The sequence below is a fragment of the Podarcis cretensis genome, assembly GCF_951804945.1.
Source record: "Podarcis cretensis genome assembly, chromosome: 11".
In the NCBI taxonomy this organism is placed as follows: domain Eukaryota; kingdom Metazoa; phylum Chordata; class Lepidosauria; order Squamata; family Lacertidae; genus Podarcis; species Podarcis cretensis.
Window position 1 is genome coordinate 46,351,173 of NC_137180.1, and position 143,232 is coordinate 46,494,404.

At 43.5% G+C, this 143,232-nt stretch overlaps 5 protein-coding genes and 1 long non-coding RNA gene across 19 annotated transcripts in view; 3 read left to right on the forward strand and 3 right to left on the reverse strand.

Moving 5' to 3' along the window:
• The first annotated feature begins 29,825 nt into the window (after positions 1-29,825).
• On the forward strand, positions 29,826-55,075 carry HMGCS1 (3-hydroxy-3-methylglutaryl-CoA synthase 1). 4 transcript variants are annotated; one of them, XM_079994917.1, is made up of 11 exons: positions 29,836-29,958; positions 33,160-33,293; positions 42,079-42,536; positions 43,449-43,574; positions 44,259-44,423; positions 45,886-46,054; positions 47,733-47,903; positions 48,829-48,935; positions 50,300-50,425; positions 51,107-51,270; positions 53,095-55,075. In XM_079994917.1, the coding sequence occupies exons 3-11, from the start codon at positions 42,089-42,091 to the stop codon at positions 53,185-53,187; spliced, it is 1,569 nt and encodes a 522-aa protein (XP_079851043.1). In that variant the 5' UTR covers positions 29,836-29,958; positions 33,160-33,293; positions 42,079-42,088; the 3' UTR covers positions 53,188-55,075. The 4 variants fall into 4 exon arrangements, with proteins under 4 accessions (XP_079851044.1, XP_079851043.1, XP_079851042.1 ...); XM_079994918.1 differs by lacking the exon at positions 33,160-33,293 and having other exon boundaries at positions 29,826-29,958; XM_079994916.1 differs by lacking the exons at positions 29,836-29,958; positions 33,160-33,293 and adding an exon at positions 37,067-37,189.
• On the forward strand, positions 52,010-53,032 carry LOC307226416. The gene is made up of 2 exons (XR_013843393.1): positions 52,010-52,745; positions 52,779-53,032. It is a non-coding gene; the product is annotated as an uncharacterized lncRNA (long non-coding RNA).
• A 699-nt stretch (positions 55,076-55,774) lies between the features above and the next one.
• On the reverse strand, positions 55,775-90,017 carry NIM1K (NIM1 serine/threonine protein kinase). Of its 8 annotated transcripts, XM_079994988.1 has the most exons (5): positions 76,043-76,119; positions 74,345-74,469; positions 63,388-64,502; positions 57,462-57,730; positions 55,775-56,669 (listed from the first exon to the last, which is right to left on the reverse strand). In XM_079994988.1, exons 3-5 carry the CDS (start codon positions 63,674-63,676, stop codon positions 55,920-55,922), a joined length of 1,308 nt encoding a protein of 435 aa, XP_079851114.1. In that variant the 5' UTR covers positions 63,677-64,502; positions 74,345-74,469; positions 76,043-76,119; the 3' UTR covers positions 55,775-55,919. The 8 variants fall into 8 exon arrangements, with proteins under 8 accessions (XP_079851114.1, XP_079851118.1, XP_079851117.1 ...); XM_079994992.1 differs by lacking the exons at positions 74,345-74,469; positions 76,043-76,119 and adding an exon at positions 89,977-90,017; XM_079994991.1 differs by lacking the exons at positions 74,345-74,469; positions 76,043-76,119 and adding an exon at positions 88,207-88,320.
• A 2,010-nt stretch (positions 90,018-92,027) lies between these two features.
• ZNF131 (zinc finger protein 131) lies at positions 92,028-107,908 on the reverse strand. 2 transcript variants are annotated; one of them, XM_079994887.1, is made up of 7 exons: positions 107,765-107,908; positions 104,758-104,896; positions 103,222-103,323; positions 102,619-102,763; positions 101,379-102,067; positions 97,094-97,224; positions 92,028-93,432 (listed from the first exon to the last, which is right to left on the reverse strand). In XM_079994887.1, the coding sequence occupies exons 2-7, from the start codon at positions 104,879-104,881 to the stop codon at positions 92,773-92,775; spliced, it is 1,851 nt and encodes a 616-aa protein (XP_079851013.1). In that variant the 5' UTR covers positions 104,882-104,896; positions 107,765-107,908; the 3' UTR covers positions 92,028-92,772. The 2 variants fall into 2 exon arrangements, with proteins under 2 accessions (XP_079851013.1, XP_079851012.1); XM_079994886.1 differs by having other exon boundaries at positions 104,758-105,005; positions 107,765-107,897.
• Positions 107,909-126,899: 18,991 nt separating this feature from the next.
• The window catches only part of CCDC152 (coiled-coil domain containing 152), a 20,759-nt gene continuing 4,426 nt past the window's right edge, over positions 126,900-143,232 (reverse strand). The window contains exons 3-9 of one of the 3 annotated variants that reach the window (XM_079995187.1): positions 139,874-139,942; positions 139,018-139,082; positions 137,101-137,203; positions 136,585-136,712; positions 135,282-135,368; positions 134,449-134,536; positions 126,900-127,053 (exon numbers count right to left, since the gene is read on the reverse strand). In XM_079995187.1, the coding sequence (XP_079851313.1) occupies positions 127,004-127,053; positions 134,449-134,536; positions 135,282-135,368; positions 136,585-136,712; positions 137,101-137,203; positions 139,018-139,082; positions 139,874-139,942 (590 nt within the window). In that variant the 3' untranslated portion in view covers positions 126,900-127,003. Of the gene's footprint in view, positions 127,054-129,277; positions 130,356-134,448; positions 134,537-135,281; positions 135,369-136,584; positions 136,713-137,100; positions 137,204-139,017; positions 139,083-139,873; positions 139,943-143,232 lie in introns of those variants that run through there. The other 2 variants (XM_079995186.1, XM_079995188.1) reach the window with 2 other exon arrangements.
• SELENOP (selenoprotein P) lies at positions 127,891-134,353 on the forward strand. The gene is made up of 5 exons (XM_079995189.1): positions 127,891-128,043; positions 128,995-129,204; positions 130,575-130,787; positions 131,528-131,645; positions 132,458-134,353. Exons 2-5 carry the CDS (start codon positions 129,002-129,004, stop codon positions 132,719-132,721), a joined length of 798 nt encoding a protein of 265 aa, XP_079851315.1. The 5' UTR covers positions 127,891-128,043; positions 128,995-129,001; the 3' UTR covers positions 132,722-134,353.

Consider the following 143,232-nt stretch of genomic DNA (forward strand, 5'->3'; position numbering starts at 1 on the left):
AAAACTGGTTTTACTTCTCATCGTCAAAAGTTGGCACAGCTCAGGATACATCCCAAATGCTTGGATTACAGTGTTTCCTTCTGGAAAAGCCAGTCCATTAGTACTCCTTATGTACCCCTTTAGTAGCCAGGCCATATTGAAGCTTTCAATATGTGCGGCCATACGGGTCAAGACGGCTTACAGGAACAGCTTTTAGGTCTTAGCCCATTCGTAAACATTAGACCCCCCCCTCCAGATACCCTTTTATTGCCTTTATTCATTATGTTTTGTGCTCAAGGTGCTATGTGGGTGGTCATTTGGGACCCCACTTTCAATGCTATTTGTTCCTGTGTACGTTTTGGGGTCGCAGGTGGTGCTGTGGTGTAAACCACTGAGCCTTGGGCTTGCCGATCGGAAGGTTGGCGGTTCGAATCCCCGCGACGGGGTGAGCTCCTGTAGTTTGGTCCCAGCTCCTGCCAACCTAGCAGTTTGAAGGCACGTCAAAGTGCAAGTAGATAAATAGGTACCGCTCCGGCGGGAAGGTAAACGGCGTTTCTGTGCGCTGCTCTGGTTTTGCCAGAAGTGGCTTAGTCATGCTGGCCACATGATGCGGAAAAACTAACTGCAGACAAACGTCAGCTCCCTCAGCCAGTAAAGCGAGGGAGTCATTTGCGACTGGACTGAACTTCCAGGGGTCCTTTATCTCTACCGTTTTAAAGTTTTGGGGTGGTCATAGTGTTCTACAGTGGTACCTCGGGTTACATACGCTTCAGGTTACATATGCTTCAGGTTACAGACTCCGCTAACCCAGAAATAGTACCTTGGGTTAAGAACTTTGCTTCAGGATGAGAACAGAAATCGTGCTCCGGCGGAGTGGCGGCAGCGGGAGGCCCCATTAGCTAAAGTGGTGCTTCAGGTTAAGAACAGTTTCAGGTTAAGAACGGACCTCCAGAACGAATTAAGTACATAACCAGAGGTACCACTGTATATCCAATCAGCGCATAGCTTCCAGCTGCAACCCCCTAACTTTTAATACTGCACATATTTTTGGGCTTTTTTGTCTTGCTTTTGTTGCACTGTAGCCCCTCCGGAAGGGGTAGCACTGAGGATGCAAAACAGAACACGGCTACTAGCCATGATGGCTATCCACGGTCAAAGGCACAATGGGGCTTCCTCTCCTCTTGCATTTTCCTCCAACTCTCTGGAGCAGATTCTGAGTGCACCTTCAATAAGGTGGCTGAGGATGTCAGCCCTTGAAATGTACCAGCAGAGCTGCACACATTTCTGGATGTAAATATGAACAGGATTGCTGATCAATAATACACAGAGTTTAAAGAACACAGAGGGTAAAGTCTTTGGGCACTGCAGAGTATTGCCTTCAGCGAGCTGCTGTAATAGTAGGATAAGGATATAGAGCACTTAGTATGCAAATCTTGTGGTTTCTCTTCCAGGAAATCTTCTTTTGTTTCTTCCCCACAAGGAAGCTCAGACCTCCTGGGTGCATAAACATACTTCCCTGAGGTTTGCAGTCCTGAATGCTCCAACTTGGGAGCAAACCTCCTTGAACACAGTGTGGCTTATTTTCTGAATAAACATGCAGAGGTTCTGCTTGAAATTTGTCATTAATAGGAAGAGTTCTAACAAAGCTTAACAAGGAAGCTCAGATCTAATCCGCTGAATGGATTGTCAAGGTGGATTCACATTTCATCCCGGTTCAGAATAAAGGAACACAGAAAACTATTATGAACAACCCAATTCTATGTACAGTGGTACCTCGGGTTAAGTACTTAATTCGTTCAAGAGGTCCGTTCTTAACCTGAAACTGTTCTTAACCTGAAGCACCACTTTAGCTAATGGAGCCTCCTGCTGCCGCTGCGCTGCCGGAACCCGATTTCTGTTCTTATCCTGAAGCAAAGTTCTTAACCTGAAGCACTATTTCTGGGGTAGTGGAGTCTGTAACCTGAAGCGTATGTAACCTGAAGCGTATGTAACCTGAAGTGTATGTAACTTGAGGTACCACTGTATGTTTTAAACTGAATGCAAGTTTCAATGCAACATATACCTCAGCCATGATGCTCAAATCCACACTCAACCATTTTGCTCACTGGATGACCTTGGGACAGGCATTATCTCTCAGCCTAACCTACCTCACAGGGTTGTTGTGAGCATAAAATGGGCAGGGGAGAACAACCCACACCACCTTGAGATCCTTGGAGGAAAAAGGAGGTATAAATATAAATGTAATATATAAATAACTAAATCCGAGAAAGGCCAGAGCTGCCTCTGCAGTTGGCCTTCAGTCGACTTCCGAAGGGAGCTCTTTCAACAGCCCGCCATGTTGATTAGCTGTACGGCACTGCTGCAGGGTTTGTAAAGATCAACTAATCCTTTCTGGGAAGTGTTCACTTCCTTGTTTTCATAGATATGGATGCAGGAAGAATGAAACCTTTCTTTCCAAAACACAGATACCGGTATGTGTGCATAGAGCAATACTCTGCAGAGATGTGTGCATAGGCCTGGTGGCTTGAATAATGCTGGGAGTGGCTATTATTTAGCATATCCAAAGTGTGTCTGGTAGTGGCGTTTTCAAAGGAGACTTCCAACAATCCTGCAAAGTAGGTCAGTGTCGCTTAATGTGGATTATAAAATTTTTGCAGACATTATGGCCAAAAGATTAAAAAAGGTATTAGTAGAAGAAATTCATAAAGATCAAGCTGGCTTTCTCCCGGGCAGACATTTGTCTGACAACACGAGGAATATAATTAACATTTTAGAAAAGTTACAAGTGAATATTAACACTAAAGCAGTTTTGATATTTGTAGACGCGGAGAAAGCCTTTGACAATATTTATTGGAGCTTTATGAAGAAAAACATACAGGGGATGGGGGTCGGTCAAGGGTTCGAAAATGGTATAGGTGCAATTTATATCTGTCCTGGAGGTGCTTTTAAATATGATTAGAAGGGACCAAACAGTTAAAGGTATACAAGTTGGAGCCAAACAGTACAAACTGAAAGCATTTGCTGATGATTTGGTATTGACATTACAGGAGCCAGAATCCAGTACTAAAAGAGTACTGGAACTAATTCAAGAATTTGGCCAGGTAGCGGGTTTTAAGTTGAATAAGTTGAAAACTAAGGTTTTAGAGAAAAATCTAACAGTGATTGAGAGAGAGAGGTTTCAGAAGGAGACAGGATTAACACTGGTTAAGAAAGTGAAATACCTAGGGGTTAATATGACTGCTAAGAATGTGAACCTATTTAAGGATAATTATGAAAAATGTTGGATGGAAGTGAAAAAGGATCTAGAAATATGGTCAAACCTGAAGCTATCATTGCTAGGCCGAATTGCTGCGATAAAGATGAATGTATTGCCAAGGATGTTGTTTTTGTTTCAAACATTCCAAATTTTGGATAAAATGGAGTGTTTCAAGAAGTGGCAGAGAGATATTTCTAGATTTGTCTGGCAGGGCAAGAAGCCTCGAATAAAATTTAAGATATTAACTGATGCTAAAGAAAGAGGTGGATTTGCCCTGCCGGACTTAAAACTTTATTATGAATCAGCCGCATTTTGTGGCTGAGAGAATGGATGCTTCTTGAGAACACTGATGTGTTGGATTTAGAAGGTTTTAACAATGTTTTTGGGTGGCATGCATATTTGTGGTATGACAAGGTCAAAGCACATAAAGCATTTAAAAACCATATTGTCAGAAAAGCATTGTTTAATGTTTGGATAAGATACAAGGACTAGCTTGAAAATAAAACCCCAAGGTGGCTGTCACCAATGGAAGCGCAGGCTCAGAAAAAGCTCAATATGGAGGCCAATTGGCCGAAATATTGGGAAATTTTGGAACAAGACGGAGACAGACTAAAATTGCAGAGTTTTGAAAAATTAAAAAATAGAGTGCGAGATTGGCTTCACTATTACCAGATAATGGAGGCATATAATTTGGACAAAAAAATTGGCTTCCAGGTGGAAAAATCAAAATTGGAAATAGAACTGTTAGATCCTAAAATTGAGAATTTGTCAAAAATGTACAACTTGCTGTTGAAATGGAATACTCAGGATGAAACGGTGAAATCTGTTATGATTAAATGGGCACAAGACGTTGAACATAATATCATGATGGCTGACTGGGAACAGTTATGGACCACAGGTATGAAATTTACGGCATGTAATGCCTTAAGAGAGAATATAATGAAAATGATATACAGGTGGTACATGACACCAGTCAAGCTTGCAAAAATCTATCATTTGCCCGATAATAAATGTTGGAAATGTAAAGAGACCGAAGGTACATTCTTTCACCTTTGGTGGACGTGCCCAAGGATTAAGACCTTCTGGGAGATGATCTATAATGAAATGAAAAAGGTATTTAAATATACCTTTCTGAAGAAACCAGAGGCCTTTCTCCTGGGCATGGTCGGCCAATTGGTGCCAAAGAAGAACAGAATTTTATGTATGCTACAACAGCAGCAAGAATACTTATTGCAAAGTATTGGAAGACACAAGATTTACCCACCCGGGAAGAATGGCAGATGAAGGTGATGGACTATATGGAACTGGCGGAAATGACTGGCAGAATCCGAGACCAGGGAGAAGAGTCGGTGGAGGAAGATTGGAGGAAATTTAAAGATTATTTCCAGAAACATTGTAAAATTAATATCTGTTAGAAGGATGTTGGAATAATATTAAATGATTTTAGCAGGAAGGATTTAAAGGATTTGGGAATAACTGACTGTTAATTGGTGAAAGGAGGAAAAGTAAAGTTACATTATATTAAGACAATTTACAGGACAAAAATTTTTAAAGAGGGAAAGGATTTGCTGAAATGGATAATTGACCTAGAATACAAAAAAGGGAGGTGTGAGGAGGTCAAGGAAATAAGCTAATGAAAGATTAGTAATGAGGAGATCTGATGTATTTCCCCCCCCCCCTGCGTTTTTGTTTAATGGAAGGAAGGAATTTTTTTTATTTTGTTTTGTTTAATGGGTCTGACTTTTCTGTTTTTGTTTTTTTTTTAAATATATTGTGATGTGTTGTTTTGTCTTTGTTTAATGTGGTATTTTTACTTTTTCTTTCTGTAATTTTTCAAAACTTTTTAAAACTTTAATAAATATTATTTTTTTAAAAAAACAAAGTAGGTCAGTGTCATTACCCTCATATTGCCATGGGGCAGATGATGAGGCAGTGACAGAGCGGTTTGCGTAACGCCACCTGGGGAATTCAAGGCGGAACCAGGAACGTCTTGATTTGCGGCTCAGCCTCTTCTTGCCGTTACATGTTGTTCTGATTTCACTCTCTCAGAAATGGTTTTATTGAGCGCCCCATAGCAGTGGTGGGGATAAGAGGACAATGTAGGAAGCAGCCTTCTACCAGAAGAGGCTGGGCAGGGTGGCTTTGCCAGAGAAGGAGAGACACTCGACCACTTAGATGACAAAGGCATGGTGGGTGGCACATTTAGAGGGGGTTCAAAGCAAGGATGAAGGAGCAGCAGTGTTATGTACTAACCTTGGATCTTAGAACAATAGGCAAGTAGGATCCTAGAATGCAATAACTGATTGGCTTGCAGGAGAAGACCAATCAGGCTCCAGGAAGCAGTTAATCAGCCTATTAGGCTGGTAGAGTCGTAGAATGCAACAACTGATTGGCCTGCAGGAAAAGACCAATCAGGCTCCAGGAGGGAAGCAGAATCAGCCAATCAGACAGGACTCATTGTATAAATAATGTATATAAAACCCTGAGGTTTGGGGGCAATCCAATCACTGTTTTACAAGCTGCAATAAAGAGCATGAAATCACTACAGGACTCCAAGTATATTTCAAGCAGAAAAAGAGGAAAGAGTTGGGTGATATGCAAGCCTTGCCACAGCCATTTAGAGCGCAGCGTGGAAGGAAGGAAAAGGCAGCAATACTGGGGCTAGCCACTTTTGTGGCAAGTCAAGGAGGGAGAGGCTTAACTGAAAGGAGCAGCTCCTTATGCACCTGATGACAGAGAGATGGACAGGGAAGCGAGGCTGCGTCAATAACAGAAGAAGAGCCCTGAAGATGAGAAGGGTTCTAAATGCAACTGCACGAAGACTTCACCAGGATCTTTCTGGGGCTCTGATCCATAGTTGGGACAATGAAAGTTCCCACATGGGGCTACCTGGAGATGCTGGGGTTTGAATTTGGGACCTTCTGTATGGAAAACAGGTGCTCTCCTACTGAGCTTTGGCCCTTACCTGAAAATATAATGTGTTGTTTTCCACAATACCTGCACTTTCAGGTAGGCAGGCCAAAAGTAGGTCAGCGATATGAAGAGGCAAGATCTGAAGGGAAAGAAACGCTCCTTATGAAGAGCTTGCTTCTCAGTGCAGAGGTCAACGGTCACAGATAAAATGACTTTTAGTTCCTGTTTCTCTTCTTTTCTTTCCTAGAGGCTATAACCGATACAGGTGCCAAAAGCTCAAAGAAGGACATGTTTCACCCTTACCATTTAAGCCTACCCTTTGACCCTTCTTTCTAAATGTCTCCTGCCTTAAACCAGTCCCTCACCTTAACAGTGGCCCAGCTGGAGGGCTTTGGTAGTAAAGAACAAGTGAGGCTGACAAGTGAGTCAGTCCCCTGTTCCACAAAAAAAAACCTGCTTGTATTTTTATTTATTGCTAAAAGGGAAATGGCACTCACTTCTGAACACTGGAAACAGAAGGAGTGGAGTGCTGCTTCTACCTCCTATGCAAAGCCAGCGCAACAGCACAAGCAAGCCTAAAGGTAAAAGGTAAAGGTACCCCTGCCCGTACGGGCCAGTCTTGACAGACTCTGGGGTTGTGTGCCCATCTCACTTAAGAGGCCAGGGGCCAGCGCTGTCCGGAGACACTTCCGGGTCACGTGGCCAGCGTGACATCGCTGCTCTGGCGAGCCAGAGTCGCACACGGAAACGACGTTTACCTTCCCGCTGGTAAGCGGTCCCTATTTATCTACTTGCACCCGGAGGTGCTTTCGAACTGCTAGGTTGGCAGGCGCTGGGACCGAGCAGTGGGAGCGCACCCCGCCGCAGGGATTCGAACCGCCGACCTTTCGATCAGCAAGTCCTAGGCGCTGAGGCTTTAACCCACAGCGCCACCTGCGTGGTCATCAAAGTGAGAGGTGGACCCTGGGAACCCCTACAAGGTTGTAGAGGGTGTTAGGGCACAACTGTTTGCGCTGGGCTGTGCTAACCCAAGAACTGAACTCCCGCACCCTCTCTGCTGTTGCAAAAGATTCTTGGCGATCTCTCAGTGCTACAACACAGCCATCTTGATGGGATCAGCAAAATGGTTTAGCCCAACCTTGTTCATTTCATCGAATCACAAACTTATAGAGTGGGAAAGTACCGTGAAGGGTCATTTAATCTGGCCCCCTGCAATGCATCACACCTAGGGATTGTCCTGCATGTTATTTTATAACCCGATCAGAAAATTAGAGTAAGTGAAAACTCTTAGGCATCAGCAACCAAAGTTTGCCCTCGATGCTGTATTCTAGCATACATACCAGCAAGGGAGAGAAAGTTGTTTAATAAGGACTTCAGACTGTAATAACTCTGGGAACTTTCTTTCTTTTAAGCAGCGAATGGGGAGAGGACAATGAGACAATGAGGGGCAATTTCTTTTTAGTGTTAGGACACTGGGTGGAGGAGCTAAGGCAGGGGTAGGCAACCTAAGGCCTGTGGGCCAGATGCAGCCCAATCGCCTTCTCAATCCGACCTGCGGACGGTCCGGGAATCAGCGTGTTTTTACATAAGTAGAATGTGTGCTTTTATTTAAAATGCTTTTCTGGGTTATTTGTGGTGCATAGGAATTCGTTCATTCCCCCCCCCCAAAAAAAAAAATATAGTCTGGCCCACCACATGGTCTGAGGGGTGGTGGACCGGCCCACGGCTGAAAAAGGTTGCTGACCCCTGAGCTAAGGCATGCACAACATGGTGTGAAAGTGGAAATATTCTTACTATTTCTCTGTTCCTACAGAATTCTGATTAGGTGCAAAAGTGTGTCAGATTCCCCCTCATCATATGGTAGGGCATAAGCAGCTTCCTTATACTGATTCAGATCTTCTAGCTCAGGGTTTGGCAATGCAATGACCTCCAAATGTTGCTGAACTACAACTCCCATCATCCCTGACCTTTGGGCATGCTGGCTTAGGATGATGGGAGCTGCAGTCCATAAAATCTTGACTACCGCTGCTCTGTGCAGTGGTCTAGTTTGCAAATCAACTGCAAATCTATACAGTTCTAGGCATCCTGGAAGTTTAAGTACAATGCTACGTGCCAGTTCAGAAGTAAGTCTCATTAAATTCCATGAGGTTTATTTACTTCTTTCTAAGTGGATGCACACTAGGACTGCTGCCTAAAAGCTATTTTCTTTCTTTTCTTTCAGCTGTGTTTCCTGTACTTTTTGACTGCTGTACAGAAGTAGCCCATCATATTCCCAGAAGATGGCTAAGAACAGTGGCAACGTTTGACATTCAGAATGGTGGCGATTTATGCAAAATATCTGCTGTGATGTAAGCGGTGGGAAAGAAAAAAATGTGTGTGTGTGTTGTCTGTGTGCAACTTTGGAATGGTGAGAATGATCTGTAGATGATAAAGACAGTTTTATTTTAATTGGAATTCAAAGAAGAAGGTTAAGCTAACAAGGAGCTGGAGTTCAAGGCTGAATTCCTGTTCCAAGAAACTTGGCATAAGCTCTTCTGAACTCAGTGGGAGTCACTTTTGAGTAAACACCATCATGATTGTGCTATGAGGCTGTGATCCAGCAATGTGATGTGTGCACACTAGCACACACAACTGATGATATCGTATTTGCTTGATTAATCACCTGTTTTAAATCAGATTAATTGAAATCCATTGCAAATCTTTCCATTTAGAAGCTTTTTATTTCAATGTTGTAGTCAGTGTGTGGCTGCAATCATAAGCATACTTTCCTGTGAGCAAGCTCCACTGGACATTGCATGATTTAATTCTGAGTAAACATGGATAGGATTTCCTGGGTGTTGGCTGTGTTAAATCTCTTGCGGCAGAAGCAACGAAGAGTCTTGCAGCCTCTTAGAAACCAAAAATAATAATAATCATGCCATAAGCTTTCATGGGACATGGAAATTGGAGGGGGGCTGCAATATCACTTTTTTTTCTCAGTAGGAAAGGAAACTCATTTATTTCCAGGGAGTTAAAGGTAAAGGGACCCCTGACCATTAGGTCCAGTCACGGATGACTCTGGGGTTGTGGCGCTCATCTCGCTTTACTGGCCAAGGGAGCCGCGTACAGCTTCCGGGTCATGTGGCCAGCATGACTAAGCCACTTCTGGCGAAACCAGAGCAGTGCACAGAAACGCTGTTTACCTTCCTGCCGGAGCGGTACCTATTTATCTACTTGTACTTTGACGTGCTTTCGAACTGCTAGGTTGGCAGGAGCAGGGACCGAGCAATGGGCGCTCACCCCGTTGTGGGGATTCAAACCGCCGACCTTCTGATCGGCAAGCCCTAGGCTCTGTTACTTCTCAAGGAACCATATTAAACCTAAGATTGAAGAACACCCTATCACAACACTCAGAAGCCTCTATCTGAGCCCCCTGTGTCCCTCTCCAGTATGATAGGGATGGACTCAAAAATGCTTAAATTTGGCTGGATTAAGTCTTCTGTTCATACATACTGGTTGCTTCAAAGTATAAGCTTTTAAGGTTACTTTTTCTAACAACAACAACAACAACAATAAAACTGGTCTTTATTTTCTTATCCCAATAGCATTCACACAAAGCACAAAAAGCTGTGTGTGAGCCCAGAGAACAGACATGTGAAGAGGTGGATGAAGCAGGTGGCCAAGGGTCGCTGGAGAACTGGCCATCACCCCAGGAAGAGAAAGAAAGTCAAAAGGAGAAGGAAAAGTGGGAGGAAAGAGCCCTGTCTCAGCTGCTGAAGCAACCATAGAGATGCAACCATCTGTACTGCAGACTTTGTCACCTTGCTGCCCTCCAGATGTTTTGGACTACAGTTCCCATCAGCCAAAGGCCACATGGAGAAACACCTGGAGGGCACCAGGTTGGCGAAGTCTGTTGCCCTGTGGAATAAATTCAGGAAGCATCTCACAACGATCTGTGCTGATGCTCAGAAAACACCCGACCACAATTTGGGTTTTCCAAACCTTTTGAATTTTCCCTTCCTTCCAAAACCAGAGATGGGGAAACCTGTAGCCCCTCCAGTTGCTATTGGACTACAACTCTCATCATGCTGGCAGGGCCTGATGGGAACTGTAGTGCCAACAAGCATTGAAAATCACAAACAAACAGAGGTAAGCTTTGAGCTGGTACTGGATTGGAAATTGCAAAATAAAAATCATGAAAGCCCTAAAACTTGGTTGAAGATATTTCTCAAGGTTCTCTAGTCTCATTATTTTGTTGTTTTACATGTTTTGGTTCTGCTTTTATTTTGCAACCTGCTATTCTTTGGTCTTCTGTGGTTAGCACCTGCCCAGTTGCCATGAAATATCCCTGCTTCCAGAAGGAATTCTGCTACTTGTTGTGGCCACCATTACTCCACCTCGTAGTTCCTTTTGGCTTAGTCTGCAGATCACACAAACCATCACTAAGCACGAACAAGCAAACATGAGGAATCGAGGGGACTGAGCCCAGTTTGGCTTAGTGTGTCATCTGAACCCGGTCTCGTGGTTTAGCTTTTTGTGAGCAAACTGCAAGCCATAAACTGCAGGACGAAGATTGGTTACATATCATGGTAAGTCTAGAGCCAAACTACGAGCCCGTGACAAACCATGGTTTAGTTTATCGCAGCACAGCATCAAAATGACCAGCAAGGAGGGAAGGGGATGTACCATACTTGCTCCTCCAGGAGGTTGCATGTTTGTGCTAAATCATGGATTGACTTAACATGACATGTGAACCGGGCCATTGTGCAAAAGATTTATTTCTCCCTCCTGTTGCTTCATTGCTTAATTCAGTTTCTCCTAGCATTACTTCATATCTTAATCCATGTTGTGGCAAATCATATTTGTAATCGATATCTATGTGTGTTCTTCTGAAGATCATATCCCAGTGGCGAGCGAGGCCTGAGGCAAAAGTGTGCAGGCAGTAAATGTGGATTTGATGTTTACACCCACTTGCTCACCCTTCTCTATCCTTCATCCGGGCAACCAAGAGATGCTAGCAGAGTTCAAGGACAAATTCCAGCCAGGGTAAACACATTCAGGGTGAGAAGTAGAGGCAATGAGGAAGGGAGCCTGGGGAGCATTCTGAAGGCTGCATTTGATCCTCAAACCTGAAGACCCCACTTGTTCACTTAGAAAGGGAGCACCACAGAGGATTTTGTACCATGTTCTAGTAAGTTTGAGTTGGACTGTGGTGGGATGGCCATCTGTCATGGATGCTCCAGCTGAGATTTCTGCATTGCGTGTGTAGGTCCCCAGGCCACCCCTCAAATAACTTCACACATAACACGTAATTTTAGTTTTGGTTTTTGGGCACTATTTTGGCCACAACTTTATTAAAATACAAAATCAGTGAGTGGTTGTTTAGACATTGGTTATGACTATCTGTCCCCCTGCCTGGGACAGAACTGACATCCCGAGGTCCGATCGGTAGCCAGTAGAAGAGAAAGTCAAACTGGGGGTCATTTGAGCTAAGCGTCGGACCCACGCCGCTCACCCCAGCAGCTCCCCGAAAGCTTGCCTGCCCGGTCCTATAACAAGGATTCCCATAACAGGTATTGGGCGGCCCTGGTCCCTTAACAGGGATTGGACGAAATCATGGCAAGCCCCAGGATTCCGTTAACAGAATTCCCTTCAGCGCAATAGGAGGGGCCGGCCCAGCCTGACCCCTCCACCACCAGCATATTATAACCAATGCCTAACCGCAACCTTACAAGTTGTGACGAATTGCTGAGTAGTAGGCAAAAACCAAATGGCACAGCCAATCACCAAATGGCAAAATTCCTACTAGGCCCCTGCTCCAAAGCAGATGACCCCATGACAGGCAAAGCAAGGTCAACCGGAAAGAGGACGGGCGGGCGGGTGATCCGATGCACTCTGCAAAGAGAAAGAGAAACCAGAGTGCACCAATATTTAAAGACTATGGTCCCACCCACCCAATTTGCAACATACAATTTGCCCCAACAACCTGGCTACCCAATCATGATGCCAGGCAACAATTATTAACCTGCCTGGCAACAAGAGGCCTGGCCTGGTGGCCCACACCGCAACACGTGCTCTCATTTATTGGAGAACACGCTTTGCAAGGGCTAAATGACCCTTGCAGTTCCTTCCAACTTTACAATTCTATGATTCCACAAGGAGAAGACATTCAAATTAATGAACAAGAAAAGAAGGGCAATGAAGATGGATTATGAGAGCAGTCCCCAGCAAAATGGATTAAGATGTGAGACAAATCTGAGGAAAATAAAAACGATAAATATAAATAAATAAAAACCCGACGTAATACAAATGTAATAAATCTAAACAACAAATCTTAATTTCACATATACAGTGGTACCTCAGGTTAAGAACTTAATTCGTTCTGGAGGTCCGTTGTTAACCTGAAACTGTTCTTAACCTGAAGCACCACTTCAGCTAATGGGGCCTCCCACTGCGGCCGTGCGATTTCTGTTCCCATCCTGAAGCAAAGTTCTTAACCCGAGGTACTATTTCTGGGTTAGCGGAGTCTGTAACCTGAAGCATCTGTAACCTGAAGCATCTGTAACCCGAGGTACCACTGTACAGATGTGGAGTCTGAACTGGCAATGACTGACCAGCAATGAGGCTGTTGTGGATCTGTAGCACTTCAGCAAGATATCTGCTCATCCCTGAGGAGCAGCAATGTAAATATGGGTAGCCTGGCCTTGCCTGAATTCTTAGAATGGAGTCTGATGGATTGGGGCAGGGTCAGGAGAGCCTTCTTACGACTTGTGTGTGTGGAGGAGGAGGAGGGGTGGCTTTGCCTGCCATTGGTTCTGGTGCTACCTACTGTTGATCACCTGGCCTTCCACCCTACCAGTCCTCAAGTGGAAACCATCACCACTGAGACCCCACCGAGGTGATGAGCAGGAGCATTCCTGCTGCACCCTATCCTGGTGGTCAGAATTCTGCACCTTGGTTGTGAAAATGCCATGTGGCTGTATGGCAGGCTTCCTCAAACTCGGCTCTCCAGATGTTTTTGGCCTACAGCTCCCATGATCCCTAAGCGAGCAGGACCAGTGGTCAGGTGTAGTGAAGTTAGGAAATTTCAATAGACAAAACTTTGGTCAGGTAAGAAGCAAAGCATTGTGGGAAGACCAAAAGGGCCAAAGGATTTATGATGAATGCGTTATTGTTGCTTTAAGTGGAGACTTGCTGTCTATGGGAGTGAGAATCCTTATCCCAGGCATCTGAAAAAAGAAACTCTCCAAGTGATTAGTGGGATTCTAGCACCTGGTACTTAACAAAGCTATCTGGGTGTGAATGAGTTATCCACCCTAATCACTCTTGAGAGTGTGGATCTGGTGAGTCTCTGAAACTATTTAACAAGTTCAGCTGTCCCAAGTTAAATTATTAGTCAACTAACTGATCATTGGTGAATTTAAACATAATCAAGAATTTTGATTGGATCTGAGTTCCGTTTCCACGTGAGTTTTAGAAATAAAGATCCTGAGAAAGTAGCCATGGGCGCGCTCTGCAATCCGCCCGTCTGTCAGCTTACCACCTTGCTGATAGTCGTCCTGCTTGTGGGTCTTTGTAATGAAGATCTTTTCTATCTTTGAGATGCAGATTTCATTGAGGACTTTGAAACCATACTAACTTTGCCTTTGTTCTCATTTGTAAGTATGTTAGCTAGCTATACTGTACCATGTTATTGTTTTCTGTGTGAAATGTGTTAAGTTGTGGGCGAACATATCAGATGACACAGCGATTCTTCCAAAGCAGCTCTTTATTTGTAAGCTGGAACAGAACTGAACTGAGGAGCTCAGTCAGCCTGCTTATATAGAGCTCCACTAGAATGCAACAGTAACCATTTTCTGTAACTAGCCAATCACTGAACGTCACTTTCGATCCTTCATTTGCATAACTATCTACAGTATCCCCCTGCTGGCCCAGGGTGAGAACTTCAGTACATAACAAAATGTATAAGAGAGGTGCCTACTTTTTAAAGTATGTTTAACCCTGTTTTTTTAAATAAATTTTAAAAAGAGAACTTTTCTTGTCCTGTGTGCCATTCTGGGGGGAAGTCTGAGTCCAGAAGCCTGACCAATCAGTTACGCACTACCTGTTGAATTTCTGCCTGCACTTTTGTGAAAGTAACTTGCAGGACAGGGCAGCCGGTAATTAGGAAGCGTAACTTTCTCCCTTGAGTTACGTTTCCTGGTGCCCTGGTACAGGGGAGTGGTGGCAGCAACTACCTTTTTGATGCATTTTGTCCTGTCAAAAGTATATGCCTCCTGCCGCTGTTCCTTGAAACCTGATCCAGCTGGATGGTAGGACAGGTGAGGGGGGGCGAGTGATCGGAGCATTACTACATCAGGGATGATGGGAATTGTAGTCTCAAAACATCTGGAGGGCCGAGTTTGAGGAAGTCTGCTCTAAGGGGAGGGGAAAGGAACAACATAGATGTAAGCAATGTGCAGAAACACAGGATGAGGAGAGCCCATCAAACACAGCACTATGGGATTGTCTAGCTACTTTACCTCCAGTTACAGAATTGGAAGTGCTTGTCCCCTCTCAAGTTTGGCCACCTTATAACAGGGTAGGTGTGGACTCAGCTACATGAGTAAAGAAACAGCATTTTGAATGCGCTGTAAACATGCAGCGCCAGACAGCACCAATTTTTTATACATGTTTTTCCATAGGGTTTTTAAATTATTTTGTTAAAATAATCTAATTTCTGACTTATTTATAGCGTTTTCCCCCCGTGTGTAGATCCACCATGTGTCTACCAAAAATGTCCCAAGGCATGATCAATCCTCTGTTGCCTAATTAAAACTGCTATACTGAATATGTATAAATATTCTTAAACTACCAGGTTGGAACAAAAGAAATAAGCAACTAGACTAAAGGAGCTCTATGAAAAGTATTTGCAATCCATTAGTTACAAGTTTAAAGCCACAGGAACATGTAACGATCCATTTATTGAGAATAACTGCTTCATTATAAAAGCATTTATAACTTGGCGAATTTCCAGCAGGAGTAGTTAAGAAGCTTCGCATTGCTGTTGTTTTTTCTTAAGAGTTTAATTTTATTAGAAGCCTGGGAAAAAGCATGGTGTCTCTTAAGGCAGAATGTGACAGGAAATAGCCACAAATGAGGCCTTTTTATGTATCACTTTGCATTATAGAATCATAACAATGGTTGATTTCCTCACCTCTGGATTTTTGATTTTTAATTTTTAAGCTTACACAGGTCTGTCTCCTCCTTTAGGTAAAAAACACTGGTTTCTTGATGGGTATAAAATGGGGGGGGGGGAGGGAGGGAAGGGAGAGAAATTACGGTATATAGCCTCCCCAAAGTAGAGGTTTTCTGGTTGTCTCACAGATATATAGATATGTGTATATATTTTAAAATACAGCAAAAAAAATTAAAAAGCCACAAGCAATTAATTTGTTAAAAGCTGAAACACAGTGCAAAATCCAATCTTGGACAAACAGCTCAATAAATGAGAATACGGGAACAAATTCACCTTTGTACAAATATGTTACAGTGCATCAGAAGAGCTCTGCTGGATCAAAGCAATAACTTTATCAATTGTTTTAGTATTTATTATAATATAATAATGTTACCAAATACACTATTAAAATATTGTAATAAATATTACAGTAAATATTACTGGGTTTTTAAAAATATTTCTCCCCTGACTTTCACCATGAGGTTGTAGCACCCTGCTTGTGGTTAACGCTTAGCTGGAATGAAATATTCAACGCAGCAATAGAGAAATTAAAATAATAATTTATTTGTCAGACAAATAAATGAGAGGCACAGTGGTATATGGTTACCAAGCTCTGGCCTGGCCTCCTGCCATTCTGGCCAGCACTTATATTTCCTTAATCCAGCCCCCTTGCTCCTCCTGTGGCTGCCTCTGTCCAATCAGCCTGGATGAAATTCCTATTGGCTGTTTGCTAGAACCAATCACAAAAGATACACCCATTTCCTCTTGTCCTTTTATGGGAAACAAAAAGCTATATATTCTTCTATCTATAAATGACAAATAAGTAGTAATATATCTTACATGTGTCTCAACAAGGAACCTTAATTACCAGCTCACCTCTTGCCCTCCTTGCCCTATTGCCCTCCAAAACAAATGGTTAATCTTAAATTTTTATCTTAAACAGATGTCAAGGATCATCATTGAAAGATCTCCTTCCTTTGGAGGTCTCTAAACAAAAGCTTGACAACCATATGTATGCTCTAATGTTTCCTGCTTGGCAAGGGGGGCTGGGCTGGTGGCTGATGGCCCCTGTGATCTCTTCCAACTATATGAAATAAGAATCTAGCATAAGGATTTAACATTTCTTAGCTTCTAATTCCTTTGCATAATTACATTTAAGCCAATATATTTAATACATAACATAAATAACCTTTTAAAAGGAAAAGAAATCTTAAAAGGATCTCAGTTTAAGAAAGAAACAACTTTAGAAAAAGACTTCCCAAAATACTCTCTTCCTTTCTGCCAGCTAGATGCTTTTCCATTGCTCTTGACCTTTGAACCTTAGGAAAATATGGCTCAAGTTTAATGGGAGGCACATGGTTTTATTTTACTATTTACCCACTCTTAATTATGTTTAGATAGGGACGCAGGTGGCGCTGTGGGTTAAAGCCTCAGCGCCTAGGGCTTGCCGATCGAAAGGTCGGCAGTTCGAATCCCTGCGGCGGGGTGCGCTCCCGCTGCTCGGTCCCAGCGCCTGCCAACCTAGCAGTTCGAAAGCACCTCCGGGTGCAAGTAGATAAATAGGGACCGCTTACCAGCGGGAAGGTAAACGGCGTTTCCGTGTGCGGCTCTGGCTCGCCAGAGCAGCGATGTCACGCTGGCCACGTGACCCGGAAGTGTCTCCGGACAGCGCTGGCCCCTGGCCTCTTAAGTGAGATGGGCGCACAACCCCAGAGTCTGTCAAGACTGGCCCGTACGGGCAGGGGTACCTTTACCTTTACCTTTAATTATGTTTATCTCTGCTTTTTTTATCTTCTGTAATATGTAGGGTCAGTGTCCTCGCTCTCAGCCTGTAATTCCCTTTTTGACTTTGAGAATTGTTTTCTGCTATAAATCAGGGCCCCCCCCTTGTCTAGGAGGAAAAACATTGCCAAGGTTCTTAGGCAGCTGCTCTTCTGCCTGGCATGAAACATTTGAAGATCTTTAAGCTCATTTTAAGATACAGGCCCTGATCAAAATATAAGCTTGATAAAAATGCAGGCTTATGATTAGATGCCTCAAGGTGAGTTAGAACAATTTACCCATAAAATATTCAAATCAGTTAAAACAAGCCATAGTGAAGAGGTGGGTCCTAAAATACAATATATCTCTCAGTTGTCAGAGACCTGGATAAAGAGGTACAGTATGTCTTCATAAAACTACCGTATTTTTCGCCCTATAGGACGCAGTTTTTCCCCTCCATAAATGAAGGGGAAATATGTGTGCGTCCTATGGGGCGAATGCAGGCTTTCGCTGAAGCCTGGAGAGCGAGGGGGGTTGCTGCGCACCGACCCCTCTTGCTCTCCAGGCTTCAGGAAGCTATACGCTAGCCGTGGGAGAGCTGTGCGAAGTTGCGCAGCTCTCCCACGGCTAGCGGAGAGCTTGCCTGCACCCAGAAGCTTGGGGCGCGCTGAGCTCAGCACACCCCAGGCTTCGGGCTTCGCGCAGCTCTCCCACGGCTTGCGAATAGCAGCCTGTTCTGGGGGCTGGGGTTGGGGGAAGCTCGGGCTTCCCCCGCCCCAGCCCCGCACCTGGGGGGGAAATAATTTTTTTCTTTATTTCCCCCCAAAAAACTAGGTGCGCCCTATGGGCCGGTGTGCCCTATGGGGCGAAAAATACAGTACATAATGGAGGGACCAGTTGCACCTCTGTGGGGATAGAATTCTACAACTTGCAGACTACTACAGAGAATGTCTTCTACTAAGCCACCACACCCTGAACCTCTGAGGATGGGGGAACTACCAAAGTCCTAACACCCAAGAGGGTCTGTAGGGAAGGAGGCAAGTCTTCTGAATTTTTGAGGCCTTAGACTTGCCGATCAGAAGGTTGGCGGTTCGAATCCCCACGACGAGGTGAGCTCCCGTTGCTCGGTCCCTGCTCCTGCCAACCTAGCACTTAGAAAGCACACCATTGCAAGTAGATAAGTAGGTACCGCTGCAACAGGAAGGTAAACAGCGTTTCCGCGCGCTGCTATGGTTCGCCAGAAGCAGCTTAGCCACGCTGGCCACATGACCCAGAAGCTGTACGCCAGCTCCCTCGGCCAATAAAGTGAGATGAGCACCGCAACTCCAGTCGGCCACGACTAGACCTAATGGTCAGGGGTCCCTTTACCTTTAAAAACATTTGGAGGGGCACAGGTTTCCCATCTCAGATCTAGAGCTTTCCACAAAGAATGACTTCTGATAAACTGATGGGAGTTTTGTGTGCTTTGAGGTCCCTTGAAGTCAATTAAGTTTGCTTTTCTATCAGTGTATTTAGGACACCAGCCAAAGTCTGTCCAAATCCCAGCTGTTCCCTCTCCACCCTCAATATCTAATGACTTTTCCCTTTGAAATCACTGGCTCGGAATCGGATTTTGACGTAACACATACAGAAACAACAGCATGCAACTTTTTGACGTAAATTCCTAGAAGAAGCAAGCACGGGGGGAACTCTCTGTGATGAACTAAGTTAACCTTGGGCAATCCAACCTGGCTAGACCTTCAGTTAATCAGTTTTCCAGAGCAAAGAGCAGGTTTCCCTTTTCTCCCCAAATGCATTGCACAAAGTGACTAAGTATTAGAGCGGTTATATTCATCCCTTTTTCACCCACTGTCTTTGGGTTGTATCAATGCTCCATGAATGGAACTATGCTCACACAACAGAACTTCCCCTTCCTCTCCTCCCCCGTTCCTATGCACCCCATAATCTGATCTGTAAAATCCCCCCCAAAGAGAACAGGGGAAATATATATAATTTTCCATTTAGTAATATGCAATCACATCATTATTAACCACTTTACCTCTCTGGCACTTCAGAGCCCATCGACTTCCTTCCCTCCCACCTCATGGCTTTCAAAATTAACCTTTATATCATTGCATTTTCCAATTCTAATTACATTCCATACAAAACACCTTAAAATTTAAATAAATATAGAAAGGGAGAAAAATTCTCATTACAAGTCTTCAGACAACCCTGCTAGTGATGTTAATTGCTTACAGTAATCTTTCAAATATCGTATAAATGTACTCCAGCCTTTTGGAATACTTGATCACGCTGGCTTCGGATTTTTCCTGTCAGCTTCACCAATTTCGCAAAGTCCATCATTTTCATCTGCCACTCTTCTTTCGTTGGTACTTCTTGTTGTTTCCATTTTTGAGGAAATTCCAGTTTAGCAAGGAGATGTTTCTTCAGCTAGTGGAACGAGAATGTCGGCTACTGCTCCTTGAGTCAACTAAATTGGTCATTCAGAAGGAAATACAATTATCTCTCTACTGTATAAAATAAAAATGGAATAAATGGAAAGGGGGCTGTACACACGAGCATTGCTCTCCCTCCAGAAAGAGCAGGTGCATGATGGAGAAGAAGAGAGTCACGCTCACAGCTTCTCCCTTTGATACTGGCCTTGGTGTGTCAGCATCAAAAAATGTGCAACCCCTGAGGTCATAAAACCTGGACAGCTATATGCATGGAGGGTGTAAATGCAGCCACAGGGGGCCCTGAGTCAGATCAGGATCATGGCGCTGGGGGAGGAATTTTAACATTTCCTATCGTTTCCCCCCTCCATCCAAATCTCCACCACCACCCCTTACACATTTATCCCACCCTTTCCCAGAGTGCTCAGGACAGCAGTGGGGGCTGGAGAAGCTCTCAGTGGATCAGAATCCAAACTGCAGGAGGAGGCAGAAAGCAAATGGAGAGGGAATGGAGGATGCAATGGCCCATCCTGAAAGAGGAATGTTGCTGGTTGGCTGGAATCCTGAACAGGAGAACTCCATGCTGCAGCACTGTCCTTTCCATAAGTTTTTGTTATTCCGTTCAATTTGTGACTGGCACCTGCAGCACTTTCCCCAAATTCGAAATGTGCCTCCTTATCCAACCATCTAAGTTCTAACCAACATCTAGCAGCAAATCATATAAATAAGCACACCAGCCAAGGAAACCAACACAGTGATGCAACAATCAAATAACACAGAGTGTACCCTGTCATTAGACAAATTGGCCTCCAATCTTTCATTAGATTTGTGCCCACAGATACATTGCACCACCAGTACTGAATGAGGACTTTTATAACCCCTTTGTGGGAGGCAAATTTAAAGCGTCTGAACTGCGGAGCAGAACACCCAGGGAGGTTTTATGGATGATTTATCACTATCAAATCTACGAAATAAAGCAGAGACTGCACAGAAAGGCAGAATCCAACTTTGCAGCCATCTAGGATTCGGAGGTTCTGACCTTTATTTCTGAAGCTGGCCAGTTGGAATTCTTTGGTGTTCATGGAGTATGCCAGAGCATACTATTTTGGACCCTTAAAAATCCTTAAAAGTAAACGGCGTTTCCGTGAGCTGCTCTGGTGCCAGTTCGCCGGAGCAGCTTCGTCACGCTGGCCACATGACCCGGAAGTGTCTGCGGACAGCGCCTATAGAGTGAGATGAGCGCTCAACCCTAGAGTCTGGCAAGACTGGCCCGTACGGGCAGGGGTACCTTTACCTTTAAAAGTCCTGCTGTGGAATATGATGTGAGGAGCGGAGAGGTAACAGCCACAGTTCCAGTGACTTGCCAGTTAGAGACAACTACATATTGTGGAGAAGCATTTCTATTGGGACCAGTGCTAATGAACTTGTTCATAACTTATCAGTATTTGAGGAGAGCAGCGAAAGAGTTAAGTTTGCAGATGATCAGGACGGTAAACTCCCAAACAGACTGCAAAGAGCTCCAAAGAAGAGCTCTTCAAATTGGGTGAATGGGCAGCAAAATGGAAAAATGAGATTCATTGTTCTCAATTTTTTAATTATTTATTAAATTTATATACCGCCCTTGATATATCTGAATATCTTAGGGCGGTTCACAGTATAAAAATACAGGATGAAAGTGCAAAATAAAAAAAGAATTAAACAAAAACCAAACAAACACATATAAAATGCCATAGATGATATTATTATTATTATTATTATTATTATTATTTATTAAATTTATTGTAACTAAGCAAAAAATTGATTCACAGTGGGGCAAAAAATGTAAATAAATAAAAGAGCATATGCACTGATGTGGTCTAAGTTTACAGAGACTTATCCAGAAAGAGATCATGGGGCGGGGTGGATAGCTCAAAGCAAATGCTAAAACAAGAATGAGCCAGCTATGAAAAGGAGCCGCTCGTTCTTTATAGGTTCAGGCACCTCTTGCAATAGCATCACCAAAACCATCAGCTGAAGCAATTAACTCCAACTGCAACTTTGCCAAATGGCACAGTAGTAACAAATACAAATTAGACACCTACTCCACAAATGCTTTCATCCTGCAGCTTGTAAAGTTACCAGGCTTACTGGTCTTTTATCATACTGGAAAGGGCCTAGCCCAGCAACGTTCAGCGTTGATCACAGGCAAGTATGAAGCAAACTTGGAGAAAACCTGAAGTTTGAGAAGTGGTGTACACACACAATGTAGGCTGCGACCCAAATTTATCTTGTATTTTCTTATGAAATACTGCATTTTGATGCATTTTCTTCTAAACTGGCTTCAACTTGAATTAAGAAAAAAGGATGGCCTAGCTGGATTTCAAGGTGGCAAGGTGAACACTAACTAAAAGAGGCATAAATGAAGACTTAGAGAAATGTCCAAGAGAAGGTGGCCAATGGCCCTGTCTCAACAAAACCTCTATCAAGTTCAATCTGAGATGGACTTATCTCTAGGGAACATGGGCCATGGGCAACTCTCTTGCCTGTGCAGGAGTTTTATGCATGTCCACAATATTTAAATGCACTTACAACATGAGCAGGCCCATTTGGGTGCAATGTTTGCATGTCAATGGTATATCCCATCCTATTCCAGTACTAGAGGTAAGTGTGTTTAAACACTTACACTGGTAAGGGCTTCACTAAGGACCAGTCCTGTATAAATTAGTCCTAATGGTAACAGAAATTCCTACCCCAGGTCTGCGAAGACTATGGGCTGTTACGCACTTCTGTTTCCCCCATTGCTTTCCCCTGGGGAAGCCCGCTCTTTGCTTCTGATTTGGAAAAAAGAGCAACTGGGTTTTCCACATATTGCTGTTGGTTCCGACTGAGTGGTTAAAGAGCAGGTTTTCCTGGGGGCAAACGAGAGACTGCTCAGACCTGTGCTTCCTAGGCACAGCACAAGTGGAATTGTGGATTAGCCCTATTTGTGTGTGTGTGTGTGTGTGTGTGTGTGTGTGTGTGTGTAAGGACCTAAAACAGGCTTTTTTTTTTGTCTGCTTCAAAGCGGGAATTTTTAAATGAGGCTTGGGTATGTTTTTAGGCTGCTGCAGTTCATACGGTTTTTTTTATGATACCGCTTTACAGGTGAGCTAATCAAGTCAACTTTAAATACATGCATATGTAATCTCCTTCTTCCCAGGTGAACGATCAGCCTGCACCCCACAACTGGCCACACACAGAGGGCACAGAAGAGGGAGGATGACAGCAAAGGCAGGGGAGATGGAGGACGTTGGCAGTGAGGGCAAGGATCCCCCAGAAGTGGCTCACTCAGGGGAAAGTGACAGCGAGGGTGAAAAGCGTCCTACGCTGAGTTGTCAGGATGACCCGGAAGAGAAGAAGAAGAGTTTGGATTTGATATCCCACTTTATCACTACCCTAAGGAGTATCAAAGCGGCTAACAATCTCCTTTTCCCTTCCTCCCGCACAACAAACACTCTGTGAGGTGGGTGAGGCTGAGAGACTTCAGAGAAGTGTGACTGGCCCAAGGTCACCTAGCAGCTGCATGTGGAGGAGCAGGGAATCAAACCTGGTTCACCGGATTTTGAGTCCACTGCTCTTAACCACTACACCATGCTGGCTCTCAGGGGAGTGAGCATGGAATAAGTGGAAGGATTGCCAGTGGGGCCTGCTCAAAGCAAGAAGGGAGCCCAAGCGCCCCGCTTCCCACTGCCATCGTCACCTTGAGCCCGTAGGTGGGCAAGCAGAGAAGAACAACATTGTTTGCCCAGGAGTGCACATCATCATGGACCTGGAGGGAATGACAGCTATGCTCACAGCTGTGCCTCACCAGGCTAAGATGGGGCTGGGAGCACAGAGCATATGATCCCTGCACCTGTAGCTGACTCAGATTGGAACCAGCCCTAATTAAGGAGAGAAGAGTCAAGCTGCAAGCGTTGGCACAACTACCCAAGGCAGGGGTGAGGAGGAGGAGGAGGAGTATTGTGAAGACCAAGAGGGTGATGTTGGAGTGCAGAGGGTAGAATGACCTTTTCTGGGCAAAGGTACAGCAGAGACAGCAGGAGCAAGGTGTGCTGAGGGACCATCGCACACTGAGAGGAAGCAACGGCAAAGAGGAAGAAAGTACCGCTAAGAGCAGCCAGATTCGGGACAGGCTGGAACTTTATTGGACTTGGCGCTAGACCACTGCCATCTCAACCCTGCACCAAACGCAACAGGGAAGGTATTGATGACTGGTTTTTGGATGTGCCCCACTCCAGTGATATGACTCATAGAAAGGCAAGGTATGAACGCCATACAATAAAGAAGTTAATTAATATAGCATGCTACAACATAAAAAGAGAAAAGAAACAAACAGAGGAGGACAGAGGTAAATAATTAGTGTATGGCAAAAAACCCACCATTTCTAAAATATCTTGTTGTTGTTTAGTCGTTTAGTCATGTCCGACTCTTCGTGACCCCATGGACCAGAGCATGCCAGGCACTCCTGTCTTCCACTGCCTCCCGCAGTTTGGTCAGACTCATGTTTGTAGCTTCGAGAACACTGTCCAACCATCTCGTCCTCTGTCGTCCCCTTCTCCTTGTGCCCTCCATCTTTCCCAGCATCAGGGTCTTTTCCAGGGAGTCTTCTCTTCTCATGAGGTGGGCAAAGTACTGGAGCCTCACCGTCACGATCTGTCCTTCCAGTGAGCACTCAGGGCTGATTTCCTTAAGAATGGATACATTTGATCTTCTTGCAGTCCATGGGACTCTCAAGAGTCTCCTCCAGCACCATAATTCAAAAGCATCCATTCTTCGGTGATCAGCCTTCTTTATGGTCCAGCTCTCACTTCCATACATCACTGGGAAAACCATGGCTTTAACTATACGGACCTTTGTTGGTAAGGTGCCTTCCATAAAAAGGCACTAACTGAGAAAAAACAGAGGTAAGCAAAGGTCTCAATGTATGTATTCACTTGACTTTGTCTTACATATGTTATGGATTCTTGTATGGACCAGTCTGAAAGTTCTTTTGTCTACTTCTATCCCATCTCTTGACTGCTAAAGTAGGTTTAGTCTTTATGGTGCCACAAGGCTGCTTTCTTCTCCTACATGAACAGTTAAATCTCCAATTTATTGGTAGATGGATGGTAGCACTGTCATCCTCTACACTGACTGGACACTGCTCATTTATCATCTTGGAATAATAATAATAATAATAATAATTAATAATAATAATTTATTTGTACCCTGCCCATCTGGCTGGGTCTCCCAGCCACCCTGGGCGGCCTCCAACAAAGATTAAAAATACATTAAAATGTCACACATTAAAAACTTCCCTGAACAGGGCTGCCTTCAGATGTCTTCTAAATGTCAGGGAGTTGTTTATCTCTTTGCCATCTGATGGGAGGAGGTTCCACAGGGCAGGCACCACTACTGAGAAGGCAGGAATGAGCATGAATATGGGTACCCACTCTTGCAATGCCCTGCATAACTACCTACTAGTAACAGAAACAGGTCAGAGTTGTTTGTTCCTAGAACTATTGGATAATCTGGTGGCAGGCAGCCTCTTGAACCCAATAGGCCTTGTTGTGGAACTCAACAAAAGTCTCTGGCTGAAAGCTGCAGCACTCATGCCACATATTCCAGGGGCCAGAATGAGCACCATAGTTTGGGGCAGTTATGACTACTTTCCTAACCAGTCTCACACACACTGTCTACCTGATATTGGGGTCTCATGTTCACATGTGTCTGCAATGTGCTTCCTGGTGCTTTTTTGATGTCATGCAGGCACAACACCTTCTTTATATGTATGGCATTGACAAAGCTGTGCCTATGTCATTCTGTGTCGACAACTTCAATTGACGACTTAATTAATTAAAAGTCTCATGCTCTACTGACTGAGCTAGATGTTATTGGATTCCAAATCTTGTCAGACCCAGAAGCCATGGCCAATATAAGGGCAGCGGCGGGGGGGGGGGAGGGAATCATAGTCTAGCAATGTCTGAAGGGCACCATGTTGGCTATCTGTAGACTAGACTATAAAATGAACTAACATGTTCATTACTGAGGCGGAAAGACAAGGACACATTTTCACAATGTCAAGGAAAATGTGACATTACTTGTTGACAAGATTGATTACTGAAAGGCGAGTTTAAGTCATGTATGAGGAACCAGATTTAAATGCCACCTGCATCCTGCTGTTCTTGTTCTGGAGTGTCAGTTTTCATCATTGGTGTGACTGAATATTGATTAAGAAACACAACATTTTCAAATGACAACATACAAACTTTGCAAGCACTGAGCTGCTAAATAAAAGTGGAACTTTCACCTTCTCTATAGGCTAAGGTAAGTGAGAGAAGGTTTGCCAGGGCTGAACTGCCAGGTCAAATTGCAGATCCCCTTTAGGAAGTTGGGTCTTTTGCTTTCAGATAACGCAAAGCCTCCAGTAAGTTGAGGTTTGAATTTAAAAAGCAGAAGAGAATTAAGAAAAACAGCAGCAGCAACAAAAGACTCTTAAAACTTATTTACTGTATTTTTCCATCTATAAGACGCCGCCATGTATAAGACGCCCCCTATTTTGGGGGACTCTGATTTAAGAAAATAGGGGGGAGATCTATCCATGTATAAGACACCCCCAAATTTTGGACATTATTTTTTAGGGAAAAAATCTAGTCTTATAGATGGAAAAATATGGTATTTATTTATTTTATTTATTAAATTTATATACCACCCTTCATCAAAAGATCTCAGGGAAGTTTGCAGAATAATATACAAGAAAACGTACACTTAAAGACAAATGCAGCTTTGCAAATAAGTTCATAAAAGGAACTAGCAAATGTCTGGCTCTGTAGCACATAAATCGCCTGGCACACAAATGGCTCATCTACACTTATCCACTCATAGACTTATACACTCATCCACACTTTCTAGGCACAGGTCTGAGCTTTCCAGGTCTTTATCTGAGTGGTTTTGTGGGGGGCTTTGTCCTGGAGCTTTCCTTGGGAAAACTCACGTTTTTCTGCTGAATTGGAGCAAACAGCGATCCACAGAAAACCCAATTGCCATTTGCTCTGGTTCAGTGATAATACAGCTTTTCAGGGAAAGTGCTGGGGGGGGACCCCACTTGGACGTGGACCTGGGAAGCCTTAACCTGTGCCAAGAAACGCAACCTGTGCCAAGAAACGGAAGTGTAGATGAATCCAAATTGAAACAATTTTCTTCCAGTTAAAAATACTTCTTTGCCCGGTCTCCTTACCAGTGCTTTTTTTCAGGGGTTCTCAATAGTACAAAGTACTGGCACCTCTTTTTTGACATTAAAAAGTGTGGCATTTACTGTAACAACTTCATGGTGAGTACTGACTCCCACCTATTTATCTAGGGAAAAAGCACTTATTATTACTCATCTCTGGTGGACACACAAGCAAATACTATTAAATAAGGGGATAGTAACACTGATCTACTTTACAGGGCTATTACTGAGAACAGGTATGCAAAGGATTTTGATCACTCTAAACCTCACTATGTACATGCTAATTATTGTTACTTCCTAGTTGGAAACTTAGGTTAAAAATATATAGGAGACCCACTTGATCTAATCAAGGATCATCTAGTCTAGGTGAGTGGAGGGCATTTTTGTTGTTGTTGTTGCTGCTGCTGGCATTGATGGCTCATCCACACTTCCGTTTGTACTGTTGCTTTCCCCAATGGAAAACCTGCTCTTTACTGTTGAATCGGAGCAAATTGTCAAGTGGATTTTCTGCCAACTGCTCTAATTAGCGCTGTTGTAGAAAAATTGGGGGTTGGCTTTTGCTGTCCAACTCCCCAAGGGACTCTGAGTCCCCTAAGTCCACGACTGGTCAAAGAAGAATGGATGGAGGCAGGATCCAGTGAAAGCTAGGCTGATTTTTATTTTTCTGTTGCAACAGAGCCCCGCCCCCACCACAAGGAAGTGAGAGAGACCAAAAGCACAAAGTGTGCAGGAAGCTTTAAAGACTTTAGACATTGCCCAACCCCTTAGCCAAAGACCACCCTAAAATCATCATACATACATCACAGAGGTGGTCTCCCAAATAAATTTGAGTGTGTGGCTTCTCTCCTGTCTGCCAGGATATCTGATGTTTTACTGGTTGCATTACCTGGGCAGTGTAGTCATTCTTTTGAGATGGTAAATACAACCAGTTACTTGAGTGGGACACCAAGGACGAGGAAGTAAAGGATGTGATGGTGAAGTGGGCGGTAGACCTAGGGTACAACATAGAGTTTGACAAATGGAAGGCATTGTGGTGTAAAGATATGAATTTTTCAGCATGCACGACACTAAAGGAAAACATGTATAAGATGATGTACAGATGGTACATAACGCCGGTAAAACTACATAAAATGTATAAAACGGGCGATAAACTGTGTTGGAAATGTAAGAGGAAGGAGGGCGAATTCATTCATATGTGGTGGACGTGCGAGATTCTCAAAAAATTTTGGGAATCCATCTATAATGAATTAAAAAAAATTCTTAAATACACGTTTGTTAAAAAACCCGAAGCCTTCCTGCTGGGGATAATTGGTAAGGATATCAAAGAAGAAGATAGAACCTTTTTTCAATATGCAACGGTGGCCGCCAGAACCCTCATAGCACAGTACTGGAAAACACCAAAAATCCCAACACTAAAGGAGTGGCAACTTAAATTATCCGATTATTTGGAGCTGGCTAAATTGACACAGAAAATAAGAAATCAAAGAAGTGCAAAATTTAACAATGAATGGGATAAATTTAGGATATATATGGAAATAGAGACAAGGGGAAAATTAAAATGTTGATCAGAAACACATATGTACTTATAGAAATCACAGTAGGCATGAGATAACGCTTACTACGTAAAAAGTTTTATTAAGGAATAGACACAGCAGATAGATAAACAAGATAATAATTTCCGAAATCGAGATAAAGGGAAGTCGATCAATGTCATCAAAGTTGTATGTATTTCATGTTTTGTTTGTTTGTTTTTTTCTCTTTTTCTGTTTTTTCTTTTTCATTTTGTCTTTTGTAAAATATATTTATGTCAAAATTTAATAAAAATTTTTTAAAAAAAAGAGATGGTAAATACTTTAGTTCTTGAATCCAGGTCACAGGCCCACCCTATTCATACACAAAATATGACCTTAAGCAAGGATTTGTAAGTGAAAAGAACTACGGTACTGGGAAAGGTTTCTCCACGATATCTCCTTCCGTAGAGGAAATATTCTGAGTAATTAGGAGAGCCAAGATGGCTTTGGGGGGGATTGTTCTGTGTGCTAAAATAATGTGTAATTTTCTCAGGGAATAGTTCATATATTTTGTAGGGTGGAGGATTGGTTTTCTGTGGAGTGTGTGTCTGCTATGTGTGTGTACCCTAATATTTTATAATATTTTATATCAGCCCTAAAGAGCAGCTTTTCCAGGGGAAAGCGGTAGGGCAGATGGGGAAGAGCATTCCACAGGCAGAAAGCCACTGCAGAAAAAGTCTTTTCTCATGTTACCGCGCTCCAGACCTCTCACGGAAGGGGCCCCAAGAAGAAAGGCCTCAGATGATGATCACAGGTTTATAAAGAAAAAGAAAGACATAAAGAAAAACGTTAAAAGAAACTTGTACAAAACAGGCAATATTAGCAGCATTACAAGCCATAAAGGCATATCAGAAGCCTCATTTAACCAATGACAGCACCATACAACATTGTATTTGGATAGCATTTGTAATCCGTGTGTGTTGTTAAATAAAGTATGAAAAACCACCAAACTCTTTCCCTGAGAACCTGGAGCTGGTGGGCCATTTTCCTTGATGTGGCTATCAATAAGGCTTAAAAAAACCCCCAAACAGTTCATAATATAATATGCAAGAGCCTCCTTCCACCCTATATGAAGTTCGTATATAGTTTGCAGCCAGCGCAGACACCAGGGCTCTCCTTCGCTCCCTTCTTCGGGTAACACGATGCTGCCTCGCTGAGATGCGCGCCTTCCTCCCGTTGCTAAGCGACCATCTCCTCTTTCTCACCAGAGGACCTGCAGCAGCGACTGCCCTCACCGCGCAGTCGGCAGCGGGGATCCCATTGGCCGCCGGGCACCCGCGTCACGCGCTTCATTCGCCGGTCCGGGCCTCAGCGGCGCGCCCATTGGGCGCCCTCCCTCTGGCCACGCGGCGTCATTTTCTCACACCACTCCTCTCGCCCTCCCCTCGCCTCCTTTCCCCGCCTTGCCTCGCTCATTGGCCAGGAACGGGAAGAGGGGCAGGCTCCGGCGCGCCGGCCTCCTATTGGGCAGGGAGAGCTGCCGGTCACCGGTTTCAAGCGGTAGCTTGGGCGGCGGGGCTGGTTTAAAGGCGCATCTCCAGCCGCGGCTGCGTCCCATTCAGGACGAGGAGCTGAGAGACAGCGCGCGGACCCTGCAGAGAACGAGCCATCGCCGCACACAGGTGGGTGGGATCTTATTTCCGTCCGGTGCATAGGGAGCACCTGCCTGGTTTTTGGTGTTAAATTGAAGCTCTCCCGCCCCGCCTCCTCTAGGACCAGGTGTGCTAACCCAGAAATCGCACCTGTGTCTACTCAGAAGTAAGCCCCGTAGAAGTCACCAGGTAAATTGTGCTTAGGGTTGCAGGCGAAGGCTGGAATCCTGCACGAGCTTAGCTTGGGTGTAAGCCCCATCGCATTCAGAGGATCTTACTTCTGAGTAGACCTGAATAGGATTGCCACCTAAACTAGGTCCTTGATTTTTCCAAAGACCATTAGGTTTTTTTAAGGTGGTCAGATCAAAGTTTTGGGGTACTTGCAATTCTAGAGCTGACTGTTTTCTGTGATGGTGGTGGTGGGGAACGTTTAGCTTTCCAGATATTCATGAACAGCAGGGATAATGGGAGTTGCAGATCAGCAACACCTGGCGGGCCAAAGTTCCCCCACACCTGTTTTCTAGTACTAAATAGGACCCAGGATGCCATCATGCCCAGTGCTTCTGCTAAAGAGAATAATTTTCTACTCAGCAGGCTTGTTTGGGAAGGGAGGCTGGGCAACATGTCTCTGGTGGGACCTCCTTATCATGCCACTGTTCCTCAAGAGAAAGAGCAGTTAAGTTGCCAGGGGTGGTGGTGGTGGTAGAATTGAGCAAGTGGTGATTGCAAGGAGCAGCTACCTCTGATTCCTCACCTGCCCATTCCCTTAAGGAGGCTCTTCTATCAGGTAAGAGACTACTTGCCTGGATTTAACCCAGCAAGGCTGCCCAGAGAGAGGCAGTAAGCAAGAGAGAGCAGCTCTGCCAGTTTGAACGCCTTATCGCCACTTTAGGTGGGGCAGTGGCTGCCCTGCTGGGAGCAGCTGCTTCTGGCTTGCTCACTCACTCTCTCTGGGTGGCCTCTCTCTACTGAACCCTGTCCACCCTGCCTAATGGGAGAGCATAGGTGTGGAAGCCTCTTGCTAGGGTTCTCTGGGGCTGTCCCTCAGATCTCTCTCTCTGTGTTTATGGGGTGGGGCTGAGCCAATTTTTTTTCCACTGCTCCACCCAGAGAGAAAGGGGGTGAGCAAAAGGAAACAGGAGTCTCTCCCTCCCTCACTTGCATCCTTCCTCTGAAGAAGTACAGATATGGCACCTTATGGCACCTAGACAGGGAGGCTGTACTGGCGGAAAAAAACGATTGAATGTATTTATTGTGCTTAACTCTCCCTCTCCCCTACTGTATTGCCCAGAGAGAGGGAGGTAAGGTGGCAGAGGCAGAAGAAGCCACTTTCTGCTCTTCCTCTGGATGCTATGACAAATCCAAGCCCTGATCCAAAGGGAGGGGGCAGGCAGGTACCCCTCAAAATCTGTTGTTCAGTTTGCCCATTTTTGCAGACAAACCAGTGGCAGCTGTTCTCTGGGCAAGAAGATGGGGCATTGGTGTTGCATGTGGCACAGAGCAAAGGAGGAAAGTCTCCCAGGGAGCTCTCTACTGAAAATGGTGGCTGTGGCACTTCAACAGTTTTTGGGGGTGGGGGGTCTGTACTAATGTGAGAGCGAGGCTTGGGCCAGTCCCCCCCCCATACTAGCCCAAAGTGATCCAGTACAACAGCACACACCCAAAGTACAGAAGTCAGTAAGACATGGCAAGTCAAAGAATTGCTTGCTGTTGAACAGTGCAGCCCTATGGAACATATTTACTCAGTTATTATTTTTATTTCCACTAAGTTCAGTGGGGTTTGCCTCTCCAAAAGTGAGTATCTGGGAATGGCAACTGCAGTTGACTTCTGCAAGGAAGCCATAGGAAACCCAAAAAATTGCGAGGAAATTCTTTTCCCGATCATCCAGATAGGCTGTCTTGTTAGATCTGGAGATCTTCTGAGGTTTTTTTTGTTTGTTTGTTTGTTTGCTATTAACTGAATACTAGTTCATCTCACAGCCCTCCACCCACCAATGTCTTTGTTGGGTGGTGGGGAACTTGTGTCTCACTAGAGTTTGTGAGCTCTGGAATAAAAACCAGAACCTCTCAGCTTTTTAAAATCTGTGTTTGGAAGCTTATAATGTCCCACCCAACCATAATTATTTCTACTTTAGGAACCCTGCTTTCTTTCATTACAAGCCAGCTGCAGCCTCTGATCAACCAGAAATTTAAAACCAGAGTAATTTTAATTGTAAAATAGAAATCTGCCCAGCTGACTTGTTAATTGCTGTAGAGTACATCTACCAAGTGAGATTTAGTGATTGGCTTTCATTCTAGGATAGACAGAACAATTCTAAAGCTGATAGATCTTGCTGTCTTAAGAGCTAAATGGTTTCTGTGAACCTAGTGGGTATTTCTTGTGTCTGGTCAGACATATAAGCCTAGAGCAATTAAGGGCTCATCCACACTTAATTTTTGACTCACACTTTCTGGGCACAGGTTTCTGGTTCCCCGGGTTGTGCTAAATCATTTTCTTTTTTGCCTGAAGCTTTCTCCAAGAAAACCCAATCTTTGCCACTGAATTGGAGCAAGATTCCTATTTGCTCTGATTCAGCAGTAAAGTGCAGGTTTCTGTGGGGAAAGGGGGAGGAAAAAAAAACCAACTAACCCACTTGAAACAGACCTGGAAAGCCCAGACCTTTGCATAGAAATGTGGAGCAAAGGTGGATGAGCTCTCTGTTGCTAGAGCTTTGTGGTGACATTGAAATCTACCTTGGCAACCCTACTCTGGGGGTGTAGCCTCGGGACTAGCAGTTCCATAGGGAAGTCCCTGAACTCTAGCAGAGAGAGAAGTGCAGTTTTAGTGGCTGGATCAGGTCCTTCTACAGTACTGGTCATAAACATTGTACTTTCCACAAGTTTTGGACTCCAACTCCAGCTGAGTCATCATGACATCATCATCAGGGATGATGGGAATTGTAGTTCATAGGATCTGGCAGGTGCCACACTGAATGCCTCTCTTCTAGAGCATTAAAAATGGCCATGTGTGCTTTCTTCAGTGTGCATATTGACCAAGGACCGGAACTGGATTAGGCGTTGGCAGGTATGCCTGCTGGTGTTAAATTGCCCACTTCTGTCTGCAGTTATCTTCCCTAGGATTGTTTTGTTTTTTTTAATCCCTGCATATGGTGTGGGGAGGAATTGATCTTGGGGAGAATACTTCTAGCACAGAGTCCTCTTTCAGATATGTCAGGGGTTTTTTGCTTCTAGGCATGTTCCATCTCACAAGTCGCTGCCTGCAAGTCTAAAGTGGAATACAGTAGTCAGACACAGAATACCCCCTCTACTGTTTGTAAGGACTACCGTAAGTATAAGGCTAAAATCCTCTACACACAACTCAAAAAGTAAGTCCCATTGAACTTGCTGGGCTTTAAACTAAAAGAGCTTGCTTAATGATTCCACGGTCTATCTTAACAGATCTTTCCAAGAGCTCTCCATGGAGACTGGTGCGCAAGGATATGCAAATTTGTGAAGTGTTCCTCTTTTGTGTTGGATTGTGACCTCCTGTTTCCACAGAATGCCATAGGGAGGCCAATATGATGCCTGCTGTTAAATTTCTAGGATCACTGCTACGCTGAATTTTAAAATAAGGACAGAGCATTTATCAGGTGTGGCTTGTCTGTTTTTTAAAAAAATTGATTGGCTTCACTTAGTTACAGCAAAGTCTCTGATCACAGTAGAAAGAGTTCTATCGCTACCAATTAAATCAGTGGGACTGCGTAGTTGTGGTTGCGTCATGCACCCTGTTGCTCTTCTTCTTTGGACACTGATCTTTACTAGACAGAGTAGGTGATGTCATTGTCATTTTTTAAATGGATTTTGTGCTCAGTGTACCTCCAGTTTTCAGGAGGTACCTGCCCATTTAATCTTTCTGTACCATGTAGTCTGTTTTTCGACTGATCATCTAGCATGCCTTAGTATTTCATCATGATTTCATTTTATTGTTTTGTTTTGAAAGGCTGAGGCATTCTTGTATCAGCCTCTGAAGTACATTGGGACAGCAAGTGCCTCTTGAGATTTTTCCCCTGAGGGTAGCCTGCCTGTAGGACAAGAAGGAAAATGGATGCTGTGTTGTGCCTAGTAGATTTATTCTGGCATAAACCTGAAACTTCAAGAGGCTTTCTAGCTTTGAGGATGATGCTTTTTTGTGTGTCTTTCCATGTAATTTTTTTCTTGCTAAAATTTGTGTTTTGCTGCAGCTGGCAGCTCAGAAATTGAAAGTTTCTCTTCTGAAAACGCTTATCTTAATGTGTCCTCATTCTCTTCTTCTCCCCCCCCCCCCCCTTTCCCTGAGATGACTAGAGAAATTGGACTGCATACAGTTCTTCCTTGTTTGGCTCAGAAGTATTCTGCTGCTGCCTAAAAACGTGAGCTGCAAGTAAATGAAAATGCCTCTCTGAATTGTTTCAGGTCTGGCAGCAGGGAGGTTTTGTAAGAGCCTCACTTTCATAGGGTTGGATTTCCCTGTGTGGGCTCCTGACGCCTCTAGGTGAAGAAGTGGGGGAAACCAGTAAAAAATAAGCTGCAGGACATGTCCACTCGCCTGAGGCTGCCATTGCTGCTGTAAGCCAGGCTCAAACTATGAGCAATGTAGTCTGACAACATAGCAATGCAGATTGTGGACAGTGACTACCCCAGGCTGGGGTGGAGCTTTCCCGACTCTCATGAAGAAAAGGAAACGATGGCTGCTTAGGCTTTCAGATTCTACATCTGGGGGAGAGAAGGTCTTGCCAGGTTTGCTCGTAGATATATAGTGGACCCTTGTAGTTGTGAGACAGTGACGCCTTGTGGCTGTTTTTAGTGCTAGATTTTGAGATGTACAAAGTCTTTGAACACCAAGTACTTCTGGAGCAGCAGAGCTTACAGTAAGTTAGCAAATGATGACTAATGGCCCTTCACAGTTGTTAATGATTTTTATGGTTATGTGAACAGAAGTGGACTTGTCTGCTCTCTCTTGTCCAGGCCTTTAGCATACTTGAAAGATGCATGTGAGCATTTTCTGGGCACTTGGTAGCTATGTCAACAGCTTGTGCATACTGTTTACCAACTTGTGGCAATCTCAAGTCATGTGCTAGTTTTGCTTTTTTGCGATTATTCTATTTCCATTCCTTTTATTTATTTTAAACATTTCCTTTCTTAACTATGTTCCCTGGTGTAACTGATGCTTGAAGTGGCTCTATAATGCATTCTAAGCATTTATGGGATAAGTAGAAAAGCAAAATGCTGCATTCGACAGTGGAGGGATGGGGCAGGACACTACAGCTTGGGAACAAACTTCTTTAGGCTTTCCCATGTGTCTGATGGGCATATGAATTGGGTATCATTAGAACAAGCCTGTAGAAGAAATTCCTGGCGGATGAGGGGTGGGGAGACAAAAGAAATATTCACAGCCCAAAGCTCAACCTACCTGTTGTGTTGGCTGGAATTGATGGGTTGTAGTCCAAAGCATATATGGAACGCACCAGGCTGGGCAAGGATAAACCTTAGCCACTCGCTAAAAGTTCTTCCATAGTATCTTGGTGAGGATGTCGCTAGGGCACTGCTTCCCATTGCAGTGGATTCACTGCCTGAGCCACACTCAACCTTTTTAATACAAGTTGCTGTGATTGGAAGACAAAGTGAATACAAGGGTGGTGGCCCATAGCCCCAAACCGTTTTGTGGAAAAGACGCGTGCCTGAACATGGTGTTTTAAAATTGCTGTAACATGCCCTGAGACCGTATGATTAAAGGCAATAATAAAATTTATCAATTAAATTATTAACAGGATTACTATGCTTACTGAATCATCAAAAACCTCTAGGCTATTTACATGAAACAGTGCATTAAGCTTCTACAACGATGTTTGGTTCTTGCCAAAGATGGGAAGGGGAAGATGTATAATTCTTTTACACATACATATCCCTTTCCTTAAAACCCCAACCACAGAATATGTACTAGATGTGCTGATTGGCATAGTATAAGTAGATTAAGTCAATTGCTTAATGATTTCCTGGAAAGGAAATTTGCAAAATTCAGGCTGTTGCTCATGTCAGTTTTAATCTTCTAATTGCTCATGGTAATACATTTTTTTAAAGGTGTTCTAAAGTGACCCTTCTACAAGTAGGATCTTTCAGCAAAGCAGCAAGCTTACAAAACAAAGCTCTGCACATAGGTCACCTATTGAAATACATCCCTCTTTACCCAACTATGTAGCCTGAAAGACGCCCCATTGATTTCATAAAGTGACCTCTCAGGAATTATAATTTCAGCCACAGCTCAAGTAATAAACCTTTAGGTCTGTGAAACGGAAATCAGATTTTAAAAGATATTTTAATATTTTTCATATAAATTTACAGGGAGAAACCTGTGCCCCTGCCTCCAGTTGTGGGACTTCCAACTCCCAACACCCATGGTTCATGAATGATGGAAGCCGAAATAGTTCTGTTGCAACCCTCCCTAGGGCCTTTTGATGAAAGGCCAGTAAGACATACAGTATTCTAGATAAATAGTGGAGTCGCGGGTTCCCCATCCCTGCTCTGATGCCATGCTCCTACTTAATACTGAGGTCAAGAAACTTCAGCGGCAGGGGTGTGTTTGTGATACGTCTGAATACGGCAAACATAGAGGTAGGGGGTTGTGTGCCTGCTTGTTTGTTTGAATACACAGTACGAGTTCTAGCTCAGCTCATGGCCAAGTAACTAAAGGCGGCTGTCTTTCACAAGACACCATTTCTTTATGTACAGTACAGTACACGCGGAGGAGGCATTGCCTACATTTTGAGGTGCCGACCCGGGTTTGCCCTGCGTCACGTGTGAAAGGTCCCCGTGCGTGACCTCGGAGACAGGGACTTCCCCTCCCTCCTTCCCACGCGTTCCCTGTGTCCTGGTTTCGTATCGTCCTCGGCGGCAGCCGCCGCTCGCCTGCACACCCGTGCGCCGCTTCTCAGAAGCGAACGCGTAGTAGTAGCCCCAGGAAAAGGCGGAGGCGACTCGGGCTCCTCCGTTGCCTTCGCGCGGCGGAGTGAGGGGGCGCGCGAGCGCAGAACGCCCTCGAGCCAGGGAGGGGCGTGGCTTGCTCTGCCGCGTCAGAATGAAGGGGGAAGTGGGCGCGGCCGAGGGAGGGAGCGGGCGGGCGGGCGGCCGCGCGCCGCGTTTTCAAGGTGACAGCGGCGGGCTGGAGCCAGAGGGCCCGCCATGAGGAGCGCATGCGCGCTGGGCCGACCCGGTGTCGTCCAGAGCCGGTGATGGGGTTTCACTGCGTGTGAGTGAAGCGCGGCTAGGGGGGGGGGAGGGGCGGGGGGAACCGCTCCGGCCTTGACCTCGATGAGGACGCGGAAGCTTCAGCCCCGGTGTTTCCTGAGGGATGTGGCGGTGGTGGTGGGGACTTTCATCTGGGTGGCTTATATATGAGGGAAGGACGTGGGGCCGCTCTGCCTGACAGGGAAACTGAGGCAAAGGCCTCAGTTTCGAATGGAAGCCATTATCTGGCTACTTGAGGCCTAGGGGTGAGGTGGAGTGGGGGTCATAAGGAAAATGGGACCTGCCACCGCCCTTTCAGTTATATATGTGGGTGGGTGGGTGCTCTGAGTGCCTGACAGGGAAACTGAGGCAAAGGGTCCCTTACCACGGAAGTGGAGTTACAGAGCTCTCTTGAGATAATTAGAGGTGGGAAGAGGCTTATTTTCTTCCCAATTCCCCTTTCTCTTCTACTGTACTTTTCCTCACAAGAGCCAAGGGAGCTGCCTTGTCTAGTTGGGCCATTGATCTGTCCAGCTCAGTGTTTTCTTGCACCGACTGGCAACAGCGCTCTAAGGGTTCAGCTGGGTGCAGAGGGTTGGACTAGATGATCCTTGCGGTCCTTTCCAACTCTGCACTGGGGACCTTAAGCATGCTGCCAAGCTATTTGCTCCCCATCCCCCACAAAAAAGCCTCACGGCGTGCTTGTATGTGTGTATGTGTTTACTTGGAAGCAATCCCCACTGTGTTCATGTTTTCTTTGTGCCTGTTTCCTGCCCTTCTCTGGTTTTAGCAGCCAACTGACTCGTAAGACATTTGACCGAAGGAGGTTTCCTTAGCAGTGGAAGAAGGGTTCACTGGTTGTATTTCTGTCATGTATGCACAGGTATCCTTCCAGTAACATAGATAGCCACATTTTTCTTTTTTAAAACATAACATGCGTGGCAAATGACTGCCACACTTCTGTGCTTTCTGTAAGAATTGTGGAGTTGCCAGGGCTTGTTATATCTGGATATGAAACTGGATGATCCAGACAGGCTTCTGGTATTTAGGGCTATGATTGTTGTGCAGAACATTAGTCCCGTTGTGGCTACTTGAATGATCTGCTGCTTGTGTGGGCTTTACATTTTATTCTTATATTTGTTTCGTAACAAAATATTATCTGAAGTGACTTAGGATAGTAGAGATAATTGATATAAACAGTTGTTTTCCAATTAGATTTTCGGTTTATGAAGGGATTTGTTTCATCTTTTGGCAACATAGCTCCAGTGCAGTCGTTTGCCCCCTAAGAGACCCAAACCATTGATAAAGGGAGTCTTGTGTATACATATTGAAGCAGGCAGTGAGTGCAACTCACTGTTTTTCCCCGAAGGATACACCAGTGAAGCAGATTTGCTGTGACACTACCAGGCTGAAACTCAGACACACTTTTTCAGTGACCATATAGCACTGAGGATCATGTAGTGTTAACTTCGGCAGTGTGATATTTGGGAGTTGCCTATTGTCAATCCTTGTTCCTGGAGAGGCTGTCAAACTGTTGTTTTGGGTCCTTAGTCAGCAAAGCATTGTATAAACTTTCTAAGAGTGAGTAGATAAATTGTTTTGTCTGATAGTTGCTATTTTCTCTGGGTTGGAGGTAAGCAGCACAAAAAGAATGGAGAGCTGGTAAGATTAAGGCCATGTCAAACCAAGACAAGCACAAATCAGGTAAATTTAAGTAGGCATCATTCTGCCTTTTGCCCAATGGAGACTTGCTTGGGAGGAGCATACACCTCCCTAGCAAGGGCTGTATTTAAAAGCCATCACCAATCTTCTCAGGGTTTGGTGCCAATGGAGGGCTGTAGCAAAGGGCTGTCTTGGAGTACTGATGGTTGTAGGTGAGCAACTGATTGGATGGCTGAGATGGTTTCTGTGTTGTGTTTTTGTTCTGCAGGATGTTGGGCATTCTCAAATTACTAGTTTTTAGTTAAAGAATGCATGAGTCAGGAAGGGTTTCAATCTTCTTTTCAGATGGAGAGAGAAACCAGGTTTTGCTGCATTATTGGTCCTTTTTATTACTGGTGGGGTGATTTGATGACATTAATTTCAACCATTCTACAATGGTACATTTTCATAATGGATATGAGGAATGGTTTGGCAAACTACTGGCCAAGAAGAAGCTGATACTGCAGGCAAATGTCTGCTGTCTTTAAGGATGTTCAGAGTCATGACTCCATATTACTTTGTTTTCTTCTTAAGTTGTCATTGATTATGAAGGTTGTTTTTTCAACAACTCCGTGTTCCACAACTAGGGCTTGACATAACTCAGCTGGTTAGAGTGTGGTGCTGACGTGTAGGTAGCAGGCCCTGCCCTGCTCTTGTTTCCCAGCAATTAATTTTCAGAGAGATACTTCTACTTAGCTTTGTCAGTTCATCTGTTAAACTCATTTTCTAAAAACTATTGAACACAAAAATTCAAACAGCTAGCCTGAGCTTCATTGTAGCATAAGTGGTCCCCAGCACACTGGACCCAGTGCAATGAAATTTTGTATAAACTATTGGGCTGTGAAAGCAAACAGAAACCTTTATGTGGTATGTTTATCCCCATGATCCATCAGCAAGTAACAAGCTGTTTGGGCCAATAATCATTGATTAGACTGACCTCTATAAAATTTGTGTAATATCTGAATTTAAAATCAAAACCATAGAATTGTAGAATTGGAAGCGATCCTGGGAATCATCTAGTCCAGCCCCTTGCAATGCAGGGATATGCAGGTGGCCTGTATGGGGATCAAACCCACAACCTTGGCATTATCAGCACCATGCTCTAACCATGATTCTTTTTTAGAAAACTCATGGCCACATCTTGTTGCAGCAAATTCTGTAAGTTATGTACTGCGTGGATCAGTTCTTCCTTCTGCCAGTCTTGAATTAACAGTAGGAATTAACAGTTATTAAGTTCCAAATAGTATTAAAAAGTTACTATGACAAAGATGATATTACCCCAATATTCAATATTTTAAAAGACATACTAAAAATCTGAAAACTAGTCAAAACAATAATATAAGACTATCAAATCTGCAAGAATTAATTCAATAACACAGATTTTTCCTTCTGGCCTTCCTATTCCCAAGTCTCCATACTTCATTTGCACAGTGATGAGAGCTGTGTGTGGTGGTCCCATACAACTAAGGAGCACATTTGAATGTTCCAAGCACACGCTACAGATTTCTGCGCCATTGTATGCATGTTGGATGAGGCAGATGGGCACTGGGACAGAGTTAGTGTTCCTCTTGTGGGTTCCAGTCTGCAGAACGATCAATGTCCACAGAAGGGGAGCCCCAGAAGTCATGCAGGGTAAAGAGTTCTACCCATCACTTTCAGCTACCTACCTGCCTCTTCGCTTTATCTTTATTAGGATTTCTATTGCCCTAAGGCAATATGATCTACCCACTTGAAATAAAGTGCTCTTCATTCCAATACTGCATTGGATGATACGCCTTTTGTCTCCTATCCAGTTCTTTGAAGTTTGCATTTCATACAGGATGTTGCATGTTTGTAGATAAAGATCATGTCTGGATTTGCCATTCAAAATAATTACGCAAGACTACTGGTACATGCTGCTTTACTCCTTCAGAATCTCTTTGGTGTCCAGTAAAAAGAGCTGCACATGCTGAATGTCCCCAATTCACCCCCAGTCTGTTAATGAATGACTTTCTTCAGTGGTTGGACTGGGGGTGGGGGTAGGGAAACCCTGTATGAGACTTTGGAAAGCCTCTGTCAGTTGGAGTGGTCCAGGGATAGGGAAGCTCTGGTCCACTAACTGAAGTTGGATTACAACTCCCATGGAAGGTCATGGGTTCCCTATCCCTGGAGTATACTTATCTAGGTAAATGGAACAGTGGTCTCACTCAGTTTAGGGCAACTTCATATGGAATATTCTTGGCATTTTTCCTCTGCCTCCAAGCTTCGCAGTTGGGAAAGAACGAAATACATGCTCATGCAGATACCATATGATTTTCAGTTGCTGTTCAAATCTGAAAGGCTGCTCCACAGTTCATTACAAAGGGATGGGTTTATATTACTTTTAGGGAGCAGCTGCAAGCCTTTATTCCCCTCCCCTTTCTGCAACAGTCAGATTGTTGTTTTTTCTTCATTTGGGGGGTTAACTGCCAGTAGATGGTATAATGAGGTTAACCAAGATTCTATTCTATGTAACACAGAGACAAGAGGACCCTGGTGGTGCAGTGTTTTTTAAAACACTGACTAGAAAGGCATGGCCTCTTTGCTGCAGGTTGGAATGTCTGTGGTTATGGGGCTGTACACAGTGTTGTTCCTCACTAGAAGACTACTTACTTGTCCAAATTGGTTTGGGAGTGTCTGACGTAAGAGATCTTCTCAATCTGAATAGTACAGTTGCAAGTACAGACTTGTAGTGTGAGCTAATAATGGCCTATATATCAGCTGGACAGCAGAGGTTGGAATAAAATAGCTCTGCTCCAGTTCTACATACGTGGCAATTTGTTAAAATGTGCTTGGGATAGCAGCTGTAGCCCCTGGTCTCTTTAAAATCAGTGATTAGTGTGGGCAGAATTACAGCTGTGCAGACTGTGAGATTCCTCTCCTGCTCCCAAGTAGCTTTTCTTACTTTGAACACTCTGCCAGGTGTTTTTCCTGCTTTGAGGGGTTGGACTAGATGACCTTTGGATTCACTTCTAATTCTGTTATTCTATGTACCTGCTTTTATGATCATTGCCCTATTAGTTGTTGGACTGCTTGTGAGTCAAAATATTTTATCAAAACTTTTAATCTCCAGCCCTTGTGCTTTCAGTAAGCCTCAATGAATGCATTGGTACTTGAATCTAAGTAAGCGTGCACAGGATCAAGCTTTGCTCACTCTATTCAAATAAGCACTATTAACTTCTCTTCTTTCAGCTGCACCACCATGCCTGGATCTCTTCCTGTGAATGCTGAAGCCTGCTGGCCAAAAGATGTGGGAATAGTTGCTTTGGAGATCTACTTCCCTTCCCAATATGTTGACCAGGCAGAGTTAGAGAAGTTTGATGGCGTGGATGCAGGGAAATACACCATTGGTTTGGGTCAGTCCAAGATGGGCTTCTGCTCGGATAGGGAGGATATCAATTCACTTTGCCTCACTGCAGTCCAGAAGCTTATGGAAAGGAACAGTCTCTCCTACAACTGCATTGGGAGACTTGAAGTTGGAACGGAGACGATCATTGACAAGTCCAAATCGGTAAAGACTGTCCTGATGCAGCTTTTTGAAGAATCTGGCAACACAGACGTGGAAGGCATTGACACAACCAATGCATGCTATGGTGGCACTGCTGCACTCTTCAATGCTATCAACTGGGTTGAATCCAGTTCCTGGGATGGTAAGTTTGACATCTCAAGCAAGCAGTATTTTTTAGAATTTGCCAAAAAAAGAAAAGGAAAGAAAGAAAGACAAGGCATACAGAGATATGGAATTTAAATGTTATTAAATGTAATCCTGTAAATAATAGTCACTTCAGGACTATAAAGTCCTAGCAGTCATGTTCTTGTGATTTCAGGAGGGCTTGATAAAAGCTAATTCCTAGTCTACTATGCTCATTCATGCTTAGTGCATATTACAAGAGGAAACTATATTAATGTTCAGAAGTAAAAAAAAAAAAAAAGGCAGAGGGCAGTGATCCTTTGCAAATACCAAGCAGGGCAGTAAGATTTAGCAGGAATACAATTGGCCTGTGAAAATGAGCCCATATCCCACTAAACCTGTTAATAGTTTCTTGTACTGAGCCAGCACTTCACTCATCTGTACTGATCATACTATTGGTTGCAATGCAAACTAGCTGGTGGAATCAGGTTGGATAACATACTTTGAATCAGTGACTGTAGCATTCAATGCTTATGCTTATTTGAACCTGTCCCCCCCTCTTTCCAAACTTTCTGGTGACTCCTAAGCTGCCCATCTGCAATTGCCCTCAATTTTGTTCCTTGCTCAAAAATGATCTGCTTAACAGGATGTTTGTATGACAATTAGAATTGTGTGAGAAGAACTTTGTACACATTAAGTATTGTGCATGTTAATTGGTGGCTGTGGGAGTTTAAGATTGACTTCTTGTAATCTTTTCCCCAGTGACCACGCAGTCCAATTCTCTGCATATTTACTTTGAATTCTGTAGGGCTTACCGTTAAGGGATTTGCTTCCATGTGTATATAGCATTGTAGTCAATGTAGTCAGCAGTTGTCTCAGCTAAAAATGACTTTTCTGCAGCTTTTTTACAGCATTTGTTTGTGTTTTTCAGGGCGTTATGCACTTGTTGTTGCTGGAGACATAGCAGTGTATGCCACTGGAAATGCTAGGCCAACTGGAGGAGCCGGTGCTGTTGCTATGCTTGTGGGACCAAATGCACCTCTTATTTTTGAGAGAGGTTAGTTTTCTCTGACAGGCTAAATATTATTCATAGAGAAGATTCCAGCAGTATTTTAGTTCAAATGAATAGCTTGTGCAAGCATTCTTCACTTGTGAAATGCCACAAGAGCAAGCTAGTGCTAGATTGCCTTTTCCTAGATTGCAAACTATGCTGGTTTGCCCTTATGAGGGAAATTAAGCAATTTTCCAGTTCACAGAATGAAAGCCATAAACCTGCATGTGTTCACTCCTCTGCAGCTCATATGAGTAGACTGCTTATGTGAGCAGTAATCTCTGCAAGTGAGCTGCCTGGAACATCAGCCTGTTAAAATATTAACAAATAGCTATCTGTACTGCTCGGCATTTAGTATTCTAGCATTCTTTTTCCTGATCACATTGGGAAGTGGTGTAACTTTTCTGTTCACCACCACCTCCCACACCCACCAGATTAATCTTTGGTTGTACAATGTATCTTATTTTTATTATTATTATGATTTATTGAATTTATATACTGCTCTATGCCCGGAGGTCTCAGGGTGGTTCACAGAATAAAATAATAATTAAAAAAACCCCCAATATACCCCCCCCAAAAAAACACATTTTAAAAGGGCATAGGATATCAGTCATGTTTTGAGGTAAGAAGAGTACCTTATTAATGGACTTCACTGTGGCATTTCTTTCAAGTCTGGCTTCTTTTCCCTAGGATTGCGAGGGACCCACATGCAGCATGCCTATGATTTCTATAAGCCTGATATGGTATCTGAGTATCCTGTGGTTGATGGGAAACTGTCCATACAATGCTACCTCAGTGCATTAGATCGCTGCTACACTGTCTATCGCAAGAAAATCCATGCTCAGTGGCAGAAAGGTATGTCTTGCTAGAATGTACCATTGCAGAATCAAGGTGTTTCTTTTTTTCCCATCTTCTCGGATCCTGTCCTCTTCCACAGAATTTGGAAAACTGTCACAGACTTAAAACCATTCTGCCAGTTATGGCAAACAACTGCACAGAATTCTGCTGCTGGTTCAGGAGAGCAGAGTATCTTGTGTTTGAATGCCTACCACAAGCACACTTTAGACTGTTCACACAGCTGCCCCTGCAGTGTGGGGTTACTGCTGAACATGCCCTATATTAGATTTCATTTTGAAAAGTATTTTTACCCTGTTCTTCAGCTGCAAAAGGCTTCCGGGGTGGCCTGTGGTGATCGGTAATAAGAAGGTCCCTGCTCTAGGCTTACAATCTAAAATAGAGAAGACAAAAAGAAAAGAGATTGGCTTTAAGGAGGAGGAAAAAAGGAAACCTAGGCAGGCATTCATTGCTATAATATTTCTAGCAGGGAAGCTCCTTGTTTGGTTGAGCCACAGTGGTCTCTTGCCCTTTGTCATGATATTCTTAAGGTAGTCAAGCAGCCTTTTCTGGCTGGGGTGGATTTTTAAAGGAATTGACAATGAGTGGTGAGAATGGGATAGATGAGTAGTGCAGTAGTGGAGCAATAGATAAGAAACAGCTAGGTTGATTAGGAGGAAATCTTTTTGTTTCAAGAGGGGGGTATGGGCAGGAAGATCTAGGCTCGGGCTATCCATGGTTACTAGCCACACCGACTTCCGTTCTGCCTTTACTGTTGGAGGCACCATGCTGCTTAGTGGTAGTTGCTGGGACTCACAAATGGGGACAGTACTTGGGTTGTGCTTGCAAGCTTCCCACAGGCATCTAGTGGGCCTCTGTGAGAGCACAGGATGCTAGGCTTGGTGGGTTGTAGTCTGATACACCAGGGCTCTTCTGAGGCCAGGTTGACAGACACAAGAGTTGGTTGCAAGCATATCCAACAGCATGGGAGTAGGAGGTAGACAAGGATGCCATAAGTAAATGAGTTGTGTCACACAGTAGAAATGCAAAGGTGATTAAGATGTGAGAAGTTGTTGGAGCAGAGGATTAAAATGTACTTAATCTCCAATACCAGAATGGGAAACCTGTGACCTTTCAGTAATTGTTCAACTGCAACTCACATCAGCCCCACCCAGCATAGCCACTGGTCAGGAATGATGGAACGTGTAGTCCAAGTTTTGGAGAGCCATAAATTCCCCATCCCTGCTCTAAGCAAAGATCTGAGCCGATCCCAATTTTAGTTGGGATTTTAAATAAAAGGTAGTATAAAACGAATTTCATATTGCAGAAGTAAGAATACACAAATGTTAAAACTTGTAGCCTGATCTTTTGCTTGTTTACTTGGAAATAAGCTTTGCTGCGTTCAGTAGTTCTTTCTCCCAAGTAAGTGTACATAGGACTTAGGCAGAATAGCATCCATGTCCTGTTTCTTTTTTTATTTCAGAGGGAGTTGACAAAGACTTCACCCTGAATGACTTTGGTTTCATGATCTTTCACTCTCCATACTGCAAACTTGTACAGAAATCTGTTGCTCGTCTGTTGCTGAATGACTTTCTGAATGATCAGACACCCACAAAAGAAAATGGCATCTATAGTGGCCTGGAAGCTTTTAGGTAAATAAGAAAATTCTTCAGTACAAGAGACATTACGAAGCATCCATAAACTTGTATCTGGAAGTAGTTCTATAGCTGACATTGATCTATTTTATGTATGATTTTTTTTATACAGCTCTTAAAATTTAAGGGAGTGGATCTGGAATGCCCTTTCATAGCTGCCTGAAACTTTGTCTTGATAAGGTTCATCTTAAGCAAAGACTTCTTGGAAAAAAATAGGTGGAAAAGAATGTATCACTAGGTTGATTTTTTAACAATAGTCAACAAACTGGGAGCAGTTAGCTTGATTTTAATATGTGAAGATAGCCTGGGGAACCCAAAGAGGATAAGGTTATTCTGCAGTGTAGCTTAATCCTAATCATCATTACTTGGAAGTAAGTCCATGTGTGGAATTTACTTTTTAGTAAGTGACTCTCTTTTGCTATCTTATTCTGTTGCAGCAAACGCACCAACAAGGCTAACACATTTCTTGGCCTTGTTTGGATGATAAGCTGTATAATAAGCTGATAGGCGAATGAGGCTTTCATTTACACACACAACTATTTCTCTCTCCCCTTCTCCATATGACTGAATGCATTGTGGAAAGTCTGCAAAATCAGTGTTTCCATTTTGGACCAAACATGGGGAATTCCTGGATACTGGCTTCAAGACAAGCTAGCATTTTAAAAACCTGGTTTAAAGTTTAAGATCCCAGCTTCTTCTCAAAGGATATTGAAGAGCTAGAAAAGGTGTTAGAAAGGGTCACCCAAACTGAACAAGGGACTGAAACATTTCTTCTATGAAGAAAAGATGCAACCTTTAAAGCTTCTTAGTTTAGGGAAAAGGTCAGTAAGGGTGGGGCAAACATGAAAGAGGTGTGTAGAGTTATGTATGGTATGGAGAAAGCAAATACTGCTTTCATAACACACAATGATCCTGAAGTTTGTAAGATACAAGGCAAGCAGAAGGAAGAACTCTTCACGTAGCACATAGTTAAATTATAGAAGATTTAGTGATGGCTCCCAACTTGGAAGTCTTTAAAGGGGGTTAGACAAACTGATGATAGGACAAGGCTGTCAGTGGCTATGTTACCTTCAGGATCTGAAGCAATATGCCTCTGAACACCAGTTGCTGGGGATTGTGAACAGAAGAGGGCTATTGCACTCATGCCCTGTTTTGTAGGCTTCCCAAAGGCATCTGGCAGGCCATTTGAGAACAGAATACGGGATCAGATGGGCCATCAGCCTGATCCAGTAGGTGTCTCTTAATGTTCAAAGGTTGTAACCAAAGTTTCTGGTTTAGAAAAAAAAATGGAAACAATGGTTTTATAGACTTTTACATTGCATTGAGGCACATTGAGAACAGAAGGAGAGAAGCAGCTTCTTCACTATTGCCTGAACACGGCCAATGTGAAAGTTAGTATTGGAACTAAATATTGCAGTGTGTGACTTCAAGTTAAAATTGTGCATGTTCTTCAGTATAATAAATTGGCTATATCAAATTGAAATAGGCATGACTGAAGGAAAAATGATCTCTTGGGTAGCACAATCTGGGTGCCTTAAAAAAAAAAACCAACCTGGGCTAACTTTAGAAATCAAATAGAGCAGATGAGGCATGTTTATAGGTTTCATAGCCTTCTGCTCTAGTAGTCTTTCAAGTTATTAGTTTTTCTTCTAAATGCTCCCCTTGCTATCTTCAGAGATGTAAAACTAGAAGACACCTACTTTGACCGTGATGTGGAAAAAGCTTTTATGAAGGCCAGTGCTGAGATTTTCAATCAGAAAACCAAAGCTTCCTTGCTTGTATCCAATCAGAATGGAAATATGTACACGCCTTCTGTCTATGGCTGTCTTGCTTCTATCCTAGCACAGTAAGTATGAAGGAAGGATCTGAAGCTGGGTTTGAGGTGTTTGTATAATTATCTGACTGACGTTGGGTATCAGATTCCTAAAGGACAGGCTTGCTTTAGGCAATGGCTCAGCCCCACATTCTTCTTGTGAATTAGTAAAAAGCAGAGTGCCTTTGAGCATGCACAGGGTGCCTTCCTTTCTTCACTGAGTGACCAACTTTAACACCACACTTCAGAAGGAAATAATTCCCAGATATGAGTGCAACTACCAAGCAGTGGTGAACCTTGCTGCTTCTTGCCTTTTGAAACTAATTAAACACTATCTAAAGGTGATGTACAAAGTTGTTGAAAAGTCTGTGACAATTGTAACCGTATATTTGAGCTGAATGACAAAATTTAAAGCACGAAGGTGACTTAATTGTAGATTAAAACTTCTCCAACAATATAGGTGGCAACTACCTATATTGGGCAGACAGCAGTAGGAACTGTGGCTACTAAGCTGCTCCATGAACAATCTTAAGTTCGCAGAATATCTGTGTGCTTTTGATAATACACACTCCACGCTGCTGTTGCTGCTTCAAACAAACCAAGACTAGCACACCTGTTTTATCAACATCTGTGTATCTTTGTAGCCAGATTCTGCATTTCCTTAGTATTCACATGTACCAGAAGTTATTTGGCATAACTCACTTGTGCAAGTCCAGACTGGGCAGCTGAAGAAAGAGGGAAGAGTCTGAACACTGGCAATCTTTGACTTGAGGCAGAACCAATAGCCTTCAGCTAAACTCCTACATGTTTGAAGATAATTACATGGCCAGTGGTTTTGCTTTAGCAGAAAGAGAGGAAATGATTTGAAGGCAGTACAGGATGGAGACAGCTTATTAGTATTTGTGTATTAATCTTCTCTAATGTGCTTTTCACTAACACCTTGTTCTCTGGCGTGCAGGTATTCTCCTCAGCAACTGGCAGGACAGAGGATTGGAGTCTTCTCTTATGGCTCTGGGTTTGCTGCTACCCTCTACTCCATCAAAGTTAGCCAAGATGCAACCCCTGGTGAGTAAAATCACTAAGGTTTCCTATACACAACCACTTCTAAAGTTAGTGTGTCACTGATAGTATCCAGCCAGTATTTTAATTCTTGTAGGGAGTGCATACAATCAACATGCTGAAGAACCCATTAGCAGTAATTTATGACAAGAATGGCTTGTTGTGCACAATTAAGAGTGTGCAACAAAAAGCACTGAGTCTATATAGCTTTGGGTTATAGCACATTGGGGATGATTTATATGCTCAGTGATGATTGCAGAAATACTGTTATAAGGGAATGCTATAATACATATTTTATACTTCTTGAATAATCTCTGGTATTAATCTACATAGATAGATGATCCAGTTTAGGAAATGCTAGCTTTAACATTTTTTTTTGTACGATTTTGTGTTTTTATTCTTATAAACCACTTCTGGATACAGCAGTATATAATTTTTTTTTTAAATAAATAAATAAATAAATATCAATTTCTGGGCAATTTTTAAGAATAGAGGAAGTTGCCTCTAAAACCTAAATAGCTGGGTTAAGAAAGGTGCCTTGCTGTGTAACATCTTGCATAAATTTGAATGCATTGCTTATGGTAATACAGTCATACCTCTTGTTATGTTCAGTTCAGGTTACGTCTTTTCAGGTTGCGTCCCGCGGCGACCCGGAAGTAACGGAATGGGTTACTTCCGGGTTTTGCTGCTTGCGCATGTGCAGACACTCAGAATGATGTTACATGCATGCACAGAAGCAGCGAATCGCGACCCGCAGATGCGGGTTGTGTTCTGCTCATGATGCGAACGGGGCTCCGGAACGGATCCCGATTGCAACCAGAGGTACCACTGTAATGGTGAATCTAATTGCAGTGTTAAAGTGTAGCATTGTTTAGTGTGATGTTGGCAGGCTGGTTTTGGGCAGGCTGTAGCTTGTGAGCCATTTTGGCAGGAACCGAACTCCTGCTTCTGAACAGAGTCTAGCCCAGGGTTGTGGAACCTGTAGCCTGTTCCAGCAGGCTCTTCTTAAGTTCTTAGCCCTCCACAGGTTATTGGGTGCCAGTGGTTAAGGATTTGATGCCCAGGTGTTGCTGGGCTACAACAGATCTGGCCTCATCTCTGGCCTCTTATGAGGTTTTGAGAACTTAGGAAAGGGTGTGCTATGTCTTGATATAACAATCAATGAACTTTTACTACGGTACTACTACAGCTAGCTATATTACAAGAGGATTATGTTGGAAAAATAGCCCCCGCTTTTTCACAGTATAGTTAAGAAATCAAGATGCTGCAGTTTCTGACTTGTATTCTTCATTGTCAGATCATGGAATTGTCGAGTTGGAAGGGACTAATAATTCTTTTTAGAAAACGTAAGTTACTGCTTTCTACTGCAGGCTCTTCTCTGGATAAAATAACAGCAAGCCTCTCTGATCTGAAGGCAAGGCTCGATTCAAGGAAATGCATCTCGCCAGAGGTGTTTGCAGAAAACATGATGCTTAGACAAGATACTCATCACTTAGGTAAGTGATGGTGGGATTAAGTTCAGCAAATCTCTGCCATAAATTCAGTGATGGCCTCTATTAGGCAACTGTTGATGATAAAGCACACCCCAAAAGCTTATTTCCTTTTTTAAAATGATGAGGTTGGCTTCCAAGCCTTCTGGTTGTTGTAAGAGATGTTAACCAACTTGATGGTTACAGCTTTGACTTGAAATATTTGGGTAATTTTGTCCATATTGAACTGGCAAAAGGCTTTTCTTTTCATGCCAAACACGGGCTTAAAAATTAACCATGAATTAAAACTGCAATCAAGAGGACAGCAGGACCTGGTTCTCAACTTCTCAGGTCTTCAGATTAACAACTTCATGGTGGATCTGAAAATCTAAGTGTGCTGTAAGCGCTGAAGTAGTTGACAAAAGTGTCTTGTGTGCCCCATTTCCACAGTTCCACCAGAGTGTGATAATGGAGGGGTGGAGGCATTTCATATTCTTCTTTGGGAGCGTTGCAAGCCTCCTGTGCATCTTCTTACAGAAGGCGCTTGTCTTCCCAATACCCTTGAAGCATCTGAACATGAAGCACAGCTTCAGTTCTCTGCACTTCCATGTGACGTAGCACTAATCCCTTCATGGTGTTTGTCTCTCACACAAGATAAGTGAAATCAGAACTTTTCCAGCATGACTTCTGCGTTCTGTCTTTTTATAGCCAACTATATTCCACAATGCTCAGTGGATGATCTGTATGAGGGAACATGGTATTTGGTGCGAGTGGATGAAAAACACAGAAGAACCTATGCTCGTCGCCCCGTGCTGGGTGATGGGCCCTTGGAAGCAGGAGTGGAAGTTGTTCATATGGGCCTTGCTCATGAGGTAAGTGTAAAAAGTCTCTTTAATTCATCCTTTTAACATCCAAGGGCTAGTGCACTCCTAATGGTGTTGATCCCTTATTTGTGGGTTAAAGACATCAGGAGCAGACCGCAGAATTGAACACTACCCCCACCCCAATCTGCCTTTAATGTGATTCATAGATATCTTGGTACTGATATGAACAGTTGTTTAGGCTTACCAGTTTCCTTGCTTGAGCGGAATAATAGTACCCCAGCCACTGTGGGCAGCTTCCAACAGATATAAAAGTATCATAAAACATCAAGCATTAAAAACTTGCCCATGCAGGGCTGCCTTCAGAGGTCTTCTAAAAGTTGTATAGTTATATATCACATTGACATCTGATGGGAAGGCGTTCCACCACTACCTGGAATGCCCTCTGCCTGTTTCCCTGCCTGCCCTCTTCAGTTTCTGGTTAAGCAGGGAAACCAGTAACCCTTAACTATTGTTTGAAGTTGGTGCTGGCATACCTATGGACTGAAGCTAAGGTGCACATGGGCCTGGGAAGGAGGAGGGGAACATGCTTTCCAGGAGGGAATGTTCAAAGATGTGGTCTGCTTCCAATCTCTTTAAAAATGATTCCCTGCTCCATTATGGGTGGAGCAGCCACAGCAAAGGGTGGCTCTTTGCTAACCTTTCCTTTTTTTATTTCTTTTTGTTACCCAAACTAAATTACAGACTATTAAGCACATGTAGCGGATGTGTAACTGCTCTTCCAGTAAGTTACAATCTTCAGTAATTTATAAACCCTGTCAGATCACACATCCCCTCCCTTTCCCTGCTCTTACGTTATATGGTTCTTCTCCCACTTACCTCCGCAGTCTGTCAGTCTCTTTCTTTCTCTCTTGTGCAGTCTGCCCAACTTCCATTGTCGGGCATACAAAATATTTTGCTGTCATTGATAAAATAACAGGTAATTTCCCTTACACTAACATATTTTATCAGTTCCAGCAAGATATTTTTTTAATCCTTTCTTAAGCCTGTAATATGAAATTTCACAAGTAACCTCAGCAGTCCTTTTCCCAATATCTAGAAACTTTAGGGAAGCCACACCAAAAATGCAAAAAGAAAAATACTTGGCACTAAGCAAGACACAATTCCTCTGCTTATACTATTTACTTTGTAAATTCTGCCTTAGTTTTTGTAGCCTCATATTCCATCTCTCTTCGTAGATTGGGTTTTCATTACATTTAGACATGGATAATGGCAGAATTCTACCCTGTTCTAAAACATGCCCAACTATTTCATGATACTGATGTTGAAAGTTACCAAAATCATTGCAATTGATGGATACACTATAAATCTGGGATATGATATTCTTTGGATTTTCTTCTGTCAGTGATTCCTCCATTTCAGATACTTGTCCATTTTATTGTAATCAACCCCATTACAGAATACCAAATTTGATAATATTGACACAAATCTTCAACCCAGCGTTCTCCAGCTCATGCCTTCCAGGTGTTTGGAACTACAATTTCCAATAGCCCTGACAGGTTGGAGAAGGCTGCTGTGTAACCTGACATTCTTTGAACAACTTCTAAGACGGGAATGCTGCTGCTGTTCTCAAATTGGATCTAGAAATCTAAATATAACCTATGTTGTGTCCAACTCTGAAAACTTCTTATTGTGCAGGATAGATTCCAATGGAGAATTGTCTGGACAAAGTATTTGGAACTAAGTTACTGTTGCCTAATACCTGGGCTTTCTCAATGAGTCTTGAAACAAAATCAAAGTAAGATAATTGGCAGCTGTGCTTTTTAATAATGTGTTCTAATCTGTGGCTTTTCTCCCCCTCCCCACCCCTTGCAGCATATCCCTAGCCCTGCCAAGAAAGTACCAAGAATTCCTGCAAAAACAGACTCAGAAGCCGTTGCTGTTTCCCTTTCCAATGGGGAACATTAAGAGACCTCTGTGAGGTGGGAGTTGGAAAAGTTGGGGAGGGCTGGGGATGTACACGGGAGTAACTGTTAATACCCATGTTTTGCTGTACAGTACTGCTTAGTTGGGAGCATGAAAAACTGTTAATCTTGAGGCTCTGTCTTTTGATGCAGTTTGTTGATACGTAGTTAAATAACACTAAAAAAAGTTTGCTAGCTTCTTGGAACAGAAATGACCAAGGGCTCTTTCTAAGAAACAACTGTTTTAAAACAACAGCAAATGGTTCAAGAATAGGTACTTAAATTTACAGAGGGGTAGCCATGTTAGTTTGTTGCAGCAAAAAAGACAGCAGAGCCTTTTGGCATCTTAAGTTTAGGTCTACAGTTGCTTATTCTGTAAAAATATATAGCTTAATCTTTAAGGTGCCACAAGTTTAAGCTTGGGAAGACTTCAGTTGTGCTTGCCCTACTCTATTTTAATGAATTAATATCCAGAGTGGAGGTGACTTTTTAAAGCCATTATGGAGAAAAATTAATGTGACCTAAAGCTATTTGTGAGTCATTTTATCTTAAATGTTAGGGTCCTATGTGCCTTAACAGTATAAGCACCCAGTCTTTTAAATACAAGCACCCAGTCTTTTAAATACAAGCCTTGTTCCATCCCCTCAAAACATGCTATGCATTTGAAAGGGGATAATTGGCTTGTTTTTCAAGGTGCTATTAATTGGTTCAAACCCATCTTGAAAGTTGGAGGTCTGTGACATGGTTTCCATTTGTATGCTTATAATATTAAAAGCTCCTCTCACCTCCCAGAAATCATATTGCAAAGCTAAGAAGTGCATGCATTTGGGGAGAGAACACTCTCTTGCCCCAAAGTGCTCTTGGTGGCTACTTAGAAATAGTTGGAAAGTTAATTCCTTTTGAACCTGTTGTATGTAATCTTTTATAAAGGTTGCTTAAGAGCAGGCTTTGCCATACTCTGCTTCTACAAAAATGCAAAAGCTCAGCCCAAGAGCCGTGATTTGATCCTGAACTTTTTGCTCCTCACGATTGTTTTAGCTGTGTGGTGTGGGGTTCTGCAAGCTGTAGCTCTGAGGTCATGTATAAATAGCTTCATATCTCAAACATATTTAAAACTCCATTTCACTTCTGCAAGGAGTACTCAAGGCTGCAATCCTCAAAGCACTTACTTTAGAATAGGCATGAACAACTTGTGACCCATTGAGTTGAACACTGCTCACCAGCTATGTGTGATGGCTTGTCGGGTGCTTGCTAAAACTGACCTGTGTTGGCTGCCTGCCAGAGACTTGGAAAAAAAATGTATGTGTTGAGAACCTGGCTGGGCATATACAGGGCTTTGTGAGGGGTGCCTTTGGCCTGCAAGTTGTTCTGCTCTAGAACGGTCCTGTTTATTATCATACACTTGCTGAAGTGTAAGTGCTTTGGCCATTGCAAGTATATTGGGTGGGCCTGGATGAACTGGAAGCAAAGGGAAAGACAGCTCCTGGCTTGTAAAATACATTGTGTTTACACTAAACTTACACAATTTGTCCTGTTTTTATTTTGCTTTGAAATACTTAACTAATGCATACTGTGCTAAGTTACAAGATGCGGTGTTTGGGGGCTCTGTAGTTTGTTTGTTTTTTGAAGCAAATTACTTAGGTTTGATACAGCTTGTTGGGGGAAAACGGTTTGATTTACACCACTTTTTTGTCCATTTGTGCCAAGTGCTGTGGCTATATAAAACAAAGGAGAGGATCCCAAGCTTGGTTTTGTTCACAGGCTGGTGATATATCAAGTCCATTGCAGGCAATGGACAGGCTAAAAACAGCAGCACCAAATCTAAGGTTTATAAACCTCAAAAGCAATGAAACAGATGCTTGCAAAATAAACACTGAGCTATCTGAACTGCCCATGTTGGTGTAGTTATGCTTTGTATCCAAACCAAGGAGGATGAATTGTGGCTGCCTAGAGGGCAGATCTGATCAAGCAGATGAGTTGTCAGTGGCCTCCACGTTCAAGACTTACCCTGCTGGAATTAGAAGGGAACAGGGTGAACCTCAATATCTCCTGCACTGCAGGGGGGGAGGGTTGGACTTAGATGACCCTTGCAGTCCCTTCGCTGAACCTTAAAAAAGCAAAATCACAGATCACAATGTTACAGGCATGGGAGGAGGAGAAAAACAGTGGGTAAAATATTTATGGGTGCTATTCATTAGGTGCCTGCAGATGTATATTTTCAGGACCTGCCTTCTTCCTCTGGCAGAAAATTCCTTTAACTGTTTTTAATGCTGAAATTTAAATAGTTGTAACTTATCCTGGGACCTACTAGTGAAGGGCAGGTAATAAATTTAATAGTGTTAACTATTATCATTACTTATAATGCAAACATAATCAGGAAGACCTTCTAAAGGATTCCCACACTACTCAATGCATGTGAGGCAAGAGTTCACCTATATTAACAGACCTTAACATGCTGTCTAAACTCACCCAAGTGAAATGCACTGTGTTAGTTCCAGACAGCAGCCTGAGCCAAATTTCTAAGCATGTTTACTCTCAAGTCCTACTGGGACTTGCTGCATGATAACTATACACTTTACTAGTCTACTCTAGAATGTGCATCTTACATGAGGAATTTTAAGGCATCTTTTTTTATTATTTAATTCAAAATTACAAAAATGCTAAGAACAAGAGCTGACTGGTAGCAGACAAAGAGGTCTCAGCAAAGTTTGCCAAACACCAAGACAGCTGCATTTTTTATAAAATCAAACAGAGCTTAGATGAGTGTTTGAGGCCGCGATAGGTAGACTGCTCTTTCTTTGACTCTTGCTCCCTGAATTCCGGTTGGCTGATTATATGAACCGCTTCCACGGCCTTTTTCTTTTGCACCCTGTGCAAAATAATTCGGTAGATCCCAGTTACTGAGCTGTGGGAAGCTCTCCCGCGGTTGTTCTGAATGTGCTCCTCCGTGATCCCCAAATTGTTCAAGATTTTTTTCACTTCGGCGTCTTCCTCTCCGAGTGTTCCACTCCCCGACAAGTACTTTGGATCCAGTTTGAAAGGTTCCAGGGGCTTCGGATACTCCACTCCTTTCATCCATTCGCTGTTCATAATGTACTCAATGGAATAGCGTTCCGACGGTACTGGCTGCAGGATTCCCCGAATCAGCTTCTGGCAAGGTTCCGAGAGGAACGGCGGCAGGACATACATGCCCTCGAGGATAGTCTTCTTCAGTTTGCCCACTGTGTCTGCTCGAAAAGGCATCATCCCCGTCGTCATAAAATACAAAAGAATTCCGAGTGCCCAGATATCCACATATGCCCCAATGTAGCTTTCGTCCCTGAAGAGCTCTGGGGCAGCGTAAGGAGGGGATCCGCAAAAAGTGTTCAGTGTTTCCTCTTTCTTACTTATCGTGCTGAATCCAAAATCCCCCACTTTCACACAGGTGTTACTGGTGTAAAATACGTTTTCAGCTTTTAGGTCCCGGTGAATTATGTTGCTCTCATGCTGCAGAACAAAGAATAAAAATTAATGTTTAGCTTTCATAAATGTTTTCCACTGTGCTGCAAATGGAAACGTGGAAGTCTTTTAAAATAAGAGCGGTTAGTCTTTTAAAAGCAAAGTATATTTTAGCTAGTCTTTTGTACAAAACCACCAGCAGGGCTGTAGCTGCAGATGAGGAGAAGGTAGGTATGGACCACTGAAAGCTATTCCAAGCCTCTACCTTGAATGTTTAGCTTTCATTTAACCCTTCTTCCCCTGCCTCCCACATCCCAGTAATTTTATAGCCATTTTGTTTGTGGAGACATGCAGAAAAGGACAAAGGCAGCATTCTGCCCAGTTGCCCTCTAAATATTAATACAATTAAGCAGTTATGAGCTCTTTATCAAGCTACCTGTATGTTCTTCCTATTCTGTAATGAATCCCCACCCACATAGGATCCTCATCACAACATTTCTGGCTATAGGCCTGAAAAATCAGAGCTGTTAAATAGCCCCTGAACACATTACAGCAGAGCTTACACAGACACACAAACTGCTTGCACTCCCATGGTGGTCACGTGTTTCCAGCAAAAGATATTCCACACAAAACGTACCTCAAGCTGCAGAAAAGCACCCAAAGCAAATGTTTGTTCATACGCAGGCACACTAAGCTGGAGCCACTTGTCATGTGGACATAATGCTCTTTTATTGCTCCTAACAGACTGGTGGATATCTCAAACTAATCCTGCTTCTCTTTAAAGCGGGACACACACAGGGAAATGCAGAGCTGCTGAAGGGACCAAAATAATGAACTTACCATGTGCTTAAGAGCAGACACAATCTGGGAGAAGATGTGCTTACTCTCCACTTCCAATAATTTCCCCTCTGTCGTGATTTTCGCAAATAGCTCCCCTCCACTGGCATATTCCATCACCAGGTGCAGCTTGGAGAGTGTCTCCATGACCTCATAAAGCCTGATGATGTTTGGGTGGTGCAGCTTCTCCATGCTGGAAATCTCGCGAGAGAGTAATCTCTGCGTCTTCTGGTCTAATTTCGTCTTGTCCAAAATCTTAATGGCTACCTTTTCTGGAATGACAGTGGTTTGATTTCATAGGGTTAGCAAGGGCAGCTGATAACATGCTTAAGAAAGGAAGAAAAGTCATATGAACAGCCTTGATCCAGCAAGCTCAAGACTATCAGTTGCAACTTGCAGGAGATCGTCAGAGCCTCAGGCAGATGGCCTTCCCATTGAGCTACCTAAGATCCTTTTAACTGGAAATAGCACCAGCTAAATCTGGGACTGGTTCTGCTCTGGAAGGTTCTGCTCTGCCACTGAGCTATGTCCCCTCCTTCTGCTCCATCTTGTATAATTACATCTTAAAACAAAATTCCCATAACAGTTGGCATCGATGTAACGTACTCACCTATTAAAAGAGGAGGAACATAGGCAGCTGTTTTGTTATTGCACAGCACCCTGGGTTCTGTTTGGATGAAGGGTGCTTTAGAAATGTTGATAATAAATAGAAGTATACTCGGTCAGCACAGTTGTTCATCTAGCCCCGTAAATTAACTGGCAGAACATCTTCAGTGCCCAAGGGGATGTTCACATTACCACATTACAATGCAGTGAAGTGGTTTGTGCTGGCAGATACAGTGGTACCTCAGGTTACATACGCTTCAGGTTACAGACGCCGCTAACCCAGAAATATTACCTCGGGTTAAGAACTTTGCTTCAGGATGAGAACAAATTGTGCGGTGCCAGCGCAAGATCCCATTAGCTAAAGTGGTGCTTCAGGTTGAGAACAGTTTCAGGTTAAGAACGGACCTCCAGAACGAATTAAGTACTTAACTCGATGTACCACTGTAATTAGGTTTCTTCCATGCTCAGTTCAGGGGCTCGTCCCCACTTCCACTTGTCCTTTTTGACTTGCCCTTTCCCCCTTGCCCCACTCCTTTCCCCCAAGAAAACCCACTCTTTAGCTCTAAATCTGAGCAAATGTCAATCTGGAGAAAACCTGAATTGCCGTATGATTGAGCAAATTTATGCATACTAACCAGGCTTTGAAACTGAAACTGAAACTTTGCTCAGTATGGCAAGAACCATGCAGAGCAGCCATCAAATCCTCTAGCAGGCCTTGGACTCCACATATGCACAACTGTAAGGGACCCTAAGCAGCCTCTCTGTGTCACAGGCCAAAAGGGATCTGCATTCCACTATTTGTTTTATTTTTTGCTGTGATGAGGCAGCTGTATTTAAACATGACTTAATAAAGGAACTTGAATGGAATATAGAATCCACATTGTTTGTAACAGAACTGAGCTGTGTTGTGTTGTTTTTCTGATACACAGCAGTCAGACTACCATTCCTATCTGTGCAATTATGCTGGCTGCAGCTGAAGGCTGTTACAGCCCCAAATATCTGGAGGGCGCTAGGTTGGCGAAGGCTGTATTCAACTCTATTGTTGCTGCAACCCAACACACACTTACTGGCGAGCAGGACCCACTGAGCACAGTGGTGTTCACTTTCAAGTAAATATGTATAGGATTGCATTGCGAACCAGGTTTCCACTACAGCAAACATGATCACTGTTGCAAATGAAACAGACTACAGCCCGTTTCCGAGAGACCGTGAGTATCTTCACCCCACAAGAGAGACTGAGCTACACCCCCACCTTTCCCAAGAAGCTCAGGGTAGCACATAAGGGCGTTATTCCCCTCCAATAAACAATAAAACAGCAACACAAAATTATTAAATATCCCCCAAGTGCAACTGCTGTTAAGAAAGCTTCAAAGGCACTGCAATATGTTTCTTGTGTTTTGTAAATTTAAAACACTATCCTCACCACAAACTACATAAGAGAAAAAACAAAGGCCAAGCAACACAGTGGGACACAAAAGGCCTTTTCTCATTCTTTTCAAGCACAATATTTACAGAAAAAAGAGGGTAGAAGGAAAAAAGGTTCCAAGGCTAGGCAAGACCAAAAGAAGTAACAAATCAGATTTTGCACTTCATCCATGGCCCAGATTTCACCTCACCGCATTTTGCTTCTGCAGCCTTGGTTCTGCACTTTGTTTTAAGAAGTTTAGGGAGGAGAGATCAGGTCATCCTGAGAATCCAGCTAGCCAGACACTTTTAGAATGAAAGGTTGCTATAACCTTGTCTGTGCCATCAGTGACAAGAGTCTCTCTAATCCTAGCTGCTGATGCAACCGTTTGAAACACAGCTTGCAATTGGCACGCCAGGTATCATCTGGAAAAGGAGCCAAATACTAGGATGTTCTTTTGTTGCACATGCAGGAACACAGAATTCAGGCACGCGCATGGGTGGAGCTTCAGCTATTGATACGGTTTTTTAGCAGAGAGATACAGGATTCCCTCTTATTACTATTATTTGTTAAATTAGCATGCCACTTTTCATCCAAAGATCACAGGGCAGTTTACGACATAAAAATACAAACGAGAACTAAAGTAAACCAATAACTCCTTCCCTCCCACAAACATTTAAAAAGCCATAGAGTGTTAATCAGCCAAAGCCTTAGTTACAGAGAAACGTTTTTGCCTGGCACCTAAAGATATGTAACAAAAAGCGTCAGGCAAGCCTCCCCGGGGAGACCATTCCACAAATGGGGAGCCACTGCAGAAAGGCCTGTTCTCATGTTGCCACCCTCCAAAACACTCATGGAGGAGGCACACAAAGAAGGGCCTCAGGTGATAATTGCAGGTTCTGGGTCAGTTCATATGGGGAGAGGTGGTCTTTGAGGTACAGTGGTACCTCGGGTTAAGTACTTAATTCGTTCCGAAGGTCTGTTCTTAACCTGAAACTGTTCTTAACCTGAAGCACCACTTTAGCTAATGGGGCCTCCCACTGCCACTGCGCCGTTGCCGTGTGATTTCTGTTCTCATCCTGAAGCAAAGTTCTTAACCTGAGGTACTATTTCTGGGTTAGCGGAGTGTGTAACCTGAAGCGTGTGTAACCTGAAGTGTATGTAACCCGAGGTACCACTGTACTGCAGTCCCGAGATTTATAGATCAAAACCAGCACTTTGAACTGGGCCCAGAAACTTATTGGCAGCCAGTGTAATACCCTCAAACCAACCACACCAGCTGAAGTTTCCGAACTATCTTCAGAAGCAGCCCTACATATAACACATTGCAGTAATCTAGCACAGAGGTTACTAGAGCACAGACAACGTAAGTTAGTCTATCTCTGTCCAGATAGGGGCACAGCTGGGCCACAAGCCGAAACTGATGGAAGGCACTCCTTGCCACTGAGGCCACCTGACCCTCAAGCAACAGCAAAAGATTCAGAAGTACCCCCAAGCTGCATACCCGCTCCTTCAGAAGGAGTGTAACCCCATCCAGATCAGGCAACCTCCCATCCATATGGGTCTAGGGAACCATTCACTAACAGTGTCTCAGTCTAATCTGGATTGAGCTTCAGTTTGTTGGCTCTCAGTCCATTACCAAGGCAAGACAACGGTCCAGCACATCCACTGCTACACCTTTAGATGTAAAGAAGAAGCAGAGCTGTGTGTCATCAGCATATTACTCCAAAGTTCCGGATGACCCCACTTGGTGGTTTCATGCACCATATTTATCTTGGAAGGATAACGAGTCATGTGAAACCCCAAGAAACCAGATCTGAAAGACACACTCTCTGGAGTAGCCCGTTGGAAGTCATTAACTGCATTACTTACAGGACTGAAGTCTATACAGTCATACCTTGGATCTTGAATGCCCTGGAACGCGGACGTTTTGGCTCCCAAGCTCCACAAACCCAGAAGTGATTGTTCCAGTTTGCAAGCGTTCTTTTGGAACCAGAACATCCGATGGGGCTTCTGCGGCTTCTGATTGGCTGCAGGAGCTTCCTGCAGCCAATCAGAAGCCGTGATTTGGTTTTCGAACGTTTTGGAAGTCGAACGGACTTCCGGAATGGATTCCGTTTGACTTCCAAAGTACAGCTGTACCAGCAAATAATTTATCATATTTCCAACAGGACAAGAGGCTGCAAAGCTCAGTGTTCCTTTCACCAGGTAAATTTTCCCTGTATATCCTACTGTTGTAACTGCTAACACTGCAAAGTTAGTACACCCCCCCCCCGCTCTGCTCCTAAGAAATAACACTGCAATAATTACAAGTTCATTTAATTATAATTCAGCAATTGAGCTGGAATTTCCATCGCTACATTCTTCTGCAGGCAACACCTCGGCTCCCGTTTTGAAATGCTCAAGTGCTCTCTTTAATCCTTGCTGTATAAAGCACACCCTGCTGTATAAAGCACACCCGCACTCTTCCTTCTGTTGCCATTGCCCCATGAATCCAGCCCCCAGGAGGTGAAGGTCTGGGATGGGGGAGGGGGGGTTTCAATTAATCTGATGTGAGCAAGGAGAGACTTTCTACAGGCACACAAACATGGTATCAGCAGGAATTGCAAATACAGAGAAAGTGACACACACACACACACACACACACGGGCAAAAATTTAAACACTAAAGAGCTTCAGTGTGACTTAAACTCAGCAAGGGAGATAACAAATACAGCAGAGTCAGAAGACCGCCCCCCCCCCAGGCACGTTTTGGATAAAGAACAACTGATAATAGTGCTCGCATCCAAATTCTGGGAGCAGGAAGGCACTTATGCAGATAAAAACCTTATAAATCACAGAGATGGAAGGGACATGTGGCCTTCCTGACGTTGTTGTTGGACTCTGGCTTCCATCATCCCCAGTCACCATGGCCGGTGGTCAGGGAATGATGAGAGTTGTAGTCCAACAACAGCATCAGAAAGGCCACAGGTTTCCCACCCAGATTTATAGTACCATCAGCAGATGGTACTCATTTCTATAATGCTTGGCCTGTGATCTAGAACGGAAAGAAAGGTTTGTGGGAGCAGTGGGGATGGGATTTGTGTATGCAGGAGAGAATGAATGCATGATGAAGGGGAAGGAGAGGGGGACAGGAGGGCTGTTCTGACCCACTTCTGGCTTCAGCCCGGCTCACTTTGGGCTCTGCCCTTGTCCACCACCAGCTTAAAGCTCCTAATTTCTCCCACCCACCCACCTAGGGGAAATTGGAATAAACTTCTAAAGGGGCTGCCCAGTCCTCTTCTAAAATAACCAATGCCCCTTGGTATTATCATGAATACTGAATGGAATAGTCATTCCTGACAAAAACAACATGTCCTGGAAAACAGGTAGAGGAGGAGGGGAAGTCTCCCATCTTAGCTGTTCTCTGTCCCAAGAGGGTGTTCAGAAGTACGCTCAAAAGCGCAGCGAACTCACTTTTAACTCTCTGGTCTTGGCATGTGAGGCAGATGGTACAGGAGCCTGAACAAGGAGAGACCAGCTCAGGACATTGCCTTCAATGCTAATGCAAGGGATGGCGTATTACATTGTGCATCCACCCACTGCCCCACTTAGTTATCTGTTCTATGGGTGCTTCCAGACAGGAGCTGAATTTGCAAACCGATCAATGAGATGTTGCAAACAGGTTGCTTTAAAAAAAAAAAAAAAAAAAAACTTACTGGATTTTCCTCAGGAAAGGATAAATCTGGATGAAATTGGAAGGGAGGGGAAGATATATAGCCTGGCATTTGGATGCCAATGACACGTGGATGCTGTAGGAACAAAAAACCTTACATGTGTCTGTTGCACCAATCCCACAAACACCCATCTGGAAACACCTTGTATATATATCTCTACACAACCCCACACAACCGCTTGTTCCACACACCGCAGAGCCTACCTTTGGTCAGAGCATGGATTCCAAGCTTCACTTGGGAGAAGTTCCCACTCCCTATTTCCCCTCTGATGCGGTAAAACCCAATCCTCTTCCCCAGAGTTAACTCTTTAACCACCTTTTCATCCTGGGACATATCCAGAGTCAGTTTCTCCAAAGGCGTCAACCGGCGCTGCCTGCCCTGCTCATCCTCTGCGTAGACCTCGCTCTTTGTATAGTCCTCCGCACTGTCTTCCCGGTTCCATCTAACATACCGGTGGCTCCCTAGACCGCCATTCGCATATCCTGTGGTCATAGTCCAGGGGGCGATCACGTATCCATCGGCTTTAGCGAGCTGCTCTGCGGGAAGACCTTGGTGACACGGATGCAGACATGACAAAGCCCGTGACCATTTAAAACAGAAAGCTAGAGAGGGCTCCAAAACATCGGGCTCGGGACTAAGTCTTATTCGCGGCGTTATCTTCCAGCAAATGCATCACTCCGTTTCGTCCAAATAAAACTTAGGAAGCGAAGACCCAACTTGTATCCACATTTAAGCAGCCACTTCAACAAGGGTCGCAATCTGCAGGCTTAATGGAAGATTTGCAATTAAAAGTGTAAACTCTACATCACAAAAGCAAGGAGGGCTGTGCAAAATACAAGGGCATCCTTTTCTCACACTCTCTCTCCAGGCATACAAACAAAGTGCTTGACTCAGCGTCTGCTGCTGCTGCTTTGAATATGTCCAGGTCCCTTTGAACAGCTGACCTCATCAGGCAGGAGATGACCAGATCCTCCCTCCTTGATTCAGGTCCCAGTTCAAGAGCCGAAAGCTGCGATTCTTTCATCGCTATGTTCTTTAGCCGGCAACACTTCTGCTGCGGCTTTGAAGTGTCGGGGTGCTTCCTCGGATCCCTGCTGCAAATAACACACCTGTGCTCTTTGGTGCTGCCATTATTGGTAGAAGGCTGGCACTGGAGGGTGAAGGCAAAGGCTGTATGCTGACAGAAGAGGAAGACGGGCGATGAAAACACCACCCTTTCTTCAGTAGCATGGAAGTCACAGCGAAGGATTAACGAACTGCAGTTACTTCACCCCTCCTTCTTTGAAGGCTTGAGCCTTCTCACAGATGCAATGTGTTCCTAAGAGGAGGGAGGTACAAAAGAATAAAAATCAGTTAAAGGCTTTGCTTACTGGTTCCAAGCGTTCCCACTGCACAGTCGCTTTTTCTCCCTCTGCTGTTTTAGAAATCATCACCAGTTGCATCCTGCACTTTAACACTACTCCAAGTAATCAGGGAACTTGCTCACTCTCTCCTGTTTCCTCCTCTTAACAAGGCATCAAGAGGTTGCAAGGCTAATCTGTGGATCACCAGCATCCTCCAGCCCATATCAGCAAGCGTCTGCTGGAGGAACAGAGCTGCTGTGCTCTTCCCTTTCACAAGGGCAGGGAGATAGCTTTACATAACCCATTAAATAATCCTTTCAGCAGCTCAGTCACTTCTTCGTGAGATCCAGAGGTGTACAGAGCCTGGCCCTGGAAATCTTTCAGCTGTGCTTGCTTAACTTCTTAACTATCTTAGTATTCCTATTTCCCCGACACTTACCTACCGAGTTACAATCTCTGTGGCCTTGCGCCATGGCATCTTTCAAGCCTCGTTTCCAAAATAGGCTCCTATTCCAGGGGTGGCTATAATCTGTGTCCCTCCAGTTGTTGTAGACCACAACACCCACCAGCCACAGGCAGCATGGCCATGGATGATTAGAGTTGTAGTCCAGCAACATCTAGGGACGTGGGTGGCACTGTGGGTTAAACCACAGAGCCTAGGACTTGCCGATCAGAAGGTCAGCGGTTCGAATCCCCGCCACGGGGTGAGCTCCCATTGCTCGGTCCCTGCTCCTGCCAACCTAGCAGTTTGAAAGCACATCAAAGTGCAAGTAGATAAATAGGTACCACTCCAGCGGGAAGGTAAACGACGTTTCCGTGCGCTGCTCTGGTTCGCCAGATACGGCTTAGTCATGCTGGCCACATGACCTGGAAGCTGTACGCCGGCTCCCTCGGCCAATAAAGTGAGATGAGCGCCGCAACCCCAGAGTCGGTCATGACTGGACCTAATGGTCAGGGGTCCCTTTACCTTTACCAGCAACATCTGGAGGACCACAGATCATAACCAGTTCTTGCACTAGACCCAGGGTGAGGAATCTTTGGCCTGCCAGATGTTCCTGAACATCAACTCCCAGCAGCCCCAGGAAGTAATGGCCAATGGCTAAGGGGGATGGGAGTTGGGAGTTCAGCAACATCTGGATGGCCACAGGTCCCGTCTCCCCACTCTTGAGCATGACCTTCGCTCCTCCAGACCAACTGCTCATTTTTACTTGTTTGTTTTGTCTGTGAATGAGCACCAAACCCTCTGCTTACTTGAAGAACTTGAACCACTCTCCCTGCCAACTGTCAAGTCTAGAATGTGTTCCCAGAACAGTTATGGGGTTCCACCCATCTCTTTCCCTCTCTCTCTTCTTTCCAGCCTCTCCCTTTTTAGTGGGGCTTTAGTTTGGGGTTTATTTGTAAAAATGTGTTACCCTTAGGCATGGGCAGCCCTTGGCAGTTTAACCCTTAGGTTAGCCATGGATGCTAATGTAGCCTGCTTAGCTCATTTGGTGGGTTTTTTTGAGCAAAGCTAATATATATTTGACTATAGTAAATAGCACACCAGGAGACAATGATATGAGCCCAGATCAATCCTACACTTACAGTTAGCAAAGGTAACAGCAATGCAAAGATCTAAACAAAGCATCTTAAATATTCCACTTCAAAGACCAAGCAGCTCATCTAATGTTTACCAAGAAGCTCAGGAGAAAGCCACAGTGGGTCAAAGGAAGCATCTCTCCAACAGTGGAAGCTCCTGTGATTCTTGTTAAATATACTCTCCACAGTAGCTGTTTTACTGGGAATCGTCCTGCTGCTCAAGAACTGATTTACAGAATAAACCTTTGGATTACCCTAAGTGCAAAGAGCTAAATTAACTCCATAGAACCCTTACCCTACCAAATGCAAGTAGAGGTCCTTAGTTAAATCTGGGAGAGTAACAAATGAGGCATTTTCTAGAAAGTTTCTCCCACTGATAACTGGAATACCTCCACTGTGGCGGTTGCCCTAGGATGTGTCAAGGAAAGGGTTAAAATGGGTGTGAGGTGATTGGCCAGTGAGAATGCGAGGGGGGAGTAAAAGATAGAGTGGGAGGTTTTGAAAAGCCAGTTGAGGTTTGTCAGTTGGGAGTTGAGGCTTGGGTGTTGGAGAAGGAAGAGGGTGGAATAGGCAGTGGGTTGGTTGAGTTGTATTGTGAAAGAGTGAGAGGAATTGTTAGGGAGTTAGATAGATAGTTGGGAATAATTCAGTTTGAAATTGTAGGAACTAAGATTTAAGAAACGGACAAGAGAGAAATAAACCGAAACCATACGCTTATTCCTGCACTTAAAAATAAACTTGATATTTGTTTATGTTAACAACTGTCTGGACTCCGTGTGTCCCCGTGAGAAGCGGGGTGGTGGCAGCGAAGAAAGCAACCGCAGTGGTGGCACAGGGTCAATAGACCGTGAAACGTCCGGGGCCCCTGTGTGATCGCCACATCCACCTTGCTTCACAAGACACCTCAGCCACCAGCCTGAGAGTTTGGATTGGAAGACCCCTCCCAACCCCCCTGTTACTCTTTGGTGTATCCAACACTTGTACTGTGACATAGTTCTCCAGACAACCTGTTTATTCACCATTCATCCTGAATTGTTCACACAAAGCTTACACAGTGGTTCAAATAGATCCAGTCTTCACTGAGCATTCGTTCTTAATTGTGTACAGGGCAGTCATATGACCAATGAGCAGACGTCCTCATTTGCTTTCGGGTGCTTGCATGCCTTCCGGTTAATATTTTTCCCTACCCACACTTTTCAGTGCATCTCCTTGTCACTTTCCTAACCACAAAAGGTCTGGGGTTTTTTTTAAGAGGATTTGTTGCACTAGGGCAACAGAGCGCTTTAATCCACTTTCATCGTGCATAGATCTCGCCCGCAAAAATAATGGCAAGTCTGGAAGGCTCCTCGTCTCCTGCATAGGAAGCAATACTTCTTCTGTGAACACACATGGAAGGTTCGTGTATATAGCTGTGTACAGATCATAGGAGCCAATTCCTAGGGGCTGAGGCCCTCCCATAAAATATTTGGGCACTGCCATTCAAATGGTAGGGGGTGAGCCCCATCATGTGATTGATTATGTGGGACAGGGCTTACCTGCCCTCCCCAATATTTTATTCACAAACAGATGCACAAACAGATCTGGAAACACTAGCAGATTTACCCTTGTGGAGTTTTGCACAGAGACACACACACTCTTTTCAAATTGGGGACCATTTTCAGAACAGCAGCATTCAGACAGAAAATCCCCTGACTCAATCTCAACCTCAATCTCAACCGAATAGTCACTGCATGCGGACAAATACAATCAGCCTAAGTAAGGGCTTTATCGGCGATCTGCTTCTCCCCTCCATCCCTGCTTCACCCCCAGGCTATGTAAGGCCTGCTATGACAGCATCATGTGTCCTGCCAATCCCACTATTGCTGCCTTTTATTTATGAAATTTGCCACATCACTGTTAAGACTCTGAAACGCTCGGGACTCTAAGGTTTCTGACAAAGCAAAACCAGACACTCAGCGCCGGCTTTTCTATATATGTGGCGAAGGGGACAGAAATAGCAGAACCAGCTTAGAGGCAGTGCAGCTTAGGACAACAGTGGCAGATGGATATAGCAGAGGAGGAGACGGTTCTGCCCTCCGGCACATTCATTATTCAGATTCTATTTTTGTGTTTCTGCTTCACTACTGATGTTAATCCCGCTGCACACGCCATGTACAATTGTACATGGCCATGGGCAGCATTCGCTCTCACCGTTACGTAACCCAAACACACGCCTGAGCTCCTAACAAAAGATGGTGCAGCAGTTTATTTGACAATGGCAACTTCTAAAATTGCAGGCCGTGCTGTGCGACTGAGATTTCAGACACAGCTCGCCTCCTAGGGCTTTGTCTGCTGCATTGGTTTAAGATCTGAAGCAGGGAGGCATGGGAAGCAGCCTCATATACAGCTCAGGACGAGGGCCTTGCCCAGCTGTGCCTGGAAGGGATTGAGCCCAAGATGTTTTGCAAAAGCTCTGCCACTGAGCTACAAGTAAATCCCTTAGCTGACTGCACCAGAAGCTTGGCACATTATTCATGCCCTTTGACTTGTAGGGCTCCTGTTGTAGGTTGCTGCTACTATGCTGCCAAACTCATAGGCACAGAAGTTATGGGGTAAAAAAAAAGGTAAAGGACCCCTGGATGGTTAAGTCCAGTCAAGGGTGGCTATGGGTTTGCGGCGCTCATCTCACTTTCAGGCCGAGGGAGCCAGCGTTTGTTCACAGGCAGCTTTCCAGGTCATGTGGCCAGCATGACTAAACTGCTTCTGGCACAACGGAACACCGTGACGGAAAGCAGAGCGCACGGAAATGCTGTTTACCTTCCCGCTGCAGCAGTACCTATTTATCTACTTGCACTGGCGTGCTTTCAAACTGCCAGGTTGGCAGGAGCTGGGACAGAGCAACGGGAGCTCACCCTGTTGCGGGGATTCGAACCGCTGATCGGCAAGCCCAAGAGATCCAGTGGTTTAGACCACAGCGCGTGTCCCTTCTTCATGCAGCACAAAGCTAAACTATGGAAGTCACTCCCCACAGGAGGCAGTGATGACTACCAACTTGGATGATTCTGAAACAGATTAGAGAATTTCACAGAGGATAAGGGCATCAATCAGGCCTGTGCAGACCTTGTCTGATGAATGGGGTGGGAGTGTTGTCCATGAGATGCACCACCTAATCCAGGGGTCAGCAAACTTTTTCAGCAGGGGGCCAGTCCACTGTCACTCAGACCTTGTGGGCGGCCGGACTATATTTTGGAAAAAATATTGAACAAATTCCTATGCCCCACAAATAACCTAGAGATGCATTTTAAATAAAAGGGTACATTCTACTCATGTAAAAACATGCTGATTCCCAGACCATCCACGGGCTGGATTTAGAGGGCGACTGGGCTGAATCCGGGCCTTAGTTTGCCTACCCATGACCTAATCTGACCTGACGCGACACACTAGTAAGCAGTACAGTGGTGCCTCGCAAGACGAAATTAATCCGTTCCGTGAGGCTCTTCGTATAGCGGTTTTTTCGTCTTGCGAAGCAAGCCCATTGACAGCTTAGCGGATTAGTGCTATTAGCGATTTAGCAGCTTTTAGCGATCAGCTGTTAAGCGGCTTATCAGCGGATCAGCTGATAAGCGGTTTAGCGGCTTAGCGACTTAGCGGCTTAGGAAAAGGGGGAAAAAGGGGGGGGGAACCCGCAGGAACTCGCAAGACATTGCGAAGCAAGCCCATAGGGAAATTCATTTTGCGAAGCACCTCCAAAACGGAAAACCCTTTCGTCTAGCGGGTTTTCCGTCTTGCGAGGCGTTCGTCTTGCGGGGCACCACTGTAACGCAGGTCCAGATTTTATTGTCGTAGCCTTGCAGTGCATATGGACAAACAAGGCAGTTTCACTCATTACGTACCCAGTCAACTGAGAGGTGCAGGGTATTCTTGACATGGTAGTACATCCAGCAAGCCCCTGCCAGCTCCCCCAGCCCGTTTAGCCCTCTGCGGCCTGGGGCAAGTTTACCAAGCTGCCCCTACCTCTGCATGGGCCTCCCATCAATGGCTGCATGCTAGACATAATGGTTCTGTAATACTTCTAAATGCCCATTGTTGGAAACCACAGGAGGGGAGAGCACACTTGAGTTCAGGTTCCTCACAGGAATCTGGTTGGCCACTGTGAGAACAGGATGCTCGACAAGATGGGCCTTTGGCCTGATCCAGCAGGCTTGTCTTAGCGTTCTCTTTACATCCCTAAATGTGCTACAACAAAACTTGTTTCATTTAAGCCAATTTCTCTGGGTAACTCCGAAGTTCCACCATTATGAGAAAAAAACACCCTCCTCTTCACGCCATGCGCAAAACTCTTTCTTGTTCCCCCTTTTCTTAATTGTTCTAAACCAAACAGTCACAAATGTTTTAGCCTCTCTCTGTCATAAGGAAGTTGCTCTTGCCCTTGTTCATTTTTGTTTGATATTTACAGAGTTCTCTTTTCTAGAAGCGAGTGATATTTTAGTTCGGAATATGAACCTCCACAACTTTTAATGCTCTCCTTCAGTCCAAAGAGAGTATTGACGCTCTACAATATCTTCTCCAGCTTGAAATGCAATCTTCCCGACGTGCTTCCTTCCCAGCTTCTAACCCATGGGCCCGGGGGCCGAATCCAGCCCAATCACCTTCTAACTCCAGCCTGCAGATGGTCTGGGAATCAGCGTGTTTTTACATGAGTAGAATGTGTCTTTTTATTTAAAATGCATCTCTGGGTTATTTGTGGGGCCTGTCTGGTGTTTTTACATGAGTAGAATGTGTGTTTTTATTTAAAATGTATCTCTGGGTTATTTTTGGGCATAGGAATTCATTCATCTTTTTTTCAAAATATAGTCTGGCCTCCCACAAGGTCTGAGGGACAGTGGAATGGCCTCCTGCTGACCCCTGTTCTAACCGTTCTCACTAGAAGCATCTCTCCTTCCTGGTGACTGCTGCAATCTAGTGTGCCAGGGAGCCTGGGTATGTGATTTTCTTTGTTGTTGTTGTTTAGTCGTTTAGTCGTGTCCGACTCTTCGTGACCCCCTGGACCAGAGCACGCCAGGCACTTCTGTCTTCCACTGCCTCCCGCAGTTTGGTCAGACTCATGTTTGTAGCTTCGAAAACACTATCCAACCATCTCGTCCTCTGTCGTCCCCTTCTCCTTGTGCCCTCCATCTTTCCCAACATCAGGGTCTTTTCCAGGGAGTCTTCTCTTCTCATGAGGTGGCCAAGGTATTGGAGCCTCAGCTTCACGATCTGTCCTTCCAGTGAGCACTCAGGGCTGATTTCCTTAAGAATGGATAGGTTTGATCTTCTTGCAGTCCATGGGACTCTCAAGAGTCTCCTCCAGCACCATAATTCAAAAGAATCAATTCTTCGGCGATCTGCCTTCTTTATGGTCCAGCTCTCACTTCCATACATCACTACTGGGAAAACCATAGCTTTTACTATACGGACCTTTGTTGGCAAGGTGATGTCTCTACTTTTTAAGATGCTATCTAGGTTTGTCATTGCTTTCCTCCCAAGAAGCAGGCGTCTCTTAATTTCGTGGCTGCTGTCGCCATCTACGGTGATCATGGAGCCCAAGAAAGTAAAATCTCTCACTGCCTCCATTTCTTCTCCTTCTATTTGCCAGGAGGCGATGGGACCAGTGGCCATGATCTTCGTTTTTTTGATGTTAAGCTTCAGACCATATTTTGCGCTCTCCTCTTTCACTCTCAACAAAAGGTTCTTTAATTCCTCCTCACTTTCTGCCATCAATGTTGTGTCATCTGCATATCTGAGGTTGTTGATATTTCTTCCGGCAATCTTAATTCCGGCTTCGGATTCATCCAGCCCAGCCTTTCGCATGATGAATTCTGCATATAAGTTAAATAAGCAGGGAGACAATATACAGCCTTGTCGTACTCCTTTCCCAATTTGGAACCAATCAGTTGTTCCATATCCAGTTCTAACTGTAGCTTCTTGTCCCACATAGAGATTTCTCAGGAGACAGATGAGGTGATCAGGCACTCCCATTTCTTTAAGAGCTTGCCATAGTTTGCTGTGGTCGACACAGTCAAAGGCTTTTGCATAGTCAATGAAGCAGAAGTAGATGTCTTTCTGGAACTCTCTAGCTTTCTCCATAATCCAGCGCATGTTTGCAATTTGGTCTCTGGTTCCTCTGCCTCTTCTAAATCCAGCTTGCACTTCTGGGAGTTCTCGGTCCACATACTGCTTGAGCCTTCCTTGTAGAATTTTAAGCATAACCTTGCTAGCATGTGAAATGAGTGAAATTGTGCGGTAGTTGGAGCATTCTTTGGCACTGCCCTTCTTTGGGATTGGGATGTAGACTGATCTTCTCCAATCCTCTGGCCACTGCTGAGTTTTCCAAACTTGCTGGCATATTGAGTGTAGCACCTTAACAGCATCATCTTTTAAAATTTTAAATAGTTCAGCTGGAATACCATCACTTCCACTGGCCTTGTTATTTGCAGTGCTTTCTAAGGCCCATTTGACTTCACTCTCCAGGATGTCTGGCTCAAGGTCAGCAACCCCACTACCTGGGGTGTACGAGACATCCATATCTTTCTGGTATAATTCCTCTGTGTATTCTTGCCACCTCTTCTTGATGTCTTCTGCTTCTGTTAGGTCCTTACCACTTTTGTCCTTTATTATGGAAATCTTTGTACGAAATGTTCCTTTCATATCTCCAATTTTCTTGAACAGATCTCTGGTTCTTCCCATTCTGTTGTTTTCCTCTATTTCTTTGCATTGCTCATTTAAGAAGGCCTTCTTATCTCTCCTTGCTTGATTTTCTTAGGGTGCCCAAGTCCCCAATAGGGGCATTGGGCATCATGGAAATCACATTTCCCAGGCTCCCTGGCACACTAAGGCAGTGGTTGTAGCAATGTTCCAGCAGTTAGCAGGCTGGCTTCCAACAACTTCTCTGCCACTGCTTCTGGACCAGATAGGGGAAAGATGTCAAACAGGCCAGAGGGTCTCATGGGTGCAGACTAGGGAAGTTTTTGGAACAGGTCACACTTCTGGAAACATTGGGATCCCAATGAGGTTTGATTTGGGCTCACAATAATTTTCCCTGTTTATTTCCATACAGTGGTACTTCAGGTTACATACGCTTCAGGTTACAGACTCTGCTAATCCAGAAATAGTGCTTCAGGTTAAGAACTGTGCTTCAGGATGAGAACAGAAATTGTGCTCCGGTGGCGCGGCGGCAGCAGGAGGCCCCATTAGCTAATGTGGTGCTTTAGGTTAAGAACAGTTTCAGGTTAAGAACGGACCTCCGGAACGAATTAAGTACTTAACCCAAGGTACCACTGTATTTAGAAAACAGCTTAAATTGAACTGGTTTTCTAAATGAATAAATATACACGGAAAATTATTCGGAGCCCAGAATTGGTCCATCACTGCATACAGATAATGCAGACTACCTCAAGAAAACTGAGCTTGCCTCTCGTTCATTTTTAAACTCACCCAACGATAAAAACACCGCCAAAGAAAAATAGTCAGCAGTGGGGCAATCCGCACACCAATTACCAAAGCACCAGCGACAACCCTTTGACAGGCTCTTAAATCTCTGAATGCAGTTGGCAAGACTGGCTTTTAAACAGCCTGCTACAGTAATCCCAGCTTTCACTGCTTTCAACTCAAGAAGATGCAACTGTGTGTGTTTTAACACAAAGTGAAACTGCAATTACTAGGAGTGTTTTTCTTCCTCTGCTGAAGAGGTATAAAGTTCAGAGCAGCCTTTGAAGTAGCCTTTCATGCAGTCAGCGATGGTTGCAGTCCAAAATGTGGAAGAGAGTGGGGCACCAGGTTGGGGGAGACAGGTTTGGAGGACCAGTAGCTCTGTTTGGAAGAGAACTCAGCCAAGTTGGATCCCCGAAGCAACCCTGCTTCCCCAGCTTTTTGATGTCAGGGATGATGGGAGACGTTCCAAGAGCATTTGGAGGTCACTCCATTGGCTATCCCTGCTCTAACCATACCAGCTCTAACCTACCCTAGGCTAACTTTACCCTAACTCGCAGTGTGGTGCTAAATCACTGATCCAAGCAAAATTTCCATTCATACAAAGTCCACAAAGGATATAGTTTTTTTGTTTTTTAAAAAAGGTTAAATCCTAAGCTAGCTTTTTAAAAAAGGGGAGAATTTTATTTGATTTTCAAAGCCTACAACCCAGAAAGTCTGCAAAACTATGACCTATTTTCGTCTTAATATTTTAGCTACTCTACATGATAAAAAACAACCAGGTGCGACCTACCTAGCATTTGAGCCTCTCATGACTGTATCTCATTACTTTTCCAGATTTTTGGTTTATCAAAGCCTTTGATGAGATTTATTCGATTCCTTTGAAATGCAGAGTTCACGCCCACATCAGTGTGGGTTCTAATAAAACAGAATACATCTTAACATTGCCTCCCTTCAGATCGCCTTTAGTCTTTTGAAATTACTTTTGCTAATCATCCTCATGAAATATTGCAAATATAATTTTTTGCTCCCTCTGCTTGCCAGCCTTCCTCAGTAGTGAGAAAGCCCAGCTCTGTACAGTGGACCCTCTGGATACGAATTAAATTCATTTCGGGGGTCCGTACTTAACCTGAAAAGTCCGTAACTGGAGGTGCTGCTTCTGTGCATGCATGTGGCACAATAGAGTGCTTCTGTGCATGTGTGCGGTGCGCAGAGCGCTTCTGCGCATGGCAAAACCCAAAAGTATACACTTCCGGGTTTGCCATGTTCGCAACGCAAAAGGTACGTATCCAGAGCAGTATGTAATTCGAGGGTCCACTGTATTTACAAGGTTCATTTAGCAGAGGGAATACTGGAGGGTTTGGCCCCATCTGCACTATGCATTTAAAGCAGCATTGCACCATTTTAGACAGTCATGGCTTCCTCCAAATTATCCTGGGAACTGTAGCTTGTTAAGAATGCTGAGAGTTGTTAGAACACTCCCCCACCCCTCTTTGGAGAGCTACCATGCAAAAACTCTCAAAGTGATATGTAAACTTCTCTGCCAAGCAAGTAGTATGATGAACCATTAATATATTTATGTTATTTTCACTTGCATTTCCATGGTTATGTCTTCTTATAAACTATGGCTGAAACAAATGAAAACACGTCCCTCTTCTGCAGAATTATTTAGGTTTGAAACCTAGTTGAGACATAGGTTGCATGAGACTGAGCTAACATGCAGGAAAAAAGCTCTCCATAGCTGCTTTGTTCCTCCCTGGTCCTTCTCTTGCAGTGCTCTGCTGAGCTAAGCTAAGCCAAGCCTTGGCTTAGCATGTTATCTGAACTGGGTCTCACAGTTAAGCTCTTGCTGTGCTAACCACAAGATGCAGCCAACAGCCTATGTGTTTGTGCCATCTCGGTAAGCCATAGTTTGGCTTACCACATTGCATGAATAATTGAGCTGTAGAGTTGGAAGCTGTAGAGCTGGGACGCGGGTGGCGCTGTGGGTTAAACCACAGAGACTAGGACTTGCCGATCAGAAGGTCGGAGGTTCGAATCCCCGCAATGACGGGGTGAGCTCCCGTTGCTCAGTCCCTGCTCCTGCCAACCTAGCAGTTCGAAAGCACGTCAAAGTGCAAGTAGATTAATAGATACCGCTCCTGCGGGAAGGTAAACAGCATTGCCGTGCGCTGCTCTGGTTCACCAGAAGCTGCTTAGTCATGCTATCCACATGACCCGGAAGCTGTACGCTGGCTCCTTTGGCCAATAAAGCAAGATGAGTGCCGCAACCCCAGAGTCGGCCACGACTGGACCTAATGGTCAGGGGTCCCCTTTACCCCTTTACCTAGAGTTGGAAGGGACCACAAGGGTGATCTAGCCCAACCCCCTGCCATGTAGGAGTCTTGTGCCCAACATGGGGCTCAAAGCCACGATCCTGAGATTAAGAGTCTCATGCTCTACCGACTGAGCTAGTTCTTCAACAATAACACTCTCTGAAGTAGTTCGCTACCTTCCTTCTTTGCTCGTGCTCTTGCAAATGCAACCATTAAACCTGTCAAAATGCTTTTTCAGAGATTTCAGCTCTGCTGGGGCCTATGGTCTGTTGATGTGTCACTGTCACTCTATGTGGCTCCCATCGACTCAACTGCTCTGATGTCACACCAATGTCATAATAGGGAGCCTAATAAGCCCTGGACAACCCATATGATGATGATGATTTACACCCCGCCCATCTGACTGGGTTGCCCCAGCCATTCTGGGTGGCTGGAGATAGCTGGAAGCGGGGCATTGGGAAGCCTCAGCACTCCAAAGTCTATGGGATGTTTAGTTCAGCCAAAGATCACGGGAGAAAACAGCTGGGCAAAACAAAGAAGCTCCCAACAGGTCAGAAGAAACTTTCCTGGCTGCTTACTGGTGGAAGAAATGAAAAGAAATCAGCAGCCTTTTTGATCAGCAATTCCCTCCATGGCCAGGGACGAGACAGATATGACCTCCTCCCCTTACAATCTGCTGGGTTATTTGCCATATGTAGAGGGGTATCTTTCTTCTCCACTTACCATAATATAAAAAAATATACCCCAGGTGATTTAACGGGCAAGACGATACCTTTTCTATGAGCCAAGTAAAAAGATGAAAGCTTGCAAATTGCACAGAACTTTTCATACAGTTGGGTGTTCAAGCCAAAAGAGGGATGGGAAAGAGGGGAAAAAATAGCTGACTGAGCTAATGCATGGCATTACGTTGATCTTACCCAAGGTCAGAAGGCTCCCCAGCACCACCACTTGGTCCTTATATGGGAGTGAGCTGTCAACCATAGCATTTGTTTAGTATCCTATAGTCTTCCGTCTCAAATGGGATCATCTGGGTGGCTAACAAATCAAAATAAAACCAACCCAGCACTACTGCAAGTGTATGGGGGCGGGGGGGCTCGTTTAATTTCACTGCACACAGGTCGTGTAATGACAATAAACGTTTATTACTTATTATTATTATTAAGATAAGATCCAAAGAAAAACCTAAGAAAATAGCCAGCAGCAACCACAAAAATGAAGAGCAATTAAGAGACCAAAATCCAAGAGCAAGCAGATCCACAAGCCTCCCATAAAAAGACTGGTGAACCATGATCTTCTGAACCTGGTGCCTAAATACGCTCAATGGGATAATGAACAAAGGTGAAAAGATCCCGTCTCCCAGTCTCACACTGTTCCACATGATGCAATGGGTGGGCCTTCTTCCCCAAAATGCAGCACGTGGGCATTTGAAACAGCCTAAAATAAGGTACTATTGCGAAAGCCAAGAATGCGCTACGTTGGCAAATTTGGACCTCCGAGCCTTAAAAAAGGGTGGGTTGCATCTCTTCCTGGGTGTCCAATTGCAATCTCAAATGCAAGAAAGAGATAAAAGCCACTGAGGTCCATTTCTCCTGTGAAATTAAGCAGATTTTTAATCCAATGCAAACAGTGCTTCCAGATTGTCACTATTTTGCTGGAGACATTAAAGTGCATATCAGAACCTTAGGTTTGTACATCCTAATGCAACAAAGCCACTTATTAAAAAGCAGAGCTTTTGCGGCTTGGAATGTGGTGATGAAATGTACCAAAAACTGTGGGATGGATGAATGATTAATGGGAAGCAGGCAAATTGGGATGAATGCTCATTGTTGCATAACCACTCTGAAAACAAATCTGAATGCATGCTCACTAAAAACCAGATATAATTTAACCTCCATGTGAGCTTTGCAAAAGCAAACCAGGATGAGTGCTCAAGAAACAGGTTATCCTGAGCAGACCCTAACCCTATCATGATTTAATAACAGCATTTAAAAATGTCAACATTCATTATTTAGCGTCTGAGAAACGCACCACTTTTCTTTCTGCTTACGTTCCATCGCATCCACTGCACACACAGAAATTAAAGAGATAAAAACCTCTGAAGTTAATTGCTTCTGTGAAATTAAACAAGCTTTTGATATAACATAAATAAATGTACCTGTTAATGGCACTAAATCATTCACTATTAAGGTATGAGAAATTAATAGCTTCTCTGTTCATCGAATCCACTGAACACACAGGAACATACCCAAACTCTGCCCTAATCCACACCAGCTACAGCTCACTATTCCCATTCCATTTACCTGTCAATGTCCGCCAATCTGCATCCTGAGTGAAGCACTCACTATATTTCTCTGTACCCAGAAACAGATTTGATCCAAAATGAAAAATGTTTGGAGCCTCTGTAAAAAGCAAGTCAGAATCCTCTGCCCCCCAGAGTTCCAAATTATCAGAGTGACAGGCAGCCTCTAACGTGGAACGGAGCCTGCAAGCTAATACAGAGCAACCGAAGCTCTGAAATAGCCAAAGCTATTTTTACATCCATGTTAATACAGTACTTCTGGCATTTCATTCACTGACTAATCCACCCTGGATTTGCTTAATGCTGTTCCCATATCAGCCTGCCACAAGTAATGACACCTGTTTGGTAGCCTCCAAATATTATAGGGAAGCAGCAGGAGGGCTGGATATACCAGGAGGCAGGCTAAGCAGCTGTCTAGTAGTCTCGGATATTTAGGGACCTCAAGACCTCAGAGGGGAAAACCTTGTGCGAAAACTCAGTGAAGACAATCCCATTTAGTAAACACATTTATTCAGTTCTAATAATAAATTGCTTCCCCACTCAGTGCCTCCTAAAACATAGACACGAAATAAATATTATTTAAAAAAATAAAAATAAAACATAGACACAAACCACCCCTAGCTGATTGCTGCATTACAGGAGTTTGAAGAACCTTAGGGTTCCTTCCACCTCCACAATTCTGTTTCCGTGATTTTGTGGGAAAACATTAACAACATTGCAGCGCACTTTAAATATAAGTTGAGCAGCGGGTACCACCCCTCCTCCCCTTACAGATATCCCAAACCATGGCATAGGTGAGCTCTAGAGGAACATGAAGAAGAGAGTAGGACAGCTCCCCAGCAGCCTTCCTGCTTTGCAGTGGCTTCCTTCCTTGGCCTCCAACACTGCTGAGGCCAAAACAGCAGCGTTGATGTGAGGCAGGCAGTGGTAGTAGAGTAGGACCATTGCTGGGGAGCTGCCCCAGCCTGCCCTGCCTATTCCTCTGCAGCTCACCTGGTCCATGCTGTGCCCGCTCACTTGCTCTGCCTGCTTGCCTGCCCAGGCTGCCTATCAGCAGCAAGACAAATTGCAGCGTGACCACGTCCTTACAATTTGTTTATATAGCTTTTTAAAAACTCAGCAGAACATCTCAAATAACAACAGAAGCCGACAAAAAACAATTCATGAATGGAAATGTAGCTTATATTTATCATACAGTACAAGAGAGCCCTTGCTGACAGGTACATTTCATTGCTTTTAATAAAGACAACCTTATACTACCCAGGAAGGTACTTTCCACCTACCTCTTTAAGGAAGGTGAAGGAAAACTGAGTGTGAGATAGAATGGGAATCAGTATAAAGGATGAAGAAAAATATACAAGTTGGAAAGGAGCTCCAAACAAAAACAAAATCCTGGCTTTCTGCTACTGGCTCCCTGCTTCCTCTTCTTTAACCAGTTACTAATCTGCCTACTCCTTGACTGCTAAATTTACTCAGGCTTGGATTAAAACAACGGAAGGCCCTCGACTAGGAGACCTGGGGAGGTCCAAATTTAATAGCATTTGATCATGAAAACAAAACCTCGTACTTCTTTACTGTTACTAAGCAACTGGGCCCAGACAGTAAAATCTGCTTGTATTTAAAAAAAAATTAAAAAATGGCAGGAGGCCAAGGACTCCCTAGACTAGGAGGCCATGGGGTGCAACCCACTCAGCCTATATGTAAATCCAGCCCTGACTGGACCATTCCTACGCATGTACTTATCAACACACCCCAAGAACAGTTAAGGTTGAGGAGGCAGGACTTTCTTTTGCAAAAGACATGCCGATTCCTCTGCAGCAAGGCTTGTTCTTCAGTGTGCTTCATTTAGTGTTGCGTTTAATAAATGAGCCCACCAATTCACCCAGAACAGATGTTTAATAAACTGGCTTGTGTTTTCCTGGATCCTCCCTGCAATACTTTAAAAAAAAAAAAAAGTTTATACACATAGTGCTGTTAATTACCTTTAAAGGCCTAAACAGCTTGCGGCCAAGATACTGAAGAACCATCTTCCCCCATGTGAACCCGCCTATCTTTCAATATCAGCTTTTAAAGGTGTGTTTGGCAGCAACATGCAAAGAGTGCCTTTTATTGAACAAAGCCTCCTATTACATTCATGGAACTTATTTGCCCCTGAGAGATTAGATTATCTCCCTCTCTTTGCTTGTGTTCTGGCAGCACTGAAAAACCATGCTTTCTCATTAAGCCCTTTGAGATCTTACTGCTGTTCAAGTTACGTCGTTCTGGCTCTTGTTATTTTTAAATGCTATCTTTAGAGTCAAGATGTATTGCTATTCCATCTTATCCATTTTTAAAATCATCACGTGGTATTCATACTCCAAAGGTCAACGTTTGTTAAGATTTGTAAATGCGGGATTCAGAATTGGGGCCATTTTCTTCTTCTTCACCTGCCTGCAGACATAACCAAGCCTCTTAACTTCTGGCACAGCCTTTAAAGTACATGGCTTATCATCAATCCACAGGAACATTTCGAGAACCAATATTTTCCCACTTGAGCAGTATGCCAGAACATCTATCTGGTTACCTCTGCTGTCAAAGCCATGATGTCTTTTGTTTTTTATATATATATATATATTTATTAAAGTTTTTAAACATAAATGCAGAAATAAAAAACAATGAAACATATATCATAACATATTTTCTTAGCTTCATTGGACTCCCTCACGTCTCCCGCTCCCACTTGCATCATTGTCAATTCTTACCCGCAATTTATCATCTTGTTTACATTCTTGTATCCCATTCATTTAAAATATAATCTAATATTTCTCCCAAAGGTTTATGTTTTTTCCTCAATCTCACTTGTCATCCTAATTCCATCTAGTTTAGTGGTGCTCAATTATTTATGATCTAGCATCCTTCTTAACATTCAACCAAATTACAATGCTTTTTTAAATAAATCTTAAATTTCTTCCAGTCTTCTTCAACTTTCTCTTCTCCCAGGTCTCGGATTCTGCCGGTCATCTCAGCTAGTTCCATATAGTCTATCAGCTGCATCTGCCACTCTTCCAGTGTGGGTAGATCTTGGGTTTTCCAGTGCTTAGCGATAAGTATCCTTGCTGCTGTTGTTGCATACATAAAAAATGTTCGGTCCTTCCTTAACACCTTCTGGCCGACAATACCCAAAAGGAAGGCCTCTGGTTTCTTAGTGAAGGTATACTTAAATACCTTTTTCAGCTCATTATATATCATTTCCCAGAAAGCCTTCACTCTAGGGCAAGTCCACCAGAGGTGAAAGAATGTTCCTTCATTTTCTTTACATTTCCAACATTTATTATCAGACAAATGGTATATTTTGGCAAGTTTAACTGGGGTCATGTACCATCTATATATCATTTTCATTACATTTTCCTTCAAAGCATTTTCAACCCAATGGTCCACAACCTTTCCCAGTCCTCAAACATAATGTTGTGCCCAATGTCCTGTGCCCACTTTATCATAGCCGATTTAACCATTTCGTCTTGTGTATTCCATTTTAACAGCAAGTTATACATTCTTGAGAGTACCTTAGTCTTAGGCTCTAACAGTTCTGTTTCCAACTTCGATTTCTCCACCTGGAACCCTAACTTTTTGTCATTTTTAAAAACTTCTTTAATCTGAGCGTAGTGTAACCAGTCTCGCACTTTATCCTTCATTTTCTCCAAATTCTGCAATTTCCAATTGTCTCCATCTTTTTCTAGTATTTCCCAATATTTTGGCCATTTGGCCTCCATATTGGGTCTTTTTCGGGCCTTAGCTTCCAGCGGTGAAAGCCACCTTGGAGTTTTATTTTCCAATAAGTCTTTATATTTTGTCCAGACATTAAACACTGCTTTTCTGACAATATGATTCTTAAAGGCCTTACTGATCTTAACCTTATCATACCATAAGTATGCATGCCAACCAAAAGCATTGTTAAAACCTTCCAGATCCAGAACGTCAGTGTCCTCGAGAAGTAGCCAGTCTTTTAGCCAGCAGAAAGCTGCGGCCTCATAGTACAACTTTAGGTCTGGCAGGGCAAAGCCCCCTCTTTCTTTCGCATCAGTTAATATCTTAAACTTAATTCTGGGCTTTTTGCCCTGCCAGACAAACTTAGAGATGTCTCTCTGCCACTTCCAGAAGCACTCCGTCTTGTCCACAATCTGTAGTGTTTGAAACAAAAACAACATTTTTGGCAATACATTCATCTTAATAGCAGCAATTCGGCCTAACAAGGAAAGTTTCAATTTTGTCCAACTGTCTAAGTCTCTTTTAATTTCAGACCAACATTTTTCATAAAAAGACTCAGATTTTTTGCTGTTATGTTTACCCCTAGGTACTTTACTTTTTTAACCACAGTTAGTTCTGTCTCTCTCTGAAACCGTTCTGACTCTGTATCTGTCAATTTTTTTCCCAGCACCTTAGTTTTCTGTTTGTTTAATTTAAATCCCGCCACCCGACCAAAGTCTTGAATCAATTGTAACACTCTTTTCGTACTAGATTCTGGCTCCTGCAGGGTCAAGACTAGGTCATCTGCAAAAGCTTTAAGTTTGTATTGTTTCGCTCCGACCTGCAAAGCCATGATGTCTTTTGTCCCAACGTCCCACAATGTTCTACAAGACAAGAAACCCAAACAAAAAGTTTTAAAGTTAAGAGTTGTTGCAGTGAGCTGGTGCAGATATCCCCTGTTTCACCTTGGCAACTATGCAACTTTAGCGATGGCAACTTCGTGGGAGTTATAGTCCAAAACACCTGGAGCACAAAAACAGCTGGAGAAGGCTGCTGTGCAGAACTATTACTACAAAGACACAATCCTTGTGGATATTTATGTTTTTTATAAAACTAGCTTAACATCTTCTTAGTGGTATTGCACTGTATTTGTGAAATTGACAGTTCTGCATGTCACTCCATCCTCCACTGACTTGGATTTTAAATCCATGCACTTTCCATATCAGGCAAGCCATATTTCAGAGGGTATTAATTACTCTTACAAAGGGCATTAATTAATTAGAGGGATGCGGGTGGCGCTGCGGTCTAAACCACTGAGCCTCTTGGGCTTGCCGATCGGAAGGTCGGCACTTCGAATTCATGTGATGGGGTGAGCTCCCCATCACTTTGTCCCAGCTCCTGCAAACCTAGCAGTTTGAAAAGCACACCAATGCTAGTAGATAAATAGGTAACACTGTGGCAGGAAGGTAAACGGCATTTTCATGCACTCTGGCTTCCGTCATGGTATTCTGTTGCACCAGAAGCAGTTTAGTCATGCTGGCCACATGACCCAGAAAGCTGTCTGTGGACAAACACCGGCTCTCTTGGCCTGAAAGCAAGATGAGTGCCGCAACCCCATAGCCGGTATAGTGCAGCGTGTGGGGGATTCACTGAGCTGACAGCTCGGTTTGGGGGGCGGCTCGTGGGTCGGTAAAACTGTCTTTGTGGGCTGCATCCAGCCCATGGGCTGCACATTGCCGACCCCTGATCTAAAACATAGCAGAGGGGAAATTAGAAAAGTGGCAAATGGGGACTGCTAGGCCCATTGTGCCACACACCAGTCTTACCTGAAGACCAGGAGAATTCTTTCATCACCCAATATTTCAAAAAGTCTCAGGAACCTGAATAAAGCTTACAGATGGCATGATCAATCAAGCCATATTTGGGCATGGTAGAAATTTGGGAGCTACACGCGGAAAAAGAGGGGTTGTTGTGGAGCAGAGTGTGCTAAATCCAGCCCCCTTTCTCCTCCACCCCCTCCTCCTCAAGTTGGAGGACCACTGTCTGAAGCAGAGACCCTCCTGAACTCATGGTGGCTGCACATGCAAGGTAGAAGCTGCGGAAGATTAGGGTCCCTACATCGTGCAAGGAGCCCAAGCAAGAAGAAGTTGGCTGCCCAGTTCACATGCTCACTACTCTTCAACCCAAGGCTAGCACACTTTCCCCATAAACTATTCCTCCTCTGCCTCCTTGTGAATGGAATTTTCCCGTTTCTATAACCCTTGAATACGGCTCCAGAACTGAGGCTAGATACAGAGGAGGGAACTGGATAAGAGAACCCCAGGCGCTCCCACAGGACATGTTTAACATGCGACTTGGCAGTAGCTGCACCATCAGGTGCAGCGGAGGGAGTGATGGGAAGCAGGGGTGGCCTAAAATAGGGTGCATTTTATCAAACTGCGCCAGTTGCCTTGTGGCCGCAAAACAAAGCACACCAGCTGCGTATGTTCAAACTACCCCCTTGGAATTGCACCCTGCTTTGTGACATTTCTGAAGCTAAGCAGGATTGGGTGCAGCAGCACTGGTTCCCAAAACGAAAGGGTGCTTGGCAACCTCCAGTACGGTGTCCTGAGTTCCAGAGAGAGAAGGAGCAAGAAACGGAGAGGAGGTGGTGGAGAAGCAGTCATTTGTAAGCTGCTGCTGAATCCACACTGTGTGTGAGAGAAAAGAAGCTGGGCTCTCACTGGCCTTATAGCCCCTTATTAGATTCTGCCCCATTGATCTGGAGTGCGTTGCGGGGTGGCCGTGCAGGAGAAGGAGGCAACAACTTCAAGTATAATGCTACAGGCATGCACCGAGCCCATTAAGATGCAAATTGCCTACCCCTCAGTTACGAGGTTTGGGCTCCTCTGTGAGATTACAAGCAAAGGGTCCTCGGTTTGAAAGAGCTGCTTTAAAAAGTTCCCATAACCCTTACAGAATTCCCACAACCCGGCACTGTTTTTTCACATGTGGGCACAGCAGCAAAAGGCGCAGTTCTGAGAGCAATTACTTAATGCTCCAGAGATTAGCTGTCTGCCTCATCCTGAGTCCATATTATTCAAGAGAGAACAAAGGGGAACGAGACACACAAATCCATCAGCCCTATAGCGCTAACTTTCCCGTCATAGGCATTTATGAGCCTCTACAACTCCATGTTCCCCCTGGGGCAGGGGGGAGTTTATTCATAGTCTGCTGAATGCAATGAAAGAAGTTGCCTCGCTGCCCCAAACTGGGAGGCTGCTTCAGATGCAGCAAAGTCACATGCAGGGTCTTCATGTGCAACTGCGGTTAAGATCTGCATCGTGCACTTGGCAAAAGGGACAAAGCTAAGAACATAAGAATATTCTACTGAATCAGGCCAAAGGCCCATCTAGCCCAGTATTCTGTTCTCACAGTGGTCAACCAGATGCTTGCAAGCAGAACCTGAGCACAACAGTACCCCCTACAGCATATACACATAGTTGTGATTCCTAGCAAGCAGTACCACCCAGAGGCATATTGCCTCTGACAGGAGAAGCCGACTGTCCAAAGCTACCCAACTCTGCTGTGCTTGAGAGGCAAAGAAACCTCTGGTTTCTGCTGCCGTTCCCACAAACTGAGAAATTTTAGGTAGTTACAGAATGAGATTCCTTGTGTTTGGTGTGTGTGCATGTGCTTACACACACACACACAGGGAGGGAAGAATATGTGAATAAATCATATTTCTTAAAGCTATGATGGTCTCTGCCACATCTTTGATCTTTTATTATTATTAAATAATCTTTATTGATTTTACAATTTTAACTTCACCAAGTATTCTCCATAGAGATAATACAATTTTTTGGGGGGGGAATAAAAGGAAAATAAAGCAAAAAATAAAACAGAATATAAATAAACCTTAATCATGACACATTTTCAGTATATATAAACATATTTTGGAGGTTCTCTTTAGCTTCCTGACTTCCCTCCTTCTCCTTTTCTGGTTCATTAAATAAGTATGTTTTCTTGTTTTTCTTAATAAGTATGGTTTCTTATCTAAAACCTCTTTTTCTTATTTTTCTTATATTATCAATATTTAACAAACTACCATCATACATTAATATTTCAAATTGCCTATGTTAGGCTCATTATTTAACACTTGCAAATGTTTCTATTTGTATACCATATTTTTGTACATATACAATAAATGTTTCCTAACCTTTTTTAAATTTCTCACTGCCATTGTCTCTGAGCTTCTCTGTAAGCTTTGCTAACTTGCCTTCAATTCTCCAAACGAGCAGAGCCCCTGGGCGGGTGCCTGGAATCTCGGCAGAGAGTGGGGGTGACACCCAACTTTTATAACATTATGGTTTTTTATCCTATTTTAATGTTTCATTATGTAGGCTGCTCTGGGATTATGATGATTTTAAAAAGAGTGGTGTATCAAACAAAGAAAGTACACAAATACTGACCCCCCCACCCCCCGATAAGCTTCAAAGGAATCCTATTAATACCCAAAACACAGTTTGAGGACACTGAAAGTCCATTGCTAATACTTCCCTGGATTACAGAGTATAATAGCCCTATATGAGCGTGTTACTCCTTTTAATTAATCCCATGGCATCGATCCCAGATGTTTTCCCCGCTGCGGCTTGATACTGATGAGCTAATCCTGAAATTAGATTAACCTGCGTGGATGAACAAACGGGGATGTGGAGTCATGGTTGTCAGGACAACAAATAGAAATTGCATCCTATTAATCCTCTCAGAAGATATCTGCTTCCAGTACAGCAACAACACCCAGGACATGTTTCCAGCAAAGTCAATCCAATGAAATTTATTATTGTGCGTTTGTTGCTTTCATTGGGTACATGTGTAACAAAGGGAGCCCAGGTTCATTAAGCTGTAAAAACACATGCTGTAAAATTGTAGCCATTAAAAATAATAACGAGAAGTTTTTCCCACGATGGTAAACTCTAGAAGGGAGAGACAGGTTTGAATAAGAACTTAAGAAGAACCTACAGGGTCAGTCCAGTGGCCCCTCTAGTGTGAACTCTATTCTCACAGAGGCCAAATGGATGACTATTGAAGTCCTAGAGGAGCAGGTCTGCCAGTGGAATCATAATAGAGGCAGTACAAAAAAATAATACCATAGGTGCATCCTCCTCTTCATCCAACAGGTTCTAATGTGTTTTTTAAAACAACAACAACAACAACAACATAGCCCTAAAAATATAATGTGTTGATGTGTTTACTTTGAGGTGTTTGAAAGTTAAACAGATACACCACACAGATACAGTCCTCAATTCTATGCACAACAGGTTTCCTGAATGCACAACAGTATTGTCCAAAACAATCTTGTGCTGAAGGGATGGCATAGATACCCACTCATGTATAAGTAGTGATAGTGAGCTAACCTGATTGAGCCAGGGTCGCAGGATGCATGTCCATAGCCAACCCTTAGCTGGTTCGTAACAACTACTACCCGGAGCAGATCACATTTGCCACATTAAGATGCAGAACTAACAAAAGAGATGACATATGCACCAAGGCAAAACTGAGTTTCTGTCTGGGTGACATGGTCCTGGGAACACGCTGCATATCCACCGCATAATAAAACTATGTGCCGTAACCACCAGGAGAGAGAAAGAACAGCAAGGAATGGATTACGGCAAAGCTTTTGTAGACTAGAATCCACTTCAGTCAGCAAGTATAGATGTGTACACACAAACACCCAGTTCACCACCTGTTCTTGATCCCCATGATTGCTTCCACAGTTAATTTGCAAGATGCATCACAGCTGCCCAAAGCAACTTAAATAGAACGCATTGTAGGCGGACCACAAAGTCCATTATTTCAAGTGTGCATACAGTACCTCGGGGTTCCTAATTTTGGAGCCCTTCATCCCAAATATTTGCAGGTGTGTAGGACAGAGAGAGGAAGCTGCCTTATGTGCCCATTCAGTATTGCACAGTATTGCCTTTTACGTCTCCTCCAAGGAGCTCAAGGTGGCGTTTATGGTCCCCCCCCCTCCCCTTGCTCTCCTCCCAACAGCCCTGTGAGGTAGGCGGGACTGAGGTCACCCACGGGCTTCATGGTGGCTGAGTGGGGATTTGAACCCAGGACTCATTGCAGCTGCTCTCCATCCACAGTTGCAGGCAGGGGACACCCTCCGCCCCCAAATCCTACCTGGAGACGCCGGGGGTTGAACCCGGGACCTTCCACCCACGGTCCTTCCCGCTCCATTCCATCCCTCAGCATGCCGCCGGCGTCCCCTTCCTTGCAGGTAAGCCCTGCTGAGCTCTGGAGGTTTCGCGCAGCGCCCTTCCCGCCTCTTACCTGCCGGGCAGGTGGAGCCAGGAGGAGCAGGCGGGCAGCCGCGCGCCGCAGGGGGTTCATTGCAGCCGCCGCGCGGGAGCCAATGAAAGGCTCTTGCTCCGCCGCCGGGAAAGCCAAAGAGAGAAGGCGCGTGCGCGCATGGCCGAGGGGAAAGGCGGGGCGGCGGCGTGGGAGAGCGGGCAGAACGGAGGGAGCCCCAGGAAGGGGGAGGGAGAGCCGACGGGAGAACCAATCGGCTCGCAGGGAGGGAGGGCGTGGCCGGCCGCGCGCCTTGGGCTGGTTTCTATAGCAGCGCGTTCGCAACAGCGTGGCTGCGAAAAGGATTCACCTGTTGGGTTTCTGCCTGCCTCGTTATTGATATTATTGCTATTAATAATAATACTTTGCTTTAATTACCACGCCTGTTCACCTCTGAAGGGGATGGAGGCAGCTCACATATAAAAACAAGAAATGCCACATTGGGGGTGGGGGGAACCATTCATTTAAAAAAGCAATTAGAAGTACACGAAATCTATTAACAACAACAACAACAAACAACAACTAGTATTGTTAAGCTGGGTGAAGGGAGAAAAGAGGCAAGCTGGAAAACTGGGAGCAGCAATGCCCTCACCGCCCCACCCCCCGCTCAAGGTGGGGCAATACAATATATATATATATATATATAGGCAGAGATGTCACTGCCTTAAAATATACAGTCCCTGGGTAGGTTCAAACCCACTGTGGATGCTGAAGTGTCTACTCTGCTTACTATTCAAGGAATCACTGTTCCTAGAAACCATGGACAGCTCCACACACAATATTCTTTCCTAAGAAAGAATTGCTGTACAGATGCGATACTAAGCTACCAGGTAGTACCTTGCACAAATCGGATGGAGACGAAGTTTTAAAAACTGAGGGTGGCTTGAAAGAGGGATCACCACTCATGATATGTGTTGTCATTCCCACTTCTACCCCTTGCTAAGCACACATTGTTTCTAAACATATCTGAATGCAGGAAACAGCAGGGGGCAAAAGAATGCAATTCACATCATGGCAAGTAAACCCAGTCATTAAAAGAAAAACGGCAACAACATTCTGTACATCGTTTCCTTGTGCTTCTAGCTTGTACTCTTCTTCCCAATGAGAGCACTGAGCAGTGGCTGCCAGTACATTATCACACACAATGGCATATCATTTCTTTCCAGGTGTGGAAGAAAACTGTTGTCCATGAACCAATATGTGTAAACAGGAAGGAATCAGCAGCCAAGATGTACTGCAAAGCAACACCCCCCCACACAAAAAAAGCTAGCCAAAATGGTAGTATGTTGGATTTGTACAACAGGCAGCTACTTCTTTGCTTACAGGTCGCTCCTGATCCTCCTTGAAAACACGCAGTACTGCCCTCTAGCCTACTTAAGTGTAAACACCACCTTTCCTTATACTGTAGATCCAGCACTTGATACAGCCTGTCATTAATTTTGTACACTTCGTTATACAGTTTGCAATGCTACCAAGTCATTGGAACTCCCCCAAGTTCACATACTTTAAAAATAGAAAATTCAGATATCATTGCCTCCCTGTTCCATTCCGGTGTCTTCTGCGTTATCTTCCCATCTTTTTCCAGAGCAGATTTCCAGTTACCGACCTCCAGCTTTGAGTATTTGGTTCTAGACATACAGCCATCACTGTAGTGATGACATCAGTGGAAAAAAGGTATTGGGAAGACCATTAAGACCATTTTTAAGACTTGTTAAAATGTATTTCGCAGTAACAGCCCCATCCTTAACTTACCTTCTCTGAAGTCAGTCCTATGGAGTGTGAGAAGAGTTAAGTTCCAACCAGGAATACTTAGAACAGAAGCCTTACATGGGGGAATGCTCTGTCACAAGAGACTAGGATCCTGCGGGACTTGATATCCTTCCACAGGGCCTGCAAGACAGAGCTGTTCCGCCTGGCCTTTGGTTTGGACTCAGTCAGACCCCTATGTTTCCCTTCCCTTAGGGCTTTGATCTATGGGCTACTTTTAAAATGAGGCTGCATTTTAAATTGCATTTTAAGCTGTATTTTAAATTGGTCCCCCCCATTATGTTTTAACTGTAATTTTACTGGTGTTAGCCACCCTGAGCCTGGCTCTGGCAGGGGAGGGCAGGGTATAAATAAAATTTATTATTATTATTATTATTATTATTATTATTATTATTATTATTATTACATTGAAACTCCCAGCAGCATATACTTCAATTTACAATTTGTATGTGAAAAGTGCCTTCCTTATAAGCACCCTCAGGTGGGGTGGGGTGCACTTTTACATCACCCATGGCTCAGTGTAGGAGATAAAAGCTTTAGAAGATGGTGCAAGCAGTTTGTGGAGAAAGCACAAGCACATCTCCAATCACTCTGAACTCCAGCATGGGAGTGTCTTGATGCTGGCCACAGAAGAATGTCAAGAACTGGAGTCTTCTTTTCCCCTTTCCATTTGAATGCAGCCACTCTAACCCGCAATCTCTATGATGCCCTTAATTTATTTGCATTGCTTTTCCTGAGCATTCTGCTCGCTAGGCAATGGCTCACATTTTCAACACAATCCCTGTTTGAGCCTCTCCTGGTAAAGGAGATCCACAGGCCTAGGCTTCCCAAGATACATGGATGTAGTGCAGTGTAGTGTAGTGTAGTGGTTAGTGTGTCATGACTAGGGATTAGGAGATCCGGGTTCAATTCCCCACTCAGGTCAGGAGACCCATTGTGTAACCTTATACTAATTAACATCTGTCACCTTAACTTGCCTGCGAGGGCAAAAACATGGATGCTTGCTTGAGCTGCTTAGAGGGAAAACAGGATAAAAGTGCAGTAAAACACCTCCAAGGAGGTCAAAACCCTCACTTAAGGAAGCCCAATCCATCTGTGGTCCTCTAGATGCTGTTGGACCACAGAATCCCATCACACCCAACTACTGTGTATGCTGGCTGGGACTGATGGGAGCTGCAGTTCAACAGCATCAGGAGGGACCCATCTGATGAAGGCAGGCATTGGTGTCTCAATGATGCAGCAAAACTTTAAAGTGTTGGCCCAATGAGGGAAGGGAGGGTGGCATTTAAGGCAGCAAAGTGTCTAGTGCTGGCACTGGCAACAAACTGAATGCACATATTGTAAGGACAGGATTGGCCACAGCTCCCTGAAAAGCTTACACTCCTGGACCAGCCCAACTTTTTTGTATAACATCCAAAACGGCCCTAAGAAGGAACAAATACTACATTAACTGAGAATTTTGTGGTTGGTACTGTTTTATTGTCCAATAATACTGATTAAATATTTACACTCCTACTCTTATAAATCCACAGTTAAAACACTCATACCTATGGCTTTTGATCCCCCCCCCAATCTTTTAAGCACAAGATCTTTCTGTAAAGGTTCAAAAAAGTTTAAATAATAAAACAGTAGCCTGATGCATTGAGCAGACACATTTACTTTGTATTTTTTTTAAACGCATTTTCTTTAAATATAAAATGTACCTTTTTTTTCTAAAAATAAAAATCTGGTGATAAGATGCCAGTGCAACCTTTCAGCCAACTCATTCCTTGCTACAGATGCAGCCAAAATATTCCTATTATAATTGGCCCTTTAAATCAAAACAAAACTGCCCGTGTTGAACTAATCCCCCCCCCCATCTTAAGTTTATTGTAATGCAAAAAACCCTGGTAGCTGACAATTGTAAACAAAATTACAAAGCACTGTACAGCAATATCTACACTGTCTCTTCTGCATTAGCTTTGTAAATGTCCTAAAAGCTTTGTGGAAGTTTAATTCCTTAGTTGTGAGAAGGCACAAGGGTTCTTTTTAAAAAAAAACAAAAAGAAAACCTGTAACACACTCTACTTCCATACCAATCTACTTCCAGGCTTAAAGACAAGGAGTGTGTTCACATGTCACAGTAAACCATAGTTAACCAGTTCAGACATAGCATTTAACCAGGGGCTGTGGTTTTTTGCTCTCGCTGGAAGCGTGAAGCAGGAGAGACTGCTGCATTTGCTGTGATGCGTGAATTGGATCTGTGGCTAACCTGAAGAAGATAAATAAAGCAAAGACTGCAGCTACTGCAAAAATTAATATTAGAGGGGGAAAGGGGATAAATTGTCTGCAGTCCTTATATAATCCATCTGAATGTTGGAACCTTGCTGTTTTAACACTAAACTCATACTCAGAAAAGAAAACAGAACTTGCTCCGGAAGACTCTCCCAATGACAACAGTATGACCTAAATGGTACAATCTAGCAAAACTCTACTATTAAACTTCACACAAAGCTTGTTCATCTCTAGAATAGGCTTTGTTCCGTGGTTTTTTTGTTTTTTGTTTGTTGTTTGTTAGGAAAGGGGGGTTATCCCCCATCCCCCCCCCAAAAAAAAAACTCAAGAAGGGCAGTTTAATCAAATATCCTAACTTTGGTCCACCTGTCCACTTCCCCAACAGCATCGATACAAGAAAGCCATCCATTGGTGGTGCAAAAGTCATACAAGTAAATTAACAAAAATAGTTTGGTATTACATTTCCCACCCCACCCTCCAAATCACAGGTACTGCAGTCAACATTTCCTAGGTTTCCACCTTTTCCTCTTGCATATCCACTATTGGCTGAGTTTTTAAATCATCAGATTCTTCATGATCTGCTGTGTGTGCTTCCACCTCCTCTGCCTGAACAGGCGGGTTTGCTTCCAGCTCTCCTTGATCCACATGTCCCGATTCTACTTGCTCTATATCAGTTTCCTCTATAAGCTGCGCCTGAACCTCTTCCATTTGTAACTGGTTCACATGCTCCACGTCTAGCTCCTCCATGTGCACTTCAGCACTTTGCTCAGTCTGAATGTGCTCCACTTCTAAGTAGCTTATCTCCACCTGCTCTTGTAGCTCCGCTATTTGTTCACCTTTCACTTGATTATTCTGTATCAAATCCGGATGCACCTGCTCTACAGTCACTTGTGCTGGATCCACCTGGACCTGGATTACGGGCAGGACATGGACTTGTTCCACTTGCTCTATGATAGTCATGGAAGCCACTGGGTTGCTGTCCACTGGAAGAATGTCCTCGGTCACAAGCCGTTCTGTGATGTTATGCATTTCTTGCAGGTGCCTCCGCAGTTCACTGCCTTGCATAAACCACACGTCACATAAGGTACAGTGGTTGGGCTTGTCACCTGTGTGTATTACCAAGTGATCCTTGAATTGATCCCAGCTGTTAAATATACTGTTGCAGACCTGAAAGAACAAAACACAACAGCTGTAGTAATGCTAACCAAAGTTCATTGTATGTCTTCAGACCATTCTTTTCAATTCAGTTTATTTCTTTAAAACCCCAGGTGGCAACAAAACAATTCCACTGCTTAGGACCTAACTTTCCCTGCGTCAGCCAATTGGGCTAACTATAAATCAGTTCACAGTTACAAGCAACCCGCTAACTAACTAAATAATAGTTAAGGGAACCTCCAAAGGCATTATGCAGAACTGCACAGTCCTTACACTGGATTAGCTCCATAGAATGACACAACCAATGACTGCCTGCATGTGCATCTAGTCTTTTGGAAAGCTATTGCAATAAGACTTATTTAGCACCTTAAACATTTTTATCATTAGTAAAATCATTACACTTCTCTCTTCTAAAAAAAGTTATAGTAATGCACCTTGCCTTGAAGCACTCGCCTGGCAGCTATAGGTAACAAGGAATTGGAAGCAGGTGACTGGATGGATAAGCAGAGGAGAGAAAAACTGAATCCCTCCTCTATGGCCAGCACAGAATCTACCGTATTTTTCGCACCATAGGACGCAGTTTTTCCGTCTTAAAAACTAAGGGGAAAAGTCAGTGGGTCCTATGAAGCGAATGCAGGGGGGGAGGCAAGCAGGAAAAGCCCCCAAGAGCCACACACAAGCTTCGCGCGGCTCTTGCGGGCTTTTCCCCAGGAGGGAGAAGGGACTGACGCGGCCAGTCAGTCCCTTCTCCCTCCTCTAGAAAAGCCTTGCGCAATCTCTCTAGTCGTGGGAGGCTGTGCAAGGCTAAAGAGGAAGCCCGGGCAGCGAGCGGGATGGATCGCGCTTGCTGCCCGGGCTTCCTCTTTAGCCGTGTGCGCCTCTCCAGCCGTGGGAGGCTGTGCAAGGCTAAAGAGGAAGCCCGGGCAGCGAGCGCGATCCATCCCGCTCGCTGCCCGGGCTTCCTCTTTAGCCGTGCGCGCCTCTCCAGCGGGAGACTGCACAAGGCTAAAGAAGCTAACTTTTTGAAAATCTCTCTATCTCTACCTCTTTTTCTTTTTTCGTCCTTTCTCCACCCCCTTATTTTCCTCTGGATCAGTGTTTTTATCTAGATTAACGTTTTAGTTTGGAGGGGGGGAATATTATAAAAAAGGAAACTTTGCAGCTTTTATTTTAGTATACAATAAAAACAGATTAAACAAAACACAAGAGAAGGAACTAGCATAGAAGAAGAAGAGAAACGGGAAAGAGGGAGGATACAAAGCCATTTACCAGAGGTAGATCTTAACCCTTGCCTCACCTGGGAGCTTCTCTGGGCAGGAATTCCCTCGGCTTAAGTGGGGTGAGGGAAGAGTGGCAGGTAGGGGGGTACCTACCTAGACAGTGAAGCCACATGACTCTCCAATGAAAACTGGGAGTGGGCATTGTGTGAAGCGGCTGTGGATCTCCTGCCGCAGAAGTGTAGGACTGTATAGAGTTGCGAGGGCCACCCGAGGGTCATCTAGCCCAGGCCCCTCACAATGTAGGAATCACAGCTAAAGAACGCCAGGCAGATAAAGCCTCCAGTGGTGGAGACCCCCAACAACTTCCGAGGTCACAGAACTGCAGGGTTGGAAGGGAACCCCAGGAGTCATCTAGTCCAGCCCCAGTGGACAGCGGGCACGATCCATCCCGTTGTGCAAGGCTAAAGATGCTGCTCAAGGCTAAAGAGGAAGCGCGCAGCCTGTCCGTTGCTCTTTGGGGCTGGGGGGGGGATAATATTTTTTCCCTTGATTTCCCCCTCTAAAAACTAGGTGCGTTCTGTGGTCCGGTGCGTCCAATAGAGCGAAAAATACGGGCAAGTGGGCTGTCCTAGAAGGGAAGCCTTCTTCTCCACGCCCATCACAGAAATGCAGCAAGTTACTGCAGGAGGGAGGGGACTCTCATCCCTTCTGGGATAGCTCCCAGCAGGCTAGCAAAAATACTGCATGCTTGTAACTTTTGTGGGCTTTTTGCAAGGCTGTTTAATAGGTTCTTCTGTCCATCTTCAAATGCGCTATCACTAAGCAACTCAGCTTCTTTTAGTCTGACAGCCATTCACTCAAAGTTTGGTTTTTTGGCCTTCCTCCATGGCATTCCCTCCCCAAGAAGGTTTTGCCTGGTTCCAACTGTTTCTTTCAGGTGCTGTACCAGACAAAGCCCTTTCTCCCAGTATTCAAGGTATTTAATACATTGCCAACTCCCTGTGCTTATATCTTTAATATTTGGTTTTATTGCTTTTTAAAGTTGCAAATTACTCTGAAACAAAATCTAGTATATAAATATTTTAAAGAAAATAAATATAAACTCAACATGGAAAATTGTTTATATAGAGTTTACTATAGAGATCAATGCTTAAAAACATTACATCTCTGTGGTGCAATCTGCCTGTGGTCTGAGGACCAACAAGGGAGGACTGTGGGTGCTCCCCATGCTCATTGAGTAGTAAAGTGGTGAACTGCAGAGTAACGACATTTTTTTAATCATGACCAGACAAACATTTTGCAAGAATTTTGCTGCAAGTGTGCTACACAAAAGGCAGGGCATCCTAACCTAACAGCCATCCCCTAAGGGTGCTGTCACTGGAGCACATGCCAGAAAGAGAGGAAGCAGGATCTCTTGCCAAGCAAGTGAAGGAAAGCCAGAAGAATAACATTGATTAGTCTTCTGCAATAGCAATAAAATAAAGGGGGGAAAACTGCTTCTGTGCCCATCTTTAACAACAACAACAACAACAACAACAAAAATGAACATAGTGCTAAAGACAAAGTATCAGTGGGGAAAATTAAACTTAGTCTTTTCTGGAACAATCTCCACTTTGAAAATAGCAGTGTTACCAAAAATCAATTTCCCATTTCAAACTCGCATATCTGAATTTGCAAAATCGCAAGATATTCTACTCAAATTTATTTGTTGTAATAAAAAAAACTCCAAGAATTAAAGCAAATATACAATTCTACATGAGAAAACAAGAGGGTTTTTTCATACCAAATTTGAAAGTATACTATACAATAAGCTGTAAAGATTCTCTGGTGGACTGTATATTAGAATCCAACTTTAATCTCACAATTTGAAGAGACGTTACTAACATCATCACTCCATAAATCATCATTGCATAAAATACTGTGGGGAGATAGAACTTAATAAAGTTACAGCAGCTAAGAATAATTTCTTACTATCTACCAAATTCTAGATATGGTATAAAAACAAGCAGATACTAGGTCCAAAAACATCCCCATTGCAATTAGTCCAAGTGGATCTTCACTCACACCCCAGCATTAAATTTTGGAGAAACAACAAACTATTATATTAAAGCACTGAGAAGAAAGAGTACTATTTCAGTTAAAACCAATTCAGCTATCAGCATGGGCTTTACACAAACAACTTTAAGATAAACTCTGAAAACAGGGAGAATGGCTTTGACACATCTCTCTTCTCTTCTGACACTTTAAGGGCTCCAGGCTTCTAACTATTACTACAGGGTCCTGTGTAGCTTAGCACCACATGTTGCTGCAACAACCCAGTCCTAAGTGTTCTGCAGCAAACCCAAACTGGAGATCAGCTCCCACAACCCCGCCCCGGCCACCTTGTCGACAACACAGGCTGTCTACATGATCAAATTCGCTAGACCAGAATCACAATGGGCAAAATTACATACCTGACATTCATAAAGTTTCTTCCGTCCCTTTTTAGCACCAGCGCTGGACTGGCATGCTGTCAGGTGGCATTTGAGTGTGCTGTTTCGAGCAAAACGTTCACGGCAGTTTGGACACTCAAATGGTTTTTCACCTATCAAGGCAAATATCAAGGCATGACCAAAAAATGAAAATCAGGTTGCCTCAGGTTCAGCTTTTTCACTGTTACAAACTCACCTCCCCACCCCCGTAATTAGGTGGGATTTTGCCAGTTTCCCATTCCCGAACGTCAGGTATCCAAGAGGAGTAGAAGTACAAGAATAAAGAGTTTAGGGACTACTAAGTAGGGTTAAAAAGGTAAAGGTAAAGGTACCCCTGCCCGTACGGGCCAGTCTTGACAGACTCTGGGGTTGTGCGCCCATCTCACTTAAGAGGCCAGGGGCCAGCGCTGTCCGGAGACACTTCCGGGTCACGTGGCCAGCGTGACATCGCTGCTCTGGCCAGAGCCAGAGCCAGAGCCAGAGCCGCACACGGAAACGCCGTTTACCTTCCCGCTAGTAAGCGGTCCCTATTTATCTACTTGCACCCGAGGGTGCTTTCGAACTGCTAGGTTGGCAGGCGCTGGGACCGAACGACGGGAGCGCACCCCGCCGCAGGGATTCGAACCGCCGACCTTTCGATCGGTAAGCCCTAGGCGCTGAGGCTTTTACCCACAGCGCCACCTGCTAAGTAGGGTTAGATCAGTGATATTAGACTACTAAGCAGGGCCATCTTTCTATCTTGTGATATTAGCCGTCTAGGTTGCTGTGTTCATAAACGGAGCAACATCCCTGATTATCCGTCCATCTCTGAAAACAGATGATCTGCTGCGGCTATTAGCCAAGAACATTCCTATCCCCTCATAGATTCATCTATTCCCTTTTATAGCCCACCCTTAAGAGCACAGCAAATAAGATGGCACAGGAAACAATCACCGCCGTGCCCAATGTGGCTCATTCACAGGTAAAAGCAGGTAAGGCTATAAGGTGGAATTACATGCTACCTTGGCAAGAAGTTTTCCCCAAATACTGTTTGTGAAAGTAATACAAGTGTGGCATTTGGGAGAGGGATGTTGAATGTCTCCAATCTTCCCTTGCAAATGCTGACACAGACACACACCCCAGGCCACTCCCCACACAGTCAGGTTTATGTCAAGCTTCAGAGCCCACCAGAGATGCATTTGCAGCAGAGAACTGGCACAAGTGAGGAACAGGCTCATTCAGTGCACATCTGCATTTGGCAATTCTCTCCTGCATAATTTTCCCATTCACACTATTCACCTTATAGGGAAATCACTATTTGATAACTGTGTGCTGCTTCATGACATGCAATTCTGCCCTGATAATCATGGATTCGTTATGCATCATTTAAATTTTTTATTATGTGCGCAGCATGCTTGTCTCCCACTGGAGCCATTGGAGGGCTCAACATTCCTGGATATAGAAGCTGAACGCTTTCCCTTTCTAAGTGACACTGAGCAGGATTTATAACTTACATCTTACTGAAGTGTTTAATAATAATAATAATAATAATAATACCCCTTGCAAATTGTGAAGGGTTTCCCATTCATCTATTGCATTATCTCCTAAACCATTCAGCAGTGCTGTGGAGAAACAACTCACACTAGTACCTAGTCTAAGGTTAGACACCAAATGAAATATAATGCACACTGCAGTCAGTGCACATTGTAGATCTTGATACACAAAAAGAACAGATAGGTTAAAGCTATTTATGTAACTTTCTTAGGGGGAAAGCATACTTTCCTTAACGCATTAAGCAGAGCTTTGCACAACGTCTGACTGCTGGTAAAGAAGATTGTTAACTTCAGATTGATCTCAGCTATCATTTTTATGGAGGAAGCAAAGTTCACGTTTTCGTGGTATAGAGAGAAACCTATGCAGGCACTGAAGATCTGCAAATCAAAACGTCTCTTGAATACATAATCCAGCCGTTCCCGGCAATAAGGGCACTGCAAATTGAATTACAGGCAACCCTCCATTTACACACATTCAATATGTTTGTGACCACGGGCCTGCATATCACACCAAACCCGGAAGTGACCCAAAAGTGTCACAAAAAGGGGCAGAACAGGACGGGCTGTTTGCAGGCTTTTCCAGTGGTGTTTCAAATGCACACAATTTCACTGATGCGCACAGTGCCTTGGAATGTAACTCTCACGTAAATGGGGGCTGCCTGTACTGTACTGAACAATCTACCACCTAAGCTTCTGTATTTTTCCCAATTGTGGCTCTGCGTACCGGGATGCAAGAGCAGCACGCAACATGAATGGAGCTGTTTTACAAACACAGGTGGTGTTTCGAAAGCCAGTGAAAGCCTTGCTGTGCAGAGCATTGCTGTCAAAGGTGGGGGGTTGAGTTCTGCAGGCACAACCACATTCATTTATGTCAGCAAGCTCTGCTCACGTTATAAAGCATAACTGGGTGGCGATACACCTAGGGCTAGGAGCATTGACCAAGCCTAGGCAATTGGTTTTATTGCACTCCTCTTCCTCTCCGATCGGTTGCTCATGCAACTTTAACACTATATACGTCATCATTTCAAGTGCAGCCTGAGATTATCCATCTGTAAAATGCACTTAAGAAGCACTTCACAAATAATTCCTAATATATTCTTTGCTCATTCTAACTCACTAACTAGCATTAAAGCCAAAGGAAAACCCACATTATCCTCCTAACTCTTCTTCCCAATTCAGTACACTCAAAATATCCACCCGTTCATCCTTCTCCATCTCTTCTGTCACAACAAATTCTCCCTTCTCCGCACAATCCAAGGCTATCCAACTAGTTTCTCCTTCTTTAACAAATGCTATGCTTGTGTGACTCCTGCCAACCTAGCAGTTCGAAAGCACGTCAAAGTGCAAGTAGATAAATAGGTACCACTCCGGCGGGAAGATAAACGGCGTTTCCGTGCACTGCTCTGGTTTGCCAGAAGCGGCTTAGTCATGCTGGCCACATGACCTGGAAGCTGTACGCCGGCTTCCTTGGCCAATAAAGCGAGATGAGCGCTGCAACCCCAGAGTCGGTCACGACTGGACCTAATGGTCAGGGGTCCCTTTACCTTTACTATGCTTGTGTGATGAATTTGTGAATACACGCAGTCCTATAAAGGGGGCATTTCAATGAAAAATTAGAACTGAGTTAGCCTTCTCCAACCTAGAGCCCTCCAGAGGCTTTGGATTACAAACTCCCATCAGCCTCAACCAACATGTCTATTAGTCAAGAATAATGGAAGCTGTAGTCCAAATCTCTCAGGAGGGGGCACCAAGTTGAGGATGGCTAAACACAAACTAGTAACGAAGCCAGATATAGGCCTGGGGGAGGCAGCTCAAACTTGACCGGGCCAGAGTTTTTCCAGATCCATGTCCATTATGTGTTCCCAAATCCATAGATACCAAGTCTGATGTCATCATGCAGTATATTTTCTATCAAAGTAGAACATTATTATGCAAAACTGTACAACTGACCAATAAACAAATAAATTTGACAATGGGTTGAAAAAGCCACATCCCCAGTACTTCTGATCCAACACTGAAGACACAAAAAGGCACATTTTCCTTCCACCATTTTCACTTTGTATTCGCCAATGTGTACTGTACCTATTGAAATTGGTTGAGGGACAGGGAGACCCTTCCAAGAGACAGTGTCATTTTGATGAAGGAGCAATATGCAAGAGATGATTGATTCCCATCCTCTAACAACCACAGACACACAACAAAACTTGGGTGCTATCTTGCTGCTTTCTGATTGGGAGAAACATGCTAAAATCCCAGGATCAAAAAGCACAGCTAAGCAACTAATAGTGTCCTCTAAGGCCTCGGAGCAGTCCCTGATACATGCAGCGGTTTGAGTAAAAAAAAGAAGCTGGGCTATTTTTATCCTTATCCAGATCTCTGTGCAAGCAAGGCAAGCCTCAGCCTATCTTGAAAAGTTCTCTGTGCTTGCCAGAGGCCTTGGAACAGAGTTTCCTCTACAAAGAGCTTTAAATAATAATAATAATAATAATAATAATAATAATAATAATAGAATCAACTGACATTTGGGTGGGTGGCAAGTTATGCAGGCCAGCCTTAAATGGTTCCTAGATTACCTTCCATTTATAAAGGCTTTAATCAACATTTACACCATTCTTATTCCACTACCAATGAAGGCTGTACAAAATGTTACGGTCAGAATCACTGTGGGGAGGCGAGAACCACAGAAAGTGGTGTGAATTGTCTGCAACTGGAAGGGGGAAGGGAACTGCAGTTACCTGTGTGCTTCCGAAGGTGCTCTTTGAAATGTCCAAAGTGGTCAAACTGCTTATCGCAGTACTGACAGACATGTATTTTTTTGCCAGGTCTCTGCTTCTTGTTAGCACCACCTTCATCAAGGTGGTAACAGGTAAGGTGCTGCTTCAATGCACTCTCACGCAGGTACCTTTTGTTGCATAGGTCACACTTGTAAGTTTCTGTGGAGTGCGTTTTCATGTGCTCCTTAAAGTGGTAAAACAACTTAAATGTACGGTTGCACTTTTCACAGTGGAAAAGATTGTTGACGTGCGACAACTGAAGTTCCATTATCTCAATGCCTTCCACCTGCTTGCCTGTTGGATCAGATCCGTCGTCACACTCTTCCTGAATTTCACTTTTCCTCTCCCCATGGCGGAACTTGCTTGTAATATCTGCCAGGAGAGCCAGAGCAGACTCATCTGATGTACCCGTGGTTTGTATGTACTTTATCGACTGTTCAGCAGAAGCGACCTCCTCAAGTGCTTCAACGTTATTTTCTTCCACATCGATAGCCCCTTCTGTAATCTCCACCTCAATTTCAACAGGCTCAGATTCTGCGCAGGGCAGTGTTTCAGTAATAACATTGGAGGTCTCTGCTATCTTCCTCTTTTTGGCTACACTCTTATCTTCTGCCTGATCCGATTCGGGCGGTAATGAATTTTCTTTGTTCCTAGAAAAATTATACACAACACAGTGCATAACATCCAAAGGGCAGTTCTGTTGCACTTAAGGCTAACCAGGCTTCTCATTTTAATTCAGAATCCGTAGCCAGCTTTAAATGAGAAAACTGGCTATTCCAAATACAGTTCACTGTTGCTGAAGATGTAAGTTAGACCTAGTGGCAGGAATTTATGCTCCTAAAGGGAAGGAGAGCATGATCCTGTGCCCTGGGACATAGGGGGTAAGGCGGTACTTAAATCATCCTGGGCCTAAGTTGTTCAGCACTTTGTACCCTAGTAAAAGAACCTTGAACCAGGTCTTTTAACAGCAGCAACCTTTGCTTGCAGCAATTTCTATCATGAGTCTGGCTGTAGCATTCTGCAGTGGCTGAAGCTTCCAGAACAGACCCACTTATTTATCATGAAGACCACAGGATGATGCAGTAGTCATGATCATGGAAAGCCAACAAGAAGAGAACCTGGCCAGTGCATCAAGTAAATCGGGTAAAGATAGTTCTAACATGCCTTCCCAAGGCACAGTCCTCTGAGAAACCACACTCACCTGATTTCGAGTGCTTTAATGGCTTCCAGCATCTGAAGATACTCCGCTGCTTTCCAGACATCACTTGCTTCCTCTTCCCCTTGCACCATCAGCTTGGCGGTGTACGTGAACTCAATTAAGTGACGAAATGCCATGTTACTTACACCTAATGATAGCAAAGAACAAAATGAAACCTAGGCTTTGCAAAGAGGCTTTGCTAGTAAATACCTAAACAACTGCCTTATTATTATTAATTAAATTTGTATACTGCCCTTCATCCAAAGATCTCAGGGCGGTTCACAGCATTAAAAGCATTGAAGCATCATTTTCAACAACTAGCCGGGCTATGTTTTATGGCCACTTCCTGCTGTCTGCTCTCAGCATTCAATAATTGAACGTAATGTGTACATGTATTAACCCCATTCCACTTTGTTATATGATCTAGACCTAAGAACTGGTGGGATATGACTAGAATGAAACACTTCCCAGGAAAATATCTCTTAGTCCTAAACTGAAAGTATGCCTATGAGAATGGGAAGACAAGTGAAAGAGACATAGCAGGGTTTTTGTTTTCTTAGTTCTTTTCATGCAAGAGTTCTGGATCTAACAGAATCAGCAAGTTACCTTCTATCTCTACTAGAGGTTCCTGAGTGAAGTCTTGGAAGAATTTGTAGAAAAACTGGCTACAGGCAGCAAGAACAGCTTTATGAGCTTTAAAATGGTGACCTAGGAGGAGAGAAAGAACTGGATATAAATATATGTTAGATGGTGATAGTGGAGAGGAAAACATTTTAATATACAGCCTTCTATATTAACAAGACCAAGAACACTGCAGTGTCAAGTCTTCCCACAGAGTATGTGTCTCCAAATTTCATGCCAAACAGTAGATCTAAACACACTAGGTATTTAGACCTCTTTAGTGGAGGTCTCATTTGGACATGGTGATTTAACAACACAGGCAACAACTGTTTTATGCACGTCTGACTGGTGTGTGATCGTGGAGGCACGCACAGTGCTGAACCTAGAAGTGACCCTAAAAGGTTGGAATGGGGGCAGGGTGCAACACTTTACGTGGGCCCACCGAAATGCGTGGGACCCCAGAACCTAACTCCTGTGCAAAATGAGGATTGCACGTACAGTAGTACCTCTGGATGCGAATGGGATCCGTTCCAGAGCCCCATTCACATCCTGAAGCGAACACAACCCGCATCTGCGCGTCACGATTCGCTGCTTCCACACATGCATGACGTCATTTTGAGCGTCTGCACATGCACGAGCGGCGAAACCCAGAAGTAACGCGCTCGGTTACTTCTGGGTCACTGTGAAAATGCTCAACCCGAAGCTACTTCAACCCAAGGTACGACTGTACTGAATGTTATGAAAAAGCACATCAGGATGGGATGTGGATGGTGGCTTAGGAAGGGGGGTGCAGTAGGCTGCTCCGGGTGTCATCACTGAGGGGGGTGACTGCGGAGCCTGCCCTGCAGCGAGCCCAAGCCACATGTCTCTCTTGGGGAGTGACATGGTGACTCAGGCAGCTGCAGGCTCCGCGCTGCCCGAAACAGCAATGTGGGGCTTGCAGGCTACGTGGAGGTTCCGCGCAGCATGCTCTGCCCCAGCCCCGGGTGCAGGGCATTTGTGCCGCCCCGGGTGCCCAAGCAGCTAGCTACGCCACTGAATGTGGACTTTGGATGGGTGAGAGGGAAGAGAATGCAGCATCCAGTTTCTTCACAAACTAATACAGTGCACAAATCTATTTTATCAAATGATTTACGGAAGAATTCAGCATTTCAGTTTGCTGCATACTCTTGCAAAATAGATTCAATTATCAGAAAAATCATTTTAAATTGTGAAAGGTGGTGGTAATACATATAATAAAACAAGCAGAAAAATGTTTTGCCTTCTACAATATTTGTGCAGCCTGATCTTAAGCCAGTCAATTGGGAATTTTAAGTCCTGAGCTGAATGGGACTGCAACCTAGGCAGGTGTATATGTAAGTGGCCTAAAGCTGTAAACGAAACAAGCCATGGTATTCGAATTTCAGTTGACCGTCACTCAGCTTCAATGAAACTGAAGTGGCTTAAGTCCAGATGCCTTGTGCCTTAATTCAAATTATGGACAATATGTTTGTGAGAGACCCAGTTTGCGTCACGACATACCATCCACAATCAAAGTGATGTCTGTGAATTGATCCTGCTCCCGCTGTTCATTCAGTCTGTCCAACATTACTTTGTAATGTTCTGGAAATTCCTGAATGCATTCCATCGTCTCTTCAGCTTCCATGGCTAATAGATTTGTCTAGGAAAGATCATCAGTCGTAATGAGAACTCCACAGTCCATAGCCATAAATGGTTACAGTAAGCAAGGATATTCATCAGCAATAGGTATCCAGACTCAGAAGCGGGTCCTATAAAACGATGAGTAAAGTTAGAAGCACACAGTATTACACCTACCACATCTGGAGAAGCTATAGCAAATACAAGACTCAGTATATAAAAACACAGTGCATAGATAGCTGAACGACATTATGAAGCCCATGGTACAAGGGGAGATGAAGAACCCCAGTCACAATAGAACCAAGGAAGCCAACAGCAGCAGAGAAACACTATCAGTTGAGGAGAAAGGAAGTGATGGCAGTAAGAAAAGGTGTGGATTATTGGAGAGAAAAACACTGTTGTATGGCAGGAGATTTTGGTTTCCAGCCATAGGAACGTGAAGCACCTGCATTTCTTAACTTTTAAGGTTTTCTTTTTAAAAACAGAACAGGCTAGGTTTTCATTACCTCCTTTAACTAAGTGTTTCATTCATCCGAATCATGGGCAACATGCATTTATATTGCCAATGCTACAGACAAGAGAGCAGAGGCATAGAAAGAAAAGAAATTATGCATTTGGAGCTTGTGTGGCCACAGGAGCCCAGAGAGTAGCTAAACAGGTTTTAGGGTTGCAAGCTGTACATAATGCACTAAGATGATGGATTACTGGAAGTTAAAACTAAAATGGGATCAGATTCTGTACAAGCACACACAGTACATAGACAGTATGTACATACATACAGATAAACTATACACCCACATACAGTGGTATCTTGGGTTACATACGCTTCAGGCTACACACTCCGCTAACCCAGAAATAGTGCTTCAGGCTAAGAATTTTGCTTCAGGATAAGAACAGAAATCGGGCTCCGGCGGTGTGGCGACAGGAGACCCCATTAGCTAAAGTGGTGCTTCAGGTTAAGAACAGTTTCAGGTTAAGAACGCACTGCCGGAACGAATTAAGGTACCACTGTGCATGGTGGTACGATTGCCACTTTTCTATGGCTCAATTCCATACAGCTAGGAAGTATTTAGGAATGTTCATTATGTTTATATCCCCCTGTTCCTCCATCATGGAATTCAAGGTGCCGTATGTATACAGTGGTGCCCCGCAAGACGAACGCCTCGCAAGACGGAAAACCCGCTAGACGAAAGGGTTTTCCGTTTTGGAGGCGCTTCGCAAAACAAATTTCCCTATGGGCTTGCTTCGCAAGACGAAAATGTCTTGCGAGTTCCTGCAGGTTTTCCCCCCTTTCCCCCCCCCTTTTCCTAAGCCGCTAAGCCGCTTATTAGCTGATCCGCTGATAAGCCGCTTAACAGCTGATCGCTAAAAGCCGCTAAACCGCTAATAGCGCTAATCCGCTAAGCTGTCAATGGGCTCGCTTCGCAAGACGATAAAACCGCTATACGAAGAGCCTCACAGAACAGATTAATTTCGTCTTGCGAGGCACCACTGTACTAAGTTCTCAGTGCCATCCAGGCACGGACTCAAGCCAGGTCTCTTGCTTCAGCAGGGCCTGGGATCATCCAAATGAGAGATTATTTCAAATTTGTAATAGCCAGGATAACAAACACCAATTTGAAGATCCTGAGGTAAAAATAGTATTCCAGTGCTGTTGGTACTCAAGAGATGTTGAGCTCAAAGGAGGTATGGGGCATATCAGGGCATGTTGGGGGAATTTGATGCAGTCTCCTTCATTGGCCACCCCCTGCTAGCAAACGGGGGAAACAGAAGTACACCAACTCCAGGAACCAATGGAACAGAAAATGAAAAATAAGAGTGGGGAGAGGGGGCCACAGTACAGGGCAGGACTTTGGATGTGTCAGGCTTCTGCCCCATTAGGATTGCTGTGTTTTAAAAAAAATCAGAATACAGGTTTCCTGTATTTCATCACCCAGGGAACCCAACTGTCTCATGCATCATTGCGTACATTTGATTTTGCATCGAAATGTCACTGCTGTGCTGCACTTCACAGCTGTTTACCATGGATTCTCTCTGTAGTCATGTGTGTGATGAGGTCTGCAACCACGTGCCGCAGGCTTATTTCTCTCTGTCAAATAAGTATCACATGCTACATCCACTGGACTCTAATGCAAAGTTTCTCAAACTGTACTCTGCAAGCTCCATTCAGGAGGTCGATGGGAAGGCTTTGGAAGAGCTGCGATTCTCTGCTCTCAGTCCTGTCTTGAAGACAAAACTGCTTTTTGACAAGGGCCAGGTTCCTTTAAAAAAAAAAAAAGCTTCTTTTGAATCTTAACCACTACTAAATTATGGTTTGATGCTGCTGTCAGCTACCTTGAGTTTCTTAAATGAAAAGGCAGCTCTTATTTCCGGCAAGAAATGATAACACCTCTTAAGCTGCAATAAAAGCCCTGCTGCTTTCCTAGCTTAGAAGCCAGGAGACCCCAGGAGCAGAACGTGCCCCTCAAACAGGCTCAGAAGCATCTCTCCTTAGGAGAGCCACACGGCACTGGAGTCCACTGGGGGCACGCACGTCAATCATCGGCCAGCCAGCCAATCGCAGCACTGGAAGGTAGAGAAGCGGGCCAATGAGCTGCTAAAGCGGGCTAAGCGGAAGGCCTAACCGTCGAGGGGCGACGAGAAGCGAAAGGGCCTCCCTGAAGGGGAAAAATGAGAACGGAGCGGGAGGTCCCCGCACTGGCCGGCGCGGGCGGAAAGACGCCATAAGGCAGCCGGCGCACAGACCGGCGCAACCCCGGCGGCGGCCCTGTCTCCAGAGCCGTTATTACGTCATCAAATCGCGCATTAAATCGATCCCTTCTCGACGCCAGCCTCGGCCAGAGGCGAGCGCCGACCTCGAGAAAATCGGAAGGGTCCGAGAAACACTCACCCGGAGGAGCCTCCCGCCCCGCCGAGCCGCCTCAGCCGCCGCTATCGCTTCCTGCTTGCCGAAAAGCGGGGCAAGCGCCGGCCAATAGCGCTACTCGCATTCCCGTCCTGCACCGCGCGCCGGAAATGGCGAGCTCGTTGACCTCCTTTACCTGCCGGGGCGCTCTAGGGAAATTGGCGGGCCCAAGTGCATGATGGGAGTTTTGAGGTGCCTGCTTTGAGCGGCTGCCCGAGTCCCATTCGCTGTGCCGCGAGATGCATGCCGGTAGTCGTAGTAGGAGCCGCGCTGCTGTTTCTGCTGCTGCCTCTGTTGCAGGTGGCAACTTGCTTGCTTGCTTTCTGTTAGTAAAAGCACTCTGCTTAATATTTGGCATCATTTTGCTATTTGTGAATACGTATTATCTAATTCTAATGGATGCAAAACAACACCTGGACATACTGGGAGAGTTATTGGAAGAAGAAATCACATTTATTATAAAACGTTCTCTCTTCAACAGAAAATTCGACAAAGAGACGTGTCCTGTTTGGCAAACATGTCTTTACCACAATTTTATTCGGTGTGCCGCCTTTCCGTAGTTAAAACCATGCTCAAGATGGCTTACAGTATGAAAAGATTTACATAATTACAAACAACAAAAGCCATAAAACAATAAACAAAACACTTCAAAAAGTACACAACCAAGCATGTGCTCAAGATCTCCTTTTAATCAAGCTCCAATGTTTTTGTGATGAATATTGCTAGTTTCTAATCTCAAAAGGTTTTCTTTCCAGTAATAATAATAATAATAATTTATTTATACCCCACCCATCTGGCTGGGTTTCCCAATCACTCTGGGCGGCTCCCAACAGAATATTAAACAGAATAAAACATCAAACATTAAAAACTCCCCTAAACAAGGCTGCTTTCAGAGGTCGTCTAAAAGTCAGATAGTTGCTTATTTCCTTGACATCTGATGGAAGGGTGTTCCACAGGGCGGGTGCCACCACCAAGAAGGCCCTCTGCCTGGTTCCTTGTAACCTCACTTATCGCAGGGAGGGAACCGCCAGAAGGCCTTCAGTGCTGGACCTCAGTGTCCAGGTTGAACGATGGGGGTGGAGACGCTCCTTCAGGTATACTGGGCTGAGGCCGTTTAGGGCTATTTTATGCAAGCTTTACATAATAAAGTCACAGAACGTATTTATAAGCATGTTCAATGTCTTTGTAACTTGTCGCTTTAAAAAAATCATTTCTTAAAATGTCAAGAACCTTTCAACATGTCTGAAGATTACTTCTTCATGTTTTACTTTTGCCCTGATAGTGCAATCCTCAGAAAGTATTGGATATATAACCATGTTCTAAGTACAGTGGTACCTCAGGTTAAGTACTTAATTCGTTCTGGAGGTCCGTTGTTAACCTGAAACTGTACTTAACCTGAAGCATCACTTTAGCTAATGGGGCTCCTGCTGCTGCCGCGCCGCCGGAGCACGATTTCTGTTCTCATCCTGAAGCAAAGTTCTTAACCTGAAGCACTATTTCTGGGTTAGCGGAGTCTGTAACCTGAAGCATATGTAACCCAAGGTACCACTGTAACCTGTTCCAAGCATAGTTATTTGAGGGGGGTGGGTTACATTGTATGACGTGTGAGTCCCTTCTAATTCCTGGATCCGGCAAGAGTTAAAATCTAATGGAGGAGCCCATTGTTGAATTAGCCAGGCAAGGGCCATAATGGCCCCTAAGTATGGGTCAATTAGTATAAGCAAGGAAGTTGCTCTGTGACCCTCCCTCACCTGGCTAGTAATGAAAGTTGGGGTTTGTGGGGAGGGAGATGAATCCTTATGTACCTTGCTGCAGGTGCCAACCATCCTTACGGTCACATTTTGGGAGCAAGCCACAGCACAGTGGCAGAACACCTGCTTTTCAATCCCTGGCATCTCCAGGTAGAGCAAGGACTGAAACCTTCCTGAACCTGGGAGAGACGCTGCGAGTTAAGTGTGGACAGTACTGAGCTAGGTGAACCAATGATATATATAACACAGCTTCCTCTGTTAATGTGCCTTATGAAGGAAGCACAGTTAGATGTTTCTGCATTATTGGTGTATATTGTGGACAGTTAAACTATGGAACTCCCTGCCTCAAGATTTGATGGTTACCAAGTTAGAAAGCTTTGAAAGGGGATTGTTAGAGAAATTCATAGGGGATAAGACTAAACAATGGGTATTAAAAAAGGAAAAGGACCCCTGACAATTAAGTCCAGTCGCAGACGACTCTGGGGTTGCGGCGCTCATCTCGCTTTACAGTCTGAGGAAGCTGGCGTTTGTTGCAGACAGTTTTTCCAGGTCGTGTGACCAGCATGACTAAGCCGCTGCTGGCGCAACGGAACACTGAAACCAGAGCAGCGCACAGAAACGCCATTTACCTTCCCACCGGAGTGGTACCTATTTATCTACTTGCACTGGCGTGCTTTCAAACCAATTTCTGGTGAACAATAACCATAGAGGACTGTTGTACTCATGTCTTGTTCATAGGGGTCCCAAATACATTTTGTGTTTGGCTCCTTTGGGAAACAGAAGGCTGAGCTAGACAGGCCTTTGATCTGATCCCGCAGATCTACTCTTAAGTTTCTCCCATACTGTGAAAAGGATCCCTAAGATGTAAGTCTTTCAGTTACCAAAATGCAGAATGGGAAATCTCCTTCATTACTATTTATTAACATATATCCCCCACACCCACCAAATATTCATTATGCAGCAGATAGTCTGGAAAATAGGGTTCCTCTGAATATATTAAATCTGAGTATATTCAAAAGGTTTTTTTTTCTATCAGCTTTTCAACCTAGGAAATATGCCAAATGATTGCAAAACTGTTTACAGAAGCAAATGTATCTCCAGGCTAGGAAATAATTTGTATCTCCTTGGCTAAAACAGTTTGTCTTTTCAGTGTGCTTGGATTCATGTACTCACTTACATCGCCTTTTCCAACCACTGGGTGAGCCTCCCTGTTCTAGGTCAAGGTCCTTTGGCACTGAACAACTTATGCGAAACAGGAACACTCTTTAACTTGGTTTTGTAGTTTTGATGAAATGTGTACTTCAGCAAAATGAGTGCCTGGAATATTTTACTGTGGCTCAAGCTCTTCTCTTGGAAAGTGCTTTGGTATGCATTTCTTTTTTACATACCTCTCAAGAGTATACAACTTGATTTCATTCATCCCAATATATTTTGATAGCCCCTTTTTGCCATTTTAAACGTAAAACAGGTAAATGAGGTTGCCAGGAACGTTGGCTGTGGCTGATGGGAGTTTTAATACAGCAGCATTTGGAAAGGTTCCTCACTCCTGATTTACTCTGTATACTTAAGAAAGAAGAGCACATTTATTTGGATTTTCTCCATTTAGAACAGGTTTTCCCATAGTGATTCATATTGACCCCTTTGGGTCTATAAGACTGCAAGGGGTGAATAAAGACCTAGGGGTTGAAATGAGGTTTAAATGAGCCTAGGGGCAGAAAATAAGTTTGTATATAGAGGATATAGTGCAAAGCATTTAATTAGGAACTATAAGCCTCAGAAATAAATGTCATGGGCATATACAGAGTACACCTCCCTTGTCAGTGGGGAACCTCTGTATTTAATAAGAAGATTCCACAATACAATAATAGTATTCCTTATTTTTTACATTTTATGATTCCTAGGATGCCTTTATCTGCTCCGCTGCAACAAAACATGTCTCTCTCGTATTCAGCCACAGCAGGCACTGTAACCTTCCAGTGGTTTGACTTCACTCCCGTAAGTGTACTCTTCCATTGTCCCCCAAGACAGACAGATGCCAACCAAGTAATGGTGATGGATGATTAATAAATGTTGACTTTATTTCATTTGCATTTCTAAGAATTGGGGTTGGGCTCCATGACAATTTTAAAAGCTCATCAAGGGGCCAATGAACTCAGAAGTCTGGAAAAACCTGGTTTACAAGGTTCAACGGTTAGCAAGAACTGATTCCAGCCTTGTTTATGAAGCCCCGATCCTAACTGCCCGCAGTGATCTGAGAGTCCTTGTTTACTCTTTTACCACAGTGGATTTCCTAGCACAGCAAAAAAGTGTTTTTTCTTCTTCTAATTTACTCAACTTCCTTTTATCCTGGGAAGCATATGACGGATTAATTCCACTACTGAAGAGTCTAATTATTTTAATGAGAGTGGAGGCAGGCAAGGAACTGTCCAGAAACATACGGATCTTCTTCCTAATACATTCTGATGGTTGTACCATTATGTTGATCTCACATGGGCAGCCAAGGTTGCTTTCAGACTATCCTGACCCTCACTGACCTGAAACCAAAGCCTTTTGGAAAACATTCACAGCAAACTGGGCTCAATAGCCACTACTGGTTTGAAACACTCATTGTACTCTAAATATAGGTGCTTCATCAGCATGCCACAGCCTGCTTGAAGAAACACGCTCTGGTCTTGGCACCCACAAATTGTTGGTAGACTAGTTTCTCACAGTACTAAGGTTTATTTTAACAATATTACGAAATTTCTATACTTGCACAAATTTATGATTGTCTGTATGTGATTGAATCCATCCCACAAAACAGTGACAGTCTGGATGCAATCTTGCATCGCATGATTCTGCACAATGCCACAAAGCAGAGAAGAGCAAGGCTGGATCTACATTGATCTTATAGAACATTGTATTTAATAGCGTTTCGAACACTTAATGGCAGTTTTTTCCATTGCCAGTGGCTCGCTGCTCTACAGCAGCCGCTGGAGTCAAATTTTAATAATGCATTTTTAACGTTATAAATTATTAGTGTAGATATGCTCCGATAATGCACTGCAATTAAAAGGGGTGTATGTAGCTCGGTGATGGAGCGTGTGCTTTCCTTGCAGAAAGTCTCATGCTCTATCTCCACCTAGGGCTAGGAATGGTTTGTCAGGAGCTGGTGTCAGGCGCAGGTCAGCAATAAAATAATAAAGCACCCGATGTCAGCGAACTCTTTTTCAAAGAAACAAAACAGTTCAGTCCTAGTTGGTTGCAGCAACCCTTCCCAGTAGGTCTTGCCCCAGTCAGGCAGTTGCAAGGACTGAAGGTCCCTGCCTTCCTACCACTCTCTAAGGCGCTTTCCCCAGTTTATTCCCCAGCAGCCTAAGGCTCCATTGCCTTGCCTCTCTTTGCTCCTCCTTCATTTCTCTGCATGTTCTGGGAGACCAGGTGGAGGCGAGCAGGTCGCAGCAGGAGGGGGAGACTCCCTGGATTCTTCAGCAACCTGCCTCATCTCTGTCTCCTGGCCCCCCTCCTCTCCTGCCTCCAAGTCTGCACTGTGCTCTGCCCCAGCCTCTTCCTGCTCTCTAAACCTGGTTGCCTCTTCAGCTTCCAACACTACCTCTTCCCACTCTGCTCCCTCTTTTCCTTCTGACCACTCATCTTCAACCCACCACCCATCCCCTAGCTCAGAGTCTTCTTCCCTTGGGGGTTCCCCAGCTGGTGCCTCCCACCACTCCCATGTCATGATTCTAGTCTGAAATCCAGGAGAGCTGCTGCCAGCCAGTGCCAACAACACTGAGCTAGCTAACTAATAGTCTGGCTTGATAGGACAGCGACTCATCTACAGAGCTATCAAAAGAACAGAGTGTCTTTTTATATCAGATTTATTAAAGGAAAGGACACAGTGCCTTGTAGTGCTTCAAAGACTAACAGCACAACCCCCTGCATGCCTGCTCAGGGGGAAAAATCCCACAATAAATGTGTAGAGGTTGCAGTCTAATACAGGGAGAGTAAGATTTCCTGAAAGTTTGTGCCAGAATATACTTGTTCACTAATATTATCATTTAAAGCAGAGGCGTATTGTTCTCCGTTGTGACCCTGGTTCAAGTCAATATGTGCTCTCCTATCCTCCACATAATGGCTGCACCACAAGGGCTCTTTGAACTGAAAAGCAACTCACTGTGATGGAGGACTTGATCTCTGGACTTGCTCCACAAACACAGCTTTATTTCCCTCCCCTACCTACCAAGTTCCAGAAACCTAAAGCAAATTTTTGGACACCCGTAGAGGAGTCCACCTAATAGAGGTAAAAATAGATCAAGCAAATAGGAGCTGTTTTTCACCTATGGAGTTTCCTCTCCCCCCCCCCCAATCAACTCAGTATCCTTACAATCATATTATAAAAGCTGGCTTGCTGATCTGTGAAAGTTTGCTCCCAATAGATGTATTGTGTGACTGGGGATTTCTGAACTTTTCTTGCGGAACAAGAGAGCTTCCTTTCCTTTTGGTGTCAGGTTTAAATGTTATCTGCCTTGAATACACAGCCGATGACCCTTCTGCCCCGACCATCCTTGCTTCTCAAGAAAACAAAGTGAAATAATGAGACGGGCTAACCTCCAAGTATTATAAGATATTAAAAGACCATTTGATTCAACCACTGATGGAGGTTAGCAATGAAATTATGGAGGGGAGGAGGGCGCCGGAATCGTGGAAGGAAGCTTTCATCACATTGATACCAAAATCGGAAGCTGAAAAGACACAACTTAAGAACTACCGTCCCATCTCCCTTTTAAATGTGGATTACAAAATCTTTGCAGATGTTTTGGCAAGTAGATTTAAAAAAGTTCTAAATGAAGTAATTCATAAAGACCAGGCAGGCTTTCTCCCAGGTAGACACATGTTTGCTAATACAAGGAACATTATTGACATTTTGGAACTTTTGCAAACTGATATAAATACAAAAGCAGTGTTAATCTTTATAGATGCGGAGAAGGCCTTTGATAATATCTCTTGGAAATTTATGAAGGGAAATTTAAAAGAAATGGGAGTGGGTCGGGGTTTTGAGAATGGGATTGATGCAATATATTCAGAACAAAAGGCTAAATTGATAGTAAACAATGTGGTCACTGAAGAGTTTAAAATTGAAAAAGGAACACGACAAGGCTGCCCGATTTCCCCTTTGTTATTTATATCAGTTCTGGAGGTGCTCTTGAATATGATTAGAGGGGACCGGTTGGTGGAAGGGATTCAGGTCGGAGCGAAACAATATAAACTTAAAGCTTTTGCAGATGACCTAGTTTTGACCCTGCAGGAGCCAGAATCTAGTACAAAAAGAGTATTACAACTGATTCAAGATTTTGGTCGGGTGGCAGGATTTAAACTAAATAAACAGAAAACTAAGGTGTTGGGGAAAAATCTGACAGATGTAGAGTCGGAACAGTTTCAGAGAGAAACGGAACTAACTGTGGTTAAAAAAGTAAAGTACCTAGGGGTAAACATAACAGCAAAAAATCTGAGTCTATTTAAGGATAATTACGAAAAATGTTGGTCCGAAATTAAGAGAGATTTGGATAGTTGGACAAAATTGAAGCTTTCTCTGTTAGGCCGAATCGCTGCTGTTAAGATGAATGTATTGCCAAAGATGTTGTTTTTGTTTCAAACATTGCAGATTGTGGACAAGACAGAGTGTTTCCGGAAGTGGCAGAGAGATATATCTAGATTTGTCTGGCAGGGCAAAAAGCCCAGAATTAAGTTCAAGATACTAACTGATGCGAAAGAAAGAGGGGGCTTTGCCCTGCCAGACCTAAAGTTGTATTATGAAGCCGCAGCCTTTTGCTGGCTAAAAGACTGGCTACTTCTTGAGGACACTGACGTATTGGACTTGGAAGGGTTTAATAATGCCTTTGGTTGGCATGCATATCTATGGTACGATAAGGTTAAGATTAATAAGGTCTTTAAGAACCATATTGTCAGGAAAGCAGTTTTTAAAGTCTGGACAAAATACAAAGACTTATTGGAAAATAAAACTCCGAGGTGGCTTTCACCTCTGGAAGCTAAGGCCCGAAAAAGACTCAATATGGAGGCCAACTGGCCAAAATATTGGGAAATATTAGAAAAAGATGGAGACAATTGGAAATTGCAGAGTTTGGAGAAAATGAAGGATAAAGTGCGAGACTGGTTACATTACGCTCAGATTAAAGAAGTTTTTAAAAATGACAAAAAGCTAGGGTTCCAGGTGGAGAAATCGAAGTTGGAAACAGAATTGTTAGAGCCAAAAACTAAGGTTTTATCAAGAATGTATAACTTGCTGCTGAAATGGAATACACAAGACGAAATGGTTAAATCGGTTATGATAAAGTGGGCTCAGGATATTGGGCATAATATTATGTTTGAGGACTGGGAAAGGTTGTGGACCACTGGGCTGAACTTCACTGCATGTAATGCTTTGAAGGAAAATGTAATGAAAATGATATATAGATGGTACATGACCCCAGTTAAACTTGCCAAAATATACCATTTGTCTGATAATAAATGTTGGAAATGTAAAGAACATGAAGGAACATTCTTTCACCTCTGGTGGACTTGCCCTAGAGTGAAGGCCTTCTGGGAAATGATTTATAATGAGTTGAAAAAGGTATTTAAGTATACCTTTACTAAGAAACCAGAGGCCTTCCTTCTGGGCATTGTCGGCCAGAAGGTGTTAAAGAAGGACCGAACATTTTTTATGTATGCAACAACGGCAGCAAGGATACTCATTGCCAAGAGCTGGAAAACTCAAGATCTACCCACACTGGAAGAATGGCAGATGCAGCTGATGGACTATATGCAACTGGCCGAGATGACTGGCAGAATCCGAGACCTGGGAGAAGAGAGGGTTGAAGAAGACTGGAAGAAATTCAAGATTTATCTACAAAAGTATTGTAATTTGGTTGAATGCTAAGAAGGATGCTAGATCATAAATAATTGCCTACCACTGAATTAGATTGAACTTGACGATAAGTGAGATTGAGGGAAACATAAAATTTGTGGAGAATAGATTAAATTAACTGAATAAAATTTAAGAATATAAACAAGATGATAAATTGCTGGAAAAAATTTATAACGATGTAAGTGGGAGTGGGAGACGCGAGGGAGTCCAAAGAAGTTCTGAAAAATGTGTTATGATCCATGTTATATTGTTTATTATTTTTGCATTTTGTATTTTAAAAAAAAATCTCAATAAATATTTATAAAAAAAAAAAAAAACAAAGTGAAATAATGAAATAAAATCTAAGATACATTTTGCTTCATTCTTCTATGCGCTCAGAGGAAGTTTGGCACTGGTTCTGGGCTGCAGTGTCAGCAGAAACCTTATCCTGTTTTTCTGCTTCCAACTGGCAAAAGTTCAGAGAAGTGCAACTTTAAACTAGCTCAAAAAGCACACAGTTATGTTCTTCAGCGATTTCTTGTCAAAACCTTTAGCAACCATGCAATTAGCATTAATTAAAGACAGCTGTTTTGCTTTGTGACATGCTGGGGGGTTGCATTGTTTTGATCACATCGGGTGAGGAACACCGGATGGGATTAAAAAAAATGGGCCCGATCCAAAGGGTTGCCTTCTGCACATGGATTCCCATCACTAGAACTCATACCTCCCAAGTGCCCTGATTTAACCAGGACAGCAACACTTTCCTTGAAGGCACCCCGGGCTCTGCCTTCGTTCCAAGGTGCCCCAGTTTCACACCAGCAGTGGATGAGGCTCACAGAAGCAGCTCTTGTAGCAGCAGCAGCAGCAGCAGCATTGTGAAGGAGCAGTTGCCGGCCTTTGTGAAGGAAGCACAAGACTATGATGGGCTCCTGGAGCCCTCCTGCCTCCTTCCCAAAGCCAGCAAGCACTTACGGGGCTTGGGGAAGGAGTTGGGAGGTATATGAGTATATGAGAACTTGGTTGGGACCATCCACCCCATGGTGGCTGGGGACCATTGAGACTGGCAGGGCAGAAGGTAGGGAGACCAACAAGAGTCAGAGCCAATCACAGGCACACCTAACCAATTCTAGCTTTCACTTCCTCTTCCTTTTCCCTGTTGAGTTCAATAAGGGCAACCTTATCAAGGAGGAGGAAGCTGACCCCTCCATGACTGGTTGTAATTAAGAAGACAGGCAGGTGAGCAGACTGAAGTTGGTGGTGGGGCACTGTCCCATTTGCCCAAGCAGAGCAGCCTCCACTGCTTCCAATGAAAGGGCAGATTAGAAGATTCAGGACTGGCAAAAGTACTCCAAGTACATAGCATGTGGAATCCCACCCCACAAGATGCAGCGATGGCCATCAGGTTGGATGGCTTTAGAAGAGGATTAGACACATTTATGGGGGATAAGTCCATCTATTGTATCTAGCCATGATGGGGATGTTCTCCTTACAACATTGGAGGCCATATGCTTCTTAAGGAATGCTAGTTTCTGGGAGTCGCAAGCAGGTCAGATCCTGTTTGTGGACTTCCCATAGGCATCTGGTCAATGCAACGCTTGACTAGATGGACCTTTGACCTCATCCAGCAGGGTCCTTCTCACGTTTGTCTATTCTTGCCCAGCCCACCACCAGGTTTGGTGTGCTGGGCTAGGTGCTTGGCCTCCTCCCAGTGTTGTGTGTTTGTGTGACATCACAGGTGCTGAGATCCCCCAATGTTGGGTCCAAGCTGCACCTCTGTCTCAAAGTATTTCTTTTCTTTTTAAAATCAGGACTGCCCAATTTTTTAAAATTATTATTATTATTATTATTAGGTAATTTTCTCTAACACAGTGAAGGCACGTGAAGGAATGTTAATTGTGTGCTTCATAACTAAAGTACATAGCTATCTAAAGCTCTCCACCCTCCTGCCGTGCCCCCACCCCAAGATCCACCAACTAAAATTACCTGGCTGTTTGATTTTATTATGTAGCTTTAAAAAAGGACAATGATGGAGTGCCACCTGATCTGGTACTTTTCACTGCTTGTTTGTGTTGAAACAGGACCAATATATTTGGTCAATCTAGAAATGCCTGAAAAAGATTAAAAAGATAAACATGTGAATTTGCAATGGACAGAACTTTTAACTAATGATGTATTAGATTTGTAACATTTATTGCATTTTATAGTTATGAAAACAAAAAAACAATAATTCAAAAATAACATAAAATCACCTTGTTGCAATACTGGAATCATGCTTTTGTTGTTGTTGTGGGAAGTGCAGTGTGTGTGTGTGTGGGGGTGCTTCTTAAAGCCAATTCTCCTCTGCAAATGCCTTTGGAGGCAAAGAAATCAGCTTCATCCCTCACCATCTTTAATGTATATTTTGTCCTTTCTGTCCTTGTGGCTGATCTGAAAATATAACATCTAAATTGTAACGTTTTAAAAGTCTCAATGAAATGCAATTGCATACTCCTGAGGGATGACGTGTGGGTGTCCAGTCAGTTAAGCAGTTATCCTTCCTAACATTTAACATACACCTGCCTCCTTTCGTTGGGTATTAGTAGGTAATTGCTCACACTGAATATTGAGCCCTCTTTACAACAGCTCAAGATCCCCATATTACTCTACGCGGACGACATGGTGATACTGTCTTTAACCAAGCAGGGCTTAAACAACATGCTCAGAGGGTTCATGACATATTGTGATACCAACTCCCTCAAAATCAATTTCGCCAAAACCAAAATTCTTACTTTTGGCACGAAAACTCGGAAGCCATTTTGGAATTTTGAGGGCCACTCTATTGAATATTGTTCAGCATTCAAGTATTTGGGTATCACTTTTCAGTATGGGCTTAGCTGGACAGCTCACCTAAATATGTCCATCCTGGCTGCCCATAGAACCATCAAAGCTTTGGAGAAATTCTTCTATGCAAAAGGCGGCCAGTTGGTTCCACCAATCAGAAAAGCATTTATCAGCAAAGTCCTCCCGATGCTACTGTATGGGGTTGAAATCTGGGGGTGGAATTTAAAAACCCTACAACGGCTCGAGATTCTACAAAACTCCTTTGCACGAAAGGTACTGGGTCTCCCCAAGGGCTCAGTTGCTGCACAGTTAAGAACAGAACTGGGCCTCCCCTCCATTGTTGCGAGAGCCCACATTAGAATTATTAGTTTTTATTGTAAATTAATTAAAGCCCCAGGTTCCCTTTTAGCCAGGCAAGCCTTTTTAACTAGTTCTCATAGCAATAAATGGTCCAAGGCCATGGAGACTATTACTGCACGCTACTCCCTCCCAGATCTGGACACGCTGTCAGCTTGGGATCAACATAAAATCCGGGCCTGGATTCTTACTAGAGACGAGGCCATGGACCGGGCACAGTCCACCACAGCTCGCCTCTCCATGTGGCTCCCTAAAGTGAAAGTGGTAAGATCACTTGCCAACTACTTGATAGACCTGACGGAGCCCAATTTGAGAAGAGCATTTACCATGGCCCGTTTCCATTCTATACCCACGGCCTTCCTGCAGGGGATTTACTCTAAGACCCCTATTACTCAGCGTCTATGTCCATGCACAATGAATGAAGTAGAGGACTTCATACATTTCTTTTTCTACTGCCCTATTAATGAGCTAATAAGAACTAAGCTCCTCCTCTTGATCCCGTCCACCATCACATCTAAGGAAGACTGTTTGAAATCGCTTCTTGTGGACGCAAATCCCCAAGTTACACGTGGGGTGGCAATCTTTATAGTGCAGGCCTTGAAACTCAGGGCTACTCTGACGGGGTAGTGTGTCCTAGACCTGGACCTGTCTTAATTCTTTTATTACCTTTTTAACCTAATGTCCCGAGCCTATTTTGGGGCCATTATATGCTTTATATACATTCGCAGTAATATCGCTTTGAATTTTGTTTGGTTGTTTGTCTCTAGCATTTTTTTATTTTATTTTATTTTTTTTATCCTGCTATGGCTGTATGCTAATGCAATAAAGGTTTGATTGATTGATTGATTGTGCAAACATGTAATGTGTCTCACAGGTAAGATTCTTGATGTCCATCAAATGAACAAATAATGAGTGATGCAATAAAATGTACTCAGTACTGTCTACATCATGGTGGCCAATCTGATACCTGTGGGAAGCCTGAAAGCAGACTTACACTACATCCAACAGTGAAGATGGAACATAGCCATTGTGGTTAATAACCACCGACAGCCTTATCCTCCATGAATTTGTGGACCTCCAGATAATGCTGGCCTTCATTATCCATCAGCCCCAGCCAGTGAGGGATGATGGAAGCTGTAGCCCAACATATCTGGAGGGCCACAGGTTGTTGACATGCAGAGGGCTGGGAGGCCAGCTGGCTAGCCCCAGCCGAGCTGTCCCCTTACAGCAGTCCCACTGCGTAGCCCAACAGCCTCTGCCCTGACGTAAATCAGCAACCCGGGCTTCAAAGCCAGGGCACACTATCAACAGAATAGGTGTGAGGCTTGTGGAAGCATACTACAACTACAGATTTATTAATCATAAATCAGGACAAAGAAACATGTCGTCTCTCTCTCTCGTCTTCTCAGAGAGAACAGGAAAAGCAAAAGCTATACACAATGGAAGTACCCAGCAAGCTGTGCTAGAATGTAAACAGACATGTGACGCAACAGTTCCACACGTCTGCTGCTTAAGGTGGAATGGAAATCTCAACACAGGTTCCTCATCACTGGCCTACACTTATGAGCTGCAGCTCTCCGGTTTTTCCAAGCCTTACCTGCAGATGCCAGGGATTGAACCTCAAACCTTCCGCATGCAAAACTTGTGCTCTGTGACTTATAAATGTGAACATCTACCTGCACTTTGCTCAGGTGTTTTGCTAGCTTATCTGTAATGGTGAGGATGGGGAAAGAGGGAGAATGCATACCTGCACCATTTCTCTCTGTGCTTCCTTTTCACATTCTTTGGTTGTGGATCCAGGCACACTATCCCTTGGAAATAAATTATTAACAAGGTCTTGGTCTGGCAAATGCCATTTTAGGTCACCTGCTCCTTTACCTCTCAGAGGGAAAAAAATGACCTGTTATATTTTTCCCATGCTCAGTGATCTGTAAAGGAACCAGTCTTCTACTAGATCAGACTCGCTCTGGCAGGTGATATTGGGGGCTATGAATTTTCCTTTATTACCTTTCCTGTTGTATGTTGATTTCTTCAGTAGGACTTGTTTCCAAATGTGTGCAAAGGATTGCAGCCTTTACTGCCCGATTCATTTGTTTATTTGAAGCATTTTTACACACACACACTTGAGTTGGCTTAGAACCATCAAGAAGACTGACCCTGCCCTCAGGCTTACCATCTAGAAGACAATGGTGCTGGTCACTATTTTCAGGTGACTATTTTCAATCACATCCTGGCAAATTCAGGTTGTGTAATTCAAGTCAATTTGGAGCTGTTGTGTGTCAAACCTATTCCTATCCATCCCGTATGCCAAAACAGTTTGTGTGTGTTAAGGGAAGTGGAATGCCCTCCCATCAGCTATTAAGGGAATAAGTAACTATACAACCTTTGGAAGATATCTGAAGGCAGCCCTCTATAGGGAAGGCTTTTTTAATGTTTCATGCTTTTGTATATGCTGGAAGCTGCCCAGAGTGGCTGGGGCAGCTCTGTCAGATGTTGGGGTACAAACAAAACAACAAAAACAAAAACAACAACAACAACAACAGCAACAAGAAGTAAACCTCTGTTGCCACATTTCCAAATTAAGGCCTTGTTTGGAAGTACCCACAAAAGGAGAAGAGAGTGGGTAAGATAGTTTCAGACACTGAAAGCATAAGACAGAACTTTGCTTGGGGCAAAGTCTGTGAGATTCAGAATATCATGTGATATTCCTCAGAGTCAGACTTCTCAGAATCTCAAGTCAGCAAAGGTAAAGGTAAAGGTACCCCTGCCCGTACGGGCCAGTCTTGACAGACTCTGGGGTTGTGCGCCCATCTCACTTAAGAGGCCAGGGGCCAGCGCTGTCCGGAGACACTTCCGGGTCACGTGGCCAGCGTGACATCGCTGCTCTGGCGAGTCAGAGCCGCACACGGAAACACCGTTTACCTTCCCGCTGGTAAGCGGTCCCTATTTATCTACTTGCACCCGGAGGTGCTTTCGAACTGCTAGGTTGGCAGGCGCTGGGACCGAGCAGCGGGAGCGCACCCCGCCGCAGGGATTCGAACCACCGACCTTTCGATCGGCAAGCCCTAGGCGCTGAGGCTTTAACCCACAGCGCCACCTGCGTCCCTTAAGTCAGCAAAGGAAGCTAGTAAATTCAGATATGGACTTGGAACTGTTTCTGAAAACAACTTGTGGCCCACCAAACCAACTGTAACCCTTCAACCATTCTAGGAGGTGCTTGACAATCAGTGTTTTTTCCCCTCAAGTGGTGGTGGTGGGGAAAGGTTTATTGGGCTGCTGTACATGATTGATAGGCTAAACTCATCTTGGTGAGTCAGCTGTTAACTAGCCAGTTTTAACCTCTGTATTTCATGAAGAGTTACTCATTGCACGTCCTCCAGAATGATAAGAAATTAAGATTAATACTTGCCCTGATGAATTGTCTGAACATTGTCCTATTTTATGTCTAGCAAATGCAGCTATCAAAGAGGACCATCTGGGATTATCCACCTTATCTATATCACACTGGCATAAATCTTTATTGGCTCAAGGGCTTATCTGGGGAAACCTTTGCAATGTTAAGAAATGTATCTTTCTTCCAATCTTCTATTTTGAGACTCCATTTTAAAAAGCACCTTTGTGCTTTTCGCTGGGGCAGAATGTGAAAGTGGTTGTACCATACTCTGAATTCTGTTGGGTTTGAAAATAAGGCACATTTGAAAATTATTCCAAAATTCCACATTCACAGGCTACTCTAAACCACTTAAACTAAACTATGGTTGAGAAATGAAGGCACATGCACTTTGCCCCCCCCCCCCCAACTCTGGGTACTGCAGTGCTGCCAGGATCTAGGCCATGGTCTTGTTATGTCTGATCCTGGGTTCATGGTTTGTCTTCCCCAAAGAAATCTCAAGCAGTAAGCCAAGAACAAAGCGTGGACACAGCTCATAGTTCATTTGGAAGGAAACAAACCGCAAGGCTACATTCAGAAACAACACTATTCCAAACCATGGCGTAGCAGGGAGGAGCGAAGCTATTGTGATTTCAGCAGCATGTCGTACAGTCACCTATAAAACATAATTTAAGAAGGATGTTGACAAGCTGGAATGTGTGCAGAGGATGGAAACCAAGATGATCAAGGGTCCACACCTGGAGTACTATGTCCCGTTCTGGATGCCACAGTTTAAGAAGGATATTAACAATCTGGAACATGTGCAGAGGAGGGAAACCAAGCCTTAGGAGGGACAGTTGAGGGAATTGGGTATGTTTAGCCTGGGTGAAAGAAGACTGAGAGGAGATAGGATAGTCATCTTCAAATATCTTAAGGGCTGTCACATGGGAGATGGAGCAAGCTCGTTTTCTGTTGCTGCAGAGTGTAGGACCCAAATCAAGTTACAAGAAAGGAGATTTTGACTAAACAAGAATGATTTTCTGACAGTAAGAGCTATTTGACAGTGGAACAGTCTCCTTCGGAAGGTGGTGTACTCTCTTTCATTGGAGTTTTTTTAGGCAGAGGTTGAATGGCCAGCTGTCATGGATGTGCTAGTTGAGATTCCTTCATTGCAGGGGGTTGAACTAGAAGACAATCAGGGTGCCTTCCAACTCTACAATTCTATGATTCTATGGTTCTGCCCCCAAGGAAAGATGGTTCATTCTGCCTCAATGGTGGGCCTGCCCTGCCTTTTACCCACACCCCAGCTACATGGCAAACTGTTGGGAAACCCTGGGAATCTACTCTGTAAGTGCCACAGCTTCCTAACTGCCCCACTGGAACACAACTGGGCACACAAGGACTTGCAGCATACTTGAATTTGCTCTTTGGGTCCCAGCCATACTCTCAAGGCAGCGTAGGGATCACAGGCAGAGAAGCATGAAACAGCTGGAATAGGTTCCTGCAATTTAACAGTCTACTGATTCAGTTAAGCTTTTGTCCCCTAAACAGAGAGATGTAAAGGAGCAATTGTTGCCAATTTAATCTGAGTTCCGGCTTTTAATTTTCTCAAGGCTGTCAAGCCATTATGCTAAGCACAGCTAAGCCGAGCAGCCCTGAGCCAAATCACAGCCTACATTGTTAACATTCAGGGAGGAAAAGAGAAATAAACGATACAGGTTGGAGGCTGTTTGCTCACTTTTTGTTCATTTACCAGGGACGCAAGCAGTGCCTGATTCTACAATGTGACCTTTGGGTTTTATTCCTCCCAGCAAATCACCTGTGCAAGAGAGAGAGGGGAGGATGGGAAATATTGAGCTCACCCTTGACCCTCTAGGATGAGCTGGTGGTCATAGGCTGTGTACACATTGCTGTTTACTCAAGCTCCATTGCGCTCCCACTGCTGGTGTTTGAAGCTGTGTACATGTGGTGTATGCCACAAGCCATATATGTGCTGTAGTTTCCTGAGAAATACTGTTGTTTGGTGTGCTCCCTCTCAAATCATCTTCCATCTGATTTGCAAACATAAGTCACATTCATTTCGCAGTTAAGCTGAGGTGTGTGTACTTGAGATCACCTTTGTGAATGCAGTTTCATGAATAGGAGTTGCAGGAGTGTACGCATGGGGGAACCAAACAGGCAATGTGCTTTGGGTGAAGACACCCCCACCCCTTCTCTGGTGTGCACAGCAATGTAAGAATGTGACTTGAAACACAGCCTTGCTGCATTTTAAGCTGCTAGTGTGTACATTGCCTTAGAACAGAAAAAGGAGTTAGGGTTTAAGATTGGAGGCATTTCCAACCTATGTTTGCGTAGTATTCAATCGCTTACTGGCAAATCCAGGCTGTGCAATTGGGAGGTCTTGTGCAACAAACCTGCTTTGCCCCCAAATATCAGACTTTGTGGTAAGAAAAGTGATGGGAAAATGCAGTGGGAAGTGTGGGATAACACTCACTTTGACTGACCTGCAGTGCTCATTAAACAGCCAGCATCTAATATCCCTGCAGACAAAATCAGGATGAATGCACAATAAACAGGATGTCTGAACGTGCCCTTGGAGAAAAGCAATGGCTTATAGACTTTGAAACAAAAATGCACATTTTTGTCCAGGCAAATTCACCGTGAGTTTACTTTCCTCTTAATTTTGGCACAAGGATGTGACGTTCCTAGAATCCCTTTAAAGAGTCAAGTTACAATAGGACATGGTGCTCCCAACTGTGTGACCTCACAGTGTGTTGGAGCACTCAGAGAGAGGGTCACTTCCAGATGACAGACAACCAATGGAAAACTTATGTAATGAGAAATGGCTGTGAATATCAAACATTAGTGGCATTAGTTGTCTGAAGTGCTCTCTTTCTCTCTCTCTCTCTCTCTCTCTCTCTCTCTCTCTCTCTGAGATTTCATTTGCTTTCATTTGATGATTGTCTCTGAAAGCAAATCATGGAAGGAAGAGGATACTTTCAGTTCACACCTGACACACACACAAGGATATATATATATATTTAAAAAGCATGTTTAAACCAGCCATTTCAGTGCTCCCAGTACAGATCAGAGGCACATTCCAGATCAGGGACCTGTGGGCGCTTTGCCTTCAGACTAAAAATTGCTCATTTAAGAATCATCTTTCTCTCTCTCTCCCCTAATTATAACATTAGTTTGGCATTTAATTTTTTCTGTCTGCCTGTCTATTTTATCTTTAGTGGCTAAAATGTGCATTTGCTTTTAAGCTACTTTCTGCACCGTAAAAAAAGGGTAAAGGGACCCCTGACCATTAGGTCCAGTCGTGGCTGACTCTGGGGTTGCAGCGCTCATCTTGCTTTATTGGTCGAGGGAGCTTCCAGGTCATGTGGCTGCGCCGTTTACCTTCCCGCTGGAGTGGTACCTATTTATCGACTTGCACTTTGTGCTTTCGAACTGCTAGGTGGGCAGGAGCAGGGACCAAGCAACAGGAGCTCACCCCGTCGTGGGGATTCAAACCGTTGACCTTCTAGTCCTAAGTTCTGTGGTTTAACCCACAGCGCCACCCACGCCACCCACTTTCTGCCCCACATGTACACAAATAGCACAAGAGAGGCCCAGAGAGCCTGATTGTCATGTATGAAAAAGAGTGGTGTAGTGGTACATTCCGAAGGGTAGGCACTCATCATGGCAATCACCAGAACTATGCCCCTTCCAATACAAAAATGCACTTCATTATGCAGGCATTATGTCATCAGTATCAAGATGGCCTTTTTTTCTCGCCATCCCTCCTATTTTGTTTAACATCCATCCTGAAGCAGTGATCTGGTGGACTCAAAAGCTTGCTCGTTATTTTGGGACTTTTTTTTGTCATTAAAAAAGAGGCTTCAAACTTTTTAAAAATAAAAACTGGCCATTTGGACTGTTAGCCAGGTGTGCTAATGTACCTACCTCTTCCTCAACTTACCTTCTTTGGTGAGTTTATCTGAGAAAAATGTTAGCTACCTGGAATGCAAGGGATGGCAAATTGTGCCCAGGATATGACATCATTACTTCTGTGAAATAAGTTGTGGTGCTTTGTAGTTGCCCGCCCTTGTTCCTGATGAAAAAATAAATAAATCCCAATGTTATTATTATGAGTATTAGGGCCGGCTCAATACATTTTGGCACCTGAAGTAACCTTGTTTTAATGGATATGCTTGCTATGCATTGTTTCTTCTTTCTTTTTTGCATTTCAATTTTTTGCAGTGAGTTTCCTTGGTTGTGAAAAGCAACATAAAAATCAATAATAAAAACCCAGCTAACTCATTCTGTGAGTGCCTATCCTTAGGACTGAAGATGGTCAGTGCACATGAAACAGTCTCTGGGCTAGGAGAACACAAAGGTGTATTCTGGAGAAGGGATGGCAATTTCATACTGCAATATTTTGTTGCAGATCACACTTTAACAACAACAAAGCAGCCAATGGAGACCTCCCTGGGGAGTGTTTGGGTCTCCCTCTCCTGCACCCAAGGCTTTGAACCTTTGGATCAGTATTGCCAATCGGTTTCAAAGTAGGCTAATACAAACAAAAACCAGCTGTTGGGCAGGGAAATTTGCTCAGGCTCCCATATCAGGAAAGGGTGTGCATCGGGCCAAGGCAAGGACACAACGAAACTTGCGGGCTCAGCAGATGCTCCTTTCCTTAAAAACAAGTAGTAAATTTCTTGGAATTAATATCCTCCCCCCACACGTTTTGACTCTACCACCAGCTCGGAGTTACTAGGGGGAGATTGGACACTGCGCCAACCAAAAAAACCACTTTTCCTGCACGTTTCTTTTTCCCAGGACGGCAGGAAAAACTCTTGTTACTTCCAGTTAGTTAACGAAAACAAACGTTTGGCTAGGTTTCGCTCCAGGGAGCTTGCAAGGACATTGCAAAAGAGTCCCCTGAACTTTGAACCGCGCATGCAAGCGATAAACAGGCGGAGTATAAATATCAGAGAACTGCAGCTGCTAACTAGATAGCTAGATTTGTTTTCCTTGCATGGTGTAGCTGGAGAGAGCACAAGCGAAGTCGAGGAGCAGCCAAGCGAAGGGTGGGGCCCGGGTAAGTCTGTTGTTTCCTTGTCAAATTCGCTTTTCCGATTTCTGCAAAAGTCGTTTTTTGTCTTTTTGTGTGTTGAATCGGGAATCGGTTTTATATATATTTTGCGCGCGCAAAGCGATACTTTAGTCTACAAAGTGTGATTCCCAAAGTTTGCCTCCTGAGAGGCTGAGTTGTCAGGCTTTTGTTATTTGTTTTCATAAAGGTTTTTTTGGAAAAGAATACAGTATATATATATATATATATATTCTTCCAGAATGTATCGGGTTCAGAGGTGCCGGAACAGAGGGGGAAAGGGGGAAAATCAGTTAAAGCTTGACATTAACAGTGCAATCCTATGCATGGTTACTCAGAAGTAAGCACAGTCGAGTCCACTTTGCTCCCATGAAAGTGTTTACAGGATTGCAGTTTAAGAAGTCTACGCGATGGGCATCCCCTCTCGTGCAGCCTTACTCACAAGTAAATATGCATAGGATCAGGCTGTTGTGCGAGTCCCGTTGTTTCCAAACACACTGTAGTTTTAGTGGGGGTTGACATCAACTGGCTTTTACACAGAGTAGACCCATTAAAACTAATGGTGACAGCTAACTTAGACCACACCCACTGGATTTAATAGACCAGAGTAAAAGTTAGTTGAACACAACCTTGTATCTTTGAAATAAATACGAACAGGGAATGATTGCACACTTTGAATTTTGACATTTGTCTTAATTAAATTGAATATAGTAAACTTAAACAGCTGTGTGCTATAACTGCAGTGGTTCCCAAAGAAAGGGAAAGGCGAGGGGTGGGGTGGGGTGGGGTTGGAATCCTTAAAAACAAGAAGTGGGACAGATTTATTGGGAGTCTGTTTATTCTGCTGCTCTGGAGGAGCCAGGGGCAGGAGGCATGTTCTGTGATCGGTGGGGTTGTGGGTGGAGCATTCAACTTGTTTTCTTTTCTTTTCTGCCAAAGTCCTGCCATGTGGGTTGGCCTGGGACTTGCCCTGGCTCTCTGTCTCCTCCCAGGAGGAGGGACGGAGAGCCAGGGTACCAGCAGCCGTTGCAGAGAGGCTCCAGAATGGCGAATCGGGGAAGAAGATCCTATGCTGGATTCCAGGGGTACCGTCACGGTGGTAGCCCTTCTTCAAGCCAGCTGATTCTTGTGCCTGTTGCAGGCTTCTAGGTAAGGACAGCCTGTGTTTGCATCTGGATTTTTGTGGGGGAGATCAGATCTTGTTGTCAAAAATAAGAGGCACGTTTATACACGTTTTCTCCTTATTTTCATTCAGATTTATGGTGTCTCTACTTTTCCATGACTCCCAAAAATGTTTCAGTTATAAAAGTTATTTTTGGCTCGCAAACTGAAACTTCTGGCTTCACTGCTTGGATTCTGTACTGCTGTTTGTAATAACAAAACTCCTCCTATAAGCTTCATTCTTCACTTTTGGATTTCATCCAGAGCTTGGATGAAACAAAAGCAAACCAGAAAGTGCTCAAGCACCACAGCACCACATGTTTCATAGGGATTATATAGCAGAGGTCATTAGTGCTTTCATGACTTCATAGTTCTCTTGCACTGTCCCATTATAAACTCCCCTTCAGGGGGACATCAAACCATTCCACTTCTCATATGTATTGTTTCTTTAGTAAATAAAATACAGCTGTTCAGATATTAGCAGTGTGAAAGTCCACAGTGCCCTGCATTCTTCAGATTGGGGTGAATGACCTCCAAAGCCTTATACTGTATGAGGGGGCGGTGGGAGACAGAACTGCTGATGCCTTGCAAAAGAGACCCAGATTGTTCAGGCTGTAGTGAGCAAGGAAAACCTGAGTTGCCAAATTAACTTCTGCTTTTCCAGTTTATTGTCCTCCAAGGGCATACAATTTGCAGCTTCTGTGACAGTTACAGAAAGGAGGAGGAAAATGACTGATCCATTTCCACATTATTTCCACTTTTAAAAAAGCAGCATATTGCACTAATTTTCAAGCATTAGTACAGTGCTTTTTGAGTAGGGGATGGATCAAAGGCTTTTTTGGCAGACATATGAAAAAGCTTTTAGAATGGCAATTGCTTTTGTTTTTACTTTTAACACAACCAGTTAAACAGTAAAGCGATTTGCCAAGGATATATTTTAAAATCCTAAATTATTTGAGTAGGCAAGAACCACGTTTGTCCCATATGGCATTAAAATATTCACATGCAATAATATTAATACCACTTGGCCAAATGTTCTGTTTTCTAATCACAACAAGCAAGCAAACTCCTTTGCAAATACCTCCAGAGCCACATACGGTATGTGGTAATTTGAAGTATCCATAAAAGGTCAGTACACCCTAGAAGATAGCATACACGACTAATATTTTACAGTTATGTTGTTGTATGCTGATCGCTTGTTTTATAAGTTGTCCAGAGACAAATAAATCCAGTAATAACAGTGGAAGTTTATAGATTCTGAGAAGCCACCATTTCATCTTAACAAACAATATAAACTGTCCTGAAGGAGGATAGTGCACTTAAAATATTCATTTTTCTCTCTGTGTGTCTCCTTTTAGATTGGAAGATTTGCAACTGAAGCTTGAAAGTGATGGCTTGGTAAATGTTTCATTTATTGTGATCAATCACCAAGGACACCATTCCCAACTGAAGTATAACCATCTAAGAGAGAAGGTTTCGGAGCACATTCCTGTATACCAGCAGGATGCAAAACAACCTGATGTCTGGACTACACTAAGTGGAAAAAAGGATGACTTCCTCATCTATGACAGGTCTGTATATAAAGGAAAAGCTAAGAGATCTAAACGAACCTCATTGGGCAAGGTTTTCCATAGCACTGAGAATAGGGCTGAGAAGGCCCTGCTTCCCATCCATATCAACCTTCTTTCCACCATAAATAGGATACTAGGTTGTCACCAACAGGCACATAGATAGCTGTATGTTAGGCAGAAGAATTCTAGTAGCTTAGCTGTCCCTTTTTAATCTATAGGTATGTGTATTGCTTTTGAAAATAAGGAAGCACATTCATTTATGTGAGTCCCCATCTGTGAGAACCCCAGACATGGGTTTATTGCCTTGGGACAAACTTTGCTGCTCTTGAAGGTTTTTCTTGGCAGAGAGCTCCCTGTACTCTTAAAAGAGGCTTGAGAAGTAAGAGGGTGCCTGGAGGGAGCAGAAACATGCTCACAGGGAGAAAAAGTGTCATGATTTGCTGTTGTAAGAGCCCGTGCAAATGCCATTTCCACCCCTGCAACCTAGCTATATAGGATTGGGGCAGCTGTGAAATGCTTGCAGTAGATTTTTTATGGATTATAACAGAACACAGGACATCTAGCACAACAGAAATTCATTTCTCATTTCCAAAAAGCTCCACGTAATGGGTGATAATAAACTTAAGTTTTATTCCAAGTAGATGCATTGAAATTAATGAATATGACTAATAGTTGAATACAGTACCACCCCATGAATTTATTTCACATTGATATTAAAACCCAGGTAACTTTCTTTCTAGGTGTGGCCGTCTAGTGTATCATCTTGGTTTGCCTTACTCTTTTCTGAGTTTTCCGTATGTGGAAGAAGCCATTCAGATCACATACTGTGAATCCAAGTGTGGAAACTGCTCGTATCTGGTACTTTTTTTTTTTTAACAATATTCTTTTCCCATTGTGTGTGCATTTAATTGAATAAACAGAAACCTAATCAAGCATGTTTTAGCTTATATTCTGGACGTGATTTTTGAAAATTTTGAAAGGTCCTTGGCTGCTATGGGCTTAATTTGTGGTGGAAACCTGCTATAATGCATACAGCTGAAGTACTCCCACATCACTGGATTCTGACTTACATATTCCCTACTGCTGAACCATTGTGCAGGCACGTCTTGACAAACTTTGTACCGGAAAGCACTTTGTAGCTCCTTCTCTGGAGCTAAGTATGGGAGCCCTCCTGAAACCCATTTGGAAGCTCATTGGAAAGCCAGGATAACTGAATAAATAAATAAAACGAATGGGTTGTAGCCAATGAAATCCTACTCACAGTAGACTCACTTAAATTCATGAACCTAATTTAGTCCTGTCCATTGACTTCAGTTTGTCTACTCATACTAGGGCTAGCATGGGGTACAACACTTTGGCTCTACAGCCATCATGCAAATAGAAAGTCTCTTCTTCTTAATGCCTCCCGCATGATACCAAAGAGCCGAAACCTGCATTTTCTTAACGAGTTTTGTGTTGATCGTAGTATTGTGAAATTTTACAAGTTGCTATGGAGAGAGAAAATTGTTAAATGCTTTACCACCATTCAATATAAGTGCATTAATTTTAAGGTTGTAATTTTACACAGCAGGTATATAAGAATCAGCTAATATTTTGCATATGTATTTAAAGAGCCACATACCTGTCTACCGAAACGGTGCATTTATGTTGTCTGCACTTTTTCCTTCCAGACACCAGAGATAGAAGAAATATGCAGGAACATTTCAAAAAAGCCAGATGAAAAGCCAGAAGAGGCAGAACCTCCTCCCTCTCAGCACGACCAGTCACCTCCCCTTGGCCATCAAGGCCAGAAACCCCATCACCATAGACATGGGCATCGGCATAACAACCGGCGCCATCAAAATAGAGGCGGTCAGGCAGGTAGTGAGGATGTTGTAGAAGCTGCCTCACAGCAACCAGCTGTGGAGGATTCCCCCCAGAGAAAGAGGCTTTGACGAAAGGGGAATGCTATTTGCCAGAGGCAGTTGAGCTGAAACTGGCAGGAGATGACAAGGCCCACTACAGGTAACTGATGTTGACATTGTCGGCACTTGCTGTTTGAAGATCTAAATAGCATAGCCTCCTGACACTGTCGTGGTGAGCTCCCATCTTCCTGCAGGTGACGTGGGCAGCTGTTGGCAGAGAATGTCATTGAGTCTTGCCAGTGACGATTGCCAACGGCTGCTTGACAGCCAGCAGCAGCAGGTGAGCTTGCAACTTCAGATGCCTGACAGTGAGTAGAAAGGGCAGAAAACTGAGCCTGAAAAACAAACTAAGCATCTTAAGACACTAAGGAAGAGTCCTCAATGTAGAATGCATTCATTCATAATGCAGGCATTGGTATCATCAGATTTTTCCAAGTTGATTGGAAGCACTTATTGGCAAGAGCCAAAGAGAGTTAAAATACATTGAGTGACTATTACATCAGTGAGCTTCCCATCTGGTACCGTTATGTGAATGTCTGAAAGAAGGCAACTTACGCAGCTTAGTCCATGAACCAATTAAGCCGGAGTACTTGAGTTTCATGTTTTGCAACTGTAGTTGAGTGCTATTGCTTAATTGGCTTTGTACTGAGTTGTTTGGGTAAGCTGATTTGCCTTTAAAAAAACAACAATGAAATTCTCATAATGGTATATAGATTTTTGTTTTTCAGTGCCCATTTAAAGTGTTTGCTACATTTAGTTACCTCATCTTTCTGGTTTCCTCTTCTACCATTCTGTTTGCATTTGTGAAGACAGAAGCATAAACTATAACCTAGGGGCTTCTGTTTGATATATAGCAACCAAGAACAGGGGAGGAGAATAAAGATGTGTTAACTACTTAAAAACAACTCTGGGTTGTTGTTTTTTTTGAAAACCAAGTAAATATATAAAAATGTGAATTTCCCCCCACTAAAACTTTAGAGCCACTTAATGATCAAACCTTATTGTAGAAGTTTATGTACTTTTAAAGTTTGTGTGCGATGGCTGATATTCCAAACAAAGGGATTTGCCAGAATTTCTAACACCCAAGTAATAGATTTTGGACAGGCACATTTAAGATCCTGTGGCAAGAAGATTAGAATAGACCATGAATCTTTTTGTGTTTTTGTGAAAATCTCACCAAAGCTAAGTATCACAGCTGTTTGGGGTGCAAGGTGAAGCTGTGATAGAATGAAACATGGAACAGGGTCAAAAACATCTGTTGATCAGATTTAAGTCTTGAACAATCTATCTCATAGTTCCTGTTGGTTTGTCATTCTTGTGCTGGTTTTGGTTACTTTTATAACAGATTAATGAAGCTTGTATGTTTCTCTTTAGCTAAATAGTATATCTCATTGTTAACACCTTGTCTTTCTGAAATGAATTTTTGAGTGTTTGTGTGTGGAGGATTTAGGCATGAAAGAAAATGTTCAACACAGAAACTGCTTAGATGGTGCTTGCTATAGTTCATGATGGTTTCATAGGGAAAGTCACTGCCCTACAAACTTGAATTTTTTTTATGGTGAACACTTGTTAAGCATGAAAGTAGTTATGAATATAACTGGAAAGCATGTTTTGTTGATGATGGATAAGAGAACTTTTAATAAACCAAAACAAGCAATTAAACTCTTGTGATACTTGTCAGTTACACTTCCTAAACAGACAACTTGTGTTTTCATGTAATTCTCAAAACTGTCAACATTTGAAATGGACACCTTCACCTTTGCCAAGCCTCTGTTCCAAGTTTCTGATGGTATTACGGAGAACTTCAATTTCCTTATTCTTCTCTTCTTGAAGATGCTGAAGCTTCTGCAGAGATTAAAGCAAATGCTTTATTTCCCATTAGAACTTGGTTCCAAGATAGTGTATATAAACAAAGGTGTCATTGCTTTTGAAAAAAATCTACAAATACTTTTCAAAAGTTTGTATGTATTATATGACATCCAGGCACTGAGTCAGCTTGGTGGTCCCACTGGAAGTTAGAGCACTTAATTAACTCCATAGTTTTTGCCTAAAACATAGCACAAACAATGAGGACGAGACCTATGATAAGCACCTCCTGATGCTCAAAAGTTGCTACATTTCTTTTTGTACCCATCTTGCCACTTCTATTCTACAGCCAAAGGGATTTTAAAAGGTTCATTTAATAATTCTGCAAAGCCTGAAATTAAAAATACCACAACCAGGGTACATTAATTATTGCATATTTTTCAGTGTTACAGAAATGGATGGGAGTTGCAGACAATGTCACCCTGATGCATGTGTACACAGTGCTTACATGTCATTAAAAATGGGGGAGTGATATAGATCAGGTCAGTCTTAAAAATGAACAGAGAAGCCATTTTAGATAGGGGATTTTCCCAACGGTTGGCACTCCTCAGAGGAATAGGAGAACTGGGCCCAATGAGTTACACTTTCAGAGATGTTAATATATAGGGATGAGGGCAAGACACAACATTTAAAGTCAAATCTCATTGTCAGAAATACTGTGCGCCATCCAAGTATTTAATGAAACCCAGACATTTAAGATATTAGAAAGTGCTGGAAAACATACCCTTCTGTAAATGTTTTGAGGCAGTGAAGTGGGATTTGGATAGGACTTGGGCATTTTGGTCTGAAGCTTTACCAATTCAGCATTGAACTGAAACAAAAACACATGTTAGTATGTTGATAATGGGGAAAAACCTATACAAATATTTCTACTTTAACTATTCTTGAGCCAGTGTGGTGTACTGGACTAGGATGGATGAACTCCAGGTTTAATCCCCACTTAGCCATGAAGCTCAGTGGGTTACCTTGGGCCAAGCACCCCCTTGGGCATAATCTACCTAAGAGGGTTGTTTGGAAAACTCTACAGTTTTGTTCACCATAATGCAAGGAGGATACTGCAGCTACAAAAGGGTGACCAAAATGGAGAAACTTGCATGAGAAAAGGCTACTTGGAGCTATTGGACTGGGGGGGGGGGGGCTTCCAAAGGGATAAGAGAGAGGTGCAAAAATTATGCATGGTGTTGAGAAGATTATTATACAGTGCATAGTTAAATTCTGGACGTTGTTACCATGAGAGATAGTAAAGGCTACCAACTTGGATGGCTTTAAAGGGAATTAAACTCATGGAGGATAAAGCCAGTAATGGATACTAACCAAGATGGCTGTACTGCCTACGTATCAGAGATGGTGCATCTCAGCACCCCAGTTGCTAGGGGACAGGAGTGGGAGAGCATTGCTATACTCCAATCCCGCTTGTGGACATCCCATAAGCATGTGGTTGGCTCCTGTAGGATCAGAATGCTGGACTAGATAGACTTTTGGTCTAATCCAGCCGGGTACTTCTTATGTTGTTAAATGTAATATAAATTTATTGGCTGGGTCATGCGTGTTTTGAAGTTTATAATTAAATTCAAAGGCAGCAGTGGGGAAATTTGCAACCATGTGACAAAAGAGGGTAAGGTAGATATTAAAACATTCAAAGTATGAGTACATTTTCAGTGCTGCTAGGAGCAAAACAAAAACAAACAAACCACCTCAAAATATTTTTCTTGCTCCCACTGCTTTTTCAGAAGTATAACAAGGAAACAAAAATTATAAGCAACATAATTCTAATAACTCAATCTGAAACTCATTTATTTAGATTACATCTAATTAATTTCAGTGGAAATTATTCTCAGTTATGGCAGAATAACAGCCTGCTATAAGGCTCTTATAATTTATCCAGTAAAACAACAAGCTAGGCTCTTCCTAAAAAGTTATACTTCCTATTCACAAGTTACGACTTGTATTTGCATATACTTCTTTATAAAACAGACCCAACCTTTTATCTTCTGGCTTCTATCTTGAGTTTCTAGTGCATACTGTACCTCTATTTGCAATTTGATTATCTCATCCTGTTTTTCTTTTTCTTGTGCTCTGAGTTGTTTTGTTAATTCTAAAATCTCCATATCTTTTTTCTCTATTAGTAGTTTGTGCTCTTTCTCCATGTCTTCAACTTAAACAAAATTAAAGTAATGTAAAAATTCATTACATTTAATCAAATGGCTTTAAAGTGATGAGAAGTGGTACATTAGAAAATGTTACTCAAAACATTTGCAAGAAAAGCTGGGATAATAAATAAGAAACCTTTTAATTTTAGATACAAAAAAATCAATCTGTAAACATTATTAAAAAAAACCTCAGAGGAGCAGATTCATCAAAGATGATGCTGGTTAATAAACAACAATTTTAGGGGATCCAGATAAGCTGGAATTTATCTACCATAGTTAATTCCCAGACTACTGTTCATTAGTGAAAAAGAACTGTGTAGTACCAAATATTTTGCTTTAAAGTGTGAGAAATCTCAGCATCACTCACATATAGTGTACACAATTTATGCTTACATTTTTTATTCATGTCACAGTGCAGCTTCCATTGTTCAAGCTTGTGTTCCTCCTCCTTCTTTTCAATTTCTCTCATGAGTCTATCAACCATATTTTTATGTTCCTATAAATTGATTTAAGCAATCTTTTAAAACAAAACACCCAACAGCCAAATTCTCTAGTTAGTTTAAAATAACAATACAATTAAAATCACGAGACTATACAATGTAGCATAAAGCTTTCCAGCAGCAGAGATTATAAAACAATAAGCAACTGATCTGTCTAAACAGATTTCAGTTGCCACAAAATTCCCTGAATCCTCTTTTTGACATGTATTTGAACTACCAACACTCCTTTCGGAATTAACTTTGGAAGTAATGAATTCATTCAGAGGCCAGAGAATCCAAGGTCTGATTTCCACTTATAGAACAGGAATAATGCAGCCTCTCCCATCACCTAGTTTACAGTGACAATCCTTTAAAAAAACCAGTCCTTTTTAGCTCAATAAGTCTTACTTTAAGAGCACATAAGATCACAACTTTAGTGGCAACAAGTGGATTTAAGTTAATTTAACCCCCAGATTATGGGGCCAATTCACACACCACAAAGCTTGTTTGCTTTCCCACTCCTTCTGGAAAAATACCAACTACCAGTGCCTGTGGGATTGCAGAACAGGAGGAAGGCACACTATGGTCTCATTCACTATGGTTAATCCATCCATTGGCTAGAGGGCTGCTGGGAGATTGTTGGTTGGACTTGTACCTCCCAGGAATATCATGCCAAGGTGAAGACCTGCCTGGACCTATCCACTGGTCAGAGAGGAGTAGCCAAACAGGAGTTTACTCTGGGCTGTCAGCTGGAAAAACACTTGATTCCAACTACCAGTTGCCTTCAGATTGCAGAAGTGAAGGAATCATAACAGCCTGAGAATATGAGGCTGCTGGATCAGTTGCAGCACCTCTATCCAAGCAAGATCACCAGCAAGGGATCTATGGGATAACGAGCCTCATATAACCAGCAATCTTAAGTATAATTAATGCACGAAGGTGTTAATACCATAAAGTAAGTTGTCCCACCAGGCTTAGCTATGTCACTTCTCCTTGGGAAGAATATTGGTAACCAAGCCTTTGTTACCACCCAGTCTACCTGTGAACTTGATGTGTGAGGAAGTCTGAGGTGGTTGCTCCAATTCAGCTGCATGGCTTTCACAAGCCTCTCTTGTGTTCCTTTACCAACCATTTGGGAACTTCTACCATTTTGTAACTAAGCCATGTTTTACTGCCTGTGCAACTTTTCTGACTGATTGCAGCCTTACTCCAGTTGTCAGTGGAACAAAATTACTTTGGCTGAACTTGTTTGCAACTTACAACTTTAAATGAAACTTGAAAAAAAGACTTAGAAAATGTAAAACCGCTATATGCCACATCAGACTACTAGACGGACTTCTTGGTCAGGTGTCTTTCCAAGCCCTTTTAATAGGGGATGAACCTGGGTTTGCATTCAAAGCATACCATGTGACTGTGACTGTAGTCCTTCCTTTCCAAAACGAAGGAGATTACACACTTGCAATTTATTGTTGCTATGCAGGATTATACATATTGAAATGGTTGTGACTTCCACCATGATTGTATAATGCACGCGAAATGAAGCAGTTAATATACTACCCTGCTCTTTTGGATAGATACATGGGTTTGTTTGTGATGTCAGAAGACGAGCCAGAAACAAATTAAGACCAAGTATTTGAAACCAACACTCTAATCTGATTATTGTCAAGTAGCTCATAACAATGAAGATGACAATGCCGATATAAGGCGGAGGGGGGGGGGGATCAAAATGAGAAATGGTCAAACAACAACTCCTCTCTCTGGAAAGTAGGCTGATTCGCCATACAGTCTTCCATAGAAAGAAACCTAAGGTTTTGAAGATAGATGCTCTCACCTGTTCATGGGATTTTAGTTTCTCTTCTAAATTATGAGCTGTGTTCTTCAGTCTCTCACTTTCATCTGTGTAAGGGAATTATTGACAGTCAGACTGGAAGAGAAATTTTGTACAGGTTCTGTACGAAGGAAGAAAGAAAGAAAGAAAGAAAGAAAGAAAGAAAGAAAGAAAGAAGTGTATATGGAATGAATAACAGCCCTTGACATCTTGAATGCTCGCTAGAGTGATGTATGGGGCTTTAAAAAAGTTAAGATAACTTCCCCTTCTTATTCTATTGTTGGATGATCATTTTAGGAATTTTGTATGGTATATATATATTCATTTTTCTTTGGCTTTTTATTGATTTTACCTGTTTGCACTTTATCTTGTTGAGTCGCTTTGATATAAAGCAACTAACAGACTGAATAACTACCGTAAATAAATGTCTATGCAAGTAAGCAAAAGAGGTAAGAAGTGAGAGAGTCAGGAACTTTATGAACACCTTGTCATTTTCCAGACCTATGCACTCACCAGCATTGTGCTGGATTATCTCCCCAACCACCCAGGTGACTATGCCAGCAAAAAAATGGATAAAGACATGGAAATAACCTTGTGCAACATCTGCCAATGACACACAAGCAGAGGTTTTCAACCAAAGCAGAATCCTATGCCAGACACACAAGACTGAGCTGTATGCAACTTGTATTGAAGAAGTTTAACAGAGATGCCTAAATACAACTACTTTTGCTGATGCATATCTATATGCATACTGTAGTCAACCCTTGTTGGAAGCTCTATTCCAAATACTGTGTCCACACAAGAGCAGTCTATAAGCACATTAAGAACAACATCAACACTGCAGCTAGCTTTTTTTTACCTCTCAAATTATACTGGTTTTCTATAGTTTGTTGGAGACCTTTAATCACATTTTGGAGTGTAGCACATTCTTTTAAAAAGAAAAAAAAGAGAAATTGGTACACTTGAATTACTGCAAAAAATTAATAATTATTAAACTGCATCATAACATTCAAAGTTATCTTAAGGTAAAGGTAAAGGTACCCCTGACCATTAGGTCCAGTCGTGGACGACTCTGGGGTTGCGGCGCTCATCTTGGTACCTATTTATCTACTTGTACTGGTATGCTTTCGAACTGCTAGGTGGGCAGGAGCTGGAACCGAACAACAGGAGCTCACCCCTTGCAGGGATTCAAACCACTGACCTTCCGATCGGCAAGCCCTAGGCTCAGTGGTTTAGACCACAGCGCCACCCACAAAGTTATCTTAGTCATCAGCAATAAATACTTCCTTGTTCTGGTGTAATGAAGAAAAATTATACAGGATGCTGTCTTTCTAAATCATACATCTTTGTAGACATCAATGAAATTTTACAAGTTTGCCCGCTATTTAAGAATCAGCAAAATAATTGCATTTAAAGAGGTGTTCTCAAGTTTCATAGGGCTTCTTGCAGTTTCAAGAAGTGAACACAAGATGGACCTCTGGCATCCCCATATCGTTCATGGCTTCTATACTTATAAAAATACAAAGCACTGCTTTATATTGAAATGCATGTACAGAGGAACATCTCCACGTAGCATTATAGACTCATTCTCTTTCCTTTTCCCTTACTTGCCACATAACAACGTATGCGACAACTCATATTAAAGTGATATCTTTTCTGTACCTCATAGGAAAAGCTCCAGTGGCCTTGCTCTTCCTAATCCCACCCCCTGCAAAATTGTCTAGATGAGAACAGCCAATGCCTTTGCACCTGTTCTAATTTCCAAACCATCTCCTAGATGGAACATATTGGAAAAACACACCTTGGAGATTATTAACTGATATTGATTCCTTGTTTTGACTTTTTTATTTTAAAAAAGAGCACCCCATTGCAGGGGTGCCAACTGGCCCTCAGGATTGTGGGTGCTTGCCTCCGCAATGCAGATGTGTCACATCCTGAGCGTAGTGCGTGTGATGTCACACGCACTATGTGCAGACATGTGCGTGTGACATTACATGTCCGCATTGCAGTGGCTGGTGGCAGCGGCTCCTCTTCCTCCTCCTCTCCGCAGCCAGCGAAGCACCCTTTTCCAGGAGGAGGGACTCAGACACAGAGACAGACAGAGAGACCCTGCCTCAGCATCCCAGAACCCCTCCACCTGCTGGCTTTTCTCATTGACTTTGTGGGTGCCCGGCCCCCACAATTATGGCTGATGTAGTGCACACATGCATTACATTAAAAACATTCTGCCTTCATTGCTATTGTTTTATTAACACAGAGACTTAATGGATAAGAAATTTTAGTTGATTTTTAAACAGATCAATAAATCATGTGATAGCATTACTTTAGGAAGACTATCCAGCACTTTTCACCAGCAAAGTCATCTTGCTAATGTCTGCTTGGTCCCAGCTCCTGCCAACCTAGCAGTTCGAAAGCACGTCAAAGTGCAAGTAGATAAATAGGTACTGCTCCAGCGGGAAGGTAAACGGCGTTTCCGTGCGCTGTTCTGGTTTCGCCAGAAGCGGCTTAGTCATGCTGGCCACATGACCTGGAAAAACATCGGCTCCCTCGACCCGTAAAGTGAGATGAGCACCGCAACCCCAGAGTTATTCGTGACTGGACTTAAATGTCAGGGGTCCTTTGCCTTTATTTGTTTTTTATTTTTTCCATAACAATACAAGTAGCAAAAACAATAAAGTCAAAGGAAAACATGTCAGCATAGCATGCCAATTCACAATACCATTTTGCAAAATAAGGCACATATTTTGGTCTTAAATCTGGAATGCATCAAATGTAGTGCAACCAAGTCAGGAAGCACTGTTCCATAATCAGATACCTATCTTATGTTAATATCCTATTGCAAACTTTTAATATTGTTTAAAATGCTAGCTAGCCCTGGAACAAGGGCAGGCAAAGCCAAGGCAGAATTTGGAGACTCATGGGCAAAGCTGGGGGATCAAGTGTATAATGGACAGAGCTTTTTGAAATATGGAGCTTATTACCTAGGGACTCCTCAGACCTACAGCAGCCCTAATTTATGGAGAAGATTCCATTAATATCTGCATTGCTTGCTTCCATCACATGATTTATTGGAGGACTCCAGTGACTTGCTAGTCCCTGTCTAAACCAGGAATGTAAAAAACCAGGCCTTAATAAGTCAAAAGCTGTCATTGTGTTTTTATATCATTCCCTTTCTTCGCAAGAAAAGCCTTTGTATTAGCAGAAGTTGGAATGGTTGGTCAAATATATCATTTGCCCTGTCAAAATATCTATGATTAAAGGCAGTTTCCCCCCAGTCTGCTGTAGCATTTGAAGCATGCTTCATAGGCTGTAAATTGTTCCATGCCCCCCCACGTGACAGTCCTTCTCAGCTCATCTGCAGATTTGCAGATCACTAAGATCAGACACACTGAAAGAACATTTATTTTACAAAAGCTATAATCCAGACATAGCCCTTCACAGAAAAATATAATCGATTTTAAGCATTCAGCCTAAAATGCTTCACACTTTTAGTACATTTTGTATTGTGAAATGAATTCTTGCAGTAAAGACAGGCAACCTATTATTCCTGTGATATATTACACAAACTGCTTTGAATAGAAAAGGGGCTTTATTCTTAGAAGAAACATCTCCACAACTGCTAAGTTACAGTTTTACTTCTATAGACTTTTTTTTTACCTGCCATAGTATATAAATTAATTTTCACATTTGTTAATATTAAAACTTCCTAGTGTTTTACCTAAGTATGCTAATAGACCTGGACAGCACTCAGTTTTCATATATCCAGATATGTGGAATCATTTTTCTTCCTAGCATACAACCTGTTGCAGGTACCAACATGATACCTGCACAGCACTTTAAAGAGTCTCATTTGAGTGCCAGCTGCCTCAGACCCTCCAGGTGTCCGCATTTTCCAGGGACCTCCCTGATTTAGATAAGCCATCCCGGTTTCTGATTTGATCCCGGAATGTCCCACTTTTCCTTAGGATGTCCCTATTTTCATTGGAGAAATATTGGAGGGTATAGAATTATCCAACACCTGAGCCATCTGAAGGCAATCTTGTATAGGGAAGGGTTTTTTTAATGTTTAATGTTTTATTATGTTTTTATATATGTTGGAAGCTCCCAGAGTGCCTGGGGCAATCAAGTAAGATGTGTGGGGTATAAATAGTAAAATGAGCATTATGGAATGGGACGTCCCTATTTTCATTGGAGAAATGTTGGAGGTTATGCTGTGTT

Bases quoted from the DNA above. Each gene is read 5' to 3' on its own strand.
- HMGCS1 (XM_079994916.1), top strand. From the start codon at position 37,134: ATGCGCGCTGGGCCGACCCGGTGTCGTCCAGAGCCGGTGATGGGGTTT. The intron at 37,190-42,078 runs GTGAGTGAAGCG...CTCTTCTTTCAG, and splicing joins GTGATGGGGTTTCACTGCGT to CTGCACCACCATGCCTGGAT. The intron at 42,537-43,448 runs GTAAGTTTGACA...TGTGTTTTTCAG, and splicing joins TGAATCCAGTTCCTGGGATG to GGCGTTATGCACTTGTTGTT.
- NIM1K (XM_079994992.1), bottom strand. From the start codon at position 63,676: ATGACCACAGGATATGCGAATGGCGGTCTAGGGAGCCACCGGTATGTT. The intron at 57,731-63,387 runs GTAGGCTCTGCG...CTGTCATTCCAG, and splicing joins AATCCATGCTCTGACCAAAG to AAAAGGTAGCCATTAAGATT. The intron at 56,670-57,461 runs GTAAGTTCATTA...TTTGTTCTGCAG, and splicing joins TGTCTGCTCTTAAGCACATG to CATGAGAGCAACATAATTCA.
- ZNF131 (XM_079994887.1), bottom strand. From the start codon at position 104,881: ATGGAAGCTGAAGAGACGATGGAATGCATTCAGGAATTTCCAGAACAT. The intron at 102,068-102,618 runs GTGAGTGTGGTT...TAATTTTTCTAG, and splicing joins ATTAAAGCACTCGAAATCAG to GAACAAAGAAAATTCATTAC. The intron at 97,225-101,378 runs GTAACTGCAGTT...TTGCCTTGATAG, and splicing joins GCACCTTCGGAAGCACACAG to GTGAAAAACCATTTGAGTGT.